General features: G+C 41.6%; 2 long non-coding RNA genes across 2 annotated transcripts; both read right to left on the bottom strand.

Annotated features, from left to right (window-relative positions):
- Positions 1-28960: 28960 nt before the first annotated feature.
- Positions 28961-32501, bottom strand: LOC117073238. Its single transcript, XR_004433180.1, has 3 exons — positions 32346-32501; positions 30991-31356; positions 28961-29692 (listed from the first exon to the last, which is right to left on the bottom strand). It is a non-coding gene; the product is annotated as an uncharacterized LOC117073238 (long non-coding RNA).
- A 9225-nt stretch (positions 32502-41726) lies between these two features.
- LOC117072769 lies at positions 41727-115144 on the bottom strand. Its single transcript, XR_004432942.1, has 3 exons — positions 115059-115144; positions 74545-74645; positions 41727-45157 (listed from the first exon to the last, which is right to left on the bottom strand). It is a non-coding gene; the product is annotated as an uncharacterized LOC117072769 (long non-coding RNA).
- Between the last annotated feature and the right edge of the window lie 29035 nt (positions 115145-144179).

Below are 144179 nucleotides of genomic sequence, written 5' to 3'. Positions count from 1 at the left end.
TATCTGTAAAACGAAAAGATTGAAACAGATGATGGATAAGATCTGTCCTGACATTGCCTTTGGAGAGTCCTACCAGTGCCAACAGAAAACAAGCCAGACTGAGCTTTGCAAGGGTCTCCTCCAGGAAGAGATGGAGGCTGGTACAAGCACAGCCAAGCCATGGAGGGGAAGAGGAAGCCAAGGTTCTGGCTGACCCACACCCTAAGTTAACAGCTCCTGGATAACTGAGAGCGAGCGGCATCAGTCACTGTTTGTGTTGGATGATCCATATGGCACGGAACATGTGGTTTAGGCGCCTCGAGGTCTCTTGGTAGGAAGTCGATGAAAGGCCTCATCTAGAAACAGCTTCTCTAAGGATCAAGGCAAGTGGGAAAAGTTTGTGTATCCTTGTTTTCCTCCCTCTGGATTACCCTGGCCCTGTCCTCAGCTTCACGTGGCCCGTTTGGCAGATGTCTCCACCCAAAGGCACTTCACAACAAAGCAGCCTTTCTCACCAATGACGTCTCCTACCTCCAGCTTGCCTGCTTCATTGGCCTCTAAGGGATGCATTTTGGAGACATGAGATGAGGCAGGATGAGGTCATGGCTCCATGCAAGAGGACAGGAAGACTGTGCCTTCCTTCATGCATGGAGCTGCACACCCTTATCCATGGAGGTTATTACCCCATTTGCCGACAGCAAAAGATCAGCTCTGGCAGCTAGCTTGCCAGCGGCTCTGTTGAAACTTCAAGAATGCAGATAAGGCTGAGCAGCTTGGAGCCATGGTATTTGAATGTCTAGCTAGGCATTTTGCAGGCCTGGCTTGGCTTAATTTATTAATTTATTTGTATTTCCACCAGGACGTGACAAGACTCTGTGCTTCCCTCTTGAAATGTGCCTTTTCTCAAGCTCCCTGCATGCAAGGTCCCAGATGAAGAGGTCCACATGGCAGGAATAATGTCTGTCTTTCAATTTGTTGCTTTTTAGAAAGCTCTTTGCGTGGAAGCTAAACAAAATACTTGTCTATTGTATTTATGTTAAAGTACTTCTTGGAAACACATGGCTAAAGACAATGAAGGGGAAAACCAAGTATTCTTTACTGATATTTTGCATCTCTTAGTTCTAGGATACACAGAAGTCCATGACTAGAAATGAGGAGTTGGGACTCAAATGAGCTGAACTTGTTTCTGTCCCTCTCTTGAGTTGGGCTTTGTCACATCCATGCACCCATTAATTGATTCTTCCATCCTTCTGTCCATCTGTCTGTCTAGCCATACATCTGTCCATCCATCCACTTTCTCATTCAACTGTCTAATACGTATCACCTCCTCTGTGCCCAGAACCGAGGTTGCCATGGTGAATGAGATAACCTTCACCTCCACAAGCCCATGGCTGAAGGGGGCAGGTGTTTGTGGAGAGCTCTGTTGGTGGAGATTATCTGGAGTTGTTGAGCTGCAGGCACAGCTGGTTTTCTGCAGGCAGGATGGACTCTGCCTGGGCGTGCACTGCTTGCTGCTCAGAGCTTCTGATCTTTTAACAAATGAGGAAATGTTTCTTGTGGCCATGGAGCTTTCTGTTCTACCTTCTGGATTTTTATATCTGATTTGGGAAAGAGACTAAAAGAGTAGGGAACATAGCTGAAGTCTTACTGACCCCTCTGTCTCTCACTATGGTGGAGAGAGGCATTGGTTTGGAGCTGTCCAGCTGGGCCCTTGCCCTGATATCTGAGCCTTAGTTTCTCTTTCCCTAAATGCCAAGTGATAACATTCATTCTTCTGTGTCTTTGTTGTGAGGACTGCATGAGATGAAGTACACTGAGTCCTTAGCATAAGGCCTGCAATGTTATAAGCCTTCAGCAGATGGGAGTGCATATTCTTATTAAACCTGAGAGTGGGTTAGAACAGAGCTCTCTCAACTTTCACAAGGGCTGTTAGTAGCTGTCAGTAACTAAGATTTGGACTTTATTTTACATTTTTTTCACAAAATGGAGGTCCTCACCATGCTGTCACACAATAACAAACAATCAGGCAGGGCTTCAAGCAAAGTAATGATTCTTTTCCCTAATAACTTTCAGGTAGGAGCTATTAGTCTGTAATGAACATTAGTGTTCTTTGTCCCTGTCTGTGTGTCTCTGTGTAGGGGTGTGTGTGTGTGTGTGTGTGTAGGTGGATATGTATTTGTGGGATGTAGATATGGCTAGGCTTCCTCTAAAATTTTACCTAAAATAGTACTGAATTGTGCGTGAATTGTTGAAAGTAGTATCATTCCTGAGTACAAAGAAGGAAAAAAAAGAGGGAAAGAATGGAAAGGTTTTGTTTCCTACTAGATACATGGAAGAGAATGGGAGGAAGTCCTGGGACCAGAGGAGACGAGGCAAAGACATAAGCATGGGCTGCCATGGGCACTAGTTTTCCGCTCTGCAGTGGAGAAGCATTTCCCTTTGAGGGGCAGACACTCTACCCCCACAGGGCAGATGCCAGCATAGGTGGCCCCCTTTCCATCTGCACAATTTTTAGGGAGCTTATGAGATAGTCTTTCATTTTGTGACAAGCCCCCAAGGTACCCCCGAGAGAAAGTGTGTGGAAAGTGAGTGTATGTGGCTTCCTCTGGGCTGGGAGCTGGGCGGCATGTGGAGCCAGACTTCCTCCGTTGTGACAGCAGGGGCCACCTTGACCTGCTACTTTTTTTCTTCCTTTCCTCCTACTCCTCGAAACCCCTGAGGGTCATTGTAGTTTTCCTCTGGATGTATCTCAGCAGATAATTGTATTCGTTTCCTATTGCTGCTGTAATAAGTTGCCACAAACTTAGTGGCTTAAAACAAAACACGTGTATTATCTCATAGTTTCGATAGGTCAGGAATCTGAGTATGGCTTTGTTGGTCAAGGAGTCCACTAGGTTGCATTCTCTTCTCATGAGGAGGCTCAGTGGGAGAAGAATCCACTTCCAAGCTCATTCAGATTGTTGGTAAAGTTCATTTCCTTGCAGCAGCAGGACCGAGGGTCTGGCTATTGCTGGCTGTCAGCTGGAGGCCACTTTCTGCTCTGCAGTCTGTCTGCAATGTCCCCACACAGGAGCATCCCCATCACAGTGCTTACCTCATCAATCCAGCAAGGAGATTCTCTAGCGTAGGTCCACAGGCAAGATGGAGTCTTTAAAGTATAACATAATTATGGGAGTGACATCCTTTTATCTTTGCTATATTCTATTGGTTGGAAGCAAGTCACAGGCCAGGCCTACCCACAGGTGCTCCTCAAGGGGAGGAGGTTACACAGCTATGAACACCAGGGGTGGAGGTCCTGGGGCCACCTCACATCCTGTCCACCACTGTGACCTACATATTTCAGATTTTCCAACAGGAGTTCTAGTGGCAAAAAACAATCAGAAGCTCCCACCCCAGAGTGTCTGCTGCAAAGCTAGCCCCTTCTACTTGGAGTCCTCACCCGTTCCCAGCCCTTTTCTCCCACACCTGAACCCTGGCCTCACTGCTTATGTCTCATCCTCTGTGGACAGTAGTTGCAGATGCTTTGGCACCCTCTATGTAGTCACCAGGCAGGCACACAAGACTTCTGACATCACCCTCGAGTCTTCCTTTCTCCCTGATTCATGCAAGCATTTTCCAAGTCCCATCAATTTTAGCTTCTAATTGTCCTTCAAATCTGTTCTTGCTTCTCATCGGCACAGACACCAGCTCAGTCTAACATTTCCTTATCTTTTGCTTAGTAGTCCCCAACCAACTTCTCTGCTTCCAAGTTTTACCTCCTTAAATCTATTCCCGTGTCTCGTCTCTCCCGGCGCCATTCCCTTTCCCACTCTTTCCTCCAGCAAACCAAAACCATTCTTTGTCTTCCTTTGGCACCACACTATTTCAGATCTCTGTGGATTTGCACATCCTGTGTTATTTCTCTACAGTTGTCTTCTTCGGTGCAATCTCTACCATTTGACTGTCTAGAAAACATCCTTTGGAATCTGACTGAGGTCTTGGGAAGATTTTCTTGACTATAGACAAAATAATTCACTTCCTTAACTCCTTCTTTGAACTTATTTCTGCTTTTTTTGTTTTTAATTTTGTTTTTGTTTTGCATATTCATAACTAAAATGCACCATCCCTGGTATTTTTTTTGGCTTGTTGATCATTCTCTGTCCTACTTGCTTAAGAAAAGAACGTGTAACTTACTTGTCTTCGTCTTCCCAGCACCAAGCACAGCACTCCAATTCATAGTAATCAATGAATGTTGCTGAACTCAATTAGCAAATATTAGAAACTATTTGGCCAGTTTCAGGAAATTTGTCAAATCCTATGTGATACCAGGATTATTTTTAAATCTGATTTTCCACTCATACTTACCTTCAGCAGTTTAGGGTTCAGTAACCTATTTGATGCAGTTTTTAATACCATGCCCCTAATCTTTCCTCAGTTAGTTTTCAACGATTACCAGCTCTCTTTGGTAGAGCTCAACAGCAATGAAGAAAGGAGCTGTATGTTTTTCAGTAAGGAGCTTTTACTGTTTCTTTTTCCAAGTGTTATCTCAATACTGTGACCACAGAGAGCATTCCACAACCACATCACACTTTTCAAACAAGCAGTCAGCCTCGAGTAAGAATTCAATGATCTCCACATCCTGATATTTTTTTTTCCTTCTCCGAACAACTGAGGCCCAGCAGAAAGAAGAAAGTCTTTGCTTCATTTGCTTTCCTAGGATGCCATTGACTCTTGCTTCTTCACAGCAATGTGGCAGCGAAAGCCAGATGCACCATCTTTGCGGGGGGCTGCGTGGCTCAGTGGAACCGTGGGCATCCAGGGCAGTGGCAGAGGGCACACCTTGAGTCACTGTATGTGGTAGCCTGGATCCTCACTTCAAATCCTAGCACCACTGTTTACAGCTCATGCGAACTAGAGCAAGTTATTCGGCCTCTCTGTGCCTCAGTTTCCTCATCTGTAAAACAGGGCTCATATAGGACTATCCTCATGGAGTTACTGTGGGAATGAAAGAAGATGAAGCACATGCACATACAACACTTAGAGGAGAGTCTTTCACATTCTAGCATTATAAGCATTCACCAGCCACTAGCCAGGCAATTCTCATTACCCCAGAACTTAGCTTCCCCTTTTCTGAAAGGACATCAGATGAGGAGCTATATTTTCTGGAACTGGTCCTCCTCATTTTCAAGATATAAATTTTCAGGAAAGGCATCAAGATGAAAAAAATGATCAGCTTCTCTAACATCACCTTTTCTAAAGGAACCTTTATCTAATCCACTTCATTTTTCTTATCTAACAGTATGAGTAGTATCTCCTGCTTCTGGTATTTCTTCTTCTTCTTTTTTTTTAATTCGCTTTCCCAGAATTCTAAAGGTTTATCTGAATTGAAAGATCCTCTCTATCTTTCTTCTGTTAGATTGTTTCTCGGTTTAAATTAATATCTGCAAACATAGACTGAATGCTTCCATCTGTGTGGGAGGCTTGGTGTTTGTTTTTACTTTGTTCTTCTCTGGACAGTGTTAAGAAGGGCTTGAGGGGATGATTTGGGATTCTTCTTCTGCAGAGACCCTTGTAGAGACATCCCTGGGAAGAGGTCAGGATTGTGGATGTGTGTGTGCGCCTGAGCTAAGGTGTGGGAGTGAAGACACCGTGACAGAGTGCTGTGTCGCAGGAGGATGGATGGAGGAAGATGAAAGGAAACTATCGGGAAAGAGCCCCTCAAGATAGAGCCATTGAACAGCACTGACAGGTTCATGATTGAGCATGCCTGGCCATTGCTCACTCCTTCCCAGGAGAAAGGAGAAGTGCGAAGAGACTCAGTGCTCATGGAGGACCAATCACGTGCCAGGTGAGGGGTAGGACATACTCATGAACCTTATCTCTCTTTTTAAAGCAACCTGTGAGGTTGGTGGTGGTCCCTATTTCACCCATGAGAGAGTTATTTCTTCTCAAAAGTCACAATTTATTGGGGGCAGAAATAGGTTTAAAAACAGGTATCTCAGCTGAGTGTGTTTTCCTTTGTAATGGATTCATTGTAGCTGAAATTTAAAAGTTTAAGGATCCCATGGTGTTCAGTGCAGGAGATGATCAAGCGTGGGAACATACAGAAATCACTGTCTTCTTTCTGCGAGTCTTGGACTGTCACTCTCACAGGCCACCAAGATAGCTCCCTAAGTACTTGGTAGTTGTTAGAGGAGTTTAAAAAAAAAAAAATCTGTTACACAACTTTTTCAAGGATATGCCTATCAGCTAAAATGATTCAAGATAAGGGTAAGCAGATATGAAAATAGACCACCAAGAAGCTGAGAAGACGGAGGAAATTTAGAAGAATTGTGACAGGTGATAGAGGGGTACAGGGACACATGGACTCAGATTTAGGAAGCCACAAGCAGTACCAACACCTGTCAGAGAGACATCATTGTTAATGCTTCTATTCCATTTATTTAAAGCCTGAGATGCTCAAGATGTTGCATGGAAAACAATTGCTGTGAAACAAAGGAGAGAGGGCATTCTTCCACCATAGATTTGCATTGTGCTTCACTTTCACATAACGGAAAGGAGAACCTGGGGAGGGGCAGATGGGGACAGGCTGACTTCACTTTTCATGGCATGTGCTGCTTGGTCCAGCAGCATGGCCGGTGTGATGACATGGTAGAGGGTGTGTGGACAAGTCCCCTGCTTTACCTGCCAGTGGATCCACACAGCAGCCTCTGGAGTAAGCGACCCTCCAGCTACCCCTCAGTTGTCGGCATGGAACAGATAGCCTCAAAGTCCAGAATTTTCTGGCAACTCTCAATCTTTTATTTTAAAAAGCCTGCTATAGCAATTTTAGCAACTAGCTAATAATTTCTATTTTACACGGCAGCTTTGAATCATGTATATTTTTCACTGGAGTCTAATTATTGAATATTCGATGACACTGTGTATCCATTGTGACGAAGAAGTGCATACCTTATAGAAGTGTTGATATTTCTGCTCTCAAACTAACGATTGAGTTACTTCATTGCTTTCTTCAGGGCTCTGAGAAAAATGACAGGGTGTTAAAAAGAATCCATCAATTTGTCTCAGGAAAAAATTATCAACAAACATAATTTTTTTTTTTTGAGACAGAGTTTCACTCTTGTTGCCCAGGCTGGAGTGCAATGGCGTGATCACGGCTCACTGCAGCCTCCGCCTCTTGGGTTCAAGTAATTCTCCTGCCTCAGCCTCTATAGCTGGGATTACAGGCACCTGCCATCACTCCCAGCTAATTTTTTGTATTTTTAGTAGAGATGGGGTTTAACCATGTTGGTCAGGCAGGTCTGAACTCCTGACTCAGGTGATCCACCCGCCTTGGCCTCCCAAAGTGCTAGGATTACAGGCGTGATCCACCACGCCCGGCCAACAAACATAATTTTGAAAGACTAACTATCCACAAATCAGATGATAATCATAAGCTAAACTTCAGTAGCATTGTTAATAGAGGTGTCCACAGTCTATCCTTTAAACAGCTTTGGTCAACTAATGAACATTAACTGCAACAGACATTCATTCCTTTAACACACATTTATTGAAATATTTAAAATGTTTAACAATTTAAAAATCTTAGAAAATACCTTCTCCTAAATTGCATGAGCATTGCAACCTAGCATGAATTATTGCCTTAGATTTAAAATAGATTTTCAATTTAATTTATTGGAAAACTGGAATAATTTCATGGCTAATATTTTGGCATCTAGCACATCTTGGATATTCAATAAATGTGTTAAGTTAAACTGTATTACTAAATAATAGGAGATCTTGAAACAGAAGCATAGTTTTTGAGTTCATTCCAATTTAAGCAGTATTCATTATATGTATAAATTTATGCACACAGGACTGAAAATAGAGCCAATAATCTAAAACCTTCAAACTTTGTGTAAATGTCTGAAAAAGCCACATTTAATTTCCAATTAATATTATGGGAGAGGAGAAACAATTAACCTAATGAAACTCAGAACGCCACAGCTTGTCTTTGGTTGATTAGTAGATTGTGACTTTTATCAAATTTTCTCTGCTGTATCATCCTGGAAAAGCCTATTATTTTATAACTTACACAGACTAGACTATTACAGGCATGTGTTGGAGATATCATGGGTTTGATTCCAGATCACCGCAATAAAGTGATTATCACAATAAAGGGAGTCACCCAAGCTTTTTGGTTTTTCAGCGCATATAAGTTATGTTTATACTATTCGGTAGTCTAAGTGTGCAATAACATTATTTCTTTTTTTAAAAAAACTAATGTACATACCTTAATTTAAAAATACTTATTTTCTTGCTAAAAAATGCTAATGATCATCTGAGCCTTTAGCACATTATAATCTTATTGCTGGTGGAAGATCTTGCCTAAGTATTGCTAGCTACTGGCTGATCCCAGTGGTGGTTGCTAAAGGCTGTGGTCAATGGGGGACATTGCTTAAATGAGACAACAATGAAGTTGGCCCCAGGGATTGACTTCTCCTTTTAGAAAATATTTTTCATAGTATGGGATACCATTTGATAGCATTTTACCCACAATAGAACTTCTTTCAAAATTGTAGTCAATCTTCTCAAACATTGTTGCTGTTTTATCAACTCAGTTTTGGGAATATTCCAAGTCTTTGTTGTAATTTCAACAGTGTTCACAGCATCTTCACCAGGAATAGATTCCATCTCAAGAAACTACTTTGTTTCTACGTATGCTCATCCATATGAAGCAACTCCTTGTCTATTCAAGTTTTATCCTGAGACTGCAGCAATTCCGTCACATCTTCAAGCTCCCTTTTGTCTTTAGTTCTCTTATTATTTCCATTACATCAGCAGTTCCTTCCTCCACTGATGCCTTAAACCCCTCAAAATCATCCATGAGGGTTGGAAGCAGCTTCCCCCAAACTTCTGTTAATGCTTATATTTCGACCTCCTCCCATAAATCACGAATGTTCTTGATGGCATTAAACACGTATGTTTATTGCGGCACTATTCACAATAGCAAAGACTTGGAATCAACCCAAATGTCCATCGGTGACAGACTGGATTAAGAAAACGTGGCACATATACACCATGGAATACTATGCAGCCATCAAAAAGGATGAGTTTGCGTCCTTTGTAGGGACATGGATGCAGCTGGAAACCATCATTCTTAGCAAACTATCGCAAGAACAGAAAACCAAACACCACATGTTCTCACTCATAGGTGGGAACTGAACAATGAGATCACTTGGACTCGGGAAGGGGAACATCACACACTGGGGCCTATCATGGGGAGGGGGGAGGAGGGAGGGATTGCACTGGGGAGTTATACATGATATAAACGTTATGCACATGTACCCTAGAACTTAAAGTATAATAAAAAAAAAAAAAAAAAAGAATGGTGATTCCTTTCCAGAAGGTTTACGATTTACTTTGCCCAGACCCATCAAAGGAATCACAATCTAAGGCAGCTATAGCCTTAAAACATGTATGTCTTATATGCTATGAGTTGTAAATCAAAATGAATCTTTGATTCATGGTCTACAGAATGGGTACTATATTAGCAGACATGAAAACAACTTTCATCTCCTTGTACATGTCCATCAGAGTTCTTGGTGACCAGGTGCATTGTCAATGAGCTCTAATGTTTTCAAAGCAATCTTTTTTTGTGAGCAGTAGGTCTCAACAGCAGCTTAAACAGCCTGTTATCCAGGCTATATTGTTCCACTTACAGAGGACAGGCAGAGTAGATTTAGCATACTCTTAAGGTCCCTAGGATTTTCAGAATGATAAATGAGTGCTGGCTTTAACTTATAGTCACCAGCCACATTTGACCCTAATAAGAGTCAGCCTGTCCTTTGAAGCTTTGAAGCCAGGCATTGACTTCTATCTAGCTAGGAAAGTCCTAGATAGCATGTTCTTCCAATATAGAAGATATTTTATCTACATTGAAAATCAGCCTGTAATCCCAGCACTTTGGGAGGCCGAGATGGGTGGGTCATGAGGTCAGGAGATCGAGACCATCCTGGCTAACACGGCGAAACCCCGTCTCTACTAAAAAATACAAAAAAAAAAAAAAAAAAAAAAAAAAAACACTAGCCGGCGAGGTGGCGGGTGCCTGTAGTCCTAGCTACTCCGGAGGCTGAGGCAGGCGGAGCTTGCAGTGAGCTGAGATTCGGCCACTGCACTCCAGCCTGGGCGACAGAGCGAGACTCCGTCTCAAAAAAAAAAAAAAAAAGAAAAAGAAAAATCTGTCGTTTAGTGTATTTACCTTCATCAATAGTGTTAGCTAGATTTTCTGGATAACTTATTGCAGCTTCTCTGTCAGCACTTGCTACTTCACCCGGCACTCTTATGTTATGGAGATGGTGTCTTTCCTTAAACCTATGAACCAACATCTGTTAGTTTCCAACTTTTCTTCTGCAGCTTCTTCACTTCTCCCAGCCTTCAGAGAATTGAAGAGAGTTAGAGCCTTGTTCCGGATTAGACTTTGGCTTAAGGGAATGTTGTGGCTGGTTTGATCTTCTATCCAGACCACTGAAACTTTCTCCATATCACCAGTAAGGCTGTTTTGCTTTCTTATCATTCATGCGTTCACTGGAGGAGCACTTTTAATTCTCTTCAATAACTTTTTCTTTGCATTCACAACTTGACTGTCTGGCACAAGAGGCCTAGCTTCGGGCCTATCTTGGTTCTCAATATGCCTTCCTCATTGTCAGCTTTTGATTCAAAGTGAGAGACATGCGATTCTTCCTTTCATATGAGTGCTTAGAGGCCTTTGTAGGGTTATGAATTGGCCTAATTTCAATATTGTTGTGTCTCAGGAAATAGGGAGGCCCCAGGAGAGAGAGAGAGAGAGAAGGGGGAAGCAGTCAGAACACACACAGCATTTATCAAGTTTGCCTTCTGAAATGGGTGTGGTTTGTGGTGCCCCAAAATAATGATAATAGTAACATCAAGGATCACTGGTCACAATCATAACAGATACAATAATGATTAACATTTCAATATTGAAGAATTATCAAAATGTGACAGAGACAGGAAGTGAACAATTCTGTTAGAAAGGAGTGCTGATAGACTTACTCAACACAGGGTTGCCACAGACCTTCAATTTGTAAAAAACTCAGTATCTGTGAAGTGCAATAAAATGAGGTGTGTCTATGCTAGACTAAGGGGTTGGGTGGTGTGGAAAGAGCTGATAGAGACCAAGTAAAATATTTAACCTCGAATGCATTTTTTCAATGTGATGGCATTGATAGTCCTTTCTGTTAAGTTTTGGCCCCACATCTTTTCTTTCTTTCTTTATTTTATAAAATGTATTTATTTTGAAGACAGGAATAGCCAAGTGATGATGACTCTTTATCAAAAATGCAGATTCTGCTGGCATCACACTTGTAGATTGCACTGTGAGCACTTCATCTGGTTCCAAATAACATACATTAAGCGGTTTGTTGTAAGGCTTCCAAAGGAAGGGAGATGGGAGGATGTGCGTGTGTTTTAATTTGATTGATTTGTGACCTACATTCTAAATGGCATACCTCTCAAAATGCAGAAAATCATACTTCTCAGGTTAGAGATTACATAAAATAGCTATGTTAGAGGAACGTGAATAATTACAGCTGGTATTAGTTGGGCTCTTACCACACTCAGCCCCTCACCGAACACACCAGGCATGCGTCTCAAGAGGTCCTCCCAGCCATGCTCTGAGGTGGGCATGGTTCTGTTATATTTTCTGGTAACAAGTTACCCTCAACTTAATGGCTTCAGAGAATGCCCCTGTCACTTTTGGTTTGTTTTAAGGCCATTTAAAATGAGTTTTTATTGACCTGTCACTGAAAAATCATGGGTAGAGACATGAACACACCCTGGGCTCTGTGTAGCCTCCTTTATTCCTCTTGAATGCGTTCACTGAGTGATTTCCAGAGTAGGGGTGGTTTGAAAGGCCCCAGTGCCACAGGATCCACATGGAGGATGATCACGCAGCTCAGGACTCAAGCCAGAGTGTGCAGTCAGCTCCTGGTAGAAACCATGTCCTCTCCTCCCTTGGGAAGCTTTGCCCCAAGGAGTGAACCAGAACTGTGGGCTGCAACTGTTCTCAGGAGACCTGGTTTGTGCCTCATCATCCAAGGCCTCCAGCTGCCCTTGACCTTTTCATGTGAGGCACAGTCATGGATAGGAAGCGTAGCATGGTAAAGGTTGGGGTTGGTGGCCTATGGGGATCAATAGGGCTTCCCATTACAAATATAGATTTGTTATCCCCAAAACTAAAGGAATGCAATCCCTTTTCTTAAATACTAAAATACACATTGTCCAGTTCATGTTAATGTTCATGTCTTCCTTTGTGGCATGGGAAAATAAAATTCTTTTTTCTCTTTCTTGCTTCTTTCTCCCTCCCCCAATCCCTCATCTTTCTCTCTTCCCCTCTTCTTCTCTCTCTTCCTCCTCCTCTACCTCTTTCTCTGTCTCTTTCATTCTCTTCTATCGAGGAGACTGGATTTTGTTATCTGATTTCTCCCCTCTAAAAAAAAAAGTAAATAACCATAATGGAAGGGAAAAGAATGTGACCCTTTTCGCTGTGTCTTCTGCTCCCCACTCCCACCTCCTGGATCTGCAGCTGTAGATCATCCTCAGATGCTTCACCGTGACCCACCTATGTTACTGGCCGCCACTTGCAAAGAGGCCTGAAAGATTTGACAAACAGATAGAGCCTCCACTGGGCTACAAGTCTGCACAAGTAATCCAAGCTCTGGCTCCGAGTGACTTCTCCCTGAAAGTGAAGTGACTTGGAAAATGGAAGCAAATCCTGTCACCTTCTGATTCTTTTAAAACACTTATTCCAAGTCTCAACAGGCAAGTGAAATGGGGTGGTTTCAGTTCAAAGTCATTCACTACCACCCTGTGCTTCATTGCTGCTTCAGCATGGAATTGATGCTTTTCTCACTCAGGGAAGGTCCCTGGGTGTCTCAATGCATTTGGGCTGTTCTAACCAAGCACCATAGACTGGGTGGCTTAGAAACAGCAGAAACCTGTTTCTTACAGTTCTGGGCGCTGGAAGTTTCTGGGCGCTGGAAGTTAGATATTAGGGTGCCAGCTGGATTGAGTTCTGGCGAGGGCCCTCTTTGGGTTGCAGACCACCTACTTCTCTATGTAACCTCATATGGGGGAAAAAAATGAGCAAGAGAGCTCTCCGGGATCCCTTTTTTAAAATACGTAAGTTTTGGGGTACATGTGCAGCACATGCAGTTTTGTTACATAGGTATACACGTGCTATGGTGATTTGCTGAACCCATCAACCTGTCACCTACATTAGGTATTTTTCCTAATGCTGTCCCTACCCTAGCCCCTTACCCCCCAACAGGCCTTGGTGTGTGATATTCCCCTCCCTGTGTCCGTGTATTCTCATTCGGTTCCCACTTATGAGTGAGAATATGTGGTGTTGGGTTTTCTGTTCTTGTGTTAGTTTGCTGAGAATGATGATTTCCATCTTCATCCATGTCCCTGCAAAAGACATGAACCCATCCTTTTTTATGACTGCATAGTATTCCATGGTGTATATGTGCCACATTTTCTTTATCCAGTCTATCATTGATGGACATTTGGGTTCATTCCAAGTCTTTACTATTGTGAATAGTGCCACATAAACATACGTGTGCATGTGTCTTTATAGTAGAATGATTTGTAATCCTTTGGGTATATACCCAGTAATGAGATTGCTGGGTCAAATTATATATATATATATATATATATATTTTTTTTTTGAGACGGAGTCTTGCTCTGCCACCCAGGCTGGAGTGCAGTGGCTGGATCTCAGCTCACTGCAAGCTCCGCCTCCCGGGTTTATGCCATTCTCCTGCCTCAGCCTCCCGAGTAGCTGGGACTACAGGCGCCCACCAGCTCGCCCGGCTAGTTTTTTGTATTTTTAAGTAGAGACAGGGTTTCACCGTGTTAGCCAGGATGGTCTCGATCTCCTGACCTCGTGATCCGCCCGTCTCGGCCTCCCAAAGTGCTGGGATTACAGGCTTGAGCCACCGCGCCCGGCCGTCAAATTATATTTCTAGTTCTAGATCCTTAAGGAATCACCACACTGTCTTCCACAATGGTTGAACTAATTTACACTTCCACCAACAGTGTAAAAGCATTCCTATTTCTCCACATCCTCTCCAGCATCTGTTGTTAACTGACTTTTTAATGATTGCCATTCTAACTGGCATGAGATGGTATCTCATTGTGGTTTTGGTTTGCATTTCTCTAATGACCAGTGATGACGAGTTTTTTTTTTTTCATATGTCTGTTGGCTGCATAAATGTCTTCTTTTGAGAAGTGTCTGTTCATATCCTTCACCCAATTTTTGATGGAATTGTTTGTTTTCTTCTCATAAATTTCTTTAAGTTCTTTGTAGGTTCTGGATATTAGCCTTTTGTCAGATAGATAGATTGCAAAAATTTTCTCCCATTCTGTAGGTTACCTATTCACTCTGATGATACTTTCTTTTGCTGTGCAGAAGTTCTTTAGTTTAATTAGATTCTGGGATCCCTTTTATAAGAGCACTAATCCCATTCATGAGGGCTCCACACTCCCAAAGGCCCCACCTCCTAATACCATCACATTCAGGATTAGGGTTTCAATGTGTGAATATGGAATAGGGGCACTAACATTCATCCCATGGCCCTGGTGTTGTTTGAATCCTCTTGGAGATTTTGTTCTGACACATACTCTGTTCTCCACATTCATGTGGCAGCTGTGCCATGAATCTAGTGAGGTGCAGAGAGGGGAAAGCCCTGCGCTCAAATCCTAGGCACAGCTTAGAGCAAGCCTTTCCTTTCTCCGCTACCTGGTTCTCCAGCTTTGTAAGCGTCTTCCTGGCTTTAGACAGAGAGGCAAACCTGAGTGCCTCTGGCTCACAAAGTGGCCCTGTCACTTCCTACTGTGTGATCACTGGCAGGGCACTTTAACCTCTCCGGGCCTCAGCTTTCTCATCTGGACAATGGGGATATTGGACTGAATCAGTGGTTTTCGAATTCTTTTCTGTGACCATAGGAATCTCTACCTTGAGGAGGGAGAGGAGAAAGAGCTGGAGGTGGGGATGAGGGTGCAGCCCGTTCCCTGCTTTACCTGGTGCAGCCTCGCGTTCTGCAAATGTTTCCTTCTTGGAAAAGTTCCACGGCTAAAAAGAATTCTGAAAGTCACTGTCCTTGGTCAGGATCTCCCAAGCTTCCCTGGTCATAAAAGGCTTCCTTGGTTGATGTAGGGTGGCATCCCCTCCCAGATTCTAAGAAGTTGTCGTTCTGCCCAAAAGCCTACCATAGCCTCAGGCACCTACACACTCAGGCCCAGGAAACAAAGGCCAGAGGACACTGCAGCTACCTGAGAACATGCTGCATGGTGACGTGGTTGCCCGGCCCTGACCTCTCTGCCTGGCTGCCAGGGCTGGCATTGGTCCCCACCTCCCTTGCCTGGACTGTGACTGAGCTTATGACACAGGCCCCTGCCTGGGTAACCCTCAATCAGTGTCTGCAGGGTTCTCTCCTGCTCACATCTGTTCAGGGTCTCAGGACAGGTTCTCATTCCCTGCCCTCGAGTGCTCCTCTCTCATTGTCGGGGAGTCTCCAGGTCCAATATTCAATGCTATGGAACCAAAGTACACGCGACCAGCTCAGGTCAAGCTGGAGTCAGCACAACCATGCACAATTGGCCAGGCTGTGTCACCCTGCCACAAGGTTTCCATCCAAATGAGGCACCTTTTTCCAATTAGGGCACAGAGGATAATCTACTGAAGCGAAATCGCCAACTTCCATATTATGTGAAGATTTTCTCTTATTTTTCAAGTTTATAACTAGTTCTTTTAGGCAGAAAGTGAGGCTGGATTGCAAAAACAGCCCACAGACCTGATCAAAAGCAGGGACACTCTTCAGAAAACCGAGGAGGGCATATAAGCCGGGAAAGAAAGTTGTGTGTCTCAGAGAGATAGACTGTGAGCCAACGGTCCTTCCTTATATTATTTGGAAGAGATTTGATGACAATATTAGTTCTGGTAAAATATGAAAAACATTTTCAAAAATAGATGCTTCCTATTTTCAAATGATCTTTCAAAATTGTATCCCATCACTTTACAGATGTGATTAGAGGTGAGGGGTGGAAGGTGGGGAATGTCCTTATTTTAAAACATGAGTGAGGGCAAGTACTTTGGCCACAGCCTGCTGGATGGAACAGTCAGTTCTGCAATAGCACATGTTTTAAAAATGCAAATGTGTTCGAATGCAATTGATATATTAAAGAATAATTTGAGTATTATATGCATGATGTTGTCCAGGAGAAACACTATGCAAATGCAGAAAAGTGCACCTAGCTGAAGTGAGCTGTGTGGGACTATGCAACCGCACATACATCTCAAATATCTACCAACTACTTTGGTTCACCATGTAAATTATGAGCTAACACATCAACATCTCATATTACAACTCTGCCTGTTTCCAGAATGGTGAATGGGAACTACGGATGCCATGACTCCATTTCCTCCTCTGGAGCACCCTCTTGGATGTTCTCTGGTGTAGGCTGACTGGCTTTTTCATCATTTGAGGTGTCCTGGCCCCCTCCCTGCTGCCACACCAGCCTTCTGTGACATTCTGTACCATCACAGTAAGGAAGAAAGAAAGGAAGGGAAGAAAGAAAAAGATTTTAATCCCTCCTTTCCCCAGGGTTTTCCCTTGGAGAAAAGGAAGACAAAGCATCCTGATCATGCTCATTCTTCTCCACTAACATCTTTTCTCTCCTTTGACAGGGACTTCTTGTCCCTGGGTCAAGTGGTTTGCGTGTATCTCTGTAGCTTCCTTGTCATGCAAAGGGTCCCATTGGGTCTCTCCATCAGCCCTTGACAACTGCCTGAACTTTTCCAAGCTGCAGGATGAGCACATTCAGGCCTCTATGTGGGACTCCACCGCAATGAGCAGAGTGCGAGTTGTCCTTATTGCAAACTCCAGCATCTGCTTTCAGACTAGCAGCCCAATCTTTCCCTAAAAGGAGAGTGGCTGCATGCTGATACTATTTGCACCACTTCACAGTAACCTCACAAACTGTAACCCTTCCCATTCCCTCGAGCAGATTTTTAAGTTCTTTTCAAGGTAAAACACCCTATTTATTATGATATTTCTATATACTTTTAACCCTTCATCATGTGTAATCATTTATCATAATTTTTACCCAGTTCCTGTTCTTTTTTTTTCTAAATGTGTCACTAGTGAAGTTTTGGATTGCTGTGCCCTAACTTTGTTTTTCCCATGAGCCCTGTTTTTCTTGTGTGATTCTGCATAGCCTGGTGAATTTTAAAAACACTTATGTCATGTTGCAGCAGAATTGACTACATCAAAATGTTAAATCCCATGATGACAGTTTAAATGTTCACAAACAGCATTAGATACACATTCGTAAATAAGATCCCACCGCAGCTATAAAAACCATGCACAATTTCATCCCAGCTCTGCCTCCAGTGTGGGTCCACTCTTTCCTTTTGGGGAAGATTGGGCTGCTGGTCTGAAAGCAGATGCTGGAGCTTGCAGTAAGGAAAACCCACACTGTGCTCATTGTGGTGGGGATCCCACATAGAGGCCTGGATGTGCTCAACCTGCAGCTTGGACACGTCCAGGTAGTTGTCAAGGGCTGGTGGAGAGACCTGATGGAACTGTTTGAGAAGTTGAGAGCCTCATGAGAAAGAAGCTATTGGAGGTATACACAAACTTGGCCCAGGGAAAAGAAGTTCCTGTCAGAGGGGTGAAAAGATGTTAGTAGAGAAGAATGGATGTATTCAGAATATATTGTCTTCCTTTGTCTCCAAGGGAGCATTCTGGTGAGAGGAAGGATGAAAATGTTTCTTCATTCCCTCCCTTTTTTTCTTCCTTACTGTGGTCCCTGGTGCAGAATGTCACAGAAGGCTGGTGTGGCAGCGGGCGGGGGGTGGGGGGGAGGGCAGGACATCTCATACGGCCAGAAAGCCAGATCAGCCTACACCAGAGAACATCCGAGAGGGTGCTCCAGAGGAAGAAGCAGAATTATGGTATCCATAGTTTCCATTTGCAAGTCAATTCTCCCTTAGTGAGACAGATGTCCACGCAAAATCTGTAAGAGGCATGCCCCCAGTCCCATGGAAGGGCAGAAGAGAATGGGACTAACTCCTCCCAGGTGAGTCAAGAAGGGGACAATATTAAACTGTGCTGCAAAGTGTAAATAACAGTTCACCAAATTCCAGGAAGAAGGACTCAAATATGCAAAGGCACAGAGGACAGAAAGAAAATCTGGGGCTACCGAGGTAAACGGTGGGAAGAAGGGCTGCAAAGTACACCAGGGTTACCCATGCCAGAACTGTCATGCCAGACATCAGTGATGTCTGGAAAAACTGGAGGAGCTCGGGCAATGGTTTGATGGAGAGGGAAGGTGGAAAGGAGGCTTTGAGGAAAGGGATTTTTCTTGTGCCCGAGGTAGGAAGTCTGATAAGAAGCAGTGCTTAAAGTCCAGGAGATGGCAGGGGTATGTGAGGGGAAGGGTCTTGAATAAGGGAATGTGGGGTCCAGGTGGGAGGGACAGTGCTTTAAGAATGAAAGTTGAGCCCTGGGTGGAAGGGGCCACCTGCAGAGGTGGGAGGCACCTGGACTGTGATGATGGACTAGGTGTGACAAGAATAACCAGCTGGCTCAGTACTAAGCTTGGACTTGAAGACAAATAAGGCAGAGACCCTGCAGAGGAAGCTCACAGGTAGATTTTTCTCTAAATTTCAGAATCTAAGAAAACTGTAACTAGCATATTTAAAATACTCCTTATCTAGAAAGTCAGCCGACCAGATTTTACCTTGTCTTTGGTAAGTTAGTTAGCAATAGATTTTGGAAGTGTGACTTTTTTACTGCTCACCAAGCCAGGTATTGTGCTAGGCCCTCTGTGTGTGTTACTTCTGATCCTCACAGCAAGTTCTGAAAGAGACATTACCATTTCCGTTTACAGGTCAGTAGACTGAGGCTCCTAGGGACAAAATGACAAGCCCAGGGGCATATAGCAATTAAGATGTGGAGGTGGGAGTCAGACTACCCTGGCCTGTCTCCAGTGTCCACATGTTTTCTCCCTTAGAGTGCACTAAGAAAAAGCTGGTTTGGGTCAGTTTCCTTTTGGTCTTCCCTGATTGGCTACTGGCTTATAAATACAACTTCCTTATAGTAGGGTTTCCTCCAGTGTCTGATGCACTAAGTTTCTGGGCTCCTTTTCTCCTATTTACTAACCTCAAAACATTTTGCATGTCGTCTCATTTTTCTTCACCTGTAAAATACACAAAGCCAGCCCATCTACGAGAGGAAACCATTGCAAAGCTCCAGTGAGAACACAGAATTTCTTTGTACATTGTGAACTACTGTGTATGTGTTAAAGAAAACAAACAAAAACATCTTCCTGAGTATTCTCCCATAAAGCAGCACTAACACCAAGTCAATGGGGAAGGACAGAGCTTGTTCCTAACCCACACACATGTGCACACACACAGACACACATGCATACCCCAAGATGAGTGTTTCCCTTTTGACTTGCATTTTGTTCCTTTCAAAGTCATTCCTGATGCTTGTTAAAGTCTGACCTTGCCCATAGGGAATGCTGGCGAGAAAACCGTATGTAAAATAAGAGCCATGAAAACGAATAAAACAGGATGAGGGGACAGAGGATGGTGGGGACAGTGCTAGTTCATGTAGGATGGTCCCAGAGGCCTTTCTGATGAGTTGCTGTTTGAGCCCAAACTGTCAGGAAGTGAAGGAGTCTCCTGTGTGATTTTCTGGGGAAAGTGTTAGGCAGGGGGAAGAGCAAGCTCTGGGTGTCAAGAGGATTAAACAGGGTTGTGCATACACAGCTTGACACATAGCAAACTCTCACTAAGAAGAGATTTACGCAACTAGAAGGCTATACCAACATAGGCCAGTGATATAGTTTTGAGTAATAATTTATGTATGGAGGCCGGGCGCAGTGGCTCATGTCTGTAATCCCAGCACTTTGGGAGGCCGAGGCGGGCAGATCACGAGGTCAGGAGATCGAGACCATCCTGGCTAACATGGTGAAACCCCGTCTGTACTAAAAATACAAAAAACATTAGCCAGACGTGGTGGCGGACGCCTGTGGTCCCAGCTACTTGGGAGGCTGAGGCAGGAGAGTGGCATGAACCTGGGAGGTGGAGCTTGCAGTGAGCCGAGATCGTGCCACTGCACTCCAACCTGGGTGACAGAGTGAGACTCCATCTCAAAAAAAAAAAAAAAAAACAACAACAAAAAAACGATTTATCTATGGGGTTCATTAATGTGGAATAAGAGACAGGTTAGATTTTGTCATTGTGATTTCCTCCTCAGATACCATGTCTCATTATCTATATAGCTGGTGCAGTGTCACAATTTTATTCATGTCTCTGGACTGCTGATGAGTTTACCTAGTTCTTCCAGAATGTACCAACCGTTTTTAGGTATGATCAGAACATCTTTGAAACATCTGGGGCCACGTTTTTTTCCTGGCCTTCAACCCTTGGCTATGAGAGTAATGTTGTCAACTAAAGTTCCCTGCCTGACCATGATCTATATATTTATTTTTTTAACCCCGCCTATCCCTTGGTTCTATGTTGCCCTTCTATTGAGAGTCCCAAATTGAATTTGTATGGATCGTTCATACAAAAAGCCTTTTAGAGAGAGTGGTGGGCAGACTTGTGGGGGTGGAAGGGAGGTTTGGCCCACGACAGGTCTGACTTTGAACACTCTCTCTCTCTCTCATTCTCCCACTCTCTCTCCCTTCTCTTCACCCCATTCCGTGAATGCTAGAGGTGAAATGAAAGTAGATTCTTTTTGAAGAAGCAGGATAGATAATCAAGGACTTAAAGTCAAAGACTCTAAAGGACACAACTCTTTGCTTCTAGTTGGCAAAGACAACAGATAGCGGAAAAGTACCGGGAAACTCTACACCTCTTACTTCTGTGCCCACTGATGCACACTTGAGATCATCTCAGTTTGCTCCCTTACAGAGCTCTCTCACCAAGCATCCATGGTTTAGGCACATTTGTCCTCATTTTCTTGTGACTGCTGGTGGCTCTAGAGGCAGAAGGGCAGTGGAGTAGAAGAGTGAGGCCTCGAGTTGAGTGCCCCACAGGATGGACTCCTGGGAAGTGAGGGAGGATGAAACTCCATGGGGAGATGTTAACAGCTCCAACCCAGCCCAGGAAGGTGAAAGTTTCATTTAATTAGATTGGTCCCCAAAGGGAAACTCTAGTGCCTGGGGCAAGATCACATTTGTCATCTTGACACCTTTCCATTGCTTGTCACATCTTAACAGCCCTCCTGGGCCTCTTCACATGTCCTCCGACTTCAGGGTCTCTTTGTCTCTGGTGCAAGTCTCATTGCTGGAAGTTGTTAAGAAATACTGTAAAAGCAGCTAAGGTCCAATTTCTGGAAAAAGCACATTTGCTCATTTTGGAGCTTAATGGCAAAGAGCGCAGTGTGATCTGCATGAGTTTAATCCCCAGCACTCACACTTGATCTGTTTGGGCCTCAGTTTCACAGGCTGTATGATGGAGAAGGTCACAGCTGACCCTCAGGCACTGTTATGAGGGTTAAGGAGGATGGATGTATCTGTAAAGCTCAAGTCAGCATTTGCGCATGGCAGCTGACAGTCTCATTGACATTTATTCCTCTGCTTTTTGGGTTGCCTGCCTGCTTTATCAGATCGGAACACTCCTTTAAAGAAGGCAGCAAACTTCAGATTACATGAATCAACGCAGCTCCCAAAACCATTTTCTTGGGAGAAATTGACACTTTGGCTCCAAAAAAGTGCATGACAAGGGCCCTAGGCATATAATTTATTTTTTATTTTATTTTATTTTATTTATTTTTTTGAGACAGAGTCTCGCTCTGTCGCCCAGGCTGGAGTGCAGTGATGCAATCTCGGCTCACTGCAAGCTCCGCCTCCTGGGTTCACGCCATTCTCCTGCCTCAGCCTCCCCAGCAGCTGGGACTACAGGTGCATGACGCCACATCGGCTAATTTTTGTATTTTTAGTAGAGACGGGGTTTCACCGTGTTAGCCAGGATGGTCTCGCTCTCCTGACCTTGTGATCTGCCCACCTCAGCCTCCCAAAGTGCTGGGATTACAGGCATGAGCCATCGTGCCCGGCATAAGGGCCCTAGGCACACAATTTATACCAATGGATCCCAGAAAGCTTTGCCAAATTGCCAAATTTAACCACAACGATAACAAACCACTCAAACCAGAAAATAAAGCAAAAGCTAAAGAAATAAAGAAAAGGGCAATATTATTTGGGACATATCTGGAATTCAAATGTAACTGGACTTCCTGTGACCTGGTGTTTTATTTGGTGGCCCTAACAGGTGCTGTTCTATCCTCACATTTGGCCTTTTACGGTCTGTACATTAGTACATTTGTCTTCTGCTCCATCATATGCAACACTAAGAAAAATCTATTCCTGAAAAACTTCACTACATGGTATGACTTGGTGCCAAGTCTGGCTGTGTCACTCACCAGCTTTGGGTTTGCAGGCACAGTACCTAACCTCTCTGAATGTCAGTTTCCTCATCTGCAGAGCATCTGCTCCATCTGTTTAATAGAGTTAGACAATCAGATGAGATGTAAGTATTGACGCTTTTCATGGTGTGTGTCGACGCATTCATTAAGCACAGATGTTCTCTGTGCACAAGCACACGTAGTATGTCTTCACTTATTGAGGACTATAACATGTGAGACACACTAGAATACTTTCAAAGTAAAGAGAGATTGTGGTGATGAATTCGAACCCAACTTTCCAGGCTGTCATATGAAGGTTAATTCGACTGATCTGGTAGAAAGCTTATTTGTTTGACCCTATGTTGGTTGTCATTGCATTTTGGACAGTGTCTTACACACAGCAGGTTCTCAACAAATGTTCGTTGAATGAATAAATAAATGAATAAATAAATGTTACTCCATTCCCTGGTTCCTTCTAAATGTTGCCAAAGTGGTTTAGCATTATATCTTTCCTTGGCAGGAGTTTTCTGGCATAGGGACTGAGTTTAAAGAGGTTTATCTCAAATTACTCCACTAATTCATCAGGGTTAGCTCTGCTTCCCACCTGGCTAGTCCCTGAGCAATTCCCTTGGTAGCCTGGATCACACGTCCTCAGATTGTGCAAGTCAAACTCTGCCTCATGACTCAAACAGATGTAAGCATCCGATCTGCTGGTCCTTTCTATTTCCTTTGCTTTCCCCTCCTTCCAGATCTTTCCATTGACTTTCAAGATGACACAAGAGTGCTCCAAAAAGTGTAAAACACGGTATATTTTTAAGGAAAGCTCACTCTTATTTTTCATTTTCAGTTTACATTCACAGGCTAAATAAGCCTTCCTTACCCCTCTAGAGATAGGGTAGTGTTACCTGTGATTCCTTCTCTCCTCCACATACGAAAGGGACAGCATTTCCCTTTACTCTCCTCTTGTGCCCCTTGAAAAATTATATCTTGTCTCCTGCTTCAGATTTCCTGAATTCCTTTGAACACTTTTTTTTCTTCTTTTTCTCTCATCTTCCTTGGGAATGAGTCAGTCTCACAATTTTATGGCCACTTTGATGTGTGTCCCTGTTCCTGTGGAGCCGTGGTTTGCTCACTGGATGGCCTTTCAGCGCCTGCATCCTTTTTGGGGGAATGGTAACAATACAAGAGTTTTGTGAAGTTTTTCTACAAGAGCACCTGGCTGTCTTGGGACCCCTATTTGACCCTTGATCTCCTTTCTCTGCAGGCTTTTCAATGGATCCCTTAAGCCTGTTGAAATGTCCTTTCTTAAAAGCCATTTACTTAAATTGACCACTTTTCTCTCTTCTCTGATAGTTCTAACCCTGGTACCAAGACACCTTTTCAATTTTATATTTCGTGTTGCCCAAGCCCCCGTGCCCTGCATGAAAGTCTCAGAATAAAAGAAACAGAGCTTTAAATGTTGTGTTTAGACTTGAAAATGTCATCACCTTTACTGCCTGTTAAGGGACTAGGAATGGAAAGTCCGCATGCTTTCTGGTCAGATCGCACCTCTCACGTGTTGGGGCTAGACATTTGGGTTCAAAGAAACCCATAGCATCATTTCCTAAATGACTTAATTTTATTCCTAAAAGTCACAAGTAGCCCAAGAGATGTTGCTCCTGTGTTTTAGACTTTTGGATTTCCGTAAAGAGGACATGCTTGAAACAGATTGCCTTCTTCCTTGAAGAAAAGAAGACATGAGTAACAACCCAAGCAGCCCCAGTTTGGTGCAAAATAGCAAATTCATCCTTCGTCATCAGTTCCTGCCCTGCCAGTGAGCTCCCTTTCTCTCCCTGTTACCTTTTCCACACACTTACCGCCATAGGTTCCCATGAGATGCCCATAGAGTGAAGCTGACACTGGGGAGCAGAAGCTCACACACTGAGCTGCTCTTCCTGCACCCAGCACTTGACTTTCTTGGGACATGTCACCTGGCTTAAAACTCCTGCCTCTGGGACGCCAGGAGACTATTCAAATAAAAGTCTCATTCTGAAAGCTGTGCAAATGTCACATACAGCAATACCTAGGAAGTTTATCGGAGACTTGTCCTCACCAGAAGCAACCAATTTCTATAGTGTGCAGCAAAGTCCCACCTTGAGAAGCAAGTCCCACCTACAATCGCACAATGCTCTATCACTTTTGACCCCCAGTGGCTGATTGCCAGGATGGCAAGTGGAAGGCACGTTAGTTAAGCTGGGGCATTCATCCAATGCTTCATTAATACCTACAGGAATTCAGGAACTTTTGCTTATTGAGTTTTTCCCGTTTGGATAAAACAATCGCACTGGAATTTGAGGGAAGGGATAGTAAGCACATGTTAAAATTTTCTGCAAGTGTTTAGAAATGAAGCATGCTGTCGGTGTCTTCATTATTTTCTACTCTTCAGTTAGGGACATCGTGGCTACAGCGACTAAGTCTTCTCCCTGCTCCCCATCTGCCCCTCCTCCAGTCTCTCCTCATGCCCTTCCCTGCAATAAATTACTATTGCTTCATGAGGTAAGTTAGGTATTGTGGCTCACTTTATCACCTTCAGGACTCAGGAGTACTATTTAGTTCTTGGTCCACTAGTACATTGTGGATAGTTTCATAGTGCAATAACACCCGCCACTCTACATGTACATGTACACTCCTCTCTGCCTGAGGGCTCAGTGTGCTTCTTTATTTACATTTATATCTTATTCTTCCTAACTATACCCAGAGGTGGCAGGACAGTTATTTCTCTTGATTTTCCAGGTCAGGAAACAGAATGCAAAGAAATGAGGTATTTTATCTAAAATCACCTGGGAAGTCAATGCCCAAATGCTTGTTTTGTGCTTGGTAAGAGCTTGTCATTGTGTCTTTTTCTTTACCACATTTGCCTTAAGTGAGTATCCTGGACTAAGCACACAGAGGAGTAAATGACAAGAGCCCGTGAGCCCTGGGTGGGAATGAACTGTCCTGGCTTCTAGCCTGACTTTGGTACCACCAAGCTGCGTGGTTTTGGGCAAAGCCTTTTAAGCTCTCTGACCTAAGTATCTTCAGTAAAGTAAGAGAGTTAAAGAAAATGACTTTAAAGTTGTTTCCACGTGAGCCATTTACTTTCCTACGATTAATGTGTGACAGCCTCAGATTACATGGGTTCTGAGGCAGATGGCTAAATATCCCACCTCTCAGGGACAATGCCTATTTACCTGTCACCTCAGTGTCATTATTAATAGAATCCCCTTTCACTCTCAAAGGTGTCTTAGTTTGAATGATAGTTATAAGTAAACCAAAATATAGCAGGTGGACCCAAGCTTTCTGTTAGTCTAATATCAGCAGAACTGCTGATTGCATCATCCAGGGCAGTAGACTTTCCACAGCAGTATGTTTCGGGACCCACCTTTCTGAGAAGTTAAAAGCCCTGTGATTACTCCTCCTCCAAAGGGCTGAAATCTGTTGTGTCAGTCAGTACTATAGCTGAGAGAGAAATCTATGTCATTCCCTCCATGGTGTTTATTGAGCATCTATTACATGAATATCTATATTGAAATACACATCAGTAGAATATTGGTACCATGAATCAGGAATTTATTTTGTTAAAAAAAAACAAAACTGGAGAGAAGGTTCTGTCATCTCCAAAAAGTCAATGAGGGGGCAGCCCAGCGCTGTAGCTGCTTGTTCTCCTGTCACTGCTCTCCTGTCACAGCTTTGCACAGACCCTTTCCTTTCTGACTGCAGCTTCCTTCCTGCAGAACCAGATTGTTTTGATTTTTCATAAATGAGAAGGTGGGCATTATATGAGTGAGGCAGTGATCTTGCTGCAGCATTACCCGAGGACTGCAGCATATGGGAATGACATCTAGTCCAATCCTACATGGAGGGTTTATTATGTCTTTGTTTTTAACCTGAGGCATTAGAACAAACCCAGCAAATGACTGCACAGGTGGCCTGCAGCCACCACATTACCTTCCCACTCCCTACAGTGGCTCCTTGGCAAATGTGTATGAAACTGGGTTGCTCACCTGGTGCAGAAACTCCCTCTTTACAATCTCTGCTGTCTCTGCCACACCCTTCCAGTGACAAGAAGCTCAGTCCCTCAAAAGGCAACCCAGTCCCCTTTTGAACGTCTCTAATTGTTGGGCTAGATAACGCTAGGGCCTAGGCCCCAAGGCCTGAGAAAGTCGCCTTGCAAACACCGAAGACTGTGTGGCTCTCCAGAATGGCATGAGGTGTCAGGACTCCCCCCGGCTTCTTCGGTCCCCACAGCGCAACAGGGTGTGGGGGTCTCTGTTCTGTGCAGACACAGTCATCCATGTTCTCAAAAGGAAAAAAATAAAAATGCCCTGTTCATAAATCCAAAGCTAGAACAGATGAGTTTCCAAACAAGCTGACATTTCTCAAACTGATATTTGAGGCTTTAAGTTTAAGAGTGGGGACTCAACCAGGACTCCTGAGGGAAGTTCTGGCAGTAGCAATTTCTTTTATTTTAAACCTGTTTTCTTCCAGATGAATGTGTCCTCTTCAGGCGCTCTAGGTGCTGAGCGGCCTTGCCTTGCAGGGTGTCATCCTCAGATGTTGCCATGGATTGGCTCACAAGGTGGTTTGTGTCCTGAAAGCACCTGTCACTGTCCCCGGTTCTAACCCACACTCCCAGGTTGTTTGGAAAGTTCTTCAGGAAACATTTAGCTGTGACTAATGTGCTGATTTACAAGTTGTAAGCAACCCCTAACCAAGGAGAAAGGCTGGCAGGAGTCCCTGTGGAGTGGCAGTGCGCTGTGCTGTGCCTCAGGATGCCCGAAAGCCATTAACAAGCCGAGGTGACAGACACATGGTTAAAAGGTGAAAAGAGAACCTTGGGGGAGATGAGCCATTAACATCAGAGAGGAGAGAAAGCAAAAGTGTGAAGTGTCATAGTCAGCAGGGTTCAGTGGCTCAGCCTCTGTCTGAGTTATCTTGTTGAGCCTCCAGGTCCAGGCAAGTGGAGTCCACTGTGATGGCCCACTCAACTTCTTGGCACATTAAGTTTCTTGGGTATGATGGCCAATGAGATTGAGAAGCCTAGAAATTCTTAATTAAGTCATAACTTGGCCAATGGGTTTAGAACTTTATAGATTTAAAAATATTAACTTCTAGAAAGTATCATCCAAATCCACAGTTGCCATCCACCACAGACAAGCGGGATGGGTCACCTGAGATCCGCCTAAAGTCACCCCACAAGGCCCCTCCTTATTTTCCAATGTGCAACATCACTGGCTCTTGGGGAATTCCTTCTTATGTGAACCCTAAATCACCCCAGTGCAGTCTCAGTCTGATTCATTTTATTAGAGAAACCGTGAGGGGTGTGGAGAAAGAGCAGTCAACCTGGATAGGCTTATATTCCTAGGATTTCCAGCTGTACAGTTTGGGGCAAAATAATTAACTTTCCTGGGCCCCAGTCTCCTCATCTAAAAAATGTGGGTAACAATGACCATCCCTCTGGGACGTGGTAGAATTAAATAAGATAAAGTCCTGGGGAATCGCCAGTGCCATGACTGACACAGAGAAGGCACTCAATAAGTAGCAGAATCTCCTTTTCATTATCCTTCTTCTTCTTCTCCTCCTTCTTCTCCTCCTTCTCCTCTTCCTCCTCCTCGTCCTCCTCCTCCTCCTCGTCCTCCTCCTCCTCCTCCTCCTCCTCCTCCTCCTTCTTCTTCTTTTGGAGACAGAGTTTCACTGTTGTCACCTAGGCTGGAGTGTAGTGGTGTGATCTTAGCTCACTGCAACCTCTACCTCCCTGGTTGAAGCTATTCTCCTGCCTCAGCCTCCCGAATAGCTAGGATTAAAGCTGCCTGCAGCCACGCCCAGCTAATTTTTGTATTTTTAATAGAGACGGAGTTTCACCATGTTGGCCAGGGTGGTCTCGAACCCCTGACCTCAAGTGATCTGCCTGCCTCAGCCTCCCAAAGTGCTCGGATTACAGGTTGAGCCACCTTGCCCGGCAATCGTTTTGACTCCTCAATATGAATATATACTATTTAGGCATGAGATGTGCTGGATGGTGGGAGGAGGAGGTGATGTTCTTGGAGTGTGTGGCTGAGACAAGGTAAGGGGACTCAGGGCATACTGCCCCCAGTGCTTGCTAGACGGACCTCTCATTCGCCCATTCACTTCCCTATGACTCTCAGAGATGGGAGCGCCCAGGGCTCCCAGCTCCACCTTTCTGTGGTGACCCTGTCATCCTTGGTGTCGCCACCCTGTCGGTCAAAGCGGAGGTATCTGTGTGTCTTTGAGTGTCATCATGTTTCATACCTCCGTTTTCTTCAGGCTGATCCTGAGCCGAAAAAAGATACTTGGTGTCAATATTAGGCCACCACATCTGTGGAAACAGAGCACATAACTCGGGTTTGGGGCAAGTGTCAGTTATGAGCCATAACAGAATTTTTACATTTCACCCCAGGAAATGAAATGGGCAAACTACTTATCTCCCTGCCTTTTCTTAGGCCTCCTATACTCTAGCACATAGAAAATATATGCATATTATTTTCTCTGAAACTTCCTGCTGCATTGAAATGAATAATCCCACAGTGTTCTCATTAGAATTTTTTTTTATAAAAAGAAGTTCTAAGAATTCTCACCTGATGTTACTTCAATGGTATGTAAGAAGTTGAATTTGAAAGTAACCTTCCCATCGCTTCTCGGCCTTTTGGCTAAGATCAAGTGAAAGTAACCTTCCTGAGCAATATTACTGTGTGAAGGCAGAAGCCAATAAATAAATAAATAAATAAATAAGCATGAAAAACTCAGTCCTTATGAGGTTTTGTCAATAAAAGAGCAAAGGAGGTAAGCAACTGGTCACAGAGGCTCTAACATAAAATTTGGGGTTCATGGTAAAGAGGAGTCCTCAATGCTGAACATTCCTACCACAAACATCAGTTTCATAAATTATGATTTTATTTTTACAGCCGTATCTTTCCTCCTGAAGCAACCAGGTCTCTGAAAACGCAATTTCTATTTGCACAGGACATTATATCACGTCTTGTCATGATATTGTGTATCTTCAAGGACATGATGTCACACTTCAGAATCAAATTTTCTTAATGGGCATTTCAACAGCTCTTCCATGAGGCTGGGATTTCTTCTGATGGGCAGTGCACAGCAGAGGAATTAGAAGGGATCTGCACCTCATGTGCATAAATGTCTGCTTCTCTTTGGGTTCAGTCACGTTGAGAACATTCTTTAAATCCCATTCCCTCTCAGATTTCCAGTTCATCCATCTGTGGAAGCATATGAAAAAATAGATTTGTAAAAAAAAAAAAAAAAAGATTTATGAATATGACCCAGCCATCCCACTACTGGGTATATACCCAAAGGATGATAAATCATGCTGCTATAAAGACACATGCCCACGTATGTTTATTGCGGCACTATTCACAATAGCAAAGACTTGGAATCAACCCAAATGTCCATCTGTGACAGACTGGATTAAGAAAATGTGGCACATATACGCCATGGAATACTATGCAGCCATAAAAAAGGATGAGTTTGTGTCCTTTATAGGGACATGGATGCAGCTGGAAACCATCATTCTTAGCAAACTATCACAAGAACAGAAAACCAAACACCGCATGTTCTCACTCATAGGTGGGAACTGAACAATGAGATCACTTGGACTTGGGAAGGGGAACATCACACATCGGGGCCTATCATGGGGGGGGGAGGGGGGAGGGATTGCATTAGGAGTTATGCCTGATATAAATAATGAATTGATGGGTGCTGACGAGTTGATGGGTGCAGCACACCAACATGGCACAAGTATACATATGTAACAAACCTGCACGTTATGCACATGTACCCTAGAACTTAAAGTATAATTAAAAAAAAAAATTAAAAAAAAAAAAAAGAAAATCAGCAGACGTTTCCTGTAAAGGTCCAGGTAGTAGATATTTTTTGCTTACAGGCTCAACCCCACCTTTGTAGCATGAAAAACAGTCACCGATGATGAATAAATCAATGAGGAAGGCTGTGTTCCAATAAAACTTTATTTATGAACACTGAAATTTGAATCCCATATAATTTTCCTGTGTCGGGAAGTATTCTACCTTTGATTTTTGCAACCATTTAAAAATGGGAATGTAAATTTGTAGCTAACACAGGTCATACAAAAACAGGCTATGGGCCAGATTTGACCGGTAGTCTGTAGTTTGCTGACAGCTGCTCTAAGAACAGAAATCTTTGTGTATTGAAAAATGCATAAGCTATTTTTACTTCAGCTTAATTCTTGTGCAGTATGAATCATTGAAACTTTGATTTCTCTTTCATGATGTCACTAACAACCCAGTGAGGGAATCATAAAATGAGAGTGGAATTAGAGGCACAGACACTCTCCCGAAGTAAAGAAGTCCAGTTTGCACGTATGCACACACGTTGGTAGACACATGAGCTCAACATATGTATAAACCACAGTGCAACATGAGAAGAAGTTAGATTCAGGTAAGAGAGAGGGTTTTTAAAAAAAATGACCAGAAGCAGCAGGATTACCCTCCCGATTTAATAATCACAAAATGGGACTTACAACGCTTATCAAGCCATTTCAGCGGGGTCTGCATCATTTCACCAATTTCAACAAACCATCCCAGCCAGGAGAAAGATTAGACTGTGTATGTTTATCCTCTGTAGAGTTATGGCTGTGTTCTCTTCAAGAGAATGAGATATGGAAATAAAAGTTTACTTAGTTCGGTCTCCGATGGATTCTCATGACAAGGAAAAGTCATGTCATTTGTGCCCATGTGCTCAGGTGATTGGAGGTGGAGCTCTGCACAGCGTCCTTCTCTCTGGAGATGCAGATTCTTAAGTGGGGCAGGAGTGAGGATGCGAGGAAGGGCCCCATGCTTTCTGGTCCAGTTATAACTGGGGCTGGAGAGAGGCCTAGGGCAGCGTCCTGCAAAACAAGGAGGGACCGGGAGATCAGCACCACAAGAATCCCATGAGGTTGGAACTGGAAGAGATCCTTACAATAATTCCTTCCTACCTAGAAGGAAACAGTCAGTCCCCCTGAGGGAGAAGGGTGAATGCCAAAGGCCTCCCAGGATTGGGAGACCCTGCAAGATCAGATGGAAAAGCTGAAACCAGGCAGACCAGCCCAGGGCCCCTCTGCACTTTACAAGGGGTGGGGAATGGTGGGGGATCAGAAACCAGCATGGTCTCCCTTGGCCACCAACGGTGATGGAGGTGGCCCCTGACCCCACCCAGTGACCGGGCACCGTGGTGGTGAAGGTATGGGATATGGCTGTTGAACCCATTCATCAGCCAGGACCCAAAGCCAGCCAGTGTGCAGCCACCCAGACACAAGTCAAAGGGCATGAGGGCTTCTTTCAGACCCACAGCATCTTTCCACAGAGGGCTATTTTAGCAAAAATCTTAGGCTTGGCACTCCAGTGGAGGCTAAACCTTGATGAGAACAGGAAACTAGGGAAATATGGAGAAATTATTTTGAGTCATCAAGAGTCCACGTCTGACTGCTCTAGAGCCTAGGCTGGATGGGGACTGGTTTGACACTGTGGCGTCCCCCTCATGGAGGAGAACTGAGAGCAGGCCCGTGCCCAGTTACCCAACTCCACCAACATGGGGTGCAGCCAGGGATACATAGCAAATGATGAGGCTTGGGGCCAAGACTCTGAGCATCCAGTTGTACCCTCACTGTCCCTCTATAGGCCTCAAGCTCCTCACCTGTGAGAGACCTATTGCTGGGTGAGATGACACTGGGCACCATTTGCATTGCTTTGGATTTCAGACAGCTCTGCTAATAACTGCACACTTTTCTGTGGAATGGGAAGATAATGCCAACGAAGGGGGAAAACTGGCCATCTAGACATATATATCTATACATCTTCATGCACATTGATTTTTTTTTAGAAAGCTTGCACTTACTGAGAACTTGCTCCAGACCGGGGATTTATGTAGGTTTTCTTATTGGATCCTTACAAGGGCCACATGAGAAAATAGAAGCTGACAGAAACAAATTTGCCCAAAGTTATAAAGCCAGCAGCGGCAGAACCAGTATTTGAAGCTGGGTCTATTTGTCCAAATTCCCCATTATGCTGTAAGACAAAGATAAGATAAATCAACCTTTCATTTATTAAGAAAAAGGCCCACAGACAGCAAACTCCTGTGTTCTCTCGCCTACTGATTATGTGTCTTTCCTCTAATCTCAGGGGCTAGGGACCAATTTGGTAGCAAAAATTTCCTTTGCAATCGTATTGCAGGGCATGCCAAGGACACTCAACACCCATTGGGTGGGTCAGTGAGCACTGGACGAGGCAGGAGCTGGGCTTGCCTAGAGCTTCATTTCAGGCTCTTTCCTGCCATCTGGGCTCTTCCTGTGCATCTGTCTGCACCTTGGCCTGAGCTGGCCATCGGTGGCCAGGGTCCTTGTTTTCCTGGGTTCACAGGCCATCTCCAAGCACTGTTATTGAAATATCACAAGGAGCCTATTGCCAGGAAAGACCTGATGGCCAATTTCAATGTTGATGTACAGTTTTGTAGGGGGAGTCACAGGAAAAGAGAGAGGGAGGGATGATCCCAGCCTCAGCGGTTCATGTGTGCGCATCCATTGACACCAAATGCCTGGTTCTTCCAATCTGTTTCCCGCTGTCACGGGGAGCTGGTGAAGAGCTACAGCTGCACTGCTGTCAACCTCAGCAAGGCCTGAGGAGCGGCCACATGGCTGAAATCAAGCACTCTGGGGACTGAAGAGGTGGGAGTTGCTGGGAGAATGTGGCTGTGGGAACCCTAGGGGAATGCTTCTAGCCCCAGATTCCAGTTTATCTTGGGTGGAAAAGGAGTTCCCCTCCAATGGCTCAGCCAGAAATGTTGATGTCACAGGGAAAGGGAATGATTGTGTGTCACACAGAACTGGGAACAGGCTGCTTAGAAGGACACCCTTATCAATTAGGTAATGTCTGCTAATGATTGAGAAACTGTGTTATGCTGTGCTCCAGCTGTTGATGTGTTAGCAAATATCTGTGAAGGGCAGGATACCTTGTGGGAAAATGTTTTCTTAGACAGGATCTTACTGGCTGGAGCCCTAAAACACTGTTGTATCCAACAGCATTACCAGGCATTCAAAACAGAGCAACATGGCAGACATGTGGACTGGGCATAAGACACGGCTGTGGTTGGGATTTTGGTTTCAATTCCAGGAAATAAAAATGTATTTGTGCAGAAATGATGCCTATAACCAAATTTTCTTCCCCCCTCACCTTTCTTCCTTTTCCCTTTATTTACGCTTCTTTTCTCTCTCCCTTCCTCTTTTCCTCTTTCTTCTCTCTTCTTTCCTTCTCTTTCTCCATCCCTCCATCTTTCTCTATTCCTCTCTTCCTCCTTTTCTTCCTCCCTCCTTTCCTTCCTTTCCTCTTCCTCCCTTCCACTCTTTCTCCCCTTCATTTTTCTCTCCCCTTTCCTCCCTCCCTGCCTTCTTTTTTTTTTTTCCTCTTAAAATACCAACATTTAATGATGCTCACAATGTATAAAACACTAGATGAAGTGCTAAGCATACAAAGACAGTAACAGCGCTTGTCCTCAAGGGAATTATGGCTAGAGAGACAAAAGGAACATGTTAATTGATACTGGTAAAACATGTGTAATAGAATACAATCACAGAAGTATGTAGCTGTACCATAGCCCAATGCCTATATTTTAAAAAATGTTGTAATAGGTTTTATTTAATGTTTTCTCTCTTCCCTCTTATAAAAAATAATACATCATATTTCAGCATGGAAAACTTAAAAGACCAAGTAGCTTCCAATCTCACCAATCAGTAAGGGAAATGTTTGAAAGAAAAGACATATGTCCATGTCTACACATGTATAGATATATACATATTTTTCAAAAATGACTTATTGCTGTTTAGAGTATAGTGTGCTCTTTTAACTGAACATATTGTTGGCATCTTTCAAGGTTAACAAATATAGATGTACCACATAAGTTTTATTGATTAAATAGTAGTTCATCAAATAGAGGATTCACAATTAAGTCTACCAATCTCCTGTTGCCAAAAATTAGTATTCTGTTCCCAATTTGGGGATATCATTTTTACAAAACCATAGCAAGCATCTTTGTAACTAAATATTTACATGTTTCTCAGATTATTTCCTTAGGATAATTCCTAGAAGTGTAATTCTAGTAGAATTATGTATATGTATTATGACTTTTTGATACATAATCCCACTACAATCCAGACAGTTTATATTAAAAAGTGATGTTACTCTTTTAATGTTTTCCAGTTCAACAGTTGAAATAGTTATATTTGAATGGATATATCTGTTATGACTAAAAAGCCCCAAATATTTCAAATTTTTGCATTTGAATTTTGAGATGCCAATTTTATTAATTGTATTTCTATTTATTGTTTTAGTCATGCATTTTATATATTAGTCATTAATGTTTTATCACATATATTAGAAATATTTTCTTAATTTGTCATTTACCTTTTAGGGTTTTTCCCCCTATATAGAAGTTTTAATGTGAGGCAGTTGATCAATTATTTTCTTTATGGCTGCTGCCTTTGATACCAGATTTATAGACTATCTTCTACCATAAGGTAATATACATATTTACTTATGCTTTATTCTTATATTTTATCTGGAATTAATTTGGAATTTGTTATGACTAAAGAGGTAGCATTGATCTTTCCAAATCATTAACCAGTTGTGAGGTATTATGATCAAGTCAATACTTAAAATTTGAAAAAAATTATGTTTCCCATGTTTAATGTTATTTATTTAATTTTTTAAAAATTAGCTTGTTAGATACCTGTTGGTCTTTTCAAATAATCAGCTCAGAATTATTTCTTAACTTTATCACTTTAAAATTATTAATTTCTGCTTTGATCTTTATTAAATTTTCCTTTCTTTTATCCTATTTTTAAATTTTTATAGCTTAATTATTTGAATCCACTATTGTTTTATTTCAATTGTTTGTTTAATAATTTAAAAATTTCAGCTAAGAATATTCCTCTCATGTAGCTTTGGCCAAATTCCACATATTTCATATGGCATATTTTTATAGACATTACTTTCTGAATAATTTGTATTACCCTTTTTTTTTGCTCTTTGACTGAAGAATTTTAGAAAAAAAGGTTTATCCTTTATAAGTAGTTTGAGATTTAATTTAAATAGTTGTTTTTAATTTCTGGTTTACTACATTGTGGCCAAGTGTGTCGCTATAGATTTTTTTTTTAATTTTTGGAAAACCATGAGGTTCTTTGAGAAAGTCTAGTTCCTAATTGGTGCTTCATTTAAAAAAAGAAAGTTTGCAATTCTAATTTTTGCTTGTTTCTCTCTCAAATATTTAAAGGAGACATTGGAATCTATTTTTTAGAATTCCCAGATAGTCATTCTCCTATTTTAAAAGAACTCTCTTAGCAACACTGTCCTGTTTCTTTTATCTTTTTAATTAAAAATGTTAATTAAAAAATTAACATATATCCTAGAGTACTTTGAGGAAGCATATATTTAATAAAGATGTAAGAAGATATTGTGACATCACAAACGGTTAACAACTGCAAAATTTTTAGATTCTAGGGAGATTCCAATTCCAAGTTCTAGAACAAAGATTCTGGTTATGCCCCAGAGGATTACTGCAACTTACACTATGAGGTGAACTGGGAGGCTCTGAGCCATTCTAAAGTGGTGATGTGTGCACCAACAGACAATTTTATTTCCATGTGTTTCTGTAGTTTTCAAACACAAGTACCCTCTTGTCATTGATTTCTTTTTCTCTTTTTTTTCTTTTCTCTTTTTTTGGAGACAGAGTCTCATTCTGTCGCCTGGGTTGGAGTGCAGTGGCACGATCTAGGCTCACTGCAACCTCTGCCTTCTAGGTTCAAGCAATTCTCCTTCCTCGGCCTGCCGAGTAGCTGGGATTACAGGCACCTGCCACCACATCTGGCCAATTTTTGTATTTTTAGTAGAGACAGGGTTTTGCCATGTTAGCCAGGCTGGTCTCAAACCCCTGACCTCAGGTGATCCTCCTGCCTTGGCCTCCCAAGGTGCAGGAATAACTGGCATGATTTCTAATTTTATTCCATTGTGGTCAGAAAAGATACTTGATCTGATTCCTACTTTTTTGAATTTATCGAGACTTATTTTGTGCCCTAAGCTATGCTAGGCTATGGTCTATTCTGGAGAATGTTCGTTCTGTGTACCGAAGAAAAAAGTGTGTATTCTGCCGCAGTTGGGTGAAACGTTCTGTAAATGTCAATTAGGCCTATTCCTTTTATCTTGTTGCCTTCTCCTTCTTCTTTCTTTTTTTATGGTGGTAAAAAATAACATAAAATTTACCTTCTTAAACATTTTTTTTTGAGATGGAGTTTCGCTCTTGTTGCCCAGGCTGGAGTGCAATGGAAAGATCTAGGCTCACCGCAACCTCCGCCTTCCGGGTTCAAGCGATTCTCCTGCCTCAGCCTCCCGAGTAGCTGGGATTACAGGCATGCACCACCACACCCAGCTAATTTGGTATTTTTAGTAGAGACAGGGGTTTCTCCATGTTGGTCAGGTTGGTCTGGAACTCCCGACCTCAGGTGATCTGCCCACTTCAGCCTCCCAAAGTGGTGGGATTACAGGTATGAGCCACCGCACCCGGCCTCTGAAACATTTTTAAGTGTTCAGTTGAGTAGTGTTAAGTACATTCACATTGTTGTGCAACAAATCTCTAGAATAGATCTTTTTATCTTGCAACACTGAAACTCCAGACCTACTAAATACTAAATCCCCCCACCCCTTGGTAACCACCTTTCTACTTTCTGTTTCTATAATTCTCACTGATTTCGATACCTCATATGAATAGAATCATAGGGTGTTTGTACTTTTGTGACTGGCTTGTTTCTCAGCATAATGTCCTCGAGGTTCAACCATGTTGTTGCAAGAATTTCCTTCTTTTTTTTAAGGTTGCATAATATTGTCTGTACTTCCCACAGTTTCTTCCAACCTTTATTCTTCTTGTCTCATATAATGTGGTGACATGTCATGTCTTACCATGTTCCAACCCTACGACCCCACATTCCCACTATGTAGAATATAGTGCTTTTTCGTCCTCAACTCTGTCCTTGAAGCTGATCTCCATCTTCAGAAGGTGAAGGGAAAAGAAACAAAGTGGATAAAAGAGGAAGAGAAAGACTTCCTACCTCATCCACTGGTAATTTTTGACACCTCACATTAAAATCAGGACTGCCATTTTCTGTTTGTTGGTAATTGTATGCTATACTTTTGATTAAATTTTTACTTTAATGTATTTAGGTGTCTGTGTCTGAGGTTGAAATTGATTTTTCCATGCTGTATGAAACTCTTATCAGATAAATTTAATCTACCTATATTTGTTGTTATAATTTATATATTTTAATCTGAAATCTGCTTTATTCTTTTGCGGTTTCTAATTGTCATACTTCCTTGATTTTCCTTTTTTAAATTTTTAAATGAAGAATATATTTTTTTCTTTTATTGTTCTTGGTATGCATTCCATTTTAAATTCCAATTATCTAGTACCATTAAATTGTTCAGAAGCATTACTCATTTTCAAAAAGGTGAATGCAGTTTAAGCCTAGTGTTATCAACACATAGCTTATGTGTTGCCCCTGGCTATATGCTTTATTTACCAGTGATAGTCGATTCCTGTTCGCGGTTCTATGGCTGAAAGGTACATTAATATTCACAGCTTTAAATCCAGTTTCCAGTAATTTCCACGTTTTCACCAATGTATTATTGCCTGATTGAGGGAGCATTCTTTCCTATTTGGTTCTATAATACTCTGAAACAGTGGACTATGAAAAAGCCACAACCTCATGAATGCACTGTCTTCAAGATTCTTGCCACCATCACCCCAGCTCTCCCTGTTTCTGGAGATTGTCACCTTCCAGAATATCATAAGTACTCTTTTTTTGCTTTCTGCTATCTTCTTTCTAAGAGTTGGTGGAGGAAGGGACATTGGTTGAGAACACAACTCTGGCTGCTTTCCAGGTCAACAGTCAAATGGAAAGAGGAAGGTGCAGCCAAGGTGGGTTTGCGAATGTGGGAACTCAGAAGCTAGGATGGTCCTTCAGAGTCATCCAGAGTGGGGCACAGGGTGAAATGACATTGGATGTGGACTGCCCTGGGAAGGGGCCATGACCCTGGATGAGGCAGCCGTCTTTAGCTGAGGCAGTCCCCAAGAGGGTCCAGCAGAGTCTGTGTTGTGGTGGAACTCTCAGCAGCTGCAGAATAAGTTCTCCTGTGCTGAGTGGGGATCTAGGTGGCACACCACAGCATCACCTCTTAATTACATTCTCATTCATGTAAGTTGACATATTTTCTGTCTCCTCACTAGACTGTGAGCTTCTTAAGAGCTAAAACCATGTCTGTCTTGTTCAGTGTACATCCCCAGTTACTAGCATGAGTTCTAATAGGCTCTTACTGAACATTCATTGAATAAAGAAATGAATGAACGACACACATCTTTAGGTGTGGGAAGAGGCTGAGGCTGAGAGTAGAGAAAGAGCTGTAAAGAGAGAATCCCCCATCTCACATAATATAGATGTTATAAGATGCAAGAAAACTATTAAGTGATCTTCAAAACCACAGAAAAAGACAGGTTAAAGAGCATAGAGTAATTCTCTACATCACATTTGCGACATACAGCTGGAAATTGTGGGAAGAATATTTATGGCCTTCAAGTCCAAAGAGGGACATAAAATAGTTGTCTGGTGTAATGATTTCCACCTCTCTGGGGTTGCAGCACACTCTCATGATTTTCTGACAGACCCTGCATCCAAATAAACCCTACAGCTTAGCATGTGTGAGTGTGTTTATTATTATGAATCAAAGTAAATTTTGTATGTATTGAACTCTGTCTCAGTATATCTCAATGTTTTGTGCTATTGAAATATTTGGAAACACCTTGGAGCATCCAGAAAATCAGCCTTTGGGAGACTGTCCTAGAATTTTAATCAGACAAGCCTGTTTGATTAAGGTCCAAAGGGACTGTGTTCGGCTTTACTGTCTTTTATTCCATAAGCAGAGCTGCTCTCTCTGCTGCGAGGTTCTGTGGTATGCTCAGTTGCTGTTGGAACCTTGGTCCAAACACATTTGCTTCTTGCTTTCTCTGTTCCCAAACCTAGTCCTTTCTCTTCAAAGACAAATTCAATAAGCAAAACAAAAAGAGGCCATAAAACTGATAAAGATGGCAAAAGCCCAAGGAGATTCCCACCTCTCAGGGTGAGCTCTGGGCAGATTGCCCCTGTCTCACCAGCTGGGGACCTGAGCTGTGAAATGCAGCACACACTCCATCTGAGCCTCCTACAGAGGGAGGATTGCACTGTGCCCTCCCCGTAGCGGGCCAAGGATGGAATGGCTTTTCCTCACTAGAAGTGTCCTCATCACAGACTTTTGCTCAGGCACCATTCTTCCTGGCTCCATGGCAAAGTGCAAAGTCCACAGATGCTCATCCTAAAGAGAAAGTCCCTTGCTTGCACTTCCCTGGGTTCCCTGCCACTTCTGAGAGGAAAGCTACCATTGTGCATCGAGTCTCTGGCCTGGTTTAACATCTAGTCCCCTTGCAGACCTGTGGTAGTTATGATTATCTCCATTTTATGCAGCAGGGAGTTAAGGTAAAGGAAGGGTATGGACTTACCCAGGGTTATTAGCCAGTAAGTCGCTGAGCTGGGATTTATTGTTATTTTTTTGGTCATTTGTCCAGCAACTCTTTATTGGGCAGGCACTCTGTACCAGGCCAGGGAACTTTAGCATTGCTACATAGTCTCTCTGGAGGAGCAGCCATCAGGGACTCCATCACTACCTGCATCCATGTGTTGAAATAATAGCAGCAGCTGAGACCGTCCAGCCTGAGGCCTTTAATGGTAGCCTGTAGAATCCCCTGAAACTTCTTCTAGGGGAGGGAGAGAGGGTAAAGGCTGGCATTCTCAGTGGTCTTCGCAGTATCCTAAGCTAGGACTCTGAAGAAAATCCCATTCACCCATAGGGCCCCTCTGTGAGCTGGCCTTCTGCAGACCCAGTAGAGACCCGGCACTGGCACATCTCACAGTTTGTACCGTGGCATCTTGGTATCTAGGCCAGGCATCCGTTGGATGATAGCTAAGCCAAGTAAAGTCTGTCATCTCCCATGCAACCTTGATTGGAGATTCTACCCTAGAATGTTCCTGAAGTTATGCACGTATGTACATGTGTATGCATATGGCGGCATGGTTCAGTTTGTGTGTGCACGTGTGTGTATACCTGTGTGTGTTTGGTACTTTTATGTGTGTGTTATGTGTGCCTACCGTGCCTACGCTGCCTTAGGAGTTCCCTAACATGGCAACTGAGTATCAGATTTGGAAGGCCATTTGGAAAGCAGTAAAGGTTTCTGGGGTTCTACCACCCATTGACTGTCAAGCCATTTGGAAATAATAATCATAAGAATAGTTAACCGAATAATAGCTAAGCTAATCAACCACTTAGTCCTTTAAGTACTACTCTAAGCAACTTCACAAGTGTTAATCCTTAATTTTCAGGACAACCCTATGAGGCTTGAACTATTGTTACTACTCTCTCTTTAAAAATGAGGAAACTGAGGCCAGCAGATCCCATGCTCAGGGGCCTGCTGTGTGTAAGCTGCAGAGTTGCGTTGGAATTCAAGCCAGCTGGACTCAGAACTTGCCCTCCTCATCAAGACTGCAGCCCCAAGCTTTACTGAGTTACCAAAGCCGTCTTCCTTTATTTGTCATGACTCCAATATGTGAGTTGAATGTTTGAGCTCAGGGATATTTTCCAAGTAAAGGAAAGGTGCCAGAGTAACCGTGGAAGACAATGCATGACAACAGTTCTACCCAGAGCCTCCAAGGCCACTGCTGTCTGCTTTGCTGCTGTCACCGGAGGAAGCAGGCAGCATTGGCTGCAGTGGTGGAGCTGAAGCATCTGCAGGAGGTAGGAAACCACAGAGGTGAGATGCAACCTGATCAAGAATGGTGGCATGGGAAGGCTGGAGAAGTGAAGACTCCATGGAGGCCTGGACACCTGCTGGTGCAAACCAAGTCAGGTGTCAGGCAGGCTAGGAGGCAGCACCGAGGTCTCTGCAGAGTCAGGGCCTCTGGAGCCGCCATCTTCCCTCATGGACACACCTTCCTTCCTCTTGTAGTGGATAGTTGCTTCTGGAAGCTTCCCTTGGTCAGTTTGCAAGGAAAATCAGATCCCAAGAGAGGACCTCGGCTGCTGAGGGAAATGAAAAGGGGAAACTGCATAAACATTTTTGTACCTTAGTTTTAGAGAAAATCATACTGAGACTGAAAAAAATTCTGGAATTTTTATTTCAATAAACAGGAACACTTTTTCCATGAGCTCTGCTCAGTTCCCCTCACACTAGTAAAATGTAAATCGCTAAAAAGCACACACACATAGCCGCTAGCTCTAACGAAATATGCAAAAGGGCTTTTTGCTCAGAATGAACAGTGACTCCTTCTTCTGTCCCTCTCTGAGCCACGGGGATGGGACGTCTTTTCCAGGCCCCTCCACCAGGCACTTTTGTACAGGCCACAGCCTGTGCAGCTGTTCACAGCAGCTCCTCCTGATGCTCACTCTCTCAGGCAGTCTGCACGTGGAAAACACACGTCCTGTCCGTGTGGATTTATTCATGTTTCCCGTATCAGTAAGGAGATGGAGCTATAACACATTAAATATTTACAATGATCAGAGAAAAGACAGTACACAGCACTGAACGGAGATAAGAATACAGTTTCAAAATATTTACAATGAGCACGTCTTGCTTTTTCTGGTTCTTCTCTTTGGTCTGGCACTTTAGGTCTGTGATCTCTTTATTGTATTTTCTTTCCAGGTTCCCTGTAGTTTTGAAAATGTCTGACAAAACCTCCTAAGTCTGAAGAGGATTGCTGTATAAGTGAGAGACATTTGGAGAGTCTGGTTCCTGTGTCTCCAAGCAGGAGGGCCTTTTTTGGAGCCTCATTTATGCTGATGTGTGTCTCCTGCTTATGTCTGAATCAAGTTTGTAGCTGGTTCTATCTATGGCTCTACCAAAGAGAGCACCAACGAGAGGAAAGTGGCAGGCCCCTGAGCCTGTGCTAAGCAAAAGAACTGATTTACGCTGGTCTCCTGAATATCTCAAGGTCTTTTAGACAGCCGGGGTCTAAAAAGCTGGAGTCTTAACATGGAGCCAGGAATGGATTGGTTTATGTTTCCTTTAATTAATTCGACTTCAAAGTGTTCCACGTTATTACATTCAGAAGTAGCTCCTTCATTGTGTTTGATTTTAATCTCCACTCTTTGAAAGATCTCACTCTTTTCTTTTAGGTTTTGAAACAGTCAATGACCAAAAACAACAGAGGTTCGAACTGAATGTGTTACATTAGCAACACCAGGGAGAGAAAGACAAACACAGGAAAGGTATGAAAAATTTGGCACTTTGTTTAATTATAAAGAATGCAAAAGCAGCATCAACTGTGAAATATTTGGCTATTCAGAGAGATTAAAGACCTCCAGCTTTTGGAATGGGGTGCCAGAGAATTAACAGGATCACAGGCGTTTTATTTGATGGGCGCCACATTCGACCTTGAAGCGTTTGAGGCTGGCACTCCTTTGTGTCCTGGGGATCTCCTGATGTCCTTGCTCCCTGGCGGTATCTGCCCTGGGGCCTCTGGAGGCCTCGCCGTGGAGTATGAGGTTGCGCACGTTTCTGGTGTATATTTATATCGAGGTGGCTGCGTTGCCAAGGAGCTCTGAGAGAAAGCAGAGCGGAGATAACTTCTAATCCACCTTTCTGTGATAATGTGGCGCAAAGTGAAGAGACCCAGGGCTCCATCCTCTGGTCTGGCATCGCCCTGGGAGGGGCGGGCCCTTGGGGTGTTTTTAGCAGCCCCAGTGCACTGGCGAAACTCTGTGCATTGCTGAACTCTGCAACAAGTAGGGAAGACTGGGACGGAAGAGGAGAATGAAGGCCAACTGTAACTTGTAGGTAACAAGAAATGTGTTTGAGTGTCCATTCACAAGATTTGGACAGCTGGAGAATTAGAATCTGGGAGCATTGGAACTGGCAAGGAGCCAACAGGGAATCGGGAGTAGAAAGAGAAAGTCCCTTGCCCAAGATCACAGGGGGAGCTGGAAACAGGGGGGCTGTGGAGACTAACTGTATTAGTTCGTTTTCATGTGGCTGATAAAGATATACTGAGACTGGGTAATTTATAAAGGAGAGAGGTTTAATGGACTCACAGTTCCACGTGGTTGGGGAGATCTCACAATCATGGCAGGAGGCAAAAGGCACTTCTTACATGGCAGCAAGCAAAGAGAGAATGAGAACCAAGTGAAAGGGGTTTCCCCTTATAAAACCATCAGATATCATGAGACTTATTCATCACCATGAGACAAATATGGGGGAAGTCGCCCCCATGATTGAATTATCTCCCACAGGGTCTCTCCCACAACATGTGGGAATCACGGGAGCTACAATTTAAGATGAGATTCGGGTGGAGACACAACCAAATGGTATCACCAGCCTGGGGTTCTTTGTACCACATTCCACATTTTTAGGGGGCTCCTAAACAGGAGTGAGATTCCTTCTCTGACACTTTGATGCTGACTCACAAGGAACCACTCCCTGAGGATCCTTTCCTGATGGGCCATGAGTTCTACCATTTTAGATGGGTAGAAGGGTCTGGAGCTCTGCATAGGGGTGAAGTCAGAGGAGAAGGAAGAGGGCTTCAGTCCATCCTATGCACATAGGTTATGTACTAAGATGAAATGTAGCAGAGTGCATAAAGCTGTGTTTCTGGTGTCAGACAGACTTGGCCTTGCATGCTAGGCTCACCCATGCCTGAACTTGGGTGACTCATTTAAGTTTGCAGTACCTCTGCTTCCTCATGTTTAACATGCGAATTAGGATACTGTTGTGATTTGACTGTTGTGTGCCCCTGAAATTCATACGTTGAAGCCTAATCAACAATGTGGTGATATTAGGAGGTGGGGCCTTTGGGAGGTGATTAGGTCATGAGGGTGGACTAGTGGCTTTATAAAAAGAGGTCCCAGAAAGCTTCCTTGTCTCTTCTGCCATGTGAAGGCACAGAAAGAAGATGCCTTATTTGAACCAGAAGTGGGTCTTCACCAGACACCACATCTGGTAGTGCCCTGACCTTCAACTTCCCAACCTCCAGAATTGTGAAAAATAAATGTCCGCTGTTTACAAGCTGCCAGTTTCTGGTATTTTATTATAGCACAGTTCTATGTTACAACAAAGCTAAGACAGTCACCTTCTTCACATACTTGTGTAAACTCATGTAAGAAAATAGACATGAATATCCCTTGTGATAAAAAATGTGCTTTATAACTGATTCCTGAGGAATTGGTCTTCCATTAATAAGCATCGTGCAGTGATCCCTGGTCATTTTGTATCCTTGCCATTCTTATCATTTTTGGCTTCTTCCAGATCATTTCTCCACTCCAGAATTTGCTTGAGATGTGAACAATGGACATGGGCTGGGGTTTATTAACGTAGAATCAACTGGTGAGACTGGATGATCCTGTGTGGTTTTCCACAATGGATGCTGCCTCATGCATTCATACAAAGTGCCCTGAGACAGCACATTCCAGGGACAGGCCTTCCTTTCTGGGACCTAAACAGATGCCCTTTGAGGTAGAGTGGAGAAGAGCCAATGAGGCCCCAGGCCTTTGGCTTGAATTTCTGGTGTCTCCATCTCTCCATGGCACAAAAATCCCCTGGAACAGAATATCTTTTCACAAAGAATTTTAATCAAAGTTGGTGGAATAAGAAAAAAGGATACAGGAATTATTCACAACATAAAAGTAGCCACACCAGCAAATCAGTCCTGACAGGCACTGTCTCTTTCTACAGCGTTGGGCCTATAAGGACCTGTGGGGATTGGATTGATAACCCAGTTTAGTCCAGGCCCAACAATTCGACAGGATCTTCACAGGTCCTGAAGGGGTTTTGTGTTTTGTATGGAGAATATACTCTGAGAGTTCCAGCCATGACATGCCCCTATACTGAATCTGACTGATGGCCAAGGTCAGACTGTGGTGCCAGCAGAATAACCCTCTTGATATGTGGACATCAGCAGTATCTTCCCATGAGCAGGCAAACTACAGGGTCTATCACCAGGCCCTTCTGAGTGATCAAGGGCCTCCTGGGGGACCAAGGGCTCTGATGAGCTGATCTGTAGACTGTTGGGCAATGGGGGTCTAAACTTGGCCATCAAGAGTGAAAGGAGAGAAACTGTTGTTCTCAGAACATAAACAACAAGACCCTGACTCTGAGCTTTCCCCTTTAGGGATAATTCCTTCCCACTCCTAGTCACTTGTCTAAAAGCTCCCACACTCAAGCCCCAATCAAGTATTTCCTCCTCCATGGACCCAATTCAGCCAATACATATTTAATGAGTGCCTATTAGGTGCCCAGAAGGGTTTTAACTTAAGTTGACCTGCTCTGAGGCTGAGTAAAAGCCCTGGTTTGGGTGGATTCCCATATGACAGGGAAGTACTGGAAGGGCAGCAATGTCGTGATCCCTGGTTATTGGTCCATTCTGAACAGGGCTTCAGGCAGTGACCGGGGGAAAAACAGACAAAGTATGTGAGCCCCAACTCCTGCTATCTAGAGAAGAACTTGGGTATCTAGGCAACTCAAGATGTCAGGGCCACAGCCAAGCTCTAGTGCAGGATTTTCACACCAATGGAGGATGCAAATGTGGGACCAGAAGCTGGGCAGGAGTTCTGCTGTGCATATGGACCATCTCTGAGGAGCTCTAAGAAGGCGCAGTGAACAAATCAGTACTCAGAGGACAAGATTCAGGCCTGGGGTCCAGGACCATTGTAGTCTCCACCAGGAATGACCCTGGATCAAGGTAGAGCTGGGCTTATAAGTAGAAGCACTGAGACTTTCAGCTACAAAGCCAATGTCTGGGTCTCTTCTCTTGGCCTTCCTAGATACCACCCTGGTCCAAGATACAGTTCAAGACCACCTCCTAAAAACAAAGTTTTCTTGGTGTCTCCCAATCACAGAGACCTCTTCCCCTCTTGATTCCCTACGGAGATTTCCCTCTATCACACTAATCACACTCACATTGACACAGAAGAATATTCGACTCAATGTCCTCTATCTCTGCATCTGAGCTGAAGCTACTCAGGGAGGAGTCAGTATTTACTCCCAGCTATGGTGCCAAACACAGGCAGGTGCTAACTAGAACACCCATGAAAAATGCCTGCACATCACACCTCACCCTAAAGTTACTCCACATCAAGTGAAATACTTTCCAGCTCCTCATCATCACCTGCAACACAGTACATGCATCGGAGGTCCTGGCTGGTCCAGACTCCAGCTCATGGGAGCTACCCTGGTGGGAGATCCACAGGCCTGCTTGGCCAAGAGATGTGCTGGACCGAGCTGCTCCAGGCTAAAGAGCAGTGGAAATCTTGCTCTTTTATTAGAGAAATTCTTGTGAGTTGGCCTATTTTAAGAAATGTAGTTTGTTTAATGACTTTTCAAAAGTCAGTTAAAAGGGATGGAAAAGAATTCAGAAGCATTAAAAAAGAGAGAGATTCTACTGGGGATATTGCTTATGATTGGCACTTGCCTTTCTTGCAGATTCGTTCTTGACTTTGCATCCTGTCCTCAGAGTGATACTCTGCCAACCAGGCATTGTCACCTACTAGGCGACTTACTCAGGGCTCCTTGGCTCTGTCTGGAAAATCTCTCCTTCATTTGCCCATCCTTGCTTCCCATCCCCCTCTCCCAGCTCAGAGCCTTTGTTGACGTTGACAGCTCATCCCTGGGCCATCATTCATCCTGCCCATGGCAAACTTTGGAGAAAATAAAAAACCCTGCTCCCCTAATCTCATTAGAAGGGCTGCAAATTGAATTTAGCCCCTCTCAGTGTCCCCTCAGCTGGCTGTCATTAGGAGCAGAGGCTGGGCCTTGGCTGATACCCAAAGACCAGCTAACTGAATTTGAGATGCTGTGGTCTTGACAGGCCAAGAGATGTAATTGAAGAGCCGTGGGGCTCCTGGTAACATTTCAGGCTGGGATTACACTGGGGATCCAAAACCCCCATCTGCATTGGTGTCGGGGGCACTAAAAAGTCACCCATTGGGCTTCCAGGGTCGGATTATTGATAAAGAGATCATTCCCAGTGGAAGGTAGGGGGGTGGGGTGGGGGAGACTGCATTGGTTACCATGCAAAATGGGTGTCAGAGGTGGAGGGAAAGGGACAATGTATCTAGCGAGAGTCAGCAAATCACTCAAAGTTAGGAAAAATTTGCAGGAAGTTTTGTCTAATGAAAAGAAAAAGCAGTTATGGGAGAGTAGGTGATGAACCTACAAAATACAAGGAAAAGAAATACTGGGTTTTAATCTGTGGGCATTACTGGTCTGTTTGTATAAATCTTAACTTTTAAATTCTTGAATCATCATAGCTTTATTTTTCATGTCAACACTAAACCCCAAGCAGAGAGGGGCTTTTTGTGATCAAAAATTGTATTTTTATTTTTGAAAAATGTACCAAAAAACTGCATCTAACATATATACAAATAAGAAAGTATTTATATCCATATAACAAAAGTATATCCGTATAACAAAATATTTAACAGAGGTTCATGTGGAAGACACGTCTCTACTGATTTGGATTTCTGAGTTTTCTTTAGTTCCCAGACCTATCGTAAGTATCTCAGTGAGGCTGAAAATTCCATGAAATCCTGTTTTAAAGAGGAGGAAATGAGCAATAATTAATCACCTACTATGTGCAAGGCACAGTTCTAAGCCTATTATGCACATCGTGTAACTCAGCGTTCACGGCAACGGAACAAGACAGGCATTACTCCAGTAGGGATCCCCACGTTACTGATGAGGAGAGTGATTCTCACAAAGGTTAGTCAGTCTCTTGCTTAGCGTCATAAGGATAGGAAGGGCTGGGGCTGGGATTGGAACCTAGGACTGCCTGGTTCCATCACTCCCTAGGCCTTCCTGGCTTATGAGGGTGGTAGGTTTCCTACGCCATGTTGTTTCCCTAAAAAAGCCAAAATGACAGAGTCTGTCACTCAGATATAGTATAGTTGGGAACACAGGCTGTGGGGCCAGACAAGCTCAAATCCACCGCCTACGAGTTGTGTGATGTTGGACAGTTCCAAATCAGTCTATGCCCTCCTGGAAAATGGTGATCCTAGTAGGACTTGCTCCATCAGTTCACTGTGAGGATTAAAGAAATCAATGCACATCCAGAGTGCATGCATTGCACAGTGCCTGGCACATTGTAAGCACTCACTATGTAATACTGGATTATAATCAGTGTCGTAGTGGTGCAATGAAGAATGTCCATCCATTTGCATATTTGATGGTCTAAACTTGAGAGGTCACCATCCAAATATGAGGCCACAACATCATCAGACTCTGGTATTTCTTGCCTGACACTGCCAGATTTATGGTTAGAACGCCTCACATTTACATTCATAGAACTTACTCATAGATACAATTTCTGCTGAAGAGTAAAAGATGGACTTAAGGTTTTTCCTATGTTGATTCTATTCATGGATTTTTTTCTCCAGCTTATATTCTTTGATGTAAGGTGAGGGAAGGGTGATGTGACTGCAGCTGCCCGCCACAAAGGCCCTTAATGACCAAGTCCTCACTATATGCTAGGTGTTTTACAAATTTCACCTCATTGAATGTCCACTTTTACGCATCTTCTTGTGGGCAGGTATTATTCTCATCTTTTCAGATGAGAAAAGTGTATTTATTTTATGTTTTCCATATGCTATCATGCCAACAGCATTCACTACAACCTTAAAGTTTCTCTAAAATGGCACAGACTATTAAAACATGGACTCTGCTACCTTCAGCAGGAATTAGTTACATACCTAAAGGCCTTTCTGCCTGGCATTGTGTATCCCAGTGGAATGTAGGTTTCAGATTTAATGAACATTGTTGATCTTTACTGAGTGCCTGGCTCTGGGTTGACAGGCTTGTCCATGTCTTCTCATTTATCACCTATCAATTCTATGAAGAAAAGCCTTATGATTTTTACTTTGCAGATAAAAAGGTTATAAGTGGAGTTTCAAAGATCACAAAATTACTGAGTAGAGTTTGAACCCAGGTGCCTCTCCCTAACTCCATCTCCGGGGAGCTTCCTATCGCATTGCATAGTTTCAGCACAGTCACAAGACCCTGTGCACAGGCCTCTGGGAAGCCACTTGCAATCAGTTAAAGTTGGCACCAATGATGAAGCCCAGTTTTCCTCCCATAGTTAGTCAAATTCTTTTACTTGCGGGTGAAGAAATTAGGCCTCAGGGAGGTTAAATGGCTTGCCTGAGGTCACATAGGCACTTTGTGCTGTGTGAGTCAGACTGCGTTTCAATTCTTGTCCTAGTCCCATCCATACAACTACCAGCCCCCACAACCTCATTCCCCAGGAGCCTGATCCACTTGGGATTTTTGGCAGCCTAAAGCTGTCAAGACAGTTTCTCCTTCGCAGAAAGGTTCCCTTTAGTGCTGGTTCCTTCTCTTAATCAGATGCTGAAAAAGTCCATGGGTAGAGTCCCACTCTGGAAAAGTTTCAAGGTTGTAACTAAAGGCCTGACAGAGGCTGGGGAGCAGCCCCTGGCAGTGCGTTCACTGCCCCTGAATTTATTCCAAAGGTTCTGACATCCCCTTACCATTGACTGCGGTTCTTACAAACTGCCTTCCTCTAGATTTAACTTTTCTGAGGAATCTCTGGACACTTAAAAGGGACTTTTGAGAGAATATGGCCCAACCCCTTCACTTTATAGGAGCCAAAGCCTAAGGAGAGGAGTCTGTGGCAATTAAGGGCTCAAGAGACAGACTGCCGGGAACCAAATCCTGGTACCACTTAGCTGGGTGACCTTGGACAAGTTAGTTACTCTCTCCCTGGGCCTTGGTTTCCTAGTCTGTATTTGGAAATGCTGATAGTATTTACGGAGAATTAGAAATGGCCTCAAATTCTTTGATATCTCTCCATTCAAGAGGTGTCATCTTTTCCCACTCTCCTTAAATCTGAGCTGGCTGGTGATTGTGCTGATTCCAGGCCTAGTCTTTAAAAGAATTGTCAGCTTCACCTTGGTCTCATGGAGTCCTGAATTGTCACAGAAGAGATACAACTACCCTGAGGCCAGCATGCGTGAGGAAGTCCAAGCTAGCCATTTGAAGAAGCTGTGTGTTTAGGGAGAGAGAGAGACAGGCCCAGGCAGCCTCCAGCTATACCAACCTCCAGTCCTTCAAGTCATCCTGAGGCCTCAGACATAATGGAGCAGAGATAAGCCTCATCCAAATTCCTAGCCCATGGAATAATGAGACAAAATAACAATAAGTTGTTGTTTTCAGACAGTAAGAGTAGTTAGTTGTACACAGTAGATAACCAGAACAATACCTCTCAGAAGGTTGTGAGAATTAAATGAGTTGATACAGTTGTAATATGGAGCAGTGTCTGGCACAGTGTTCAATAAAAAAAAGTGAGTTATTACTCATTCAACAAATATTTATTAACACCACGTTGTTCTATACCTTGAACTAGCTGGGAGGGTCACAGTGGAAAGAGTTACTCAAAGAATCTGGCCCTTGTGGAAATTAGGAGAACTGTAACCTAGTCGTACACTTCCTATTGAGTGAAGAACGTATTTTCCCCTACTTGGGCCTCCCACATCATATCTGTCCCTGGCAGAGGTAGAAGTTATAGCCTCTCCTTCTAATGGGATGCCCAAGACTGGGTGGGTCTGGAGGGGTTAAGCCCAGGGACGTTGTCCCAGGGCTGCTAATGAAAACTCAGCTGCTATTGATTCCAGCAAGCACTCCCTTTCCCGGGTCAGAAGAGAAACGCAAACCATTGTTGAGTAAATACGGTATTCTGCTCACTACGTCAATTAGCCTGACCCCAGGGGCTCTAGGAGCCCCCTGGCTCCCCTATCTGCAATGACAGCTGCCATGCTAATGAATCCACATTGACATGATAATTAAACCATTACGCAAAGTGGGGCTTTCCTAGACACAGCAAATTCAGCAGAGGAGCCCGGGTGTCCGTGGCCTGGACGAGGCAGTGGGGACCGTTCCAGGCCCAGGAGCTAACATGCAGTGCCTGGGTCATTCCCAGTCTTGTCCACAGGGGCAGCTGGACTGGAGCACTGCAGCTGCTGCCTCTGGCGTTGAAGGCAGGGATGGGGCAGGCAGGCCAGGAGAAGGATGTCACCTGAATGCTGCTCCTGCTCTCTCTTCAGAAATCCTTAATTGGGTGAAGCCTGAAAGGAAGGAATCCCTTGCCCCTTTATGGAAGAGGCAGGGCACCCTGTCAACTCTGGCCTAGCCCTTCCCCTCTGGAAGGCTTAGCCACATCCAAGGGAGAGTTGGACAATGGGGACTGCGAAGGCCAAGGAACCTTGCATTCCTGGCATCATCAGGAAGAGCCACGTGACCATCTTTCTCACTATCTTTGGAGAAAATGACTCTTTCTGCAAGCAGATGATTACAAACTGCAGAAACATCTGACTTCTTGGTACAACCTTACCAATAACTCATTTTTGAGACTCCAACCAACGACAGTCCTCTTTGCAAGAGCACAGACTCGGGAGTCAAGGGGACTGGGCTTATATCTCAGCTCTGCAACTTATTAATTGCGTGATCTCAGGAAATCACATGGTATTCTGAGCCTCTATTTCTTCAACTGTAAAATGGACTTAGAAAAACTGCTTGGCCTCCCTGTGCTTGGGATTAAACAAAACAGTTTATGTAAAAGGTTTAAGACAGAATTTTACTTAAATAGATGACAGAACCTTACTGGCCACAATAACACTCTCCATAAAGATGAGTTCCATTGACAGAAATAATCGTTGTGATTGACTGGGTGGGAGGATAGAAGGAACAGATTAAGACACTCCTAGAAGAACCTCCAGACAAAGTGAATGTGTTTTCCTCTGGACAACTCCATGCAGGTAAAGCTGCATATACAGTGTGCTCAGTATAAATATGGGGAAAAAGAGGGACAGAAAATGACATGCTTGTGGCAGAGAAAGAGGCTAAAGGGGAGGGCTGTCCTGGTTCAGGACTATTAGGCATCACCCCATAAGAGGTGACTAATGAAATATTTTCCCACCCATCCATCCATCTCCATTATTCATACAAGCACAAACACATATATTAGGGGCTTATGATATAGAATTAAACAAAGGCCAAACCAGTGCCTGTTTCATATAAAAATCTGGTCAATAAATGAATGAATGAATAAGATGCAATTCCTGCTCTCATAATACCCTGTAAAATGGAGTGTACTGTTCATCTCACACTTGTGTGTGCTGCCTCTTTTTCCCTTAACATAAGGTAATTCTAGCTGAGCTATGATTTATGGGCAGCAAAGAAAACACAGGTATGCAGTTTTACAAGACAACTACAAGCAGTTGATAACCTGGCAAGCATATACTCAGACAAATTATGCTCAGAAATATAGGAGTTTAGCAGTGGGCAGGTGAAGAAATAACCAATGTTGGATTCAAAACTGAGGATTTTGAGATTATATCCATATTTAGCTGGGAAAGTACCGTGATTGATTAGTAATGTCTGCCATGGGCATGGGAATGGAGAGAGATAGGTCTTTCTTCATGCCAGGTGTTTGTCATCTCAGGTCTAGGCAAGATCTAAGATACCTACCATTATGTGTGTGTGTGTGTGTGTGTATCATATGGGATAAGCCAATTCTCTTCTCCTCATACTATGAGCAATTAGTATTACAGTTTGCTACACAAACCAGTTTTAGTTCTTTTCTTCTTCCTGCCTCCCTGCCAGTTGCCTTAAGTAAATCCATTCAAGCTCTCAAAACCTGTGCTGTCATACAAAAGATATTTGGCTGCCTTAAAAGAATCTAATTCAATTTGTCGAAGGTGCCAAAAATGGTCAAACTTTTTGTTAACTAATTCAACAAACATTTACCAAACATCTACGTCAAAAGCCTTGGGAATAATAAAGAACCCACAGTTTTCTCAGGTGCTCAATGTCTAGTGTTCATGTGCTGGGGGCTGGGGTGGGAAGAAAGAGGCAGAAACACCTGCAGACACACTCTTGCATCTCTTGTTTAGAAGGCATAATAGCCAGTGAAATTTAATTTGATGTGGCTTAAGCGTTCTTTGAAGGGAAGCCACCCCCATTTATGCTGTGGGAGCTGGTGCAGCTCTGGGGGGCAAGTGAGGTTTGAAATTGAGGTCTTTGGATTTCCAACCCCCTTCAGTTTGGGCTTCCTGGAGGAGGCTGCCCTGTGCCTGGGAGAGTCCAGGCAGAGGGTAGAAGGTGAGAGGAGGGCATGTGGGACAAGAGGACCCCTTTGAACCCTGGGATGTTCAGAGTCCTTACATTATTGTCAGGATGACCCGTTCACATCTTTTAAAAGATGAGATAGAACATGAGCAGAAGCTTTTTTGGTGCTTTCTCCACTAAACCTTTGCTACCCAAAGTGGGTTTCCCAACCAGAAGCATCAGCATCCCCTGGGAACTTATTAGAAAATACAACATCTTAGGCCCTTTCCCAGACCCACCAAAACAGAATGCAAATTGAAATAAGAACCCCAGGTGATTCCTGTGCACGTTGCAGTTTGAGAAGCCCTGGTTTATGTTATAGAAATGCCATTCACGCCCCCTTCCTCATTGGGTAGTCACAGTGGACTCTACAATAATATCCTTTTTCTGTATGACTTTTTTTTTTTTAAATTTTAACTTTCCTAAACGCTCTTGTGAGTAGGCTCTACCCTTCACCTCCAGGCTCACATCAGACGTGCGCCCTCCTATGCCACTCAGCTTCTCTGTTCCTTTGGCATTAAGGAGGGTCTTCCATTGCCGTGACCCAGGCTCGGCGATGTGAGGGCACTACATTTACCCGGTGTAGTTACCCATGACCAGTGGGCTCCATTCCCTTTCCCTTCTCTTTGTAGACTTTCTAAGAGAAAAGAGATAAAGAAAAATTCATGCTATCATGGAAGGGTGGGAGATGGAGTAGGGGATAGCAAAGGGATGTGATGGGCAAAGTGTGAGTATGGAAGGAGGACTGGTTGGGGAGCCAGGAAAGCTACAAAAAGGAGAGAAGGTGTTGTGAATGGAGATCCTGAAGAGTAAGCAGCAGTTACAGTTGACTGTGGGGTTATAATTTTTTTTCCCTCCACTGGTTCTTTGTTTTCTGCCATTCATTCTTTCGATCAATCACTCATTCAGCAGATTTTAATTGAGATGCAGGTTTGTGCCCCACTCTGTTCTGGGTGCTGAGGATACTGACAGAAGACAAACCCAAGGCATGAAGTGGGCGGGGAAGACATCAACTGAGAAGCCAGGCCGAGCAGAGGCCTTGGCCCTACACCGGCATGGCTGCCAGGCACCATAACTGGACTGGGCCTTCCTCTCCTCATGACTATGGCATCAAAGGATTCTACAGCTACCTGAGGCATGAGAACACATTAAGTAAAGCAGATAAAATGACTCCAGGGTCTTCTGCCTTGCCAGATCTTTTCCTTAGGATGAGTTTAATGAGGCACACACAGTCCTGGATGTTTTATATGCACCATCTGATTGATCCATCACAATCAGAATCCTGTGAAACTGGTAGCAGAATGAGGGGAAGACTGGGGTGACACAGTGTGTGAGTGACCTGAACCCAGATCTTTCCTGGCAAAGCCTGTGATCCTGACCACTTAAAGATCAGAAGACAAAAGGACAGCAGGGGGTCAGAGGGGCACAGATTGCACATTTCTGCTCTGATGTAAATTTCTGGAACCACTTTGAATTTATTTGAAACAGAAATACTTTGCTGGCCACTGAAGAGGAAATCTGCCCAGATGCCATCCCTTCCAGAAGGCATATTCAACAAACACTGGCTGGAATGAATGGAGAGAGCCTGGAGACAGGCAGGATATTGAGAGGCTCAACCAAGTCCTGGGGCCCCAACAACAGCAAACTCCACACTTGAGGCTACTGGGAACACTCTGCTGGAGTTTGGCTTTATTTGTCCCTCCCACTCTGTGAAATCCTGGGGACTGTCAAATAAATGACAAGACTCATTTTACAAGTAGACCAGAAGTCTGCAGTGGCGAGTCGGAGCTGATTGCCTATCTTATCTTGAGTCATCAGTCTCTCATTCCGCCTTCCACAAACAACTCTCAGTTGTGAGATCTGTGCATGGACCTGATGCAGTGGGCATTTCCCAGGGTCTTGGTCCCTTGTGAGCCTTAGGGAATGAGAAGCACACTTAGCCCCTTGCTGAGGGGACCTTGACCAGCTGGACCAGAGCAGCAGGAAGACTGAAGCCTTGAGGTTCTGGGGGTGGTGTCTAGGCGCTACAGTATGATGGTGACAGTGACCATGACACACAGTACTTTGGGAGGCTGAGGTGGGTGGACTCAAAAGGGATTCAAAACCAGTCTGGCCAACATGGTGAAAACCCATCTCTGCTAAAAGTACAAAATTAGCTGTGCGTGGTGGCACATGCCTGTAATCTCAGCTACTTGGGAGGCTAAGGCAGGAGAATTGCTTGAACCCCAGGAGGCGGAGGTTATGGTGAACCAAGTTTGTGCCACTGCACTCCAGCCTGGGCAACAGAGCAAGACCCCATCTTAAAAAAAAATCAATGACCATGACAATGATGATGATAGGTAACTTATAACTCAGGCTTATCACCTGCTAAATTCTTTTATGCACTATTTATGCATTGCCTCATGTAACCTTGACAACCTTTTTTTGGATAAAGAAACTGAGGGCCGGGCGCGGTGGCTCAAGCCTGTAATCCCAGCACTTTGGGAGGCCGAGACGGGTGGATCATGAGGTCAGGAGATCGAGACCATCCTGGCTAACACGGTGAAACCCTGTCTCTACTAAAAAATACAAAAAATTAGCCGGGCGAGATGGCGGGCGCCTGTAGTCCCAGCTACTCGGGAGGCTGAGGCAGGAGAATGGCCGGGAGGCGGAGCTTGCAGTGAGCCAAGATCGCGCCACTGCACTCCAGCCTGGGTGACAGAGCGAGACTCCGTCTCAAAAAAAAAAAAAAAAAAAAAAAGAAACTGAGGTCCAGGGAGGCTGAATAACTTTCCTAAGTTCATACACCTACTAAGTGGGAGAGCTGAGATTTGAACGTCAGTGTGTTGGAGTCTAGAGTTTCTTACCCCCCTTGTTTGGGGCAGAATATCACCTGTCTACCAAAACTAAATCACAGGCCAGGCACAATGGTTCATACCTGTAATCCTAGCACTTAGAAAGGCTGAGGCGGGAGGATCACTTGAGCCCAGGAGTTTGAAACCAGCCTGGACAACATAGTGAGACCCTGTCTGGATAATAAATTTGAAAATTAGCTGGGCATAGTGGTGTGAGCCTGTGGTCCCAGCTACTCAGGAGTCTGAAGCAGGAGGATCTCTTGAGCCTAGGAAGCAAAGGTTGCAGTGAGCCATGATGGCCCCACTGCACTCCAGCATGGGCAGCAGAGCAAGATCCTGTCCTTCCCCACCAAAAATCCCGCAAAACCCCAAAATCAAACTAACAAATTACAGAGCCTTCAAGGATTTTCTCCAGTAGCAGATTTTCCCGGTCAAGCATGGAGCACCCTCACTTTTTTTGCCCCACACATATCTTCCCTCTTGGGGTCGTCTCACCTTGTTACTGCCACCCCTATGTGCTTAACTCCAAAGACACAGAATGGATCTTTAAAATTAGGTGAAAGCAGAACAGTAGGTAGAACAGAATGTGAGAAACATTGAACTAGTGAAGTTTATATTCGGCCGTATCTCCAGGACCTCATCTCACTGGTTTTGTAGCACAGCAAAGATCCTTGGTTCTGGGGCCAGGCATTCCTGTATTAAAATCTGACTCCATGGCTTCCTAATGCTCTGCTTCTGAACAGAGTTCTCAGCCTTCCATGGTGTTCTCATATGCAAAGCAGGAATGATGGTAATCCCTGCTTTGCTGGATTATTGGAAGATTAAATGAGACAACGTGCGTGAAGTACTTTGCTGGATGTCTGGCATAAGTAAGTGCTTGATAAATGGAGTCTGTTATCCGTCAGCACAGCAAATATTAGCATCTATTCTATATATTGGGCTTTAGCATAAGATTTCATTTTAACTATCCTCTTTTAAGCTCTTCAGTAAGTGTTCTGGTTTTCTTCATAGAGTTCTTACACATTTCTTATAAAGGTTATCTCTTGGTTTTTGAAGTCTCTGGTTGCTATTTCAAATTTAAGTTTTTCTGTTATAACTTCTTTAAAAGTTTAGCAATTGTAAAATATTTCAAATGTATTGAAAAAACTAAAAATCAGCATTTTAGCCCCAACTAAATTGGTTAAGTCTACCTCTTTCTCCATGCAAAGCACGTCTACTAGGTAAGTGAGCTCCTCTGTGCCAAACCAAGGGAATCATTCTCCCTGCACAGTTGATTGAGGTGCAGCCCACCCATTTCATTGACTTGGAGAGGTAGGTAACCCCTTCCCAGTGGAGGAAAGGTTGTTGTGGTTGATAGGAGCTGAGTCATCATGGTTGACACCCTAAAATTCCTCATCCTGCAATCCTATACCCACACAAACAAAGGCACCACCATAAATACACAAACTTGCAATAGATTGATTATTGCCTTGTATGCTTTCTTTTAAAAAATACAAATAAACTTACTGATGTCAATAAATATCAGTACTGAATAGTTTCCCATTTTAGGATGCACCGGTACCTCTTTGGATAAAAATATACTGACACCTTTGTTTCTGATGTGTTTGCCATTAAAAATTGCACAGTGGGCTGGGCGTGGTGGCTCATGCCTGTAATTCCAGCACTTTGGGAGGCAGAAGTGGATGGATCACCAGGTCAGGAGTTCAGGAGCAGCCTGGCCAAGATGGTGAAACCCCGTCTCTACTAAAAATACAAAAATTAGCCAGGCCTGATGGCGGGTGACTGTAATTCCAGCAACTCGGGAGGCTGAGGCAGAGAATTGCTTGAACCTGGGAGGCAGAGGTTGCAGTGAGCCGACACTGTGCCACTGCACTCTAGCCTGGGGGACAGAACAAGACTTCGTCTCAAAAAAAAAAAAAAAAAAAAAATCCACAGTGATTATGAACATGCTTGGTGTGCATCTTTATTTTCTAATTATTTTAAAGATATATTCATATTGCAGGACCAAAACATTTGCACATTGTAAAGGTTTTCAATACAGACAAATTGTCCTTAAAATAAGCCGAGTGAATTTATATTTCTACATCTCCACCAGTACTGATTAATGTCTAATCTTTGCGAAATCAAGATTTAAAAAAATGTTTTTGGATGTGCATAATCTCAGTTCACTTTTCTTTCCTAGTGACAATGAATATTCTTCCCCATGTTTATCAGTTATTCGCATTTCTTCTTCAAAAGTGTATTTTGTCTTGTTCCTTTTGTAGTTATCTTTTTCTTTCCTTTTTTCCTTTTTTTTTTTTTTTTGAGATAAAGAGTTTTGCTCTTCTTGCCCAGGCTGGAGTGCAATGGCACAATCTCAGCTCACCACAACCTCTGCCTCCCTGCCTCATCTTCCCGAGTAGCTGGGATTACAGGCATGTGCCACCACGACTGGCTCATTTTGTATTTTTAGTAGAGACAGGGTTTCTCCATGTTAGTCAGGTTGGTCTCAAATTCCCGACCTCAGGTGATCTGCCCACCTCGGCCTCCCAAAGTGCTGAGATTACAGGTGTGAGCCACCATGCCTGGCCATCTTTTTCTTATTGTTTTATAAGGGCTTTTTATATTAATAGAAAAACTAATAAAAACCCCTTTCCTATCATATTTTGCAAATATTTTTTCTCAGCCACATGTGTCTTAATTTTGTTTTTAAATGTTTTTAAATTTTGTTTAAAAATACTTTTGCCACCCTGGGCAACATAATGAAACCCTGTCTTCACCAAAAATACAAAAAAAGTTAGCGGGGTGTGGTAGTACAAGCTTGTGGTCTCAGCTACTCGGGAGGCATGGGTGGCAGGATCGCCTGACCCTGGAAGGTAGAGGTTACAGTGAGCTGGGATCATGCCACTGCACTTCAGCCTGGGTGACAGAGTGAGACCCCATCTCTATATACATAGGTAGAAAATCACCTAATACAATTAAATCACAGGCCAGGTGCAATGGTTCATGCCTGTAATCTCAACACTTAGGAAGGCTGAGGTGCGAGGATCACTTGAGCCTAGGAGTTCAAAATCAACCTGGACAGTATAGGACCCTGTCTCTACAAAAAATTTAAAAATTAGCTGGGCATGGTGGTGCGTGCCTGTGGTCCCAGTTACTTGGGAGGCTGAGATATACATATACAATGTGAAAGATTTTTTAATTTTACTTTTTAAAATCCTTACTGATTTGAGATGCTAGCAGTTCATCATTTTTCTGCCATGTTCATCATTTTCCATTGTGTTAATATACTTTATTTGTTCATCTTCTTATTGAAAAATATGGATGAATGCCCACTATTTCATTATGACAATATTTCACTGAACATACATAACTTCTGGTGCTGTCCTGCAAGAGTTTCTCCAGGTATAGACCTACAAGGAGCATTGCTGAGTCAAGATGAATTTGTTTTCTAGGGTTGCCATAACAAAGTACAAAAAACTGGGTGGTTTAAACAACAGGTATTCGTTTTCTCATTGTTCTGGAGGCTGGAAGTACAAAATCAAAGTGTTAGCAGCGTTGGTTCATTCTGACATTGGTCAGGGAAGCATCGGTTCCAGGCCTTTCTCCTTGCATTATAGGGGGCTGTCGTCTCCCTGTGTCTTCTCATATCGTCTTCCCATTATGCAAGTCTGTCTCTGTGTCCAAATTTTTATTTTATTGGATTGGAGCCCAATCTAACCACCTCATTTTGACTTACGACATCTGCCATGAGCGTCTTTCCAAGTGAGGTCACATTCTGAGGTATTAGGGGTTAGAACTTCAACATAAGAATTTTGGGGAGAAGCACAATTCAACCCGTATTATTCATCTATCTATCTATCTATCTATCTATCTATCTATCTATCTATCATCTATCTATGAAGATATTGCCAAATTGCTGTAGGTGCAACAACCTACAGCCCACCTGCAGTACCTGTAACCGTAGCTTTCTTTATTTAAATAATAATATACAAGCAGACCTTTACGTGGTTTCTGATTTTTTTGTTTTGTTTCATTATTGCTTCTATTAAAAACTGCAGCATTTCTATGAACAAGCCCATAATATTAATATAAACTCAATATTGTGGGACTTTTTTTTTGCCAAGCTGATGAGAACAAAATATCATCTCATTTCCATTTCCCTTTGCATTTTCCTTATTACTCTTGAAGTTGAGCATTTTATTTGCCATTCAAGTTTCATTTCTGTGAATTCCTTTGTCCTGCCTGTGTTAGTAGGGCTACAAGTAAAATTGGTATAACAAAGACCTTCAATTCCAGGGACTCGAACAGCACAGAAGTTTCTTGTTCACTTGCATAACAGTGCAGAGGTGAGTGGGACAACTGGGGAAGGTAGGCAGCTCTGCTGCAGCAAGTCACCCAGGATCCAAATTCCTTCCACCTTGTTACCATCCCATTCCTAGGGTACGTTCTCAGTTCACCAGATGACTCCTAGCCTTCGATAAAGTCTGAATGACACAATGGACTTTGGGGACTTAGGGGAAAAGGTGGGAAGGGAGTGAAGGATAAGAGACTACAAATTGGGTACAGTGTATACTGCTCAGGTGATGGGTGCACCCAAATCTCACATAACCACTGAAGAACTTACTCATATAACCAAACACCACCGGTTTCCCCAAAAACCTATGGAAATAAAAATAAAATAATAAAATAAACAAAAAGAAATTATGCATGCTTCTAACCTTCTAACATTATTATACAATTCAAAATGTATGTGATACAAATTCAATAAGCTTGTTTTAATGCCAAAAAAAAAAAAAAGGTCTCCACTGCAGCCTACAAGAAGAGGGTGGGAAGAGTCCAAGTGCTATGCAAATAATGCCTTTTTCAAAATACCTGACTAGGAAATGCCCACATTACTTCCGCTAACATCTGATTGGCCCAGGTGTAGTCCCGTGGACACATCTAGCTACAAGGAAGCTGGAAAATGCAGTATTTGGCAGGCAGCCATTTGTAAGCAAAAACTCCAGGTGTTCTACAATCACATGGAATAACAGGAGAAGGATGCTAGAAGAAAGTTCACCATCTCTGCCACAATATTTTTTTGCCTACTTTTCTATAGAGTTTTTGTCTTGCATTTGTTAATAAATTCTTTATATGATTTACATACTAATGTTTTGAAGGTTGTATGCATACAAATATCACATTTCTATTTCCCGATATAAATAAAATATTCATTATATTCATGGTATCATTCTCCATAACAACAATATTTTATTTTAACATATCTTAAAGATTTATCAAACTTTTTATAGTTTCTGCTAACTGTATTTTATTTAAGAAATTCTTTTCTGTACCTGTGTTAAAATTTTTTTCTTCATTATCTCCTCAATGTTTTACTTTTCATGTTTAGATCTCTAATTCACTTGGAATTATTTTCGTGTATTTTTTAAGGTCGAAATCCAAGTTCTATTGGTACAGATAACCAACTGGCCTGGCACATTCAATAAACAGAATACCCTTTCCCCAGTGACTGGTAATGCCATATCTTCCACAGACAATGCTTCCATGCATTCGTGGAGGTCTGTTTACAGCTCTGTAGTGTCATCCCTACCAATGCCACATTGTCTTTATTATGAGAGTTTTATAATAAGCCTTGATCACTCTTTAGGGAACATTTCCACACTTTCTTCTTCAAAAATGCCTGGCTATTCTAGGCTGTTCTTTTTTCCATGTTACTTTTAGGATCAACTGGCATGTCATGGGAAAAATGTGTGGGTTCTTTACTTGGGATTTCATTGAATTCATAGATGAACTTGAGGGGAATTTACATCTGCATGAGATTTATTAACATTCTCTCTGTCCATGAAAATGGTATACCTCTTTATTTATCTTCCACATCATCCAGTGCCATTTTATATTTTCTTCATAGATGATTTTCGTATCTTTTGTTAGATTTACTTCTAGTCAACTTATAGTTTTGTGGGTACAAAGCCTAATTCTAGTCTATTTTCTAATTTGTTGTTTCATGTAAACATGGATACTGCTGATCATTGTATATTGATCTTGCATCAATTGATCTTGTTAAAATCTTAAAAGTTCTAATAGTTTATAATCCTCTTGGATTTTCTATTTAATCTATGAATAGTAGTAATTTACCTCTTCCTACTCTTTTTTATATCTTAAATTTTTCCTTTGTTCTATTGCATTGGTGAGAAAATCAGTATAATGTGGAACAGAAGAGGTAATAACAGGCCTCCTTGTTTTTGCTGACTTGTTTTTGCTGTCTACAGTTTCACCATCAAGTATAATACTCGCTCTGGATTTTTGTGACAGGTTAAGGAAGTTCTCTTGAATTTATGGTTTGCTAAGGATTTCATATCATAAATAGCTGTGAAATTTTATTACATACTTTTTCTGTATTTATAGGGGAAATTATTTGGTTTTCTTCCATTACTCCATGACTTTTTTGTCAAACCATATTTATATTCCTGAGATATTTTAAATTCATTACTCAGTTTAATTTACTAATATTTTATGTAAAATTTTTTTCATATATGTTCATTGTGATATTAATCTAAAATTATTTCTTGGTATTTTCTTTGTTCAGTGTTGTTAAGAAGACTACAAAATTAGTTGTCTATTTCTCCTTTTGCTTTCAATTATCAGTTTGTATACCAGTCCCACCATCTGATGTTCTTTTTGCCAAGGGGACTTTTATCTATTAATTAGTCATGATGCATCCATCATGAATATTTCTTTGTCAATTTCATTTCTATTTTTCTAGAAAACTGAGTACTTCATTTCATTTTCTCTTAAGATTTTTAAAGTCTCTACTCTCTGTAGTTATGGCCTCTTTTTCATTTTTACATCTACATAGTTGTCCACTTATTGTTTACGCCTATTTGTGTTGGGTATTCTACTACTCAACATTAAAGGCATTCTAATTGACAGAGACAAAGACATAGGGAAACGTGGTGTACGTTCATACCATAGCAGTGGTACTCAGGACCTGTCTTCCACACCACCATGACGTCTTCATGCTCTCCTCTGCTTCTCATCTCTTGTCCTTCAGGACTCGACCAAGCTGATGCCTCCTCCAAGAAGTCTTGCCCAACCATCCCCAACCCAGTGAGCCTGGATGTTTTTATTTTGCTTCCCTCCATAACACCACTTATCAGTCTGAATGGAAATGATCTCCTATTAATTTGGGCACTCATCCAGAGCAAGGAAACCATATTCATCGTCATCCCCAGAGGCAGGCAAGTGCCTTGCACATAACAAGTGCTCAACAAATACTTTCTCAACAGAACTGTAAATGCAGCAGTGTGGTGCATGTCAGGAAGAGTAGACCAAGGCCAGGTCTGGAGAGAGCACTTTGCCCAGAACATCTCATTCTCAAGCTATAAAAAGATAGCAGCCATAAAAATACATGCACAGGGGGCTGCATGTGTAAAATCAAAGAGCTCACCCTCTTGGGTAGGCAGCTTGCCCTCTGCCTGTCTGTTGCCTCTTCCTCTGTGTCAGCCTTATTTATACTGGGGACATGGCAGAGTGCCTCCTGGCCAGGAGCCCCTGACTGGCAAGCTGGGGCAGCCCCTGCTTACTCCAGTTTCTGTCTTCATCCACTCCCCTCCACTTCTCCACCCACCCTCACCCCTGCCATGAGGCAGATAAATCAAGGCAACCATGGAGGATGCTGGGCTTTGGAGCCAAATAGTCTTGAGTGAAGTCTTGCTTCTCCCCCTCCAGGCCATGCCCTCCTGGGCAATTCGCTTCTCCTCTCTGCACCTCAGCTTCTCTCTTCCCCATCCTCCGTCCCAAGATTCCAACTTTTGAACACACAGGAAGCTGCATGAACTCATTTCTGAGTCCCACTGCAGTCAGCAACTGTATATTCGGTGGTGGGATATGGGCCTCTGCCATTCGGGGCCAATTATCCTTTCTGCTCCTCACATCTCCCTCCACAATCTTATCTGCTGTTCGATCTCCCCCTCTCCCCATTTTTTCTTAAATTCTCTTTTTACTAGGTGGAGGAGGCCCCTGGTTAGGAAAAGCCTAGAAGCAATTTAATGGTACACTTAATCCCTTTGTTGTTGTCTAGCCTTTGGAGGGCAGAAAGCCAGGTGCTCCCATTGCTCCTCCTGGGTAACTCAATTAAAGGAATTAAAAGGCTTCGGTTACATTATTAATTTTGAAGCTGTGTGCTTCTCACTCAGTAAGGAGCCAGGACAGCTTCCAATGCAGATGGTCTGCAGACACTCTACCCCAGACAGTCACATGGCAGATCATCCCTAGAACCCCTTGCCTGTTTGCTTAGCATGGAGCAAGACTCTCACACAACTGTCCCTCTCATGTGACATTCACAACAACCCTGTGACTTGGGAAGGACAGATTTCTTTATGTTTCAGGTGCTTTCCCAAGGCACTGAGGACACAGAAGCTCGGTCACTTAAGAGACTTGCCCAAGGCCACTGCCAGGTAGTTCTGCGGGATAACAGAAACTAGAACACAGCTCCGTAGACATTTAGGCTGGGTCTTTTGTTCTCTCTCAGATTTTGCAGCACTAAAGGTGATTATTTGTATAGATCAGAGTATCTTTATTTTTGCAATGAGCACAGACTTGGGTTGATACTATACTCTAGGGGCATGTTTTCCAAAGATGGCCACAACAACATTCTAACCCATGTGCTCTTCTCCAGTACAGCCTTGCCACTCCCCCCATAGCAAGAGACTAAGTCTAATTTTCCTCCCCTTGAATCTGAGCTGCCCTTAGTGGTTGGCTTACAATCAGTAGAATTTGGCAAAGTCATACTTTGTGACTTTTGAGGCTAGTGATACAAGGTCATGCAATTCCTCTCTGGTTTCTTTGGTTCAAATGTTCCCCACATGAGTGCTCTTGGAATGTTGCTCTTATATGCAGCTGCCATGATGTGAGAATCCCAGCCACAGAAAGTATGTTTCCACACTCTGTTCAGTGGACAGTCCCAGCTGAGCACAGCTTCAAGTTGGCCCAGTATTAGATGTGTGCACCTGCTCTTAAATGCCTCCACCAGGAAGAAGCACATAACCTCTCATTTCACTGGCCAAAGCAAGTCAAACAGCCATGTGTTATATCAAAGGGTGGAGGCCAGAGTGTAATCCTCTCATATGCCTGAAAGGAAGGGCAGGCTGGATATATTGTTCTTAACTGCTACCATAGTACTACTTCAATGAGCTTGGGCCACCTTGCTGGAAGATCCCTTTAGAATGGGACAAAGATGGTACATTCATTGCAAGCTCTCTTTATAAGTTTGACATGCAGCCCACCTGATGGGGCCTGGCCACAGCTACAGGTACCTCTGCCCACACAGAACTCTTTAAGCTTTTGGGGGCCAGCCCTCTGCCATGCTGTTTTAGTCTTGTGTGGGAGAAAGAGGTGAGAAACAAGCCATGCGACATTTCCCCCAACCTGTGATCCCGCGCAAGGCATTTCCTGTTCTGTTCTCTTTCAATACTTCTGATTATTTCCAGGAGGAAAATTGTAGACTGGGGCCACGAGGTCTCCTGTGTCTTTCTAACACTTGTTAGTTAGTAGTACTTGTTAACCTCTCTTGGTAATAAGGAAGAAACAGATCTGTATCTTAGATCCAGGTAATTGTATTTTTTTTCTAATATTCATTTTCATAAACACCATCTATTTGAAACAAGAGATACTAGTTTTCAATCTATTTTTTGATGTGTTTCCTTTGTTTTTTATTTTTATTTTTATTTTTATTTTTTAATTTTTATTTATTTATTTATTTTTTTATTATACTTTAAGTTCTAGGGTACATGTGCATGACGTTTATATCATGTATAACTCCCCAATGCAATCCCTCCCTCCTCCCCCCTCCCATGATAGGCCCCAGTGTGTGATGTTCCCCTTCCCGAGTCCAAGTGATCTCATTGTTCAGTTCCCACCTACGAGTGAGAACATGCGGTGTTTAGTTTTCTTGTGATAGTTTGCTAAGAATGATGGATTCCAGCTGCATCCATGTCCCTACAAAGGACGCAAACTCATCCTTTTTGATGGCTGCATAGTATTCCATGGTGTATATGTGCCACATTTTCTTAATCCAGTCTGTCACAGATGGACATTTGGGTTGATTCCAAGTCTTTGCTATTGTGAATAGTGCCGCAATAAACATACGTGTGCATGTGTCTTTGTAGTAGAGTAATTATAATCCTTTGGGTATATACCCAGTAGTGGGATGGCTGGGTCATATGGTACATCTAGTTCTAGATCCTTGAGGAATCGCCATACTGTTTTCCATAATGGTTGAACTAGTTTACAATCCCACCAACAGTGTAAAAGTGTTCCTATTTCTCCACATCCTCTCCAACACCTGTTGTTTCCTGACTTCTTAATGATTGCCATTCTAACTGGTGTGAGATGGTATCTCATTGTGGTTTTGATTTGCATTTCTCTGATGGCCAGTGATGATGAGCATTTTTTCATGTGTCTGTTGGCGGTATGGATGTCTTCTTTTGAGAAATGTCTGTTCATATCCTTTCCCCACTTTTTGATGGGTTGTTTGTTTTTTTCTTGTATATTTGTTTGAGTTCTTTGTAGATTCTGGATATTAGCCCTTTGTCAGATGAGTAGGTTGCAAAAATTTTCTCCCATTCTGTAGGTTGCCTGTTCACTCTGATGGTAGTTTCTTTTGCTGTGCAAAAGCTCTTTAGTTTAATTAGATCCCATGTGTCAATTTTTGCTTTTGCTGCCGTTGCTTTTGGTGTTTTAGACATGAAGTCCTTGCCCATGCCTAGGTCCTGAATGGTACTACCTAGATTTTCTTCTAGGGTTTTTATGGTATTAGGTCTAACATTTAAGTCTCTGATCCATCTTGAATTAACTTTCGTATAAGGGGTAAGGAAAGGATCCAGTTTCAGCTTTCTACTTATGGCTAGCCAATTTTCCCAGCACCATTTATTAAATAGGGATTCCTTTCCCCATTTCTTGTTTTTGTCAGGTTTGTCAAAGATCAGATGGCTGTAGATGTGTGGTATTATTTCTGAGGACTCTGTTCTGTTCCATTGGTCTATATCTCTGTTGTGGTACCAGTACCATGCTGTTTTGGTTACTGTAGCCTTGTAGTATAGTTTGAAGTCAGGTAGCGTGACGCCTCCAGCTTTGTCCTTTTGACTTAGGATTGTCTTGGCAATGCGGGCTCTTTTTGGTTCCATATGAACTTTAAAGCAGTTTTTTCCAATTCTGTGAAGAAAGTCATTGGTAGCTTGATGGGGATGGCATTGAATCTATAAATGACCTTGGGCAGTATGGCCATTTTCACGATATTGATTCTTCCTATCCATGAGCATGGTATGTTCTTCCATTTGTTTGTGTCCTCTTTGATTTCACTGAGCAGTGGTTTGTAGTCCTCCTTGAAGAGGTCCTTTACATCCCTTGTAAGCTGGATTCCTAGGTATTTTACTCTTTGAAGCAATTGTGAATGGAAGTTCATTCCTGATTTGGCTCTCTGCTTGTCTGTTACTGGTGTATAAGAATGCTTGTGATTTTTGCACATTAATTTTGTATCCTGAGACTTTGCTGAAGTTGCTTATCAGCTTAAGGAGATTTTGGGCTGAGACAATGGGGTTTTCTAAATATACAATCATGTCATCTGCAAACAGGGACAATTTGACTTCTTCTTTTCCTAACTGGATACCCTTGATTTCTTTCTCTTGCCTGATTGCCCTAGCCAGAACTTCCAACACGATGTTGAATAGGAGTGGTGAGAGAGGGCATCCCTGTCTTGTGCCAGTTTTCAAAGGGATTTTTTCCAGTTTTTGCCCATTCAGTATGATATTAGCTGTGGGTTTGTCATAAATAGCTCTTATTATTTTGAGGTACGTTCCATCAATACCGAATTTATTGAGCGTTTTTAGCATAAAGGGCTGTTGAATTTTGTCAAAAGCCTTTTCTGCATCTATTGAGATAATCATGTGGTTCTTGTCTTTGGTTCTGTTTATATGCTGGATTACGTTTATTGATTTGCGAATGTTGAACCAGCCTTGCATCCCAGGGATGAAGCCCACTTGATCATGGTGGATAAGCTTTTTGATGTGCTGCTGAATCCGGTTTGCCAGTATTTTATTGAGGATTTTTGCATCGATGTTCATCAGGGATATTGGTCTAAAATTCTCTTTTTTGTTGTGTCTCTGCCAGGCTTTGGTATCAGGATGATGTTGGCCTCATAAAAAGAGTTAGGGAGGATTCCCTCTTTTTCTATTGATTGGAATAGTTTCAGAAGGAATGGTACCAGCTCCTCCTTGTACCTCTGGTAGAATTCAGCTGTGAATCCATCTGGTCCTGGACTCTTTTTGGTGGGTAGGCTATTCATTGTTGCCTCAATTTCAGAGCCTGCTATTGGTCTATTCAGGGATTCAACTTCTTCCTGGTTTAGTCTTGGGAGAGTGTAAGTGTCCAGGAATTTATCCATTTCTTCTAGATTTTCTAGTTGATTTGCGTAGAGGCATTTATAGTATTCTCTGATGGTTGTTTGTATTTCTGTGGGGTCGGTGGTGATATCCCCTTTATCATTTTTTATTGCGACTATTTGATTCCTCTCTCTTTTCTTATTAGTCTTGCTAGCGGTCTGTCAATTTTGTTGATCTTTTCAAAAAACCAACTCCTGGATTCATTGATTTTTTGGAGGGTTTTTTGTGTCTCTATCTCCTTCAGTTCTGCTCTGATCTTAGTTATTTCTTGCCTACTGCTAGCTTTTGAATGTGTTTGCTCTTGCCTCTCTAGTTCTTTTCATTGTGATGTTAGAGTGTCAATTTTAGATCTCTCCTGCTTTCTCTTGTGGGCATTTAGTGCTATAAATTTCCCTCTACACACTGCTTTAAATGTGTCCCAGAGATTCTGGTATGTTGTATCTTTGTTCTCATTGGTTTCAAAGAACATCTTTATTTCTGCTTTCATTTCGTTATGTACCCAGTAGTCATTCAGGAGCAGGTTGTTCAGTTTCCATGTAGTTGAGCGGTTTTGATTGAGTTTCATAGTCCTGAGTTCTAGTTTGATTGCACTGTGGTCTGAGAGACAGTTTGTTATAATTTCTGTTCTTGTACATTTGCTGAGGAGTACTTTACTTCCAATTATGTGGTCAATTTTGGAATAAGTGCGATGTGGTGCTGAGAAGAATGTATATTCTGTTGATTTGGGGTGGAGAGTTCTATAGATGTCTATTAGGTCCGCTTGGTGCAGAGATGAGTTCAATTCCTGGATATCCTTGTTAACTTTCTGTCTCGTTGATCTGTCTAATGTTGACAGTGGAGTGTTGAAGTCTCCCATTATTATTGTATGGGAGTCTAAGTCTCTTTGTAGGTCTCTAAGGACTTGCTTTATGAATCTGGGTGCTCCTGTATTGGGTGCATAGATATTTAGGAGAGTTAGCTCTTCCTGTTGAATTGATCCCTTTACCATTATGTAATGGCCTTCTTTGTCTCTTTTGATCTTTGATGGTTTAAAGTCTGTTTTATCAGAGACTAGGATTGCAACCCCTGCTTTTTTTGTTCTCCATTTGCTTGGTAGATCTTCCTCCATCCCTTATTTTGAGCCTATGTATGTCTCTGCATGTGAGATGGGTCTCCTGAATACAGCAGACTGATGGGTCTTGACTCTTGATCCAGTTTGCCAGTCTGTGTCTTTTAATTGGAGCATTTAGTCCATTGACATTTAAGGTTAATATTGTTATGTGTGAACTTGATCCTGTCATTATGATATTAACTGGTTATTTTGCTCGTTAGTTGATGCAGTTTCTTCCTAGCCTCGATGGTCTTTACATTTTGGCATGTTTTTGCAATGGCTGGTAGCGGTTGTTCCTTTCCATGTTTAGGGCTTCCTTCAGGGTCTCTTGTAAGGCAGGCCTGGTGGTGACAAAATCTCTAAGCATTTGCTTATCTGTAAAGGATTTTATTCTCCTTCACTGATGAAGCTTAGTTTGGCTGGATATGAAATTCTGGGTTTAAAATTCTTTTCTTTAAGAACGTTGAATATTGGCCCCCACTCTCTTCTGGCTTGTAGAGTTTCTGACGAGAGGTCTGCTGTTAGTCTGATGGGCTTCCCTTTGTGGGTAACCCGACCTTTCTCTCTGGCTGCCCTTAAGATTTTTTCCTTCATTTCACTTTGGTGAATCTGGCAATTATGTGTCTTGGAGTTGCTCTTCTGGAGGAGTATCTTTGTGGTGTTCTCTGTATTTCCTGAATTTGAATGTTGGCCTGCCCTACTAGGTTGGGGAAGTTCTCCTGGATGATATCCTGAAGAGTGTTTTCCAACTTGGTTCCATTTTCCCCCTCACTTTCAGGCACCCCAATCAGACGTAGATTTGGTCTTTTTACATAATCCCATACTTCTTGCAGGCTTTGTTCATTTCTTTTTCTTCTTTTTTCTTTTGGTTTCTCTTCTCGCTTCATTTCATTCATTTGATCCTCAATTGCTGATACTCTTTCTTCCAGTTGATCGAGTCGGTTACTGAAGCTTGTGCATTTGTCACGTATTTCTCGTGTCATGGTTTTCATCTCTGTCATTTCGTTTATGATCTTCTCTGCATTAATTAGTCTAGCTGTCAATTCTTCCACTTTTTTTCAAGATTTTTAGTTTCTTTGCGCTGGGTACGTAATTCCTCCTTTAGCTCTGAGAGGTTTGATGGACTGAAGCCTTCTTCTCTCATCTCGTCAAAGTCATTCTCTGACCAGCTTTGATCCGTTGCTGGCGATGGGCTGCGCTCCTTTGCAGGGGGAGATGCGCTCTTATTTTTTGAATTTCCAGCTTTTCTGCCCTGCTTCTTCCCCATCTTTGTGGTTTTATCTGTCTCTGGTCTTTGATGATGGTGACGTACTGATGGGGTTTTGGTATAGGTGTCCTTCCTGTTTGATAGTTTTCCGTCTGACAGTCAGAAGGACTGTCTGTTGGTCTGTTGGAGATTGCTTGAGGTCCACTCCAGACCCTGTTTTCCTGGGTGTCAGCAGCAGAGGTTGCCGAAGATAGAATATTGCTGAACAGCGAGTGTACCTGTCTGATTCTTTCTTTGGAAGTTTCCTCTCAGGGGTGACTCCACCCTGTGAGGTGTGGGGTGTCAGACTGCCCCTAGTGGGGGATGTCTCCCAGCTAGGCTACTCAGGGGTCAGGGACCCACCTGAGCAGGCAGTCTGTCCGTTCTCAGATCTCAACCTTCGCGTTAGGAGATCCACGGCTCTCCCCAAAGCTGTCAGACAGAGTCATTCGCGTCTGCAAAGGCCCCGCTCTTTCCCCTAATGGACTGCAGCTGTGCGCTGTCCTCAGAGGTAGAGTCTACAGAGACAGGCAGGCTTCCTTGAGCTGCTGTGAGCTCCACCCAGTTCGAGCTTCCCAGCGGCTTTGTTTACCTACTTAAGCCTCAGCAATGGCGGGCGCCCCTCCCCCTGCCTCGCTGCTGCCTTGCGTATAGATCGCCGCAGACGGCTGTGTTAGCAGTGAGGGAGGCTCCGTGGGCGTGGGACCCTCCCGGCCAGGTATGGGATATATTCTCCTGGTGTGCCTGTTTCCTTAAAGCGCAGTATTGGGGTGGGAGTTACCCGATTTTCCAGGTGTTGTGTGTCTCAGTTCCCCTGGCTAGGAAAAGGGATTCCCTTCCCCCTTGCACTTCCAGGTGAGGCGATGCCTCGCCCTGCTTCAGCTCACGCTGGTCAGGCTGCAGCAGGTGACCAGCACCGATTGTCCGACACTCCCTAGAGAGATGACCCCAGTACCTCAGTTGAAAATGCAGAAATCACCGGTCTTCTGTGTCGCTCGCGCTGGGAGTTGGAGACTGGAGCTGTTCCTATTGGGCCATATTGCTCCGCCCCCCTGATGTGTTTCTTTTGAAATATAGTTATTTAAATTTTCAAAAACAGAGTTAGCTCACAAAAAGCTTTAAGAAAATCATAGTATTTATTGAATGAGAGTTGGTCCAAGAATGTGAAGGTGTTAAGAAATGACTGAGGTTTGGCAGAGAGGCATCTAATAACACCTCGTTTTTCCAGTGAGAAAACCACAGCAGAGCAGGATTTGAACTCAGGCAGTCTGGGTCCCGAGTTTGTTTTCTGGATGTTCAACCAGTACCTGCCAGCAGTGTAACCTTAAGCACAAATGATGTGAAGTATATAGGCCTCAGTTTTATCGTCTGGAAAATGGGGATGATAACAGTGCTTATCTCAGAAGGTTTATGTGAAGATTAAATGGGTTCAAATATGCACAACTGTTAGAATAGCACTGATAACTTGATACTGGTTATTTCTGTTATCACTGTTTACACTATCAGTGTCCATCTCGAGTGCGCTTCTCTCCAGCTGCTTTCCTTTTGCAGCTCAGGCCTGGGACTGAAGCTCACTAAAAGGAGACATTTAAGTCTTGTGGTTTATTCTGTTTTTATTCATTGGAGCAAATGTTTTCCTTGAAAATTAAGTAATTGAGTTAGTGATCACCAAACTAGGCCAAACTGGGCCTGGCCTTCTCTGCAATCAGTGACTTCAAAAGCAGTTGTTGCTTAAAAACAGGTGATGTAGCTGTTGGCCCCTCCTTACTTCCCGATTCTCTCTATTCATTTCTTTGTTCTGTGATCTATTTCACGTTCAGGTGGGAGTGGCTGACTGCCTGGCTGCAGCAGCTCCTCTCTATTAATCTGGGCTGGGGGGAAGCGGGGGCTGGAGGCAAGCGGGAGGATGACGTACAGCAAGCTAATTGCTGTGTCAGACATGTGATGACCCAGACCCTAGAGCAGCCCACGCAGGAGGAGAGACAGATACCAGCGCTGGTGCCGAGGAGCGTGTCAATCACAGGGGGATTGACAATCCGCAAGAACAGCTCACAGAGTGCCTGGCCTCCGGCATCCTCTCCTAGGACTCCAGGCTGAGATCAGACACAGTCTTTCAGGGGCTCAGGCTTCCACTGTTTTCTGCAGAAAATCATGTAATGGCTAAAGCGCCTGGACTCCTGAGTCACTAAGTGTGGGGTTGAGTTCTGGCTCATTAGCTGCACAATTCTTAATAAATGACTGAATCTTCCTGAATCCCTGTTTCTTCATCTGTAAAATGAGGATACTAATATCTACCTTAAAGGTTTGCTGTAGAAATAAAATGAGATCACTAATGTAAGCTAGTCAGTAGAAAATAGCCTCTGACCCTGTTTTATGCTGCTCTGTGTTCTTGAGTGGAAGGCTATAAGAAATTGCAATAGGTTAATGAAACAACTATTCTTTTATCCACTTTTCTCTTGGTCAAATGCTCCTGCCCAAACCAAATTATGACCTTCTTTTTTCCCTCACAGATTGCTTTTGTTTTCCCTTTCTGAGTGCTTTTTTTTTCATTTTATAATATTGGTGCCCTTAAAGTGGCAGTGCTGCTATCTCCTTAAGGGAACGATAAAGAATTGACTACTAGATCAATCCTTGGTGCATTTTCTTTCCATTATTTTTAGTGCACACACAAGCAGGGGTTCATCTGGTTAGTCTGTGGCCACATGTGAAACTTTTTTGTGAAACAGTAAATCCGTGGGATATGAATAAATGCTATTCATACAGAATCCAGAATCTATGTACAAGCAAATTTAGAAAACACCCAGTCGAGCAAAGTTTTAAAAATTTACTTTAGGGCCCTTCCAAGCCTTTACTTTGCTGATGTGTAAAAGAACAGGATAGGATTCAGTGTTTCCTAAACTTGTTTGCCTGTAGAACCCTTTCTGCCAGGTTGGACCACTTGGAAGGGCTGGTGCCTTGTCAAGCTTCTCAAACTTGGATCCTAGGGGGTCTTGTTTAATTGCAGATGCAGTTTGGGAGCTCTGGGATTGAGCTGGACACTGCATTTGTGCCAAGCACTCATGGGATGCTGATGCTACTAACCTGAAGACCACACTTGGAGAGTCAAGACCGTAAAGGGCTATCACATGGCACAGATGTTTGGGGAAATTCTCTTTACTAGGAAACAGCAGAAGAATCTAGTCTCAAATCAAACTATGTTTGGGGCAGTGGAAAGAACACTCACCAGGAGTTGGAACATCCAATTCTAGGTGAAACAGGAGAACTGACTGCAGCTGGGTGAACTTGGATAGGACATTTCTCTTCTTCAGATCTCGGTTCCCTCATCTGTAAACATGAGTAGGAGACGCTGCATTAGTAATAATAGCTAGCCCTGTAGAGTTGCTGTGAAGATGAAATGAAATTTTGTGAACCAGCACTTAGCAAAATCTCCAGCACTAAGCCAACACTGATTAGAACGTTAAGCCACCTTCACATTGAAGCTAAAATTTTGTGTTGGAATCACACTTATGGTTGTCACAACCCTCTTAGTTTTCCACAAAATACATGGCTCAGCCATGTTGGCCCAGACTCACCTGCCTCCTCTGCCAGCTATTGCCTAGATGGGGTTGAGCAGATGCGGGTTGTCCCATGTACTGACGGACTGTCAGAGGCTGCCCAGAGCCCTGTGCTGAGAAGGATGCTCTCAGGGCTCTATGGGACATAGCTCCTTGGCCAATTAACCATGTCTGCTATGGGTGTTGAGAGGAACAGCATATGCCATCCACTCTTGCTCCCCTGGGTCCCGCTCCCCACTTTGCTTATAATCACAAAACTTTTATAAAATGATGGCAGCTTCCCTCCTCATGCTCAGCCCACACTTAAAATCTCCTCTTTCTTCAGGACACAAAGCCAACAGGTAGCCATGCAAGTAGCTATTGACCCCACTCTGCCCTGCCTTCCCCACATTTGAGTCTGGTCTGGGGGCTCAGGCCTATGTTCTAGGACCAAAAGGGGTGACTCTCCTGTAGGGAGGCTTTAAGAGGTCCCCTGAGCCTTAGGTTTTTCCTAATCTCACAGATATCTGATTGTTCCCCAACTGGCCATATCACCATTCTCTATTTTACTGGGGTTGAAAGGATCTTCAGGCCACTTCAAACATGAGTAAAGCCATCGATGCCGTGCTCAGTGACCTCAGTCTTCAACTGCTTCTGTCCTAGTCCATATTGCTCTAGCTCCAAAGGCTCCCACTTCAGTCCAGGCATCTTACCCCTGCATCCAGAGAAGTGATGCTACATCCTGTTCCTCAGACCAGAAGCCTCTGCATCATCATGGATGCTTTCCTCTCCCTTGCTAACTCATGCCTGGCCAATCCACATCCCGTTTGCACCAATGTGGGAAATGACAGGCGCCCGCGAGGCTAACGTACCCTCGCATCACCATTCTCAGATTCATAGAGGTGAGCCTGGTGCCTGCAAACTGCCCCCATCCCTCCTCCTGGGACCTGACTGATTGGCTCAGGGGTCAGCCTGAACCCCAGTTGGACCATGCAGTGTCCCTTCCATGGAAGGGAGAGAGAAGGCTACACAAACTCAAGAGCTGTCATGGCCTTGCTTCCACCCCCCACCTCTCCACTCCCCACACCCCACCTTCCCTGCCCCCTAGGCACCTGGGGAGGCAGAGGAAGCCAATCTGTAGATACAAAGGAGAATGCAGAAGGTGAAGGAAAGAAAGGAAAGAGGAGAGACAGACAGCCCTGGCAGTAATGCTCCTCTGCCCAGGGTTCTGTCAAACACCACTCTGCCTTAGTAATAAAGCCCCATTCTGCTTAAATCAGCATTTGGGTATCTCTGATTTAAGCAACGACAAAAATTCTAACCACAAGGTCCCCCAATTCTACAAGAGCGATATGCCTCAGTCTGAGAGTTTGTTTCCTTCTGAACTGGCCCCATCCGGGATACCACCCTTCACACTTAAATGGTTGCAGTAGTCATCAGTTATCTGGTTTGTCACTTTTATAAGATTATTGTTTTTCTAAAATTAATACCCAGGAAATAAACATGAAACATGAATGTAATTTTTCTACTCAAAGACAGTCCCAATTCCCCATACTTACATTCTTAACTCGTTTGCTCACTATTCAAAGTTCTTGTGGATTTCAAAAACATGACCAATAGTCACTACTCTTAAAGTAACAAAGAAGGTGATACAGCAGATGCTGCAAACTGGCTCATTCAATGTTCATTCCAGCCCCCTCTAGTACCTTCCAATCCTGAAGAGGCTGGAAAGTCAAAGACTGCATTTCCCAGATTCCCTGCTTCTGGGGTTCTGGGTGCATTTAGTTTCCACCAATCAGTACATATATGAGGATGATATGGAACTGAGTCAGATAGAGAGAGAGAGGTAAGGAATATGTTTCCTCTCCTGCATTCAGAGAGAAAAAGAATGATAGTTCTGAAAGTTCTCTCAGAGAAGTAAGGAAACCCTTAGTCCATAGAGTCTCCCTTCTCATTGGCCCAAATTAGACCATGTAACCATAACTACATCCATTGCTGTGGTGAGTGGATGATATATCGATTAGTGTAAGCCTGAGGCAGAGGTGTCCCCACTCCTAGAGCCAAGAGTGGGGACATTTCCCTCACCACACATGTAAGCCGTATGGAAGAGGTGAACACTGAGATATAATCCCAGATGATGACAAATAAAAGAAAGATGTTGGAATGGGAAATACCATGACTGCTTCTTCTCAGCTATAGTCTAGGCCCCTCCAGGGCAAGAATCTAGTCCAGTAGTTCTTCCAAAATGCCTTCAGTAATCATTAATTTCTGTTTCCACTGGTCTTAAAGTGACATTGACTAGCAAGTATCTGTCACTTTGTTTTCCTCTTTAGTTCAAATTGCCTCTCATCTGTGAGGGCTATGAAAAGTGGACAGGAGCGATCTATGAAAGTGTCAGTTAGAACCCAAGTTTGTGAATTCCCTTTGGTGAATAAAGCATCATCCGTATTTCCTAAGTTAGTGACAGTCTAGGAGTTGCTGTCTTCAGTGGAGTTAATGTTCCCAGCATATCTCATCATGATGCCAGCTGTGTGCCCTCACTAGAAAACAGAAGTGAATAGGCTCCAGCAGCCCCTGCCCTGGGTAAGCTTATACTTTGATGAGGAAGAGAGTCATTTACCAAATAAACACATGTCATTACTTATATGCTAGTTACAAGTGCTCTGAGTGCCAGGAAGGAAAAGCGTGGTCACTAGAAACACCTTATGCCTCAGTCCTTCCATGTGAATATCGTACTTCACTTCCTTGGCCCAGCCGCCCCCAACACATATCTATCTTGGGCATCATTTCTGAAGCTGCATGGCCAAGGCCATAAATCTGTACCCTTGTTTAGCGTGGCATGTCCTCTCCCTCTAATCCAATCTTCCCTCTGTGTGTTCTCGGTGCTCGCTCATTCGGTTTGACAGCTATTTAATAAACCGATCTGCTTGCCTTTGACATGAGGCAGAAGTGGTGGGTGTTGAAGAGCTGCGAGGCCCTCGTGGACAAGGAAGCCCTTTCCCACTCAACACTCTTCCAGCTCAGTACAGATAAATTGTGGAGAACTGGAAATTAACCCAAGCTATCTTCTTTTCTTAAGAAAAAAAAAATCACTGGAGACCCAAGAAGCAGAGCAAGTACCATAAGTGAAAGAGATGGCAGAAGAAATCACATTTCCTGGCTCCCAGGGCAGGGGTGAACCCAGATCAGGAGCCTGGGAGCCTTCCTTCAATCTAGCTTTTATCACTTCAAAGCAGAAAGTCTTAAAGGAATGCCCTTTATGATGGATTCTGTCTTCAAAAACATGAAAGAAAGGGCATATTTTCTTAAGCCCAGTTGCTGGAAGCCAAGCAATTTCTCCGAGGTGCTTGGGTTGCAAATCTCCGTAATCAGAATGCAGTTTAGTGTGGCAGTAAAAGCACTGGTTCCACAGTCAGCAAACCATGCCGGGATTCTGGCTGCCTCTCACAAGCTTTATGACTTTGGGTCATTTTTCTCAGCTCTCTGACCCCTCAGTTTCCTTCTTTATAAAATGGGCGTGCCATTCACCTCACAGGGTAGTCATTAGGATTAGATGAGAAGGCATACGGGAACACTCATGGTACATAATAGTTGCTCAAAGAATGGTAGCTAATTTTATTGTTTACTGATAGTACTGAAAAAAAAAGCAAATCTGCTACCCATTCCATCTCCAAGTAACTATGTATTCCTGTTTGTTATTGGTGTATCATATAGAATATGTTTACCTGCATTGCACTTGCATTGGTGGAGCCCACGATCTATTTCCTCTATGTTTTCAACCTTGATCTTAGGGTACAATATCATTTCTCACATTCTAATATCTCTTTAAACAATAAATGGAAGATGTACAAGCCAGGTCTGGGTTATTTTTGAACAGGAAGTTTAGACCATTGGCTTAAGAGTATGCAATCTCCCCCAAGAGTGGATGTGTCTCTCTGGCTGGGCCAGTCAGAGCAGATGTGGTTTCAAGACTAAATCTAGGTGGGTTCAACAGCTAAAACTGAGAAGAGCCAAGGGGTTTGAGTCCAAGCTGTTCTTCATGGACCAACAGTGGTTCAAGATAGAAAGTGAAGTTTGGGTGGCAAAATCCAGGAGCAATAGTTATGCCAACTACCAAGTATGACAATTCCAATTACGTGTTCAGGAATTGGGAAAATGATACTGGGTGGTTCCAGGAGCCCAGAGAGTCTGCAGCAAGCTGGACTAGGTTCAGGGCTCCAATTATTATCTGTTCCTTATACACTCTAATTCTAACAGGTAGGCCATGGTTGCTTTGGAGGTTCCTGGACATCAATGTCAACTCCGTAAGTCAAGACCTTATGTTATCCGACAATTTCTGAAATATCTATAGATTATTCTTTCCTCATTGCATGGTTATCTGAATAAGTAGCCAAAAGGAAGGACTGGAAAAACTGAGTGACTGGGAGAATTAATACCGAGTGACTGGGAAAATTGCTGCTGAAGATGAATGCTGTGGCTTTGCAGAATTGTTCTTTCAAGGGACTTGGCCCTATATTTCAGTCAATTGTTTCCATGTCTTAGAACAGTCAGGAATCTTGAATTTTCACTGGGGCTGCTGTCCACAGGCATCTGACCATTCATCCTTGACTTCTTTTTGTTGCACATATTAAGTAATGCTTTTGTTTGTTGTCCAACTCTGTCAGCCCTAGGAGCACAATATTCTGTCAACCACCTCCATCTCTCCGTTGGTCTGTCCTCAAGGCCACCACTCTGCTTTTGCTGCTTATTGCAATAGCTGTGCCCAGCTTACTTCTGATGGTTAAGAGCTGCCACCTGCCCTCTATGATTCTGGGACCTGGCCATCCCCGTTGCTCTCAGGAACTCAGTTTCATATTCACATCTCCTGTTGGAAGCCCTGGTCCATGAAGACAGTCACCATTGAGCTGCATGACAATTCTAGCACGTTCTCTGGGCCCTCCTCCCAAACTTGGTCAGTTGGTAAGGTTCCTGGCCTTATGAAATATACCTGTTCCAGCATACCCAATTCTCCCAGGCTTTTGATTCTTTCCTCCCTATCTGTCACGACAGTTCTGCAGGTGCTCCTTCACTTAATGGAGGCCATCACTTTTCTCAAGCTTGCAATAGCCATTCTAGCAATCCATTAGCCCTGACTTCAGGATCCTTGTCCAGGTGTTAAATCCTAGATACTGGATTCCCATACCAATGGTATATTCCCATACCAATATACTCTTCCGTATCCAACTTTATTTCCTCCTCTTTTGATCCTGCACATGCAGGGCCCATGCACACTTCCCAGGACCCACCAGTACATACTAGCTAGATCCAAGCTTTGACACTTGTTATTGGTCTTATTGCCAGTAAGGGGGATGGTGTGAGAGGCAGTGGGATCCTGAGTGAGGACAAACATTGTTTTGTAATTATTTTACTTGTGCTTTTTGCATGATCTTCAAGCAAGGGGAGGGGTGCTATTTTCTAACAAGTAACAGTGAGCCACTTACACCAAGTGGGTTCAAGGTTATTTAGGCACTCAAGATTTTCATAGCAGATATTTCACACCCAATTATCAGGGTCTCTTTCCTTCTGAACCAGAGTTCTGGCCTTTGGGAGGGAGACTTGCTAGGCTGAGAAGTCAAACTTCTCTTAAACCCACTTCTTACGAACTGGTGGTTAATCATCCTGAGCTGGTTATAATTTTCAAAGAATCCATGCATGCAGCAACAGCCACTGGGTGCCACAGTCTTTGTAGTTACAACTTTTCTCATTCCACTCAAGTTCACCAACTAATGAGTCCCCATCCACTGATGTCCTAACCACATTCACCACCAGTACAAGTTGTAATCATCACACCACGCAGCCTGCTAAGGACCGTTCATGCTCCACATCCCACTAAAAACAGGATCTCATTGACAGCCCTGGCTGTTTATCCAGCTTTAAAATCCCATTTTAAATTCCATGTTCTAGGACCAGTTGTAGTTCCATCTTCTAGAAACAAATGCTGAAGTGAAAAATTATGTGCAGAAAGTTTACTGGTATATACTCTCAACAATAAACCTGTAAATGAAGAAGGCTGGATTGGAAAGAGGGAGAAGCTAATCCACAATGACGCTGCAGCTGAGGCTTTAGCTAATTCTATGAGGAGCTTTGAAGAAGGAATGGCTCTTCATAGTGTCTTAAAGTGAGGCAAGCAGGGCAGGTCTTGGAATCTCTGCACTGGACAGTTATTTGTTACAGCCCAGCCCTTGCGAGGGAAATATCTGGGCAAGGCAGTTCCCTGTGGCCAAGGGCAATGCTCAGTCGGAAATGCAGGTGTGGGTTATCCTAGCAGCTAGGGAATGGGCATGTCAGCCTTGAAGAGGGCAGCCGAGCAGAGCACCACAGTATCCACTTCATCATGTAACCAATATCTCACTTAAGATATAACACATTTCTGTCACCCTAGAAAATTTCTCAGACCATTTGTCATCAACCTCCAGCCACCCAACCTCCCACCTCCCTACCACCAAGAGAAAACCACTGTTCTGATTCTATCACCATAGGTGAGTTTTGCAAGTTCTTCAACTTTATATAAATGAAATCACAGAAAGTAATCTTTTGTATTTGGGATATATCTTTTTTAGATTTAATCAGACTTCTGTGAATGTCAGTTTTTGAAATTGTTAGTCATATTCCATTATATGATTGCACCACAAATTGTTTATCTGTTTACCTGTTGATTGATATGTTGGTTATTTTCAGTTTCTTGCTAGTAAGAATAAAACTGTCATAAACCTTCTTGAACAAATCTTTGTATGAACAAATGTCTTCATTTCTTTCAGATAAATATCTAGGAATGAATTGGTGGCTCATAGAGAACATGTGTTCTCATTTTTGTTGTTGTTTTATTTCAAGTCACTTTAAACAAAGTGACTTTTTAAAAAAAATATTGAATGTGGCCGGGCACGGTGGCTCATGCCTGTAATCCCAGCACTTTGGGATGCCCAAGTGGGCGGATCACGAGGTCAGGAGATCAAGACCATCCTGGCTAACACGATGAAACCCCATCTCTACCAAAAATACCAAAAAATTAGCCAGGCGCGGTGGTGGGCGCCTGTAGTCCCAGCTACTCAGGAGGCTGAGGCAGGAGAATGGTGTGAACCCAGGAGATGGAGCTTGCAGTGAGCCGAGATCATGCCACTGCACTCCACCTCAGTCCAGACAGAGCGAGACTGTCTCAAAAAAAAAAAAAAAAAAAAAAAAAAATTGAATGCATTACATACACTCTATATAATACACCAATAAACCATTTTATTGAGGTATAGTTGACATGCAAAAAATGGCTCATATTTAAAATGAGCATTTTCGTCATCCTCTCCAAGTTCCCTGTATTCTTTGTAATCACTCCCTTCTATATCCCCATCCCCATCCCCCAAGCAACCACTGATCTGTTTTCCCTTACTATAGTTTGTATTTTCTAGAGTCTTAAATAAATGGAATCATATAATATGTACTCTTTTGGGAGGATGTTTTTCTTTTTCACTCAACATAATTGTTCCGAGATTCATCGATGTTGTTGTATGTATCAATAGTTCATTCCTTGGGAATGTGGTGTTTTTTGTTTGTTTGTTTTTTGACGGAGTTTTGCTCTTTTGCCCAGGCTGCAGTGCAGTGGCGTGATCTGGGCTCACTGTGATCTCCACCTCCCAGGTTCAAGCAATTCTCCTGCTTCAGCCTCCCAAGTAGCTGGGATTATAGGCACCCACCACCACGCTCAGCTAATTTTTGTATTTTTAGTAGAGACAGGGTTTTGCCTGTCTGGGCAGGCTGGTCTCGAACTCCTGACCTCAGGGGATCCACCCATCTCAGCCTCCCAGGGAATGTGTATTCTTAACAGTTAAAGAACTGATCAACAGTCATCCAAAGTAATTGTCCCCTTTTGCACTCCCACCAGCAATATATGAGAGCTCAATTTTTCTACATCCAGTTGACACACTTTTGGTATTGTCAGTCTTTGTAATTACAGCCATCTTAGTGATTGTAAAGTGATAACACACTGTAGTTTCTCATTTGTATTTTCCTGATGAGTAATGAATAGTTTGCATGTGTTCCTAGACCATTTGTGTGTTTGGAAAATGTCTACTCAAGTCTTTAGCTTTTTTATTGTATTGTTTGTCTTTTTATTATGATTTGTAGGTAGTTCTTAATACACAAGCATACCTCAGAGATAGTGGGTTTAGTTCCAGATCACCACAATAATGCAAATATCATAATAAAGCAAGTCACACATATTTCTTGGTTTTCCAGTGCATATAAAAGTTATGTTTACATTGCAGTCTACTGGCCAGGCACGGTGGCTCAAGCCTGTAATCCCAGCACTTTGGGAGGCTGAGACGGGCGGATCACAAGGTCAGGAGATCGAGACCATCCTGGCGAACACAGTGAAACCCCGTCTCTACTAAAAAATACAAAAACTAGCCGGGCGAGGTGGCGGGCGCCTGTAGTCCCAGCTACTGGGGAGGCTGAGGCAGGAGAATGGCGTAAACCCGGGAGGCGGAGCTTGTAGTGAGCTGAGATCTGGCCACTGCACTCCAGTCCCGGGGACAGAGCGAGACTCCACCTCAAAAAAAATAAAAATAAAAAAAATAAATAAATAAACACTGCAGTCTACTAAGTGTGCAACAGCATTCTCTAACAAAACAATTTACATACCTTAATTTAAAAATACTTTATTGGTAAGAAATGCTAACAATTATCTGAGGCTTCAGTTAGTTGTAATCTCTTTTATTTTTGCTTTTATTATTTTAAATTGACATGAAACAATCGTACAATTTATAGGGTATAGTGTAATATTTTAGTACATATATACAATGTATTATGATCAACCAGAGTAATTAGTTTACCAACCACCTCAAACATTTGAGTCATAATCTTTCTGTTGGTGGAGGGTCTTGCCTCAATATTGATAGCTACTGACTGATCAAGTGATGTGGCAACTTCTAAAAATAAGACAGTAAAGTTTGCTGCATTGATTGACTGATTTCCCATTCATGAACAATTTCTCTGTAACATGAGATGCTGTTTGGTAGCACTTCACCCACAGTAGAACTTCCATCTAAACTGCAGTTAATCCTTTCGAAGTCTACCACTGCCTTACCAACTTAGTTTTGCATTTTAAATTCTTTGTTGTCATTTTAACAGTGTTCACAGAATCTTCATCAGGAGTGGATTCCACATCAAGAAACTACTTTCTTTGCTCATCCATAAGAAGCAACTCTCCTCATCTGTTCAAGTTTTATCCTGAGACTGCAGCAATTCAGTCACATCTTCAGGCGCCATTTCTTGCTCTAGTTCTCTTGCTAGTTCCACCACATCTGCAGTTCCTTCCTCCACTTAAGTCTTGATCCCCTCAAAATCATCCATGAGGGCTGGAATCAACTTCTTCTAAACTCCTGTTAATATTTGTGATGGTTAATATTAGGTGTCAACTTGATTGGATTGAAGGATGCCTAGATAGCTGGTAAGGTATTGTTTCCGGGTATGTCTATCAGGGTGTTGACAGAGGAGACTGACATTTGAGTCAGTGGACTGTGAATGGAAGACCCATCCTCAATGTGAGTGGGCCCCATCCAATCAGCTGCCATTGCAGCTAGAACAAAACAGGCAGAAGAAGGTGGGATGAGCTGGCTTGTTGAGTTCTGGCTTTCATCTTTCTCCCATGCCGGATGCCTCCTCCCGTTACTCCTATCTTTGGACATCAGACTCCAGGTTTTTTGGCCTTTGGACTCTTGGATTTAAACTAGTGGTTTGCTGGGGGCTCTCAAACCTTCAGCCACAGACTGAAGGCTGCACTGTTGACTTCCCTGCTTTTGAGACTTTTGGACTCAGACTGAGACACTATTGGCTTCTCTCTTCCCCAGCTTGCGGATGACCTATCGTGGGATTTCAGCTTGTGATCGTGCGACCCAACTCTCCTTAATAAGCTCCTATATATATATATATACACACACACACACACACACATATATCCTATCAGTTCTATCCCTCTGGAGAACTCTAATACAATGTTGATATTTTGACTTCTTCCCCATGAATCACAAATATTCATGAATCACAAATATTCTTAATGGTATCTAGAATGGTCGATCTTTTCCAGAAGGTTTTCAATTTACTTTGCCAGATCCATCAGAAGAAATCATTCTCTATGGCAACTAGAGCCTTACAAAATGTATTTCTTAAATAATAAAACTTGAAAGTCAAAATATCTCCTTGGTCCATGGGTTCATTAGCTGCAGATGGATGTTGTGTTAGCAGGCGTGAAAACAACCTTAAAGTCCTTGTACATCATCATCAGAACTCTTGGGTGGCCAAGTACACTGTCAATGAGCAGTAAGATTTTGAAAGGAATCTTTTTTTCTGAACCATGGATCTCAACAGTGGGCCTAAAATTCAATTATCTATGAACAAATGTGCTATGAACAGATGTGCTGCCATCCAGACTTTGCTATGCCATTTCTGGAGCCCGGGCACAACAGATTTAGCATCATTCTTAAGGGCTCTAGGATTTTCAGCGTGATAAACGAGCATTGGCTTGAACTTAAAATCAACAGCTGCATTAGCTTCTAACAAGAGAGTCAGCCTGTCCTTTGCAGTTTTGAAGCCAGGCATTGACTTATCTTCTCTAGCTGTGAAAGTCCTAGCTGGCATCTTCTTCTAATATAAAGCTGCTTTGTCTATATCAAGAACCTGTTGTTTAGTGTATTTACCTTCATCAATGATCTTAGCTAGATCTTCTGGATAACTTGTTACAAATTCTACATTAGTACTTGCTACTTCACCTTGCACTTTTATGTTACAGAGATGGCTTCTTTCCTTAAACCTCATAAACCGATCAACTTCTGTTAGCTTCCAACTTCTGCAGGTTCCTCACCTCTCTCAGCCTTCATAGAAGTGATGAGAGTTAGGGCCTTGCTCTGGGTCAGGCTTTGGCTAAACGGAATGTTGTGGCTGGTTTGATCTGCTATCCAAATCACTCAAACGTTCTCTATGTCAACGATAAGGCTGTTTCACTTCCTTTTCATGTGATCACTAGAGTAGCCCTTTTAATTTACTTCAATAGCTTTTCCTTTGTATTCAGAACTTGGCTAACTGTTTGGCACAAGAGGTCTATACTTTTCAGCCTATCTTGGCTTTTGAGATGCCTTCCTCCCTAAGTTTAACCATTTCTAGCTTTTGATTGAAAGTGAGAGATGTGCAATTCTTGACTTGAACACTTAGAGGCCATTGTAGAGTTATTAACTGACCTAATTTCAAAATTTTGTGTCTCAGGGAATAGAGAGGCCAGAAGAGAGAGGGGGGAGAGAGAGAGAGAGAAAGAGAGAGAGAGAGATGGGGAAACATTTGGTTGGGGGAGAAGTCAGAACATACACAACATTTATCAATTAAGTTTGCCATCTTATTTGGGCACAGTTTGTGGCATCCCAAAGCAATTAGAATGGTAACACCAAACATCATTGATCACATAGCACCAGACAGGTATAATAACAATGAAGAAGTGTGAGATACTGCAGGAATTACCAAAATATGACAGAGACACAAAATGAGCGCATACTGTTGGAAGCATGGTGCCAATAGACTTGCTCGATTCAGGGTTGCCACCAACTTTCAATATGTAAAAATCACAATATCTATGAAATGCAATAGAGCAAAGTGCACTGAAACAAGGTATGCCTGTATTCTGGATGCAAGTCCTTTATTATGCATACACATTGGGATATTCCTCTCAGTCTTTAGCTTTCATTTCATGTTTTCAATGGTGTCTTTTAATGAGCAAAATCTTTTAATTTTGATGAAGTCCAATTTATTATTTTTATTCTTTTATGGTTAGTGTTTTAGTGTCCTGTCTGTGGAATCTCTGCTCATCCCCAGGTCGTGCAAGTATTCTTTATTTTCTTCCAGAAGTTTTATTGAATTAGCTTTTAAGTCAAGTCACTCTTAATGCCACATACGGCTATTCAAACATAAGAAATCTTTGGTAAAAGTGACCAAGCAGTGGAGTACAGAAAATGCGAAGGAGGTGGCATTGGGAAGGGGCCTTGAGGACCACAATAGCAATGTGGTACCCAGCCCAGACAATCAAAGTCTCCCAAGTGCCAGGGAAACATCCTCCTCTCCAGCTGTAAACTTGAAGCTTCTCTTCTCCATTAGAGCCAGGAAGGCCAGCTTTGCCTTTTAAAAAGGGGACCTGTAAATGGAATTCACACAGTGCCATGACCCTTGATGTGCAGTGTGGCAGGCTGTGGCCCGATTCGCTTCCACAAGCACAACGCACATTCACAGCTGAGAGCTTTCCTCTCCTGCCCTTTCACACCTGCCGCTTCCAGCAACGCCTCAGCCTCCTCTTCCTGACAATGTTTTCATTTGTTGGGCTGAGCCTCTACAAGGGCTCCAGCTCATTTTTGGCTTCTGAACACACTTCTTCGGTCTTGTTTTCAAGGAGGTCAGCTTTAATTCTCTGTGACTCTGGCTTCACTCATTCTCACTTTTCAAGACTGAATCCAGGAGGCTGGCTCTACTTACTCTGTAGCTCCGTGTCCTGTGGCCTCCAACCCCCTGAAGCTCCTCACTTGACTTTTATATCTAGATCCCTTTCAGGGTAAGATGAGGAAAGCCTGTATCCTGGAAATTGCCAGCCCCGTCTAAACTCTCTTCACAAAAAATAGGCCCAGCCCTCAGTCCTTTCCTGCCTGGGCCATGATTTGTACCTGTGATTCCTGAGTCACAGATGATCGGGTCCATGAAAGTCATGTGACCAAAGATCACATGATCTGGGAGCACCAATAAGAAGCTAGACAGCAATCATCCATTGGCCCAATGAAAAGGTAAGGTCCTCATATGATCAAATTCTTTCCCTTGAGAATTTGAACTAAAATACCTGGAAAGAATTTGCCAAAATGCAGTTGGAGGGGAGGCAACATATAGCAAGAAACAGGTTAGGTGGCTGGAAAGTGCCACGTGTAAGTCTAAGCAACAGAGGAGCAGAGACACTGAGCAAACAGAGGAAACTGCAAGGTAGAAAGAACAGAGCACGGAGCAGATAGAATCAGAGGTATGAAGAGAAGATGCTGGTCTTACGTATGCCTCCGACCCCAGATCCCACAAGCAGCCTCCTGCCCTGTTGTGTTCCTACTATCAGCCTTCACAGCTATTAGGTATCTTGTGAGGATCTCTGTTTTCATCACCAAACAAGTCTGACAGAAACAGGAAGAGAAGAGGGGTGAGGCAGTGAAGAAAAACAAAATGAATCTAACTAAAGTGAAGATGGTGGTTACTGATCACTCCCCAGCATAAACATTTGGGGACATGTTTAACATGACCTCACTCCATTTCCAGCAACACCCTTCCATTCCAACTTGCCTGTGAAGGTCAGTGAGGAGATGCCCGCTAGACCTGTGAGGAAGGTAAATGCATTTTCGATGAGCTGGAAAATCTGTGTCATTGATGAGTGGCTCCTGCCTTACCCGTTTTTTGGATATTTTAAAACCAAATCTTTTAAGTGCTTACTTCAAGGAGTGGAGTCTGGTTGGGCAATAAGAATTCAGAGGAACTGAATTGTGGCTTTTGAAAATGGCTGTCCGGCTGCGATTATTGGACACTCTGTAGCATCTTTGCAAAATTCTACAGTGTCAATCCTGAGAGTAAAGTGCTTTTTGTAAAAACCACGTATTAAGGGAGTGACATTCTGATAAAGGCAGTGGTCACTTTATGCCCCCAGAGCAACACCCACAGGAGGTGGGTATTTTCTGGATTGTGCTAAAGGAACACAGATCACAGCTACATGGTTTGGATGTAGTCAGCATTCTCACTCAGTTATGTGCACAAGCCAACCACAGGGATGAAGTCAGTGAAGTTTATCACACACACACACACACACACATACACACACACACACACCCTCTCCTTGAAAATAGAGGACAGATCAGAAAGGCTCAGCAACAACTAGTTCATGGGAATTAGTTATTCAGCAAAAAGCTTACCACTCACTATGGCTACCTCAGCTGACAGTAAGAAAAATCACAGCAGCAATGAGCAAGGAATATTCTATCCCGTCTAGGATACTTTATTTCCTTAGTATAGGAGGAAATGAGGAGAAAGGCTTCAAGGTTAAAGTAAAGGATGGCGTTTGAAAGCACAGGTAGATAACTGAGACTCACAGAATCTTCTTCCTGGGCGTGAGAGGTATCCCATACTCAAAGAAAGTTTGAGCTGGAAGAAACTTAAGCAAACCTAGTCCAAGTCCCTTGTTTAACAGGTAAGGAAGATGAGACACAGAGACCTTTGTGCAAAAGTAATCATTGGTTCTAAGTTTTGGAGCAGAGATTATAGATCATGGCATTCTATACAGCACTGAACACATCAAGACAACTACTGTGATAAAAATCACAAAACATAGGTAAAGAGCACAGAGGCCCAAGTCAAGATTGAATGCTAGCCAGTGGCTCCCAGCTGAACATAATTAAAATGTTTATTTATTGTGCTTCTGTTTGAAAGTCGATATCCCAAACTAGTTTTTGTGTGTTCAAAGTGTGTGGAACAGTCAGCAACATTTGTATCATGGGAAATGTCTCAGCAATGTAGAATCTTGGACCCCAGCCTTGACCTACTGTCTCACAGGCAGGTCCCCAGGTGATGTGTGCACAGGAGAATTTGAGCATCCCTGTGTATCCAGTTTTTAGAGCTGCTCTAACAAATTACCACAAACTTCAGTGGCTTAAAACAACAGAAATTTATTCCTTTAGTCTGAAATCAGGGTGTCAGCTTTGTCACACTCACTCTGAAGGCTCTAGGGTAAGGATCCCCAACCCCCAAGCCACAGACTGGTCTGTGGCCTGTTAGAAACCGGGCCACACAGTAGGACTTGAGCAGCAGGTGAGGGAGCATTACTGCCCAAGGTCCGCTTCTTGTCAGATCAGCAGGGGCATTAGATTCTCACAGGAGCACCAACCCTATTGTGAACTGCACATGCAAAGGATCTAGGCTACGTGCTCCTTATGAGAATCTAATGCCTGATGATCTGTCACTGTCTCCCATCCCCCACAGAGATGAGACTGTCTAGTTGCAGGAAAACAAGCTCAGGACTCCCACTGATTCTACATTACGGTGAGTTGTGTAATTGTATAATTATTTCATTATATATCACAATTTAATAGTAGAAATAAAGTTCACAATAAATGTAATGCATTTGAATCATCCCAAAACCATCCTCCCACAACTCCCAGGTCTGTGGAAAAATTATCTTCCCTGAAAGCAGTCAATGGTGCCAAAATGTTTGGGGACCACTGCTCTAAGCAACTAGTCCTCCTTACCTCTTCCAGCTTCTGGTGGCTCCAGCAGTTCCTCAGTTTGGGCTGCATTTTTCCAATCTCTGTATCCATTCTCACTTGGCCTTCTCTGTGTCTCAAATCTCCCTCTGCCTTTCTTTTATATGGACTCTTGTCATTGGATTTAAGGCCTGCCTGGATTATCCAGGATGATCTTCTTTTGAGATCCTTAATCACATCTGCAAAGACCCTTTTTGCAAATTAGGGGACATGCATAGGTTCTAGGTGGACATATGTTTTGGGGAGCCACCATTGAATTCACTATGGCATTATACGGGTCAGTGAGGTACAGAGTCTCTAAGATTCAAGGGCCTGTCACAGGGAAAGAGAAAGGGCTAGATGTCACATTGTGGGAGATGAAGTTCTGCTCTTAAGCTTGCCCTACTTGTTTTCACTCATTCAGCAAAGTCTTCATGGGCTTTAATTGTGGGAGAAAAAGAGTGGTGACGGAAAAGGCCAGAGAAATTCTTTTGCAGAAGCCTCCCTGGGTCCTCACTGGCAGAAGAGCACAGAAGACAGTAAATTAATTCAGCTTATCCTGAAAAGCACTGTTCTCTGGCCACGAGATTAAAACCACACAAGCATTAGAAGTTGGTCTAAAACATATCTCTTTTCTGTCAGCAAAACATTCTCCTCTTGCCCTCTCTATCTAGGGTCCCCCTCTTCCTTCCAGCCCTTGCCTCCCCACTGCTGGGTGCTCAGCCACTCCTAGCTGGGGTCAGCTTCAGCCTGGGAGCATATCCTGCAGAAGAGCCTCCTCTGGCTTCCTCCCCATCCCCACATCTAAGGGCCTGGCCTGTCAGGCTGTCTGGACGCAGGTCTCTGTGCTAATTAGGAGCATTATCACTTTGCCAAGAACACAGACCTAGGAAAAAGCCTCTGTGAAATGTCCTGGACATCAGCGATCCCGACTGCAGGTGGCTGAACTCTGGCATCTGCCTGACAGCATGCCGCCTTGGTGCTAGCAAGACCTGAAAGCTATGGAGTTGTCCCAGTGCTGGGGAAAGGACCGCATCTCCCTTCAGAATTGCATGAACCAGTCAAAGGATGATAAAACCCATATAACATAGGTATACATATTTTTAATTTTGGTAACATATACATAAAATAAAATTCACCATCTTAACTATTTTTTCTCTTTCTTTCTTTCTTTCTTTCTTTTTCTTCTTTCTTTCTCTTTCTTTCTTTCTTTCTTTCTTTCTTTCTTTCTTCTTTCTTTCTTTCTTTCTCTTTCTTTTCTTTTCTTTCTTTTCTTTTCTTTTCTTTTCTTTTTTGAGATGGAGTTTCATTCTTCTTGCCCAGGCTGGAGTGCAGTGGTGCAATCTCGGCTCACTGCAACAATCATCTCCCAGGTGCAAGTGATTCTCCTGCCTCAGCCTCCCAAGTAGCTGGGATATAGGCTCCTGCCACCACGCCCAGCTGATTTTTTTGTATTTTTAGTAGAGGTGGGGTTTCGCCATGTTGGCCAGGCTGGCCTCAAACTCCTGACCTCAGGTGATCCGCTTGCCTCTGCTTCCCAAAGTCCTGGGATTGCAGGCATGAGCCACTGTGCCCAGCCCCATCTTAACCATTTTTAAGTGTGCAGTGGCATGAAGTATATACCTACATTCTGTTGTGCAACCACCACCAGCATCCATTGCCAGAACGTTGTCACCTTCCCTAATGGACACGCCATACCTACTAAACATAACTTCCCATTCCCTTCTCCCCCCAGCCCCTGGCAACCACCGTTCAATGTTCCATCTCTATGGGTTTGACTAAGTAACTCATGTAAGTGCAATCATGTAGTATTTGTCTCTTTTGTGTCTGGCTTGTTTTACTTAGCATGATGTCCTCGAGGTTTACGTTCTAGCATGTGTCAGAATTACTCTCTATTTTTAAGGCTGAATAATACTCAGTTATATGTATGGGCCATATTTTGTTTATCCATTCATCCATTGATGGACACTTAGATTGCTTAGGGCAAGGATTCTGTAAAATAAATATTCACTTTAAATTCTGAAGTCCCTTTAGCAGGAGGAAGGAAAAGTCTTAAAAGGCCTAAAACTGAGCATTGAACAAAAATAAGCCCATCTTTGACATCCACTGAGAACAACTTGCCAAATTTGGAAAAGGAAAAAAGAAATCACCTTCCTTTTTAACTCTTGCAGAAAACCCCTGGCTTTTCTAGAATGAAAGGAAATCTGGGCACTCTGGGAAACTCAGTAGTTTGGTTGGCTGAGTTATGCCATTTGTCCAAAGAGTTAAATGATTCTCAGAGTTAAAAGGCAATAAACTGCATTTGCCATTCAAATGAGACTGGATTATTTGGATGGAGTTTTGAGAATTTTGAAGTGTGCCTCAAAGTCTTGGTACAGTTCTGTAGAGATGACGGGGCAGGGTAGGGCAGGGGTTTTCTTGAGTTACTGATTCCCTGAAGTTGGGTCCTCCGCGAAGGGACCTCTGATGCCTGGTCGTCCCAGGCACATAATTTTGCAAACACTGATTTGAGTATGAAGTGGAAAGTATACTGCCCCTACTATTGGATACCTTGAAAGTGGCTCTAAAATTATTTTCTTAATAAAGTCTTATTTACTTCATTATTTTTCTTGCTTTTGTTAAAACTATCAATATGTTTTGAAAATATTGGGTTACTGAAATTCTCGTTGATTAGATAATGGGTGAAAGGGATGCTGTTGTGCAAAGAGAACAAGAGATGTCTTTCATTTAAGGAAAAAGAAAATTATACATTGTATTTATTTTTCCAATAGATACTTTCTATTGCTCAATTTTATTATTAAAAAAAATATGTGAAAAGGAAGGCTCATAAATGCTAGGACAAACAGTAACTCAAGTAATGGGGATTCCCCAGGGGGCGATTGGCTGCATTCCATCTTGGTGAGAGAGAGACCTGTGGGATAATGTACCATAAGCAAGGGAGGCGTGACTTCCGAGTGGCCAGTGTGAGTGGTCAGGAGGGTTTTGAGTCTCAGACTGATGGGCCCTGGGAATACTAAACCAGTGCCTTAGCATGCCCATGAGCCTAACTACCCACAAAGCTGGGAAATACAGCCTCCCCACCCCGTCGATCATGCTGTGCTAAATGCACAACCAGACAAACTTAGGCAGTGTAGTTTGCAGGATCCAGAACCTTCTAGGATTTAGATTCCTACAGCTCCATGTAACCTCCCTTCTTCTATTTCCTCACCTATAAAATAGATATACATATGCTTACCACCCACCCTGGTAAATGAACCCAGATTTGCCAAGGGCTTGGCACTTTCTACAAACACCAAAGTACCTAATGACTCCGCCAGCTCTGCACTGAAAAGAAAAATCATTGATGTTATGAAATGATTCCTGAGGCACTTTTAGTGGCAGTCTGTCTGCAAAGATCAAAGGGCACATGGGGCCTCCAAACAACATTATGACCATTTCAGCTGGGCCCCAATTGTCTCTGTTAAAGTGAGCTGCCTGGGACCCAGTAGTATCCAGTGGCTAACAGCACTGACGCCAGGAGCTGAGGCTGTTAGCACCTATTTTCCGCCTTCAAAATAAACCAGAAAACTCACGTTCCAGCATGGAATTTTACATAGAGGGTGAATAGTTGGTGGTCTTGCTGGTGGTCGCCTTGAGTTATCAAGTTCCAAAATAAAGGAAGCAGGACAGGAAGGTAAATATTAATCTTGGGAACCTAATCTGAGGACCGCTGATTCTTTCTTCCAAGGGGAATGGAAAGGCATTTCTACCTATGTCTGTCTCCCCAGGGTTCAGGTTTCTCAAGAAAAATAAAAACCAGAAAGAAGAGTGTCCAAGCTTCAGCAATGGAGGAATGGAACTGCTGTCCTGCAATTGTATCTATACCGTGGGCTCACTGGCTACCAGTGTTTTTCTCTCTGTGACGGTAGAGAGGCTTAAATAAGGTCCTATCATTTGTATTTATAATTTGTACTTTGCTTATGTATTCCTTTCATAATAATGGCCCCAGTCCATTTTCACATCATTGCTACTTGCGAGAAATAATAATGATAATAATGACATTTATGGCTACCACTTATAGCCCTATTCCTGTCACCTTCCTACAGGCAGTACAAGCATCATCTTGCCAAAGTACATGAGCTAGACTCAGACTACCTGCTCCACACTGTGGAATCTGAACCACCTTAGCAAGATTATCATGTGAGTCAACATTGGAAAAAACATGCCAGCGTGTTTAACAGCATTGATAATAGTCTGAGTGTTAACTCTTGGAAAACTTCAATCCACAAAGGGAGTGGCCTTTTGGATGGCATATTACAAAAGAACTCCACACTAGAGTAGCCAATCTGACACTGCTGCCAGCCTCTGTCACCCACCGCCAACACACACACCATTGTATTCTCACCAAATCTCATGCTTTACTCTCAAATTTCCCCTAGCAGGCTACATTCTGTATCTGCTCTTAGGGGTGATGACCAAAACAAAACTAATAGTTAAAAAAATGAAAGCAACATGGGCCAGGTGCAGTGGCTCATACCTGTAATCCCAACATTTTGGGAGTCCAAGGTGGGCAAATTGCTTGAGTCCAGGAGTTTGAGACCAGCCTGGGCAAATAGCAAAACCCTGTCTCTACAAAATATACAAAAATGTGCCAGGCATGGTGGTGCACGTCTGTAGTCCCAGCTACTTGGGAGGCTGAGGTGGGAGGATGGCATAAGCCCAGGAGTTTGAGGCTGCAGTGAGCTATAATTTGCACCACTGCACTCCAGCCTGGGAGACAGAGCAAGACCTTATTTCAAAAAAACAAAAAAAAAAAGGTGTCCAAAAAAAAAAAGAGTCCTAGAAATAGGACGCTGTCTCGTGTTTTCCAGTCAAGCACCTGACCCATCTCTCTGTGTTACTCTCTGCTCTTGCCCCACATAGTTGGCAGGAAGGCTCCGTCAAAGGGTCAGTCTATGGTAGATTCTATAAACCATAGCCTGATGGGTCTGAGTGACTGGGCTTTACACTGGAATTTTCTGTGGCAGCCCCTTTGCCCCTATCACCACAGCCTTCCTGCCTGGCCAGCTGCAGACAGAATATTCCCAATAGTCAAAGCCCAATAAGACTCAGTTCTCTGAGGCTCTGGGCCTGTCCTGTCTGATTGCTTTAGAGCCAACAAGGAAGAGTTACTTGGCCGGCTAGGGAGGAATTTTTACAATTAAAAAAAAAAAAAAAAAAGTTGTCAGTGACAAAGCCTTTAGAATTCTGGAGGATTCCTAAGGGTAGCTAATTGGAAAAACCATTTGCCCCCTTTAATGACTCCCTCCCTCCCCTTTCCCAGCCCCCAGCCTTATCCGAGAGCAGCCACCCTATCTGTAAATGGCGACCATGGAAAATGTACCCTGGCGACTTGGTGTGAAAGATAGGCAAGGCTCCTAAAAAATCTTCTCGGAGGCTTATCACCTTCTTCTGGCTCCACAGCGGGCTCGGGCTCTGGGGCTGGAGGAAACTGCCTGTCTGTGAGCCTAGACAGGGTCTCATCAACAACTGATAAGGCCCTCTGTGAACAAGCAGGCTCTGTGGGGCTTACTCTCCTCTCGAATGCCAGAGACATTTGCAGGAAAATCTACAGGGTCCAGCGACCTCCGAGAAGGAGGCCGGGCAAGCCTGCAGTGTCAGATGTGATGCAGGGCCGCCCTGCCCCCACCTGGAAAGGGAAGAATACCTGGAGGTCATGCCACAGGCCAGGGCACAAATGTCTGATGGCCAGCTGGACCATCCAGGTACTGACAATGCTGGTTTGCCAGATGAATTAATCCCAAAATAAACTCCAATCTACTCAGACAGAAAATAATCAAAAGCTCCTATCATCAGAATTTCTACAATGACAATGGATATTAAAATGATGCCCCGCATACTACAAGATCTTGAGGCTCCTTCTAAATCAAACCAGTTACTTCAACAAAAGGCACAGCACTGGGAAGGAAGAAATCAGATTTCATACTTCAGTTCTGCCCTCTGAATATCCATGTAGCATTAGATAAATCAGTTTACCAGGAAACTGCAAATAAAAATATTTGCCCAGTCTGGCTCTCATTATGTAAGAGATCTATAAATAAGTGGTAGAATGCTATATAAATAAAATATTCTTCTGTTAAAAAAATACAATTATTTAGACCATTTTGTGGCCAGTGCACATATACACTCTCATTCTTTGAAAATTGCTAATTCCATACTATGCAGCCATAAAATGAGTTCATGTCCTTTGTAGGGACATTGATGAAGCTGGAAACCATCATTCTGAGCAAACTATCACAAGGACAGAAAACCAAACACTGCATGTTCTCACTCATAAGTGGGAACTGAACAATGAGATCACTTGGACACAGAGTGGGGAACATCACACACCGGGGCCTGTTGTGGGGTGTGGGGAGGGGAATAGCATTAGGAGAGATACCTAATGTAAATGACAAGTTAATGGGTGCAGCACACCAACAAGGCACATGTATACATATGTAACAAACCTGCACGTTGTGCACATGTGCCCTAGAACTTAAAGTATAATAATAATAAAAATAAATAAATAAATGCAAAGAAAACTGCTAATTCCAATTTAGCATGGTGAATTCAGTGGGGAAAATGTGCACTGAGTTCCTGTGCACTGTGAGGACACACAAAAAAGATATAGCTCTCATACAAAGACCTGTGATGTCAGGCAGAGACATGTGCCATAATACAGGTTCAAACATAGGCTCATGGGGAAACCTGGCAGGAAGACTGCTGAAAAAGTCTTGTGGAAAAAGCATGGTCTGAGCAGATGTGAATGAAGGGATGGCTTTGACCAGGCATGAGCAAAACCACAGCACCGGGAAGGCCAGTGAGGCAGGCCGTGGTTGGGTTGGGCTGCGCTGAAAGATGTAGGGAAGATAATGAAGGGTGGTAGGCAGGGACCAGGCGGATGGGCTCTGAATGCCAGGCTGAAGATCTCGGATTGTATTAGGTAGCGTGGAGAGCATGAGACATAGGACAGACTGGAGGTGGGAAAACCAGCCTCAGGGAACCAGGTGGAAAGTGGCAGTGCGAGTAGACAGAGGGGATGCTCAGAAGCAGCTTGGACTGTGAGTTAAATCTCTGATAACCCAAATAGGCACCATTCTCCTTCCTTTCTAATAAATAGGAGGTTACTCTACCCAGCATGCATTTCTTTGCCTGGAAAGTTCCTCAGCCTCATTGTCTGCCTTGGGCCACTTTACTATTTCAGGTGAAGCTGATTTCCTATTCTGGTTCTACATCAAGATATCACACTGGGAGAGAGGGGGAAATGGTTAAACAATGTAAAAAGAAAAGCAGAGTAAAACAGGCAAATGATTTTTTAAAAATAAGATTTGTATTCCTACAGAAGGAAATAAGTTTACTGTACAAAATTTAGAAACCATCATTAAAGTATAAGAAATGAAAATCACATGTATCCAGAGATATCTACTGTTAATACTTTAGTGGATAGCCTTCCAGTATTTTTTCTGTGTGTATGTGTCATAATATATATTTCTGTGTGCATATAGTTAAAAAAATAGGTCAGGGACTGTTATAGTACTACTTATGTGATCACTGCCTGGTGCACGGTACATACTGAAACTTAACAAATATTTATTAAAGTAAATGATTACATGAATAACTGAAGACATTGTTTTATAAACTAATTTTTCACTTAATTAAATTGTATATTGTGGACACCTTTCCCTTTTTAAAATGGTCTTTTAATGGCTACATGATACTCCATGTCTGCATTTACCATGTTTTAATTACCCATCCATATGGTTGGGCACTTATTTTAAACAACATTGTGTTAAAAATTCTTATAGTTAAAGATGAACATTTATAATAATTTTCTTCGAAAAAAAAATAGGGGGAGATTTGCTATAGCAAAGGGTGTGCACCTTTTCAAGACTTTTGATATTTGGTGCTGGCTTTTGGTATTTTACCCTTGCTGATTTGCCCATTAAACACATGTGTCACGTTGCTTCCCATGTGCAGTAGATGTAGACTTCTTTCTCTGACATAACAGACTGACAGACGGCAGATGTTATTTTTCCCTTCATCTTTGCCCATTTGATGGGTTACAAAAAGGTGTATCATTTTAATTTTCACTTATTTGGGTACTACGATCTTGAATTTATTTTATTTCTTTTTTTTTCCTGGTCTTTAGTTATACTTTGGAGAGGGGTAGATTTGTTTGCTGTCTTATTCAGTTCAAGCTGCTATAACAAATATACCATAGACTAGGTGGTTTGAACAACAGACATTTATTTCTCGCAGTTCTGGGGACTGGGAAGTCCAAGATCAAGGTGCCAGCAGACCTGAAGTCTCGTGCGGACCATTTCCTGTCTGCAGAAATGGTGGCTATTTCCTTGTTGTGTCTTCACGTGGTAGAGGGCAGAGAGAGAAGGGCAAGCTCTTTCATGTCCCTTCTTACAAGAGCACTAATCCCACATGAGGGCTCCACCCTCAGGACCTAATTACCTCCAAAAGGCCTCATCTCCAAATGCCATTACATTGGGGATTAGGATGTCAACATACAAATTTTGGGGACACAAATATTCAGTCCATAGCATTTGCTTGTATCTTTTAATTATCTTTCTATGTTCTTATTTATTTGTAAAGAATTATGTACATTAAGAATATTAACTCTTCTTCAAAAATACCGTAAATGCTTTTTTCCCAGTTTGTCACTTTGTTTGTAGGTTGTTGTTTCTTTGCTATAGAGTTTTAAATTTTTACATTCGTGCATTGAATTCATCGACCTTTCCTTTACGATTTCTGCCTGTGACATCATGCTTTAAAAGGCCTTCCCCATCCTAAGATTCAGTGTGTGCAGGAACTTCACAGGGTATAACCATGGCAAATAAAGAGAATTGACAATACAATGCAAAAAACTTAAGACTAGATATGCAACAATTCAGATATTAAAAGTATCTCCATCATACCCACCATGGGGAACTTCTGGGAGACTGCTTTCTCTTCTGCTTTCAACCTCCAGCCACTCTTCTGGGCTGTCTCCCTCCACTCTGCCATCCTAGTCCTCTCTTTTCTATTCCAGGACCAGCTCTCTTCCTTCTAGGGATTGCCCTGGGAACCCAAGCTTCAGCTTGTGAGGCAGAGCAGTTCATTACTCTCTGCTTTACTCGGCCTTTGGGCCATGCTCTTTGGCATCTTTCTTCACTAAGGTGATCTGATAAGTCACCGCACAAGACAATGAGAGATATCCCCCCACAAATTCTTCTGCCAATTTTGAAATGAACCTTTGTTTCCCAAACGCACAGCCAGATGTATTTTCTGGTGCTTATTTGATGAGCCAACAGATGGTCCTGTGGGCACAACCGTGCCTTGGGTTTAACTTGGAAATGAACTTTTCAGAAACACATTTGGCCAACTTTGTACTTTTTCTGGTGAGGGTAGTAAGAACTAAAGAGTATTGATTTGTACATCAACACCTGTTTCCAAAGGAGGCAGAGGAAGGCTATGGAGGTGAGTCCGATATTTCTGCAAGTGGAGGAGGTGGGGAGTAGAGAGCTGATTGTATCATTTTTTGTTTGTTTGTTTGTTTTTCTGAACTGGTCTTGTCACCTCAGCAAAAGTTGACAGTTTCCTCTCAGGGGCCCTTTATGTCATCACCAACCCACCCCTGCCTCCATTAGAAAAACGTTAGCAGGACTCCAAAATGCTGTGCAGACATGACCTCACAGGCTCTCAGATATAGGGCCTCATTTTTCGTTCGATGCTTTTTTTTTCTTTCCTTTCTTGTCTTGCCACATGAGAAAGCTGCTTTTAGAATGCATGGGACAGAACTGTCTGCTACTTCTTATTAGTGTAGCTTCTAAGAGACCTGAGAAAACATGATTACAGCCCATTGTTCAAACAAAGAAAAACAGGGATCTAAAAACAATAAAAACAGTGGTTTGGACCATGTTAACTGCCTTTTAAAAAACACATGCCAATAGAGGGTGAAGAAAATCAATCAGTAGGATGGCTGCTAAAAATGTTTTAAATGAAAAATGCCTAACTATATACAGCCCATGTCTTCCTAGCTTTTTAAATTGAGCATTTTCCTGCCTTTGGTTCCATAGTTAATGCCATTCCCCAGCTATGCGTTTGCAATTAAGAAGGAAAGAAGTGTGGGATTAGTTGAGGCCGATGTGGAAAGCAGGATTATTGTAGATGATAAATCAGAGGTCTATGAGTTTTTCCTACATTTTGCAGTAATCTTTCTTGGGAGAAAAACACACATTTTTCTGCAATTTGTTTATCAGTTTTTCTTTTGAAAATAAATGATTTGACATTTAAGAATTGCAAAAGAATTCCTATGGGAAGAACCACAGACTAGAAATAGATAATGTTGGATGTGGAACTTTGCAAGACGCTATAAAAAATAGTGTGATGGGATACATAAGGATTTGCTAATTGGACTGGGAATTTGTGAGAGAGAAGAGTTGATAACTCTGAAGTGATTTGGAAAAGAATATCATGTCAGCATTATAATAGAATGAAAAAAATGGGTCAACATAAAATGATTTTGAAGACCTTCAGTTTTGCATATACTTAAGTGGATGCTATTTTTGACAACAATTGCTATTATTTTACTTTAATAAATATTTATAAATTACCTCAAAAGTCCTTTATCAAGTGTCTGGAGTGAGTGTACAATGTGAGTATTTGATTTTGGCATATTTACATATAAGAGTGTGTAGGAGGAGGTGTATATGATAAGGCAAACAGCAGTGTGTCTTCATTCAAAATAAATGCCTTAGATTTTGGCTGGATTTTACAACAAAACCTAATACTTTAAAGATATGCTAGAAGTGGACTTCTGGCACAAAATAATGTTGGCTCATAGCACTGCATTTTGTATCTTCTAACTTCACAATAAACGGGCATACAAAAAAAGAGATAAAACATAGGATGATACTGTATTTACTTTATTTTGTACCACCACTGACTCAGAGATTCCAGTTTTACCACCCAGAACACTGGGCATAAGTCTTTCCTTCAATGACCAAACACAACTGAACTACTGTTCCCATCTGCCTATAAACTTCTCTGATCTAATGACATCTTCTTACAGTCAAAGAACAAATGCCAGGTAGAAAACTTTCATTTTAGCATTGTACATGGGATTAGTAACCACCAAGAGAAACTTACTTTAGCTATGTGCAGACATAGGAAGAAAGTTGATAGCCATGGGAATTATGCTTGTTCATGGATTCCATCACTATCAGACAGGTGGACATCAGATGTAGGAATAGATGCCATCTTAATAGAAAGACACATTAGTTGAAAGCCTGGGTATTAGATTGGAAACCGTGCAAATCAGTTAGCCTGCAGCTACAGATCTGAGAAGTGAGTTCGACCATTACATAAGTGGAGTCGAAGAAGGGCCAAAGGTAATTCACATACCCAATATCTGGAAAGATTTCACCTTTCTTACCCCTCTCATTCATTAAACAAATGTCCACTGAACCTCTATGGCCTGCAAGACCTTGATCTAAACAATGACTGAGTAAAGAGAAGAAAATGAGATTAAGTTAATTTTAGGTAATTAGAAAAAAGGAAAAATAACAATGTAAGAAAGACTCAGAAGAAAAGTATAAGGTTAGGAAATATTTACTGCAAGATTTAGAAAACAATTTCAGAAAACTAACTGGTATATTAAGAAGAGTGCAAGTAGAAATAACCTCAATAAATAGGGGCAAATTATTCTGGAAATAAGAGAAGATGAGATTAAAAGGTAACAAAATAAGAAATGACTACAGAGAAAAAACATACAATGAAAATTGAAAATTATTCTGAAAATAAGAGAATAAGGTGAGATTAAAAGTTAACAAAATAAGAACTGACTACAGAGAAAAAACATACAGTGAAAATTGAAAGTCAGTAGACGTACAGAATAGGAATTGGCAAATCATTATGATTTACAAAGGAGACACCTGAATTGTACATAACCAGAAACGCTACACAAAGCAATAATCAAATATATCATCTAATACAACTTTTCTGAGCAGAAGAAAGACCTGGAGATTTGATGAACTCACTACATTCCAGATAAAAATTATTGAAAATTGACCCACACTTGTAAACCTCTCGGCAAAACACTTGAATTGCAAAAATAAAGAAAATATTCTCATTTGCAGGAGGGAAAATCAGTTTCCTATGATGGAACAAGAACCAGGGTAGCCTCAGACATCTCTGTATGTTGAATTTGCATCTCAATATGCTAGATGTCAGTGAAGCTACATCTACATTTTAAAAAAGGTGTTGTCTTTGACACCGTGGTTCAAAGTTGTTTTTTTCAGAAAACAGAGGCAAGTATTCAAACTGTCATGAGAATAAGATGTGGCCAAAATTAAATGTGGTTCTATCTCTCATAACAAGTCTTAGAATGATGCATCACATCAACTGTCTGTGAACAAATGTATTTTGTTGGCATGGGAACAAAAGAATTAGTCAGAATTTTGTAAATAAACTTTGGTTATTAAAATTACTCAAAACAAACCAGAATCATAACCGTTAAACATGAAAAGTCAATAGAAGTTTTTGAATTAGAAAAAAATGTGTTATAACCTAAGAATTTTATACCTAGCTAAGTTGGCTTTCATGTATGACCAACAAAGATAAATTTTCAGAGTCAAGTGTTCAAAATATTATATGACATACATTTTTAAAGAATAATTGGTTGAAGACATACTACAACCATTTAAGAGTTGAAAGAAAATTAGGTGATTAAGCATTTAAATGTGATAGCATAACAATTAATATAGAGATGCCCAAGCAGAGGAAATAAAACAATAAAGACAAGAGCTGAAATCAATGAAATTGAAAAGAAGAAAACAATAGAGAATATTAATAAAGCCAAAAATTGGTTCTTTGAAATATTGATTATATTGGAAAATCTATAGACAAAGTGACAAAGAAAAAAATAGAAATGATGTTAATTACCACCATCAGAAATGAAAGAGGGAGTAACAATACAAACATCATAGATGTTAAAGAAATAATATGGGAATACTGCAACAACCCTATGAATAAAAATTCAGCAACTTAGATAAAATGGCCTAATTCCTTGAAAGCCACAAACTGCCAAAACTCACCCACAAAGAGATAGATAATATGACTAGTACTATATGTAGCAATGAAATTGGGTAGTTTAAACCCTTCCTCAAATGAAAGCTCCAGGCTTACATAATTTCACTGGTAAATTCTAACATTTAAAGAAGTAATAGTAGCAATTCTACACATTTTTTTTCCACAAAATAGAAGAGGATAAAAACCTTCCCAAGTCACTTCATGCAGCCAGCAGTAACCTGATACCAAACCAGACAAAGATAATATAAAAAAATAAAAAAAGAAAACTAAGGACAAGTATCCCTAATGAATATAGGCAAAAAAAGCCTTCAACAAAGCACTCTCGAATCAATTCCAGCAACTTATTAAGGGACTGATACATTACCAGTAGGATTTTTTTCTTGTATGTTCCTCCAATGAAACAAGTGAGTTTTATTTTAGAAATACAAAGCTAGTTTAACATTCAAAAATCAATCAATGTACTCTACCATACAAACCTACTAAAGAATGAAAATTATATGATCATACATAAACTGCTGTGGAAAAGGCATTTGATAAAATTAAACACAAAAAAAATCCTAAGACTAATAAAGTTTAGTAAGATCACAGGATAAAAGGTTAACATACACAAATCAGTTGTATTTCCATATATTAGCAATCAACAATTGGGAACTGAAAAAAAATTAAATGTCATTTAAATAGCTCAAATAAAAGAGAAATACTTAGGTATAAAACTAACAAAACATGTGCAGGATCTGTATATTGAAAACTACCAAATCCTTCTGAAATATCGAGGAAGACCTATATAAATGGAGACACCATATTCATGAATTGGAACACAGTCAAGATGCCCATTCTCTCCAAATTGATCTGTAAGTTTAGCTCCATTGCAATCAAAACCTCTGGGAGATTTTTGTAGGTATAGATGGGCTGACTCTAAAACTCATACAGAAATGCAAATAAACTAGAAAAACCCAAACAATTTTGAAAAAGAAGAAGAAAGTTGGAGGACTCACACAGAAAATAGACCCATACAAATATGATCAATGTATTTATTTTTCTTTTTTGAGATGGGATCTCACTCTGTCACCCAGACTGGAGTGCAGCGGCACAATCTCGACTCACTGAGATTCTACTTAGAGAGCTGTACAAGCTGCCTAGGAAGGTTTCCTCTGAGTGAGCTGGCCCACCCTGGAGGAGTCCTCACCAGCTGGAGACACTTTACTGACCACACTCTGCAATTGCACAGCATGGGGGTTCTGGGTGGCACCTTTCTTAGTCTGCAACAGGAACCATCCAACTTTTTTAGTATGGAGCCATATAGCAATTATTTTAGGCTTTGCTGGCCAAGAGACAACATGAAAGATATAAAGAAAGTTCTTCATAAAAACCATTTTGAAATGTGAAAATGATTCATGGGTCATACAAAAAGAGTAGACAGATGGATTTGGACTGTGGCTCATAGTTTACCAATCCCTGATCTACTTATTACACAGCCATTGCAATAAGAAGAAATAACAATCATAGAAACTGAAAAGAGGAGGAAAAATGATTACTTCTGATGATATAACTGTCTTTCAGAAAAACCCAAGGAATTTATTCAACTATTAAAATTCAGAAATATTGATAACTATAGAATACTGCAATACCACTAAACCTGAACCTTAATTCATTTAAAGCTAGTGGTTCTCAAATTTTTAATTTTAAATCAAATTTTAAAGTACATCTTCTGGGAAGATTTTCAAATGCAGATTCTGGGATCCTACCTCAGATTTTCTTTTTCTTTTATTTTCTTTTTTTTAAAATTATACTTTAGGTTCTAGGGTACACGTGCACAACGTGCAGGTGTGTTACACATGTATACATGTGCCATGTTGGTGTGCTGCACCCATTAACTCGTCATTTACATTAGGTGTATCTCCTAATGCTATCCCTCCCCCATCCCCCCACCCCACGACAGGCCCCAGTGTGTGATGTTCCTCACTCTGTGTCCAAGTGTTCTCATTGTTAAATTCCCACCTATGAGTGAGAACATGCGGTGCTTGGTTTTCTGTCCTTGTGATAGTTTGCTAAGAATGATGGTTTCCAGCTTCATCCATGTCCCTACAAAGGACATGACCTCATCCTTTTTTATGGCTGCATAGTATTCCATGGTGTATATGTGCCACATTTTCTTAATCCAGTCTATCATTGATGGACATTTGTGTTGGTTCCAAGTCTTTGCTATTGTGAATAGTGCTGCAATAAACATACATGTGCGTGTGTCTTTATAGCAGCATGAATTATAATCCTTTGGGTATATACCCAGTAATGGGATGGCTGGGTCAAACGGTATTTCTAGTTCTAGATCCTTGAGGAATCGCCACACTGTCTTCCACAATGGTTGAACTAGTTTACAGTCCCACCAACAGTGTAAAAGTGTTCCTATTTCTCCACATCCTCTCCAGCACCTGTTGTTTCCTGACTTTTTAATGATCACCATTCTAACTGGTGTGAGTTGGTATCTCATTGTGGTTTTGATTTGCATTTCTCTGATAGCCAGTGATGATGAGTGTTTTTTCATGTGTCTGTTGGCTGCATAAATGTCTTCTTTAGCGAAGTGTCTGTTCATATCCTTTGCCTATTTTTCAATGGGGTTGTTTGATTTTTTCTTGTAAATTTGTTTAAGTTCTTTGTAGATTCTGGATATTAGCACTTTTTCAGATGGGTAGATTGTAAAAATTTTCTCCTATTCTGTAGGTTGCCTGTTCACTCTGATGGTAGTTTCTTTTGCTGTGCAGAAGTTCTTTAGTTTAATTAGATCCCATTTGTGAATTTTGGCTTTTGTTGCCATTGCTTTTGGTGTTTTAGTCATGAAGTCCTTGTCCATGCTTATGTCCTGAATGGTATTACCTAAATTTTCTTCTAGGGTTTTTATGGTTTTAGGTCTAACATTTAAGTCTTTAATCCATCTTGAATTAATTTTTGTATAAGGTGTAAGGAAGGGATCCAGTTTCAGCTTTCTACATATGGCTAGCCAGTTTAAATAGGGAATCCTTTCCCCATTTCTTGTTTTAGTCAGGTTTGTCAAAGATCATATGGTTAAACAAATGGAAGAGCATTCCATGCTTATGGGTAGGAAGAATCCAGATCATGAAAATGGCCATACTGCCCAAGATAATTTATGGATTCAGTGCCATCCCCATCAAGCTACCAATGACTTTCTTCACAGAATTGGAAAAAATGACTTTAAAGTTCATATGGAACCAAAAAGAGGCCACATTGCCAAGACAATCCTAAGCCAAAAGAACAAAACTGGAGGCATAATGCTACCTGACTTCAAACTATACTAAAGGCTACAGTAACCAAAACAGCATGGTACTGGTACCAAAACAGAGATATAGACCGATGGAACAGAAGAGAGCCCTCAGAAATAATACCACACATCCACCCCAGATTTTCTAATTCAAGAGTTGTGTGCTAGAGGTCCCAAGAATCTGCATTTCAAAACAAGCCCCAGTTGATCCTAACATCAGTGGTCCATAATTTAAGAAGTTCTGCTTTAATTCTTTATAGTAATCTTCTCTAAATGGGTGTTTCTTAAACTTTGGGAATTTTAAATACCTGTGATAATTATATAAAAGTTATGAATCTTCCCAAATTTACCCATTTATCAAAGGAAACAAATCTTACTGCAATGTAATCTTTAGAGGACGGGTATTAGCATAGCTTCACTTGAATAGAGGACTTAGGCTAAATAGAAATACTGAATTATATTTGCTCCAGTTTTGAAAATCAGTTGGGAGAAACTGGGGTGGGAACAGTAAAATAAAATAGAGAATTAATGCCCAGTGGTTGAGTTCAAGTCTTTTTGTATAGACAAGTTTGGGTTTTCTGGAGGCAGCTTCCCTGATCTTTTCTCCTCAACACCACTGCCATGCCACCATAATTCATAACCACATTCATATCTCCATCCCATCTTATGCCTTGCAAATACTTTCCCAGGATTATTTGCATTTTAAAAGCTGGAAAAAGCTAATGAACTACTGAAAAGGATTAAATTCCAATGGTAGAGCTTGGAAGAGAGAGATGGGTGCATATCTCACAGGCAAGGGCACCATGTCAATGCTTTTTAAATTCCAGCATACAGGTGGGTCTACATTCTCCCTGTTCTACCTATTTTTAAGGCCAAGCATGATCCAGTTTGCAAAATTTTTTTCCTTGAACTAAATGGAATCTCATTTGAAACTGCAATGATCCAGCTCATGGATGTTGACTTCCAATGAGATAATGCATGTAGAGCAGAAAATGTGATTTTAAGTAGTTAGGACAGATTCAATAAATGTTAGGTGCTATTATTGTGGATGTTGTTGATTCAACTGAACATCAGTTCAGCAGCCTACCTTTAGATGTAGATCATATTCTTGGTGGTTACCCAATTTTGATGTAGATAGGTATTCTGGTGTTAGGGCACACAATTCATACTCCAATGGACTCGTGGTCTAGAAGGGGAGAGGGCCAGTAAACACATAGGAGCTGGGCAGTGACTGGTGCTTTACTGGGGGATTATTCTACTGACAGGGTGGCCCAAGGAGAGAATGGACAACTCAGCCTACAAGGAGTCATGGGGGAATTTGTCATCAGAATAACAGAGCTGGTTTTCTGACATAATACAGAGTTACATTTAATTGTCAAATAAATTATACAATAATTTAATACTTTTAAGGAGCAAAGAGGTAAAGATCAATTTGAAATTGTACAGTCAAAGAAGGCCTTGGTGAAACACACAAGCACTGTGTTTTCCAAGTTTGGAGATTTTATAAAGGACTGACACTTCAAATAAAATCAAGGCATTTGGGAGGCCGAGACGGGCGGATCACGAGGTCAGGAGATCGAGACCATCCTGGCTAACACGGTGAAACCCCGTCTCTACTAAAAATACAAAAAACCAGCCGGGCGAGGTGGCGGGCACCTGTAGTCCCAGCTACTCGGGAGGCTGAGGCAGGAGAATGGCGTGAACCCGGGAGGTGGAGCTTGCACTGAGCTGAGATCCGGCCACTGCACTCCAGCCTGGGTGACAGAGTGAGACTCCGTCTCAATAAAAAAAAAAAAAAAAAAAAAAAAATCAAGGCATAACCATCAGCTTGACAAATTTTAATCATGCCAAGTAAGGGTTAAAAAGAAAAAAAAAGCAACCATAACTTACTTCCACTACTTTAGTAAAAATAAATTACATTTTAATTCTAAAAGTATAATGTTAGAATAAAAGGGAGTCTAGTAAATTGACTAGATTAAGCTTTTTGAAGAATTCATCATGTTTTTCTCACATTTCCCCAGACAGGAAAACCTCCCTGGGAGTTAGCACAGGCTTTGAGCCACCACCTGGGAAGGCTGGTCAGTGACGCGACAAGAGAGGCAAGGGCTGCATTCTGAGTTCTGGGCTCCAGTCCTGGCTCTTCACTTTGTGTCTGTGTGGCTTTGGACAATGACACTGAATTCTTTCTTGGTCCCGGTGCACTTATCTTTCCCCACAGCTACCTCTTAAAGCTGTAGAAAGGTGCAGAAGAGATTATACAAGTGAAATTGTGTTGTTGACTACTATTTTAATTCAACGGATGATTAAGAAGAAGTAGCATGTTGCTAAGTCTGAATAGGTAGCTCATATTTGGACAGCCCAAGGGGAGGCTGGAGTATAGTTCAGCTTGAACTCCATGTACCTGGGGGCATGTTTGACCCGTGGGCAGGTGCTCCAGGGCAAGGAGTAAGTGACAAATACAACTGGAAATTTTCATTGGGGACAGAAAGTCGGGGGAAAGGCTTTGGACTTTATCCTAAAAATAATGGGAAACATTGAAATGATGGGAAGATTGGGAAGAGTAAAATGACAAAAAGAGAGTTTTAATGTCAGTATAATGCATTTTTAAATATGTAAAGGGATATTTGGATTTTTTACGATTATTACTTGGGACTGTGTTCACATAATCTCACAGTTGACTGAACACTCCCCTTTGACCTCTCCCTCCTTGGGGACCAACTCAGGTTTAATTGAAGCTTTTGTCTCTATCTCTGCCTTTGACAGCTGGGAGAGTAGCAGGGGTTTGGCTAATTAGCATTTAACTGTTCACTAATGTTCCCATGGTTTTGTCAATCACAATCTAGTTTAAAATGGATTCAGACTTTTCAAAATCTTGAAAAAGAATGCTGTGTTAGAGCTGATTCCATTTTTTGAAAGGATTAAGGCAAGAATCAAATCCACCTTTATAATCTTTTCAGTCACATCTCCCAACAAAATGATATTTTGAATTGGAAATATGCTGCAATCATCTTTAGATGCAGGGGCTATGGAAGGAGAGTTAAAAATGAGCTGAAAAGTCTCCACCCATGGAGACCTGAGATCTTAGATCTTCATTTAAAGTAACCCACCAGGGACGTGCTCCTCTTTGCTTCCCAAGTGGCTTTAGAGGCATGAGGAGATAAACCTCAATATGCTAGAGTAAGCCCCTGAAGTTTGCTATTAATAAAAGATACCATTGAACATGATTGCCTGCTTTTGTTCATTCAAGCAGTTAGTCATTCAATGAATATTTACTTTTTTGGTGTCAAGCAGTGAACTAACGCTGAGAATAGAAATGGAAAGATCTTGCCTCTAAGGAAGCTGATGTTTTATTACCTACTGGGCACAATGTCCAATATTTGGGTGATAGGTACATGAAACCCAGTCCCCACCATTATGCATGTTAATACCCATGTAACTAAAAAGCACATGTATCCCCTGAATCTAAAATTTTTAAAAAGAAAAAGCTGGCCAGGCATGGTGGCTAATGCCTGTAATCCTAACACTTTGGGAGGCCAAGGTGGGGGGGATCACTTGAGGTCAGGAGTTCGAGGCCAGCCTGGTCAACATGGTGAAACCCCGTCTCTACTAAAAATACAAAAATTAGCTGGGCATGATTGCGGGTGCCTGTAATCCCAGCTACTTGGGAAGCTGAGGCAGGAGAATTGCTTGAACCTGGGAGGCGGAGTTTGCAGTGAGCTGAGATCAAGCCACTGCACTCCAGCCTGGGTGACAGAGCAAGACTCCATCTCAAAACAAAACAAAACAAAACAAAACAAACAAAAGAAGAAGCTGACGTTTTAGAGGGGAGACAGGCATCAAAACAATTACCATACTATGCAACATAATGTACGTGTCTTATGCAACACAACGTCTTAATAAGGTTCAGCGTGGGGCAACAGGAGCACAAAAGAAAGATGTGTCCTGAGACAGCTGTTTAGCAAAGACTGCAAAAAGGAGGTAGTACTTTGACTGGGTCATGAAGGATGACTGGGAGTTTCCCAGATGAAAAGTAGAGGCAGAGAATTCTAGGCAGAGGGAACAGCATTTTGAAAAGCTTAAATCAAAATGGAAGCCCACATGTATTTTTTACGTCATGTGCAGGAATTTAGATTTGTATTATACTAGAGCAATATGTCAAATCATGCCACTTAACTAGATGTGTGATATTACGTTAATTACCTGAGCTTTCTGAAACTTAGGATTCTCATCTGAAATAGGGGCAACCAAACATCAAAGTGCTAGCATGCTGTCTGACATAGAGAAGGTGCTTGAGTCCTGTTGCTTATAAAAGTAGCTTAAACAAAATAGGCATTTATAGCTCTTCCACATAAAACAGTACAGAAGCAGGAAGGCCAGAGCCGATATGGCACCACTAAAGACCTCAGGGACCCTGTCTCCATTATTCTAGACTATGGATGCTCTCTTCAGGATATCCTCATCTCCAAAGTGGTTATTAGAACTCTCTAGCAGCAAGAAGAAAGGGAACAGGAGATAACTTATCAACTAGAGGAACTATAAGCTCTTAGCAGCCTTTCTGGAACCTCCCTCCCACCACCACCATGCTTTAACCCTTCCATCTCATCGTATCAGCTTTTGCATGGGCATACTTTGCTTCAGGAAGCCTGGGGTATAGAGTCTTTTAGGGGGGCACATTTCCATACCAAAACAAACCAGGGCTTTGCTGTTAAGAAAAAAGGAGGGCATGAACATTGGGGGACCACTTAAAGTTACTGCCACAGTGCTCAACAAATGTTGGTTTTATATAATCCCTTGGCAAGTCAGCACAGTTTAAAAGCGAAAGATGAGTTTTGAAGTCAAATCCACCTGGGTTCATACCCCAGATCTGGCACTCATTCACTATATAAACTTAGGCAAGTCACTTTTAGCTCTCTGAGCTTCAGGTTTATCAACTATAAAATGAAGGCAAGAATGCTGATCTCCCAAGTCATAGAACACCTGGTACATGGATGGTATGTAGTAGAAAAGGGTTCTTTCTAGCTTTCCACCCCTGTCTCCCAACCCAGCAGAAACCTAGGGCATCAGGCTCAAGTCCAGCTCATCCATCAGCTGTCCTTCGTTGTCTGTGGGAGAGCAACACCAGAGTCAGGATCTTATGAATGAACCAAACCAAAGTCAGATGGAGAGTTCCAGTTAGGCATCTGAAGGAGGCGGGCAGAGAAGGATCAAGGTGTAAGTCACGAGGATGCAAACCAGAGAAACAAGATCATAGCAAGAGGGTGTGGGAGACACAATCTAGAGACATTCCCACAACTAGAGAAGCAGGATGTGATGTCCCATGGGGGAGGGAACTCTGATTTGGAAATACTAATGGGGAATTATTAAGTACTAGATTATGTTAAGTAAAGCTTGGATCTTGTGAGAAATGGACTTGGTCTTAAATAAAATTCTTAGGCATGTGGTCTGTCTGGGAGAGGGCTGAAGGACGCAAGCACAAATGCATCTAATAGTGGTATCTAGGGTCTAGTGACCTTTGAAGAAGTCTGCAAAAAGCATGGAAAATGAGCAATTTACTTCATGACTATCTTAGTCCCTCGTATTTCACTTTGAGAAACAGAAACTCATACATACTAAGTAATTCAAATAAAACGGAAGTTTATGGAGTAGATACAACTGGCAAGCTTATGGGCATACAAGATCAGAGCAGACATGGATGGGTCTCTGGGAACACAAGGGGCCTGGACATTGTCAGGCGGGATGAAGGCTGCTTCTTACTCATTCTGCTTCTCTCTACCCACCTGCTTCCTCTGCTGTTTCTCTTGGCACATTGGCCTTTTCTGGTTACTCATAGCTTGCGAGCTATTTCTTAACCCCAACTCTATGCAGCATTCCATTGCCATGGTGATGACTGAAGCTTTGACTCCACAAGTCTCTTAAGTTTAAATGTTCATATCTTACAACATAATTTCCAAGGCTTTAGCTAAATCTTAGAGGTTGAAAATCTTAATTTGGCTGGGCGTGGTGGCTCACGCCTATAGTCCTAGCACTTTGGGAGGCTGAGGTGGGCGGATCACCTGAGGTCAGGAGTTCAAGGCCAGCCTGACCAACATGGAGAAACCCCGCCTCTACTAAAAATACAAAAGTAGCTGGGTGTGGTGGTGCATGCCTGTAATCCCAGCTACTTGGGAGACTGAGGAAGGAGAATCTCTTGAACCCAGGAGGTGGAGGTTGTGGTGAGCTGAGATTGCACCATTGCACTCCAGCCTGGGCAACAAGAGTGAAACTCCATCTTAAAAAAAAAAAAAAGTAAAGAAAAATTGACTGAGGCTGGGTGCAGTGGCTCATGACTGTAATCCCAGCATTTTGGGAGGCCTTGTCCCCCAAAAAAAATAAAAATAAAAAAATAAAGGAAATCTTCTTAACTCAGATTAAAGATTGGCTCCCCTGAGTCAGCTTTCCACTCCTCATCTAATCACCTGGGGCTAGAGAATAGAGCAGGGTCTCATAGTTCTGTGGAGAGCCACATTCCTATTTCTCCTAAAGTCCTTGTATGTATAAAGAGTAAGATCCTATTCCTTTTTCTCCTAAAGTCCTTATATGTAGAAAGAGTAAGATCAAGACTTAAAGTTACAGTTGCATAGCTAAGATGTGCCCAATAGCAGCACCACACCCAACCACAATCACAAGGACTATTACCATCACCACCACCCATGGAGTCACTAGTGTGACTCCCTCCATCTCTACAACACTCACAGCACAATCACTATTACAGCAACCACTACTACCATCACTACCACCTCCATCATCATTACCACCATTATCAACATCACCACTTCTAATCACCACAATCACTCTCACTACTACCCTGCTCACCACCATCCCCACCACAATCATCTGTCACTATTATCACCAGCACCATTACCACTACTAATACTACTTCCTCCATTTCTGAAATCATCCACACCTCTACCATTGCCACCAACACCCCTACCAACACCATTACCACCACCACCTCCATCATCATCACCACTACCGCCATCCAACTATCTCTGCTACCATCACCATTATCGCTACTACCAAGATCATCTCCATCACCACTATCATCACCATCAGTACCTTCCTCATAACCATCACAAGCCCCCTTTATAATTACCATCATTATCACTACTACCACTATCAGTCTCAATTACCTCCATTAGTACCATCACCTCCACTATTTCACCTCACATCCCTCATAATTATCACCACTCTCACCATTACTACCACCACTAACACCATCTTGAACATTATCATCGTTACTATTAACACCACCTTTGCCATCACTATCGCCATATCTACCACCACCTCCATTATCACTACCTCCATCATCACTGCTATCTCCACCATCATCACTACCACCAGGCATCTCTGCTACCACTAACTATGAAAATGTAGACTGGAAAACAAGATTTCTACTGTGGGTAAACTAATCTTTTGGAGAGAGGAGGTGGAAGTCAGATGGGTGACTGTGAATTTTCTAAGTACATCAGTGTCAATAATTATTTGTAGTTATCTAGTCCTGAAAACTTAGCATCATTTTGTCCTCCACATCCAGTCAGTCACTGAGTACCATACATAGTCATTTCTGATTTGCCTACATCACTTCCTACTTCTCTATTTCTGCTGCCACCATCCCTCATTTCACAAACGGATGATCACAATTTTTTCCTAGCTGGCTCTCTGCCTCCAGTCTACCTATTCTCAAAGCATTTTTCATGTCCTGCCAAATTAATCTTTCTAAAATCTTGATTTCATTACTTTTTTGCTTTGCTCAAAATCTATTGGCCAAATTTTCCCATCTAGAACGAGAAGCTCTAGATCCAGATTCCTTTGCCAGCCCTATTTCCTGTGACTCTCCTGGAACTTTGGGCTCCTGCTAGGCTGGTGTCCTCTTTAGTCTTTCAAACCTAGCATGGTCTCCACACCATGACTCAAACATGTCCTTTATTTGGTCTGTCTTCTACAATCCTCTGTTTCTATACACATTCTACTTCTCAAAGCTTGACTTAAAATGGGGAGATATATGTTAAAGAATCCAAAGCAGCAGATTCGTAGGATGAACAACTCAAGAGATCTAATATACAGCATGAAGATTATGGTTAATAAAATTGTATTGTATTTGGGACTTTTGTTAAATAAGTAGATTTTAGCTGCTCTTGTCACAGATGTACACACATACGAGTAACTATGTGAGATGATAAGTATATTAATTTGCTTCACTGTAAGTGAAAATTTTACTATCTAAATGTATTCAATACCATCACATAAACCTCAAATATACACAATAAAATGTATTTAAAAACAAACAAACAAACAAACCTGAGCTTAAATCATACACGTATGAAATTTAAGAGATTCCTCTTAAGCATATTAGGGAACTCAGCTTCAAGATTACAGACAAAGTCCCCACGTTAGACTCTGTATCTCTTGAGTCCTAAGATGATTAAAAATCAATAAAGACATAAACCTGTAGCAGCAAAGAGAATGGGAGGGTATTCACCAACATACAAGAAGTTTTAATGAATTTTCAGAAGACGAGAAGTAAATGGAGAAGCATTAGTGGCTTGCAGCAGAACAGAAGAAAGAGCAGCCTTGAGAAAGCTGCAGGAATTTGAAAGCAGCAGAACCATGTAACCCCTGGACACAGAGTCAATGCACTCAAGAATGGAAACAAGGAGCAGGGCCAAAACCCAGGGAGAGTGAGAGAACTATCAACGAAATAGTAAACACCTCCACTCTTGCACAAAGCTCAGGCCAACAGGCATTTATTCTCAGTCAAAACACAAGAGCATTTTTCTAAAAAAAAAAAACAAAAAACAAAAAGAAAAGAAAAGAAAAAGAAAAAGAGAATAACCACAGGGTACCTGCTGTGGCCTGAATGTGGTCCTCAAAGTTCATGTGTTGAAAGCTTCATCCCCAATGCATCAATATTAAGAGGTGATTCGGTTAGGAGGTCTTCACCCTCATGAATAGAGTTAAACGGTTACTGTGGGAGTGGTTAGTTATCATGAAGTGGGCTCCCAATAAAAGGATGAGTTCAGCCTCATTTCCTGTTTCTCTTTCCACTGGGTGCCTCCTTGCCATAAGATGCCTCCAGCCCCGTTAAGATGCAACGAGAAGGACTTCATGCAAAGTTTTGATACATTCAAACAAAAATAAGTTTCAAGTTTAAGTCAAAACTCTGCATACACAATAATAAAAAAGTAAACAATAAATAAACAAGCTAAAGCTTTCCAGGAATTGATTTTAAAACCCTATCAGAAAGCAGTGTCTTCTTCAACTCACCCCACCCCTGCCCTCCAGCACTGGGTTCCAAAGCTCCAATGCCACGTCAAAGGGAGTATCTAACCCCAGACTTGAAGGAGAGGGAAAAATCTCTCCTAGTCCTTGGAATGTAATTACCATTAAGGTTGAAAAACGAGGGCGATGAACAGTAGTGGCAGGTTTTTTCAAGTTTATGTAAACACTGACTGCAGGGAGATGGGTGAGACGTTGGAATCAAAGCATCCCTGTCACATCAGTGCTTTAAATCTCTAAGCAACTCCTTGAAGATCATCTGGCCTCTGTGAACATAAGCAGCTGATAAAAGGTGCCGCTAAGCTCACTTCTTATCTACTGTCACAGGCAGACTGCCCCAAAGCTGCATCTTAGGGAAACCAGCCACTGAATGGTGCTTGGAGATGCTTTCAAGCCACAGGATGGGGCAGGCTTCTGGGGTGCTTCCTGCAGGTGTACTGGTTTCAGGAAGGACCTTGTTCTCCCAGGGTGCATCACACTTGCTTCCTTAAATCTCCTCCAGGGCCACATTTGTTATCTTTGGTAAAATGAACTTCCAGGGTTACCAAAAAAACAAACAAACAAAAAAAGCAAGGGGGATACAAGCTACCTGTGGAGAGTGAATGGGTCTGCATCCTTTACTTAAAGATCAGGAATCTGTGACTTGCACACAAAGCAAAAGCTCTGCCCAAAAGGTCTTCCCCTGGCCTTGTCCACCAGAGAACACACTGAAGTGCTCTTTTATTTATTGAAGTGAGCTCAGTACCCCTTGTGGGCCTGATTTGGTGGCTTAGTTTTCTGGCACTGTTCTTCACTATTAATATTAAATCATCAAGACAAATCTGAAAGGGGATGAACAGTCCCTTAGTCTCAAGTCAGCAAACAAGCGATGACCATTAATAATGCAGATTGTTCAACTTAATGATTTGAGCCAGTTAATCCAATTTCTCCTCAACTGGAGGAGATTTGAGACAAAAACAACCAATGTAAACTACCTAGCATAGTGCCAAGTCATCAATAGATGTTGGTTCTTACTTAACACCTGAGTTTCTTTCATATGAATGGCCTTGGATCACCCAAGCTCAAAGGAAAGCATGGCATGTACAGTGGCTGGGGCGAGATGCAAGCTTTCACTTCAGCTAATGAGATAGGTATTGTTAGGAAGTTCCTAAAATTAACTTTGGAAAATTTTTTAAAATGAGTGCATTACTCCATTTTCACACTTCTGGAAAGAATACCGGAGACTGGGAAATTTATAAAGGAAAGAGGTTTAATTTCCTCTTAGTTCTGCATGGCTTGGGAGGCCTCAAGAAACTTACAGTCATAGCAGAAGGTAAAGGGGAAGCAAGACACCTTCTTCACAAGACAGCAGGAGCAAGAGAGAGCACAGGAGAAACTGCCACTTTTAGAGTATCAGATCTCATGAGAATTCTCTCACTATCATGAGAACAGCATGGTGGAAAACCCCCCATGATCCAATCACCTCCCACCAGGTCCCTCCCTCTACACATGGGGATTACAATTTGAAATGAGATTTGGGTGGGGACACAGGACCAAACAATATCAATGAGGAAAAGTGAAAATCAGAAACAATTTCTTTACAGTGACATGGGATCTATTATTCCTAATTTAAATATATATTTAATACATATAAAATATATACTTAATATATATTTTAAAATATATATATATATTTATATATATATAAAGTTTCTGATGACACTGGCAAAGCGAAACAGGCAACATTAGGTTTGGCCATGAGTCTGAGATTATGATCTGATAGATCATTCCATTCTTTCAGTATTATCTACCCTGGATGTTGAGTGTTAAACCTGGACTCATGTAAAGAGTCTCACATGGGCCATCTTCTTACTTTCTTTAAACATGATGCCAAAACCATACCAACTGTGTAGACTATAAACACTCTTAGGCAAAGCAATCATTCTAATTTAACCTACCAAGTCAAAATGCAATGATCACAAAAACAGTTTTGAACTGATTTGTCTATTCTAATCAAGCAAGCATTAATTCATTTGTTCATTCACTGATTATTCACTTAATATATTCCAGGAACTGTTTTAGCACTTGCATACAGAGATAAATAAGACCTAGCCACTAACCCTCTGTTCCCCATAAGCGCACATGTAAACACACAGACACATACATGCATAGTATACTATAGTCAGAAGGGGAGATGTTCACATAAGGGAAGAATCACACCACCAGTCTGATGACTAGCTTAACAGAGTGTCCTGCTGGGCCCCTGTTAACTTCAATAGAGATGGTACCAGGTTCAAGAGGTGAAAGGACAGAACCCAGAGCTAGTGAATGAAACATAAAGTTTATTTGGGGGAACTTACAGGGCAGTCCAGTGGTGGTGAGCTGGACAGGAGAACTGCGACTGCTTATAAGAAGCATCCATTAATATAGCATTTTCACTTAGCACCCTCCTCTCAGCAACCTTCATGTGGAAATCTTCATTTCTTAAGTTATTGCTGTCAAGTGCATCTACTATGCACAGAGATGTGTCAAGTGCATCTACTATGCACAGAGATGTGCCCGAAGTTTCTGAGATCATAGGAGAAAGGATTGCCAACCCATCTGGACAAGTCTTTATAGAAGAATTGACCTTCAGCTGGCCCTTAAAGCAGCCGGTTTGGTTTGCATGTCTAAACAGCCACCCTAGCCAACCAAGCAAGGACAGCCCTGGTGTCCAGGGAGAAGCTCACCTCTTGCTGGCATGAGAATGTGATGATAGAAAGAGAGAAGAGCGGAAAGGAAGTCAGAGAATATGGACTGACATTTTAAAAATATCTTCTAAAGTACACTAATATATGTAACTTCCTTGGAAATATATAGAAAAGGAAAAAATAATTTTTGAATAGAGGGATAGATAGATATAATATAAACCACATAAAGTTAAATGTATTGTAGAATCTGAGTGAGTATGTGAGTGTTTGTTGTACAAGTCTCTCGACTTTTCTATATATTTAAAATTGTTCATAGTATAATGCTGGAGACAATCACCTTGTATAAAGTTTCCCTGAACAATGTGTATGGTTTTAGGCCTTATATATCTCTCATTAGTTGTCCATAGCCATTTTAAGATGTCCATGGAGAAATACTTTTAAGGGGTTTTATTCTAATTCTTTCTCCTGAAAGCCCTCTAGAGAATAGATTGGGACTTCCTCAGTAGTGATCTCTAGGGAATCCGTGGACCCTAGAATAAGAACTCCTGATATAGACATTTCATTTAGAAATTAAAAGAAATTTAAATTAAAGAACTTCTGATATAGACATTCCATTAGAAATTAAAAGATAATTAAAACCAGAATCTAGATACTGGTGACAGCTTCCAGTTGCTAAGCCTATAGAACCTTACTTATGGATCAAAACTAGGTGAAGACTTCCAGTTCAATATGACAGACTGATCACAAATATTTACCTCCTCTCTCTCCCAAAATTCATCTGAAATGACGCAAATAATATAATTAAAAAATAAATTTGCAACAGCTCGGGAAACAGGAAAGGATACCGCCAGTGGACCATATGTTTGGGGGAATTTCTGGAAGTTAGAAAACTAATAAGATCAAATTGATAGAGAAATCAGAATGAAACAAACGGCAACAATAAAAAGGGGCTGTTGCAGGGAACAGAGTTGTTCTTCCCAAGGGCTGTAGAACCTCCAGACTCAGAGAATAACAGCACAGGAAGGTGGAGTAGTCCCTGGTTGCAGGGCAATCCTCAGAAAAATTAAGTAAAAGACTTCTGGCTGAACAGTGGGGCTGCTGTTCCCATGCACCTCTGCATGGAGATGAGGGGCCAGCCTTGGCGTCTGCCAGCTTCCCGTGGAGGCAAGACCTCTCTGTTGGGAGGGGATGGAGAGGAAATGTTTGAGTTTGGAAAAAGAGAAAAGTAGAGCAGAGCTCCAGGAAATTCTAGTCCTGTATAATGGACCATGCAGGGTAGGTGGATAGGGAAGAAATGTGGCTCTTTCAGGAATGAAAGCACTAAAAAGATTTCTAATAGCAGGGTGAAGTCTTCCTTGCTTTGGCAAGGTTATAAGACCCTGACTTGCCTCCCTCTCTCACTCTAAAAGAGAAACATGCCCGTTATGAGGCCAAACCTTTAGTCATTCCTTCCATTCGGGGAGAAATCTAGTAAGAATACAAATATGCCCAAGAAAAATGCAATCCATGCATTTATAAATAAAAATGGCAATTAAAGATTACTAGACCTTTGAGAAACACCAACACCAATGAAGAGAGCCAAAGTGAACAAACAGAAAACATGTTGGAGAAATTGAAAAAAGCAAAAGATACGAAAAACAGAAGAGAAATTTCTAAATAGCATCCTCAGAAGTTCTCAGGAGGATGTTTTATTTATGGAAAAAGAGCAAGTGCTATTTTTAAAGTAGAAATAAAAAAATAAGAAGCAATTGGTCAAAAGAAATGCTAAAATGTAAAGTAATAAAATGGACCATACAAGGACTAAATTAGAGATCTGGAATATAAAGAAAAGAAATTCCTCAGAAAATAGAATAATAAACAAAGAAATTTTAAAAATTACCAAAAAAAGGTTCAGGAAATATATTTAGAAGATTCACTTAATAGAAATTCACTAAAATAGCTACTTAACAGAAGGGTAAGAAAGAAAAGGCAGACTGGAGAAGGGGGAACAAAATTAAAGAAATAATAGAGGACAACTTTACTGAAATGAATAAAGATTTAAGACTTCACTATTGACTACTGAACAAAAGTGATGAATAAAGAAATTTACCTAATTCTATACCATATTTCCAAACTAATCTTGAAGATGAAAGAATGAGTTATTTACAAAGGAAATAGTATTTGACCAATGCCCAACTTTATTTTTGCAACACAGAATGCTAGAAGACAATAAACATTCAAGAAACCACTTTAAAAAGTATTAGAATTAAAACACAATTTCAAGGAAGTGGCTGACATAGAACAATGTGGAAAAATTAATAGTTTTACTATACACCAGTTCAAAAATGTAACATTTAAATTTTTTAAGTCTCAATACTGAGATCAAAGATATTATGAGAAAACTACAGATCAATATCTCCCATGAAGGTAGATTAGAAAATTCTCAAGAAAGTATTAACAAATCAAATCCAGAATAATACAGCACAACCAAGTGGAGTTCTTCCCAAGAATGCAAAGATAGTTTAACATTTAAAAACCAATTAATGCAGTTCATTATATTAGCAAAGTAAATAAGGAAAAGCATATGCTCATATCAATAGATGCAAAAAAAGTTAGACAAAATTCAACATTCATTTATGATAAAAAGCTCTCAGCAAACCAGAAATAGAGGAGGATTTTCCTAATTTGATAAAGAATATCTACAAAAATCGTGCAACTAACATTAGACTTAATAGCAAAAAACTGAATGCTTTCTCTCTAAGATTGGAAACATAGCAAGGATGTTGGTTGTTTTGTATTCTTTTATGAGATTTTCAGATAGGTATGAAAGACAAAGGAGGGATTGAGAAAGGCAAAGTTTATTATACTCTCAGGTCCTAGAGATAGGAGGCATGGCAATCCATGCAGGGTCACATGGGAAAGGCATTGGAGTAGTCAGGAGGCAAAAGACAGGAGAAGGGGAAAGGTTTAGGCCACTGCCTTCATTGGGGTTTTTGAAGGGAAGGCAAGACAGAACAGGGTGAATAGTTTAGGACTGGCTACCTTAAATAATTTTGGCAGGCTTTAAGCCACAGGGGTGGTCCCTAGTTGCCCAGAACCTAGCTCTCAGATGGTTAAAACAGAGGAATATTGCCATCTGGGGTGTACAGCCAGTAAGAGGAGATGTGGCCGTGAATTAGTGAGTTTGCGTATCAAAGGCATGCTCCTGAATAAATTGACTAGCCCCAGGAGGGGCAGTCTGGCCCTGGTCAAAAAGGGTTTTTTGTTTGTTTTAGGATATGAAAACATTATGATAATACACAGGAAATTTAAAAATATTTATAATATGTTAACTTTTGCCACTCTTATTCAATATAATACTAGAAGTCCTAGCCAGCACAATAAGGTAAGAAAAGGAAATAAAAGACATACGAGTTAAAAATGAAGAAATAAAACTTTCCCTATTTGCAGATAAAATGATTGTCTACATTGAAAATCCCAAGAATTCACCGACAAAAATCCTAGAATTAATAAGTGAGGTTAGCAAAGTTGCAAAATTCCAGAACAACAAACAAAAATCAACCATGTTTCTATAGAAATGAATATGTAAAAACAGAAATTAGGAAATATAATACCATTTATAATTACTCCAAAAAATGAAGTAGTTACATATAAATCTAACAAAAAATGTACAGGATTTGTATGTTGGAAATTACAAAAAGGTGATGAAAGAAATGAAAGATTGAAATAAATAGACATACCATTTTCATGGATTGGAAAACTAAACACAGTAAAGATGTTATTTCTCCCCAAATTGATCCATAGATTGAATGCAATTTCTATCAAAATCCCAGTAAGATAATAAGACAAACTTATTCAAAAATTTGTGTGAAAAGACAAAGGAATTAAAACTTGAAATAGAAGAAAAAAGTGAAAAAAAAATCCACTTTATGGACTTCCTACCTGGCTACAGTAATTAATAGTGTTTTTCTCTGAAGATTATTTTGTGGATTATAAAAGATAATATGTTAAGAATGTAGATGGGTACCTTGCACACAATAAGTGTTTAACACATGGTAAGTATTAATCAAATATTTTATAGCTCAGGAAGTGACATTTGAGAGATGTAAAGTAAAATGTCCACTTTTATATAGATAATCAGTGTTAAAGCCAGAATTTGAGCTAAGACCTCTTGATTCCAAATCACAGGCTACTTACCACCATACTATAAACATTACAAAAAAGAAATTACCATTCTAAACACCACTCTAACCTTCCCGCTCATTGAGTCTTATTTGTCCATCAGTGATAGAATTCCAAGATCTCTTCAGAATATCCCAGTTTACAAATAGTGGAATCATTTGTGGTACCAATTTTTCTGGTATTCAAGTTATTTTATTTTTATTAGTGTTTTTTCTTGCCAGGAAGTCAATCCAGTGGTCATACTTGACTCCTTCAATAATGGTACCCTGATACATATTTAAGGATCCAAAAATCCCATTCTGTAAAACATAAAATGCCTTGTCCCTTTCCTATAAATGATTCATCACAAGTATTATTATCCCAACAAGCCTGTGATCGATGGGAACATCTTCATTTGTGTGTAAATGACGCCCGTCTTCTCGGGCCAGTGCTTTCTCTCATTCCTGCACCTGCAGAGACTAAAAGAGATTAAATGGGTCTCCTCAATACATCCCATGAAATATTGATTAAAGGTCTAGTTAAATAAGTGTATTAATGTAGACTTAAAGCACTCAAGTGAGTAAGAACACCCCAAGGGGAAACGTTTCTACCAAGAAAGTGAGACAAAAATTGGATACTTTGAAAATGGTGAGAATGTTCCTGGGTACACAGATCCTTTTTGCAATCTCACACAGCAAAGCAGAACTTTTATCAAATGATCCCAGTGATAAAAGCCTGGCCCTTGGAGGGAGGGCTAAGGTGGAAGAGGGGAGACGTTAAAAATGAAATAAACAGTATAGGCTAGCAATGACATTATAAATTATTTATCATCCAACTCACTTAAAATTATAAAACTTTTTTACTCTCCCCTTTTATTTGATCTCCTTCACATTCCCACCAAATACAAATAGAAATGAGCCACTAGGCGGGGAAGGAAAAAAAAATAAGAAGAAAAAAGATTCCCATCAGCCCTGGAGGAGCCACAGTGCCTATAATTCACTGAACATTACTACTCATGTTTAGTTTCTTTGCTAATCATTTCAGACTTAACTTTTTCCTACGGTTTTTGGGGGTGCACTTAGTCTTCTTTTTAGAATCCAGAGAGTCCATTACTATTTCTTTTATTCAGACATTAAAGAGCCAAGGGATATAAGAGCTGAAAGAGATCTCATAGAACTTCCAATCCTTTTAATTTTCCAGATGAAGAAATAAAGGTCTACGTAGGTAACATGATTTGTCTAGAGACTCACAGTCCATTACTAGCAAAGCCCAGTCAGGTACAGGATTTTTGAACACCTACCAGAGGCCCTAGATGGAGGACAGCATCACCCCTGAGAGAGCACTGTTACACAATGACTAAGGAGGTGCTACTGCCCTAACCACTAGGCATACTAAATGTCTTGCATTGTTGAGGGCAGTCCTCAGAAGAAAAGTTGTCCTCCCAAAGATGCCAACACAGTTCTCATGGAGAAACACTGACGTTAGTAACCCTCCCTCCACCATACCATGCTGATTTATTGTGACCATTTTCCCCTGGTATGTCTGTGGGCACTACTATTATCAGTTTTTTTTTTAAATATAATCTTGCAGCTTCTTTGTAAAGCTCTGCTAACATCTCAGTGCCCAAGATCAATTTCCCTTTCTTTTCTAACTCCAGAATGAATTCCTTTCCTCTAAATGCCAGAAAAGGATGACCTCCCAAATAGTGACTGTGGCTGAGACAGCCTCAGTTCCATACCAGGGAGGAAGGCCTTGAGAGTATCCCAAAACTGTATTAAATAAGTGGTAGTTCTGTCCTGCCTCTTGTGCCTTGCTTTAGAACATATAAGAACTTTCCAGATGTATTTTTTGTTTCAACAATGGGGATGTGATATCAATTTATATTCTACTAAAACTAAGTCCCCAACATCTACCAGCACTCTGTGAACTGAAAACTTAGAATGAATCATTTTTATACACCCAAAGCCCAGAGCACATCTCAAATTATCAGCAATGATCTCATGATTCTCTCAGAGGCCATTATTCAGAAAGAGCTGCCTTTGTCCATTCGGTTTCCAATAGTCCTTCCCCGTTTGCCAAGCAGCTATCTTCATCAGGGCAGAGTCCTCATGGATACTATGATTGTTTTGTTTGAAGGGGCACAGATCTCACTTTATAATTTAACTGCTTGGAGGAGATGTTGAGCTTCCTTCATGTTCAAAACGATGTCAGTCAATAGCTGGACAGCTTGCAATGTTATTGTAGATGATATAATCTTGCTTTAAAGCATCTTATGTCTTAAAAGACATTTATCTCCTACCTGGCAGGAAGAATTGAGCCACAAGGGCTTAAGATTCTTGGTGACACATCATTCTACTGAAACCTGAACATCATGGAGATTTAACGGACACAAACCAGGCAACTGCCATATTGAGTCATTATCACTGCCAACTCCTCTCAAAAGGAAGAAAAACACCAAGAGCTGCTGAGAAGAATTGAATGAAAAAATAGGGATTTGCATTAGAAACTAGGGACAAAAAAGAGACATAGTTTAAAACTTGAAGTTATAAATAATAATTAAGCGTGTCTTACCTCTTAATAGAAATCAATTCCCAAAGAAAAGTCTGTGAATAGGTGTGAAAGAATCTTTTATCTCATATTACTGAACTCTTCCACACTACCAATAAGATACCCATTGCCTAGATTATTCATTCAATTTTCATATCACCATCATTTGATGGCATGCCTGGATCTAAGGAAGATCAAAGATCAACAAGAGGCAGTCTTATTCATCATGCTCGGAGTCCACATGGAAGAAACAAACAGGTACAAGTCATAAAAATAGTGCAGTCAGGACTATGCAGGGAGCTTTATCAGTCCTAACCTTGAATAGGCTACAGAATGAATTGGAATCATGTCAGCAGATTTTTAAAATCTGGGATAGAAGTGGGGAAAAGGTTGTGATCCCTCAGAAGTAAATTATCCTTAGATAAACGTCAAACATAGAAAAAAAACCTTCTCCCACATCACAGTCCCAAATGTGCATAGAAGTTTGAGAATCTGCACATGGCCACTTTGCTGCCAGTCACTGGGGACTACAGAAGGAACGGAACAGCCCTCAGGGCATTCCGGGTGTGAGGGCAATCTGGCCTGACATTTCTCGTGTGTAAGAAGTCAGGGTGAATAGGGCTGATCTGGCTGACTAGGCAGGTCTCCCCTGCCTGTCATCTTCTGTGCTCCATGTGATAGGATGACTGTCTCAGAAGCAAAAAACAATGCCCCAGAGGACCCTGTCTTTTCTTCTGACTTGTGTGGGTACCATCCAGAGACACACGAAGGGCTTTTCTAGCCAGTAGCTCAAATAAATCTTACTGCCTACAACCCCAAGCCAATCTACTAACTGGAGTCTAACTTTTTTTCACAAGTTTAGTTTTATTACCCTAACATAATAGCTTTCACTGCATAAATGGGTCAAATACTCCAATTAATGAACAAAGATGGTCACATTGGGTTTAAGAAAAAAAAGATACAGTATGTAATTTATAACATGCGTGTCTAAAACATAAAGAACAAAAAAGATAGAAAGTGAAAGATAGTTATATATAATACATATAACATCTTATATATAGTATTTACATATATTCTATGAAAATGGTAACCAAAGGAGTGTTGGTGTGACTACTATATCAATATTAAACTAGGTAAACTTCAGGGCAAAAAATGTTACTAGAGATTAAAAATATGCTAAATGAAATAAAAGGTTTATTTGACCAACATGTATACACCTAAAAGTATGGCCTCAAAATACGTAGAGAAGTGTTTACAAAGCAAAGAGAACCAGACAAATCTACAGTCATCTCTCTCAGAAACTGATTGTCATTTGTGATTATGTTATTGAAGTCTTCTGTATTCTTATAGACAGATACATTAGGAAGAACATAAAAGACATTAACAACATGATTATAGACTTACCCCAATAAGCATATAAAGAACTCTACCAAATTCATGTCTTTTGATCACAAACGAAATATTCTTTAAAAAGGAATATATGACAGGTCAAAAAGAAACTCTCATCAAATTTGAAATGATTGAAATCATGTGGAAAATAAGAAAATACCCATACGTTTGGAAATTAAGAAATATACTCCTAAAAAAATCTGTAGGCCAAAGAAGAAATCATAATGGAATTGGAAATTAAGTCTGAATGTAATACTAATAAAAAATATACTTTTAAAACTTGTGGGCTGCAGCCAAAGTAGTTTGTAAGAGGGAAAATTATAGCCTTAAATGAATATATTAGAAAATAAGAGCAACTTGGCTTGTTTTTCTTGATCAGTTTTGCCAACTGATTTCTTGATCAATTTTGTTAGTATTTTCAAATAACAAACTTTTGGTTTTGTTTATCCTTTTTATTTTATGTGTATTTTCTATCTTAATAATTTCTATTCTCATCTTCATTATTTCTTTCCTTCTACTTTATTTGGATTTATTTTGCTGTCCTTTTTCTAACTTCTTAAAATAGATATTGGTTTAAGTCAAACTGCTTTTCAATCTCCCCTGAAAATTATGCTGCAGTCCCTGGAGGAAAGCCAATTACAACTCATCTGTCTAGGAACTGAACAGCATGTCAATTGGCTCAACTCAAGTTAAAAATGTTCAAGAACTTCATCTTTCTGGCTAGGTGTGGTGGCTCATGCCTGTAATTTCAGCAATTTGGGAGGCTGAAGTGGGCGGATCATGAGGTCAAGAGATTGAGACCATCCTGGCCAACATGGTGAAACCCCATCTCTACTAAAAATACAAAAATTAGCTGGGCATGGTGGCACGCAGCTGTAGTCCCAGCTACCCAGGAGGCTGAGGCAGGAGAATCTCTTGAACCCAGGTGGCAGTGAGCTGAGGTCCTGCCACTGCACTCCAGCCTGGCGACAGAGCGAGACTCCATCTCAAAAAAAAAAAAAAAAAAAATTCATCTTTCAAAAAAAATTCCAACTTTTCCGAGAAAACAGTGTAAAATAAATGGCATGAGAAGACTAATAGCAAGTCATACTGTGTCCCAGTCTGAAAATTCTTTAAATCAGAAATACATGCCAGAAAAAAATAACAAGGACCAAAAAAATTCACAGGAGACATCATTAATAACCTCAATGTTTGAACTATGAAACAGGATTCACTCTTTCTGGCACAGTAACGTATACCAATGAGTCTACCACAGTGGCTAGAAGAGTAGCAACATTTTCTTCATCTCTCCATGAACATAAAGTGATATGGCTGTAGGGCTCATTCATGATTTTAAATAGAGAGGCCATCCAGATCTGGGTATGAGGTCAACACTCATTCAACAGGCCACAGTCGAGTGGAATATTCCCCTCAATCATTAATCATTTCTTAATCATTTTTCAAGCAAATAACAGGTATAAAAGCAATCACTAAAAACAAATGAGCCTATCTTCCCTAAGCAGACTGAGTCATTTCCCTTGATTCCTGAGAAGTGTTCAGAGGCATCTAAATATTGCTAAGTTTCTCCATCTCTTCTAAGCACTTAAAAAAAAAAGAAATCACAGTTCATTTCACATTGAGTAATTGCCCAACTATCCGTCAGCTCTATCTGAAAGAATAAAAATACACGCAACTGTGACATACAATGAGAACTCTTGAGTATGACCTATTAACATGGATCATTCCTGCCTTGCAAATGTTAAATTTTCCCTCTTCTGGAAGGTTTTCAATAAAAAAAAAAAATCCCTTGGGATCTTTGGAGGTAAATAATTTTGCCTAAAGGATGATACATACTTGGGATCAAGGACAGGATGTTAGAAGTATTGGGTTTAGCTTTGTCACCACCAAATTATGTGACCACAACACTGTAAATGTATGTTTTTCACTCATGTGTCTAGCCTTCCCTGTGGTATTTCAGGGATGCCAGTTCTTTTCATCTTGTGCTGCCATCTTCGAGGATTTCCTGAGTCTTCCACAGGAGCCTCTGCATTCAGCTAATGAGTGAGAGAAGAGAATTGTGCTGAGCTTAAAATGACTCACCTCACCTTTGCCCACATCCCATGGGCAGTCATATACTCTAATCTAACCACATGTTTGGGAAATGTAGTTTTCCTGGGCTCCCAAGACAAAGAAATGAGACCGATGAGCATCTAGGCAGTCTGCCATAGTGAGGAAGCACGTCAGTCAAGCACTCTGGCACTCAGTTTCATTTCTAAGATGAGCTAGTGGAACAAAAGGATCTTTAAGTTCACACCCATTTCTGGCATTCTGTGATTCTCCAAGATGAGAATATACCTAGCTTGGGTTCATACATCCGCTAGGTGTTATAAAAAGGGTATTACTACTCTGCTATTATCTGAGACTTTTCTTCGACTTCTTGATATGGCATTTGTCCTCAACTGCCATTCAAAAAATTAAGAGAATATTGGTGATAACGCCAGCTGGGCTATCACCAGCAAACCAAGAGTCCCTCTTAGCCCTAGTATTCTATCATCCATTGAATCATGCTCTTCATTTAGCAGAGAAGTTATCTAAGAATTCCTGGGATTAGAAAAATCATGTAGATTTTTTTCCCATGGTCTTGGTAGCAGTGATTTTACACAGGCTGAGCTCCATGGTTACTGCTATGGTTGCAGGAGAAAAGAGGTTAATGATGTTACCAGGTTTAATGTGTGTGTTTTTCTGAAGATCTCCGAAACCTGATTATCTCCATGGCTGAGTAACATTGCAGAGATGAGCATAAATTAATAATTTGACATTGATGTGTATCTGAAAATTACTATCAAGATTTGAATAAGCATTTAAATCAAAAATAAATGTGAAATAAACTGGTTAACTACCAAATAAATCAGCCCTATGCAATTTCCCCTGGTGTTTTATTTTCTTTATTTGTTTTACATTATTAAGCTAAGAGATAGAGAATATCAGTCCTAATGATATTTTCCACTTTACTTTATCATAATAATTAGCCCAGCTCTCTTGTTTACATATTCTAAAAGTCAATCGGAGAAAAGGTTTAGATAAGATAACACATTTTTTACCTAGGATCATGTGAAAAGCAACAGGTAAGTGCATTTTTTAATAGATATCAGATGTGGTGTTTTCACAGCTAGAACTGCAACTGTGTATCAGAAAAAGATTTTTTATATATCAGTATTTTATGAAACTTTAGTTAATAAAGGAGAATTTGCAAAAGAAAAATGCTAACATTTGTTTTTAAAGCACCTTTTCTGGGTCTCATTTTATAATTTAACCTTAAAAAAGCAACTGTTTCCATAATATTTGTTTGTGTATAAACTGAAATTTGTATGACAGAATTTTCCTTAGAAGTTCCTCTCTGGAGATTATTAAATTCTATGCATGCATTACTGAATATTCAAATAGATTATCAGTTGACTAATGTCACCTTGAACCAGAGCTGGGCAGTTTGATTATCTAATGGGAACTAAAGCACCCTGATAGGATATGGTGAAATTCTCATTAGCACAAATCTGTTTTCTTTTAAGTGTTTTTTGTAATATATACATCTAACTACAGTCAGCTGAAAGCCAGTAAGTGTATTAGGCTGAAATTCTGAAACCAGTTAATGCATCACACTATACCATGACCACATTACAATTATCTTAAAAATGTTAAGGGTCATTTTATCAATTAATATACTTTTTAAATTAAAAATTCAAAGGAGAAAAGATCAGGTGATTATCCCCCAAAAAAGACAAAAATAATTTTGTTAATAGTCAACAACCATTCCTGTTTTAAGCTCTTTCAACACTAGAAATAGGAAGGTATTTTCTTAATGTAGTAAAGAAAGGCTTTCCAGATCAGCAGCAAACATCAAATTGAGGCGAAACACTGTAGTATTTGTATTAAAGTCAGAAGCAAGCCAAGGATTCCCACTCTCACCACTGTTATTCAACACTGTCCAGTGACTTTTGGCCAAGAAGTAAGTCAAGATAAAACCAAGTTTAAATGTTAGAAACAAAAAGAATCAGGCAGTAGAGCATAGTCCAAATTAATGTCATCTCCTTTTTGTTTGTCCTTGTGGTTATAACTACTTCTCTGGGTTCATAGTTTAAATCATAGGTCTAACTCCTGGCCTCTTTTATATTTGAGATTTTAAAAAATGTTTTCCTTCTTTTTAAGTGACTTAGTGCTGGAGTTGGAAAATAAAGACATAATGCACTTGGGCTTAAGTCTCCCAAACCGGGTTTCTTGGAATGCAAGTATTGAGTATGCCATGGAAATGGGGTTCTATGACTAAATAAGTTGAGCAAATTCTACACAAAACAGGACTCTTTCCCTGCAGGACTTTTCAGAGCCTGTAATATGCAACTTTCTGTTCTGAATATCCAAGAGTGAGTATGCCAAATATATCAGATCACGGAGCCACCACTCCCTTTTTTGAGAAGTGTCTCAAGGGATCAGTGTTCCAAGAAACACATATTGGGAAACGTGCTTCAAGGCTCATCCCCCAATTTCACAGATAGAAAACTGAGGTCCAGGGAGAGGCTGTGCCTTGCTACAGACTTTTCTGTCCATCGATAGCGAGACAGAGACTAAAAGCCTACTCACTCCTCTCAGTCTCATGCTGTCTCTACCACATCCTGCTGCCTTTCTGTTTGGGAGGCTCCTGTATCAGCTGGCGGACTCCAACCCCGCCCGGTATGCTTAGGTGCTGAATTAGTCTGCTCAGGCTGCCACAACAAAACACTACAAACTGGGTGTCTTATGCCATGGAAGCTTCTGTTCTCACAGTTCGGAAGCCTAGAAGTCCAAGATCAAGATGTGGACAGGGTTGATTTGTTAGGTGGGCTCTTCCTTGGCTTGCAGATGACTGTCTTCTTGCTGTGTCCTCACATGGTCATTCCTCAGTGCACACACCTGTGTGTGTCCCACTCTTCTCTTCAACAGTACACCAGTCATATGAATTAGGGTCCAACCATGTGGCCTCATTTTACCTTAATTACCTCTTTAAAGGCCTTAACTCCAAATACAGCCACATTGTGAAGTACTGGGGGATTTAGGGATCTTCATTTGAATTTGGAGGAATATGATTCAGCCCGTAATAGGTGTCATTTCTCAGTGTCTGAAGTGCCCTGTGCCTCTCTCAGATAAAGCGCAGAGCTCAGCGAGTATGTGTGAATATGATATCTGTCTCCCCTTGTAATCTATGAGCAATTCAAGAACAGAAACTGTGTTGATATCACTATCAACAATTCTAGTACCTAGAATTTGCTAGATGCTCAACGCATGTTTATTGAATACTGAGTACATGAATTGTGAAGTCAGAGGACCTGACTCCATCCGATCTGTGCTCTACAACAGTGTGATCACTAAGACAAATGGAGATAATAAGTACCTCCCATAGTTTTGGTGAAAATTCAATAAAATATACCACTGGCAAAGTGCCTAGCACATAAATAGAGCTCATAAATGTTAATTGAATCTGAGGTTATATCTTCTTCCCAGGTGTCTATAAAAAACTAATTAATAATAGTGATTACAAATGCTTAGTAATGAAATTGCTTTATGAAAACAGTAATATTGATGCATGCTAATCCAGGCCACACAGATACATAAAGGATTCGTCATCAACAACAATATTTCATAACTTTTATCTCACAGATTGAAGCCAATTTCAAATCTGGGTAATAAAAAGCCTCTTAGCCAAGGACTCTGTTTCCTCCTGACACGCTGTGGAAGATACCATGTGACACCTTTTTAGGCAAAATGATGAACAACTTGCATATTTCTCTGCCTTCTAGGGAAGTGGAATGTTGGGTCTGTGGCATTTTTGTTAGGATATTTCCAGTTTAGGGACTGCAGTCAGCAGAGAACTTTTTAAAACTTTGATGTTATTCAAGGAAAAGTTTCTGCTCTAGTGTTAATCAACGAGGCATGCTTGGTGAAAAGAGATCAAGCACAGGACACAATAAAAATCCCTGCACTCAGAAACCTATCTGCTCCACAGAGCAGTTCTCTATTGCCCCAATAATGCTGCATGGCAAACTACCCTGTGCTGCTCAGATCTGCTGAGGGGACTAATGGTCCAAGCTGCTACCCTTCTGAATTCATCCCCAGTTTCCCATGGAGGCCATGCTTTCCCAAGGCCGCTTCCAGCCAGAGACTGAGCCCAGTGAGGCCAACATCTGTGATACACAGAGCTCCTCAGACAGTGACTTCCACTCAAAGACTACCCATCAGGTTGGCCAGAATTTTCTTAGAACTGTGCTGCAGTCTGAGACTCTTCTACTCAATCCTTCCTTTCCTGTCTTTTTTTTTTTTTCACAGAAATAAGACCTGCATCTCAAGCTGAAGGTTCTCCTCCTCTCTCTTTTTTTCCGCTTTATCCTCCCCAGGCATTTCATCCAAAAAATCTGTTGCACATCCAATTCCATGTTGGCTGGCATCTGCTTCTCAGATGACCTAAATTAACACTTGCCCTAAAGTTAAATCACTTAAAGCAATAAGCATTGCTTTTTTTCCCCAGAGACAGGATCGTGCTCTGTCACCCAGGCTGGAATGCAGTGACACAGTCACTGCTCACTGCCGCCTCAACCTTCCAGGCTCAAGCGGTCCTCCTGCCCCAGCCACCTGAATAGTTGGGATCACAGAAAAGCACCACCATATGGCTATTTTTTTCTTTTTCTTTTTTGTAGAGACAGGGTCTTACTATGTTGCTCAGGCTAGTCTTGAACTCCTGGGCTCAAGCAGTCCTCCCATGTTGGCCTCCCAAAATGTTGAGATTATAGGCATGAGCCACCTCACCCAGCCAGCATTTCTTTTTTTTCTTTTCTTTTTTTGGTAAGTCTATAGGTTGGCTGGGCAGTTGATGTTGGCTGGGCTTACTCATGCATCACAGTCAGATGGCGAGTCAATTGGGCACAGAATGGTTGTAGATGACCTCAACTGGGAAACTTCAGCCTTTCTGCATATGATTTCTCATCCTCTGGTTTGTACACATGACATTATCCCAAGAGATAGACTATAAGTGCTTAGGCCTCTCAAGATCTGGGCTTGGAACTTACATAAAATTACTTCTACTGCACTCAAGTGGTCAAAACAGAAGGCCAGCCCAGAAATAAGAGTGAGGAAACATCCCACCTCTTACTAGAAAGAGCTACAGGGCCACATTGCAAAGGGCATGGCTACAGGGAGGGAATTGCAGCCATTCTTGCAATCAGTTCTTCACACCCCATTTCCTGGCATTATTCCCAAACAGATTGACCATGTCCATTGCTAATAACTGCCTTGCCCTTTGAAGAACTGTCCAAGTGGACTTGGCCAGTAAGCTTCTCTGTTCTCTTCACTTAGGCTTGGGTGCTCGTCACAGGGGCTAGTGATCTCCTGGGCAGAACTCCAGCTGATGTGAGCCATGTTAAGTGATAAACACAGCCCTCAGGAGCTGTTTCTAGTGTTCCAGTCTTCCTTGTGGGGAACTTGAAAAGGTTTACTCTGAGTGCAGTGAGTCTCTTTCCCGTCTGTTCCCTGTCACCCCGCATCAGTTTCAGGTCAGGAATGCTAAGAGAAAACAGGCCACATTAGCATTTGAACTCAACCTTACTTTCCAGAGGAGCAAACTGACAATTAGGACGAGGACCTGCATCAAAAAAGAGCAACCCAGCATGAAGTCTGTCTAATTAGTCATATGAACGGAGAGCTTCCCCTCCACTTCCTCAAGAACATACGCTTGTCAGATCTTATAAGGGAGGCTTTGCTCCCTGACACGCTATTGAAAGGGGATTGGGAACAGGTAGTTTCACATTAATACCATGAGTGCCTCTCTCTGAGCCATAAAATATTCCTCTAAAAATTACTTTCAAATTTTTCAGGGTGCTTCTTGAGTTGCAAAGGAATTTGTAAAGTGAGGCTTTTCATCACACTGCAAAAATGAACCTATAAAGAAAACCAAGCACACTGTTCAAAACCCCAAACCTTTGAATACCTTGTCTCATGTTAATGGGAAACTGAGCAAGATGAAGGATTCAAGACGAAGGCTGGACATGGGCTGCTAATCCTGGGGACTGGATTGTTTAAGCTTCTGCACTTTATATATTTTTTACCTTAAAAAGTTTAAGTGCCATTAAAGGTCACCAGAACTGTCGTCAGAAAAGATTAGAGAAGATGTCCATGCAGCACCTTGCTGAGGCAGCTCCAGGCATTGCCGAAACAACACTCCTACTTTGGAGGGGCCATTGAGACGCAGACCTCGAGGAAGACAAGCTCCGAGTGGGTATGATGATATCTAGTTACTACTTCAATTCTCACAGTGGGATGGCTTGACTTTCCACGGTGCATTTGTGTTTTACTCCTTTCAAGCCTCAGCTTTCTGGGCAAGCCATAGCTCTTTCTGCAGGCAGCTCCTGACCTCAGCACATTATGATCACATGACTATTAATGCCATTTTAGTCACTCATTTTCTTATTTGGAATTCATGCTCATCACGTATAAAATGACTCTCTTTCCTGAGCCACAAGCGGACAGACACAGTTTATTTTTGCTTTAAATTGCTAAGCAAAGATGCATACAGGGCGTCCCATAGTGTGAAGAATGAGAGGCAGAGCATAAGAGTCCCTTCCTCAGGGACCTCCCTTCACTTTTTCAACTCTCTCTTTCACAGCTGGATAAAGCCACCCAATAAAGAAATCTTGCCTCACCAATTCTAGCTGGCTTTGTGGGTTAGTTAGCTAGGTTGCAAACTCCTAGGAAGCCTTCCCAGGCAACACTTCCACAATACCTTCCCCATGTTTCTAGTGCATAGTACCTTAAGGTGAACATTTCCTTCCATGCCAAATTCACCTGTGGGTCCAGAAGATAGAGCCTCTGTTGTACCAGCTGTGCAGCCTGGGACACCTGGTGGCAACCACTACATTTGCCCAAGGAAGTAAAAGAGGGAAGCACAGATACACATATGTGGACCTAATCATTGCTACAAAAGAACCAAAACTGTACACTCGGAAGCTCTTCCATTGCACTGCCCAGATATTTAGTTTTGATGGGGCCATCATGGGCCTGCCCTAAGAGGTTGAATTACCCAAGTGCTGAAAGGCTCTCCTCATAATGTAGCCTAGCGAAAGAGCCTCTTGGGACAACATTAAAATGGAGCTCCAGGGCCTCAGCATGGCTCTCTATACTCCAACCCTGCTGTCTCACCTGCCTCCAGAAAGTGGTTTGTGATTGGGATGAAGCTTCTGACAGAGGGAGCTCACACCTGCCACTTCCACTTGTTGGCAAACCCCACACTCACTGCCGCCATCTGGCTTCCACCTGTTCTCTCTACGGTTCCCAATTACCTCCCTAATCTCCAAATCTTTGACCCTTTTCTTTGAGCGTTTGCTGCTGGTAGGCATCCTTGCTTATCTTGAAATGCTCTCATCCCATTAATGTGTCCTTCCCCTAGGACCCTTTCCCTCAGATGTCTAACCGGCTCATATGGTTTCCAGCTTTTGTCTCTTTGAGCCTGCCTCTCTGTGTAGTAACTTACTTTAAAATATTTCTGTATGTATATGTCTATGATGCATATGCATGTGGTTAGCTAGCAGTTGAAGAGCTTGAATGAAGAATTCATACCTTAGTGAAGGGAGTGGAGTGAGTGCATGACAAACACTTCTAACATTGTTATTAAACCCACATTAGAGGGAGTACCGGTTTGCACAAGGGCTATTAAAAATCATTTTAAACCTGTGGGAAAAGTGGCATACAAGATTAATGGTTGGCTAGAGAGATTTTATGGGCTCTACTACCCTTGCAGGGAATAAGTACAATGAACTGTCTGGCTGACCCTCAGTTTACCTCTCTGCCCGCCCTGCATCCATCTCCACATACATTTAATAGATGACTTTGTTGCCTGCAAAAACAGAGTCCAGAGGGTGGCTGCTCCTAGCATCGGAATGTCATTGCATCTACCTCATAAAGACGTTTTTTAGTGCCTAAGGACAGAACAGGGCTTCTCCATGCTTGCAGGAAAAGTCTTTATAATTGTTTTGCACCTGCTTAAACGTTGAGATAAACCTATCTGATACTTTACTTTCGTTGTACCATTTGTACCATACCATCTTAAAGAACGTTGGGGGGAAGAAGGAGAGGACTATAATAGCCATTTCCCACCGCTAATCCTCAGAGGTTACCCCAAAACACTGACAACTCTTATTTCTACTCTGTTTTTATGGCTTCACTGCAGTCCCACTCTAGCTTGTAGTTCATCAGAACAGATGTTCTGATTAACACACACTCACAAACCCTCATACCACACTTGCCATTTTTCCCACAAATGGCTCTTTATCCTGACTTCATGTTTCTATGCATGGTAAAGCCATTCTTCTACTCAATGAGGTACAAACACTGGGAATTGTCTGGACATCTACCTCGCCACCTTCCCTTCCCTTCCCTTCCAGACCTCACCCCACTTCCCCAAAAAACATCTTTGTAACCAAATGTTTGTTAGTCCTTCTTTAGAAATTTCTGCCTCATCTGCTTCTTGTGTGGCCCCAGGTCCTCAAATCTAGACCACCAAACAGCCCCTGTTCCCGACCCTCAGTTCCCACTCTCTCTATCCCTCTTTTCACCTGTGCTGGGTTAAAACCCGTAAAGTTCACAACTCTATTCCAACAGGATAAAACTCTCCCTATAAAACACCCTCCTTCCTTGATTATCTTCAATCTGACTTTTTTGCCTTTCGATGCTAATGTCCTTTTCTGGAATTTCTCCTTATTTCTCTTCACCCATAAATCCTATTCATCCATCACTTCCAACTTAACTCCACTTGTGATCTCTCTAGCCTTACTCCTACAATTTTATCACATTCTACTTTTACATTGCTAGGTGTTCAATGATACATCCACCAAGGGCAGGAGCAATGTCCTACCCTTCTTTCATTTCCAGATGCCTAGTACATCCATCAGTTATGTATCATTCACTCAGCAAACTTTTACTGAATACATCCACATGCTAGCACCTGAGATGCAGCATCTGAGGTGGAGTTTGATTTCATGTAACTCATGTAATTCCAGACTTATATAACTTATATTTGTGTTAACATAATTCTTCAAATGCTGACACTGCACAACTCTGGATTATCCTGAGGGCATGCCTTGTAGACTAACAAGTTTCATGCTCTAGGGCTGCTATCATTTTCCTCACTTATTAATAAGCCACTGCTATTCATCTGACAGAGAGGTGGAGGCATTTCACTGTGATGGGTGTCCTGTGGCTAACTTGTCACCACAAATTCAAGAGCCAAGCACATTCAGGAGAAGTTTCTTAGCACTAATTTTCTCTCAGCAGCATTTGCAGGATTACATTGACTGTCCTGAGAGAGTATTATTCCAAGGAATGTGAAATAAAAGGAAGGGAAAAATCAAGTCAGAAATTCATCCTGAAGCATAGCTGGGCTGCCACATTATTAGATAGTATCTATAAAACCACAAAGGACATTAATAAAACATTTTAGATACTGTAAAAATATTTCTTGTGTATGAAACAAAAAGTATAAACCATAATTATGTTATGAATAATATTACGACAATTATTATCATTATTAACGGTTACCATTTATTGTCTTTTGGATGTCGGAGACTGTATGTATATTAAATAGTTTTATTCATCACACAACTCTACGAAGTAAGTCCTAGTATCCCCAATGTACAGGTAAGGCACCTGAAGTTCAGAGAGACTAAGTAACTGAGTCACAGAGTTTCCACAGCTAGCAAGAGAGGGAGTGAGGATTCACACTCTACTATGTCTGACTTCATGTTCTTTTGAATGTGTTGCTTATCATGGCTAGTTATTGTATTTTTACATTATAGTATGAGGATATATTGAATATGAGGGTGATCTATCTGGAGCATATATTGCCCTGTTGATTAATAAGTTTGATTCATACAAGTAAATTATATTATCACTTAACACAAGCTTGTTTTACAAAATACCTTCCTTGACCACCAGAGTTGATTTACATAAGAACATTTTAGATATTATATTATTTATTTACCAAGATCATGATATTAAGCAAAGTATACCAATCTGCATTAGATCAGTTTACAAGTCACATACACAAACAATTGATTCCTTTAATTTATAATTATATCTCCTTTTCAATTTATTAAATATGTATTGCTGGTTACAGAAATAAGGTCTGGATCCAAATTAAGTGAACTCATTTTATTAGCAAAACTTGTCTAACTTTTCATCAGAAACTTTAGATATTAGAAGACAACAGAATTGCATTATCGTTGATATTCCATTTTCTAATTTCATCCAACATTGCAATGGAATGTTGAATGAAAAAAATACCCTGACCAACCTAGAATTTCATAGCTAGTGGAAATAACCTTCAAAAATAACAATGAAACTGTCACAGCCACGTGAAGACTAAGAATTAGGTTTAAATGCAATGTGATATCCCAGACAGAATCATGGAAGAGAAAAAAAAATTAAGTAAAAGCTGAAGAAATCTGAATAAAACATAGATTCCAGTTAATAACATATTAATAATAATGTTTTAATAATGGTTAATTATTTTTAATAAAATTTACCATACTAATATGAGACATAATAATAGAGGAAACTGGGTATGGTATATTTAAGAACTCTGCACTTTCTTTGCAAGTTTCCTGTAAATCTAAAACCTGTTCTGAAAGCTAAAGTTGGTTTTACAAAATAAAGATGCCATAAAGACAATGTCAGACAAACAAAAGCTGAAAAAATACATTGTCATCACACCTGAACTACAAAATTACTAAAGGAAGTTCTTCAGACTAAAAGAAAGAACCGCAGATGAAAGTATGGGACATGGGGGAAGAATTAAGAGCACTGGAAAAGGTAAATGCATAGGAAATTGAAAAATAATGATTGTTTAAAACAATATCAATACTACTGTCTTGGGTCTGTGACATATGTAAAGACAGATCCAGTCTTTGGCTTGAGGGGAAAGCAGGTCCCACTGCCATAAGTGTATATTTAACTCTTTCTTCACACCTTTCCCAAAGGGACCTATGACCACTTAATTTAGTGCAATGCAATAGGAATGGAAAAAGTAACAATAACACCAAGACCTTTCAGAAGTTATTAGACACTGGCTTTGAGTTTACATTAATTTCTGGGAACCCAAAATTTCACTGTGGTCCACTGGTCCAAGTGAGAGGTTTAGAAAAGTTACCCCTAAGGTAATAAATGAAGTTTGGGTCCTAGTCAGCCTTAGAATAGACCTAGAGGATCCACCACTTCACGCATATTGCATAGTTGGAGGAGACATAATACTAGGGAATTGGAGACTATCCTTGTTGGCTCCCTTACTTAATGTAAGGGTTATTGTGGTAAGAAGGGCCAAGTTGAAGACCCTGAAACTATCCCTTCCTGCTAAAATAGTAAACCAAAGTAATAGTAAATACCTGGAAGACTTGCAGAGATTAATGTCAACATCAAAGAGTTAACAGATGCAGAGATGGTGATTCTTCATACATCCCCATTTTAACCCATCATTTTTTTGGCTTGAGCAAAGGCCAGAGACAGAATGACTCCATTTGGAGAATGACTGAATTATCCTTAAATTAATAAAGTGGTGTAATAGCTACAATTAAATTCCAGATGTGTATATGCATCTACACTACCCCTGTTGGATGAGCAGTTTGCAAATATTTTCTCCCATTCATGATGTTGTGTCTTCATTCTGTTGGTTGTTTCTTTTGCTGTGCAGGAGCATTTTAGTTCAATATAGTTTCAATTGTCTATTTTGTTGTTCTTGCCTATGCTTTTGAGGTCTTAGTCATAAAATATTTACCTGGACCAATGTCTTTAAGAGTTTTCGCTATGTTTTCTTCTAGTAGTTTTATAATTTTGGATATTACATTTAAGTGCTTATTCATCTTGAGTTGATTTTTGTATTGGTGAGAGACAGGTCTAGTTTAATTCTTCAGCATACAATTATCCAGTGTTCCCAGAACCATTTATTGTAGAAGATGTCCTTTTCCCAGTGAATGTTCTTGATGACTTTGTCAAAGATCAATTGGTTATAAATATGTGTATTGATTTCTGGGTTCTCTATTCTGTTCCATTGGCCAATGTGTCTTTTTTTTGTTTTTGTTTTTGTTTTTTACCAATAAAACACTGCTTTGGTTATTATAGCCCTGCAATATATTTTAAAGTCAGGTAATGTTATGCCTCCAGCTGTGTTCTTTTTGTTCAGGATTATTTTGGCTATTCTGGCTTTTTTTGTTCCATATTAACCTTGGGATGGTTTGTTTTCTATTTCTCTGAAAAATTATATTGGTATTTTAATAGGGATTGCATTGAATATAGATTTCTATTTCTATTGGCAATATGGTTGTTTTATCATGGGTTGGAAGAATATTAGTTCTTGGAATGTCTTTTCGTCAGTTTGTGTCATCTATAATTTTGTTCATCAGTGTTTTGTAGTTCTCTTTATAGAGATCTTCCATCTCCTTGGTTAAATGTATTCCTAGGTATTTTTTGTAGCTATTGTAACTGGGATTGAGTTCTTTATTACATCAATCACTTACATTAATCACTATTTGTGTATGGAAATGTTACTAATTTTTGTACATTGATTTTGCATCCTGAAACTTTATCGAAGTCATTTACCAAATCGTATCTAGAAAACTTTTGAGGATGCCTAATATAAGTTTTCTAGGTATAAGATTCTCTCATCAGCAAACAGATAATTGACTTCCTCTTTTCCAATTTGGATGTCTTTTATTTCTTTCTCTTGCCTGATTGCTCTGGCTAGGACTTCCAATACAATGTTAAATAAGAGTGGTAAAATGGGCATCTTTGCATTGTTCCAGTTCTTAGGAAGAATGCTTGCCATTTAGGAGGAATTTTGCCAACTCAGTATGATGTTGGCTGTGGGTATGTTATATATGGCCTTTATTATGCTGAGGTAGGTTCTTTTTTTTTTATTTTTTTATTTTTTTTTATTTTTTATTTTTTTTATTATACTTTAAGTTCTAGGGTACATGTGCATGACGTTTATATCATGTATAACTCCCCAATGCAATCCCTCCCTCCTCCCCCCTCCCCATGATAGGCCCCAGTGTGTGATGTTCCCCTTCCCGAGTCCAAGTGATCTCATTGTTCAGTTCCCACCTATGAGTGAGAACATGCGGTGTTGGTTTTCTCTTCTTGTGATAGTTTGCTAAGAATGATGGTTTCCAGCTGCATCCATATCCCTACAAAGGACGCAAACTCATCCTTTTTGATGGCTGCATAGTATTCCATGGTGTATATGTGCCACATTTTCGTAATCCAGTCTGTCACAGATGGACATTTGGGTTGATTCCAAGTCTTTGCTATTGTGAATAGTGCCGCAATAAACATACGTGTGCATGTGTCTTTGTAGTAGAGTAATTTATAATCCTTTGGGTATATACCCAGTAGTGGGATGGCTGGGTCATATGGTACATCTAGTTCTAGATCCTTGAGGAATCGCCATACTGTTTTCCATAATGGTTGAACTAGTTTACAATCCCACCAACAGTGTAAAAGTGTTCCTATTTCTCCACATCCTCTCCAACACCTGTTGTTTCCTGACTTCTTAATGATTGCCATTCTAACTGGTGTGAGATGGTATCTCATTGTGGTTTTGATTTGCATTTCTCTGATGGCCAGTGATGATGAGCATTTTTTCATGTGTCTGTTGGCTGTATGGATGTCTTCTTTTGAGAAATGTCTGTTCATATCCTTTCCCCACTTTTTGATGGGGTTGTTTGTTTTTTTCTTGTATATTTGTTTGAGTTCTTTGTAGATTCTGGATATTAGCCCTTTGTCAGATGAGTAGATTGCAAAAAATTTCTCCCATTCTGTAGGTTGCCTGTTCACTCTGATGGTAGTTTCTTTTGCTGTGCAAAAGCTCTTTAGTTTAATTAGATCCCATGTGTCAATTTTTGCTTTTGCTGCCGTTGCTTTTGGTGTTTTAGACATGAAGTCCTTGCCCATGCCTATGTCCTGAATGGTACTACCTAGATTTTCTTCTAGGGTTTTTATGGTATTAGGTCTAACATTTAAGTCTCTAATCCATCTTGAATTAATTTTCGTATAAGGGGTAAGGAAAGGATCCAGTTTCAGCTTTCTACTTATGGCTAGCCAATTTTCCCAGCACCATTTATTAAATAGGGAATCCTTTCCCCATTTCTTGTTTCTCTCAGGTTTGTCAAAGATCAGATGGCTGTAGATGTGTGGTATTATTTCTGAGGACTCTGTTCTGTTCCATTGGTCTATATCTCTGTTGTGGTACCAGTACCATGCTGTTTTGGTTACTGTAGCCTTGTAGTATAGTTTGAAGTCAGGTAGCGTGACGCCTCCAGCTTTGTCCTTTTGACTTAGGATTGTCTTGGCTATGCGGGCTCTTTTTTGGTTCCATATGAACTTTAAAGCCGTTTTTTCCAATTCTGTGAAGAAACTCATTGGTAGCTTGATGGGGATGGCATTGAATCTATAAATCACCTTGGGCAGTATGGCCATTTTCACGATATTGATTCTTCCTATCCATGAGCATGGTATGTTCTTCCATTTGTTTGTGTCCTCTTTGATTTCACTGAGCAGTGGTTTGTAGTTCTCCTTGAAGAGGTCCTTGACATCCCTTGTAAGCTGGATTCCTAGGTATTTTATTCTCTTTGAAGCAATTGTGAATGGAAGTTCATTCCTGATTTGGCTCTCTGCTTGTCTGTTACTGGTGTATAAGAATGCTTGTGATTTTTGCACATTGATTTTGTATCCTGAGACTTTGCTGAAGTTGCTTATCAGCTTAAGGAGATTTTGGGCTGAGACAATGGGGTTTTCTAAATATACAATCATGTCATCTGCAAACAGGGACAATTTGACTTCTTCTTTTCCTAACTGGATACCCTTGATTTCTTTCTCTTGCCTGATTGCCCTAGCCAGAACTTCCAACACTATGTTGAATAGGAGTGGTGAGAGAGGGCATCCCTGTCTTGTGCCAGTTTTCAAAGGGAATTTTTCCAGTTTTTGCCCATTCAGTATGATATTAGCTGTGGGTTTGTCATAAATAGCTCTTATTATTTTGAGGTACGTTCCATCAATACCAATTTATTGAGCGTTTTTAGCATAAAGGGCTGTTGAATTTTGTCAAAAGCCTTTTCTGCATCTATTGAGATAATCATGTGGTTCTTGTCTTTGGTTCTGTTTATATGCTGGATTACGTTTATTGATTTGCGAATGTTGAACCAGCCTTGCATCCCAAGGATGAAGCCCACTTGATCATGGTGGATAAGCTTTTTGATGTGCTGCTGAATCCGGTTTGCCAGTATTTTATTGAGGATTTTTGCATCGATGTTCATCAGGGATATTGGTCTAAAATTCTCTTTTTTTGTTGTGTCTCTGCCAGGCTTTGGTATCAGGATGATGTTGGCCTCATAAAAAGAGTTAGGGAGGATTCCCTCTTTTTCTATTGATTGAAATAGTTTCAGAAGGAATGGTACTAGCTCCTCCTTGTACCTCTGGTAGAATTCAGCTGTGAATCCATCTGGTCCTGGACTTTTTTTGGTGGGTAGGCTATTAATTGTTGC

The sequence above is a fragment of the Trachypithecus francoisi genome, unplaced genomic scaffold (genome assembly GCF_009764315.1).
Source record: "Trachypithecus francoisi isolate TF-2019V2 unplaced genomic scaffold, Tfra_2.0 Lachesis_group4, whole genome shotgun sequence".
NCBI classification, from domain to species: Eukaryota; Metazoa; Chordata; class Mammalia; order Primates; family Cercopithecidae; genus Trachypithecus; species Trachypithecus francoisi.
This window is presented reverse-complemented; position numbering and strand designations above follow the sequence as displayed.